This window comes from Bos taurus, chromosome 22, assembly GCF_002263795.3.
Source record: "Bos taurus isolate L1 Dominette 01449 registration number 42190680 breed Hereford chromosome 22, ARS-UCD2.0, whole genome shotgun sequence".
Taxonomy (NCBI): Eukaryota; Metazoa; Chordata; class Mammalia; order Artiodactyla; family Bovidae; genus Bos; species Bos taurus.
Window position 1 is genome coordinate 60,404,400 of NC_037349.1, and position 136,314 is coordinate 60,540,713.

The 136,314-nt window shown below is 58.7% G+C and overlaps 6 protein-coding genes across 19 annotated transcripts; 4 read left to right on the forward strand and 2 right to left on the reverse strand.

Moving 5' to 3' along the window:
* The first annotated feature begins 4,660 nt into the window (after positions 1-4,660).
* Positions 4,661-38,149, forward strand: TXNRD3 (thioredoxin reductase 3). The gene is made up of 16 exons (NM_001192109.2): positions 4,661-5,017; positions 13,915-13,975; positions 15,138-15,247; positions 17,807-17,911; positions 18,121-18,193; positions 19,113-19,232; positions 21,380-21,522; positions 21,684-21,799; positions 22,398-22,623; positions 23,361-23,453; positions 28,821-28,897; positions 29,638-29,794; positions 30,397-30,504; positions 33,623-33,718; positions 37,423-37,557; positions 37,711-38,149. The coding sequence occupies exons 1-16, from the start codon at positions 4,742-4,744 to the stop codon at positions 37,777-37,779; spliced, it is 1,965 nt and encodes a 654-aa protein (NP_001179038.2). The 5' UTR covers positions 4,661-4,741; the 3' UTR covers positions 37,780-38,149.
* On the forward strand, positions 37,863-47,485 carry C22H3orf22 (chromosome 22 C3orf22 homolog). 2 transcript variants are annotated; one of them, XM_059879882.1, is made up of 4 exons: positions 37,863-37,949; positions 45,795-45,924; positions 46,374-46,505; positions 47,157-47,485. In XM_059879882.1, exons 2-4 carry the CDS (start codon positions 45,836-45,838, stop codon positions 47,338-47,340), a joined length of 405 nt encoding a protein of 134 aa, XP_059735865.1. In that variant the 5' UTR covers positions 37,863-37,949; positions 45,795-45,835; the 3' UTR covers positions 47,341-47,485.
* Positions 47,486-48,145: 660 nt separating this feature from the next.
* Positions 48,146-55,080, reverse strand: CHST13 (carbohydrate sulfotransferase 13). Its single transcript, NM_001102079.1, is given in 3 exon segments — positions 48,146-49,605; positions 50,275-50,357; positions 54,980-55,080. Coding segments are annotated over 3 exon segments (1,023 nt in total). The 5' UTR covers positions 55,077-55,080; the 3' UTR covers positions 48,146-48,762.
* Positions 55,081-58,333: 3,253 nt separating this feature from the next.
* UROC1 (urocanate hydratase 1) lies at positions 58,334-86,684 on the forward strand. 4 transcript variants are annotated; one of them, XM_024983127.2, is made up of 20 exons: positions 58,334-58,491; positions 62,705-62,835; positions 63,100-63,193; positions 64,243-64,302; positions 64,561-64,689; positions 64,797-64,858; positions 66,140-66,206; positions 66,284-66,427; positions 67,111-67,199; positions 68,522-68,584; positions 68,842-69,021; positions 69,978-70,075; positions 70,249-70,321; positions 71,437-71,558; positions 74,575-74,645; positions 75,764-75,862; positions 77,078-77,177; positions 79,817-79,898; positions 84,846-85,212; positions 85,658-86,684. In XM_024983127.2, exons 1-20 carry the CDS (start codon positions 58,366-58,368, stop codon positions 85,793-85,795), a joined length of 2,295 nt encoding a protein of 764 aa, XP_024838895.1. In that variant the 5' UTR covers positions 58,334-58,365; the 3' UTR covers positions 85,796-86,684. The 4 variants fall into 4 exon arrangements, with proteins under 4 accessions (XP_024838895.1, XP_002697206.2, XP_015315197.2 ...); XM_002697160.7 differs by having other exon boundaries at positions 84,846-84,945; XM_015459711.3 differs by lacking the exon at positions 58,334-58,491 and adding an exon at positions 59,389-61,599 and having other exon boundaries at positions 84,846-85,014.
* A 5,654-nt stretch (positions 86,685-92,338) lies between these two features.
* Positions 92,339-114,848, forward strand: ZXDC (ZXD family zinc finger C). 5 transcript variants are annotated; one of them, XM_059880144.1, is made up of 11 exons: positions 92,339-93,365; positions 95,582-95,734; positions 95,819-95,897; positions 96,666-96,796; positions 103,614-103,784; positions 106,465-107,111; positions 107,952-108,014; positions 108,503-108,587; positions 112,221-112,345; positions 112,802-112,903; positions 113,902-114,848. In XM_059880144.1, the coding sequence occupies exons 1-11, from the start codon at positions 92,354-92,356 to the stop codon at positions 113,986-113,988; spliced, it is 2,655 nt and encodes an 884-aa protein (XP_059736127.1). In that variant the 5' UTR covers positions 92,339-92,353; the 3' UTR covers positions 113,989-114,848. The 5 variants fall into 5 exon arrangements, 4 of the variants coding, with proteins under 4 accessions (XP_059736127.1, XP_024839099.2, XP_059736129.1 ...); XR_009492426.1 differs by lacking the exons at positions 112,802-112,903; positions 113,902-114,848 and adding an exon at positions 111,187-111,328 and having other exon boundaries at positions 112,221-112,308; XM_024983331.2 differs by lacking the exon at positions 107,952-108,014.
* SLC41A3 (solute carrier family 41 member 3) lies at positions 114,264-135,151 on the reverse strand. 6 transcript variants are annotated; one of them, XM_024983334.2, is made up of 11 exons: positions 135,063-135,151; positions 132,157-132,409; positions 122,646-122,753; positions 121,818-121,889; positions 119,764-119,908; positions 119,192-119,338; positions 118,843-118,987; positions 118,342-118,421; positions 117,133-117,267; positions 115,972-116,120; positions 114,264-115,415 (listed from the first exon to the last, which is right to left on the reverse strand). In XM_024983334.2, the coding sequence occupies exons 2-11, from the start codon at positions 132,367-132,369 to the stop codon at positions 115,206-115,208; spliced, it is 1,404 nt and encodes a 467-aa protein (XP_024839102.1). In that variant the 5' UTR covers positions 132,370-132,409; positions 135,063-135,151; the 3' UTR covers positions 114,264-115,205. The 6 variants fall into 6 exon arrangements, with proteins under 6 accessions (XP_024839102.1, XP_024839106.1, XP_024839101.1 ...); XM_024983338.2 differs by lacking the exons at positions 132,157-132,409; positions 135,063-135,151 and adding an exon at positions 128,054-128,365 and having other exon boundaries at positions 118,843-118,910; XM_024983333.2 differs by lacking the exons at positions 132,157-132,409; positions 135,063-135,151 and adding an exon at positions 128,054-128,364.
* Positions 135,152-136,314: the final 1,163 nt, after the last annotated feature.

The window sequence follows — 136,314 nt, forward strand, 5'->3', positions numbered from 1 at the left end:
CAGACACGACTGAGCCACTTCATTTTCCTTTCTATTATTTATATATATGCAAAAATTTTATATATAAATGAGTTTGACAACAGTATATGTCAAACTTCTAAGCATTCTTTCTAGTTTTCTAATTGTTTTCTTGTTTTATTTATTCCTATCTTCTTTAACAACTTAAGATATAATGCATATGCCATGCGATGTACCCATTTAAAGTAGAAACTCACAGGCATTTAGTATATTTACGGAGTTATGCATCCATGCACAGTTTTGTTTTGTTTCTCGGCTGTACTGGGTCATCCTCGCTGCACTCAGTTTCTCTAGTCGCGAGCCCAGGCTTCCCTTGTGGTGGCTTCACCTGAGGACCAGCGGCTCCGTTGCTCTGTGGCCTGTGGGATCTTCCCGGATCAGGGATCAAATCCGTGTCCTCTGCGTTGGCAGGCAGATTCTTAACCATTGCACCAGCAGGAAAGTCCCACCAGCACCACAATTTTAGAACATTTTTATTCTCAAAAAAGATCCTATAACCCTTAGCTTCCACCCCTCAAGCCTCCCTTTCTTCTTCCCTACTGCCCAGCCCGAGGCAACCACTAATCTACTTTCTGTATCAATATCTTCTTGTCTCTGTCATCTGATTCCTTGACTCTGACTTCAATTAATTAAGAACTCACAAGGGATAAGAGATAATTAATCAGGCTATTTCCTGCCCAAGGAGACATATATGGAAGAAAAAGACAGATTTATTTTGAAAATAAAGGATAGAAAAGGGTATGTATACAGATACTGACAAAAGAAAGTAGATTTGGCCACAGTAATCTTTGGATGAATAGAATTTAAGGACTGAAGAGTTAACAAGGACAAAGGAGGGTGTTTTATGGAAAAAAAAAAATATATATATATATATACACTCCATTAAGAAATTGTGAGTCATGGATTTTTCTGCACCTAACATCATATTCCTGAACTAGTTTTAGTTGTTAACATGCTTTTTATTGCAAGTAACAGAAACCACAACTTCAGCTGGCTTACATAATAAAGGGAATTGAAGGGAAATGCAGTGCTGATTCTAGCAAGAGATGATGGGGAACAGAGTCTGTCTCACGAGCCTCCCCACATCCATGTGACTCTGGGAAGATCCTGTTCCCATCTCCGTCCTTAGTTGTCTCACCCGTTGGAGACAATACCCTCTCCTTTCTGGGGCTGCTGGGAGGAGTGAATAATGAGATATCACACACGGTACCGGTTGTGTGCTGAGCACATACCAGGTGCTGTCCTGAGCACTTTACGTGTATTTCTTGTTTAGCTGCTAAGGCGTGCCCGACTCTTTGCGACCCCGTGGACGGTAGCCCGCCAGGCTCCTCTGTCCAGGGCATTTTCAGGCAGCAGCACTGGACTGTGTCCTCTCCGGGGTCTTCCTGCCCCAGGGATCGAATCCGCATCTCCTGCATTGGAGAGGGAAACGGCAACCCACTCCAATAGTATTGCCTGGAAAATCCCAAGGACGGAGGAGCCTGGCAGGCTACCGTCCACGGGGTCGCAGAGTCAGACACCACTGAGCGACTTCACTTCACTTCCCTTCTCCTGCACTGGCGGCCACTGGCAGTTGCTGAATCCCCTGAGCCACGAGGGTACTGACTCACCTAAATTCACAATGGCCCTTTGAGGTAGGAGCTGACGTGAATCTCCTCCTATGACTGTTGTCTCAGACCACCGCCTAGGAAGCAATGGGGCTGAGATTCAGAGCTAAGCTGCCTGTGCTTTTCTGACCTTAATTGAAACAGTTTCCTAAAAACGGTGTCACAGTTCTGAAAGGCCCACCAGTGAAGCTCTGATGGGTTAACTAGATGTCAGGCCAGGAGCAGAGGAAAACACCAGCTACCCCTATCCTTCCTGTCGGTGACTCACCCTCTAGCCCAGGAGAAGCTGGAGGTGAGGACAGGAAGGGACACGGTAGTAAAGCCCGTCCCAGCCACAAGGTTTATTGTAAAAATAAAAAATCTTGACTGTGGAAGTCTTAAATTTTGAAAACTAAGGTTAGAGGGAAGCCTGGTGTGCTGCAGTCCATGGGATCACAAAGAGTCGGGCACGACTAAGCGAATGAACTGAAAGTTAGAGGCATCCTCAGGGCCAAGGAGATAACTAACTTGGCACAAGGGTACTGAGAACAATAAACCTAAGCTGAAGCTGTGGGCGCCCTGTTTCCTTCTTACCCTCATATTTGTCAACATAAAGCCAATTCCACAGTAAGGTGGGAGACACTGAGAAGGGATCTGCAAGGGGCTGTGCATGAAGGGTCAGCAGGAGACCTGCACTGACCTTGGCCTGCCTGAGAGGGGACCTCAGGTGCCTCCCTCTCATACCATCCCCTAGAGAAAGTTAGATTTGCTGGATGAGGAGCAACATCTAGGCTGAGTAAACAGAAAATGCACAGACCCTAAGGCAGGAGTGTGTCTGCCACACAAGGAGCAGGCAGTGGCTGAAGCACGCTGAGCCAGGCGTCAGGAGATGACCCCTGAGAGGGGCCAAGCATGCCTGCTGGTCTTGTGGTTGAATGTCTCTATTTGGGTTTAATACATTCACCCTGCAGCCGCAGGGGGCTGTAAGTTGTGGTGAGCAAGTTAGCCCCGAATCCCTCCACCCATCCACCCAAATGATGCATATAGGATTCCCATTCTGGCACAGATGACTTCAGTTCAGTTCAGTTGCTCAGTTGTGTCCGACTCTTTGCAACCCCGTGGACTGCAGCACACCAGGCCTCCCTGTCCTTTACCAACTCTGGGAGTTTACTCAAACTCATGCCCATCGAGTGGGTGATGCCATCCAACCATCTCATCCTCTGTCATCCCCTTCTCCTCCCACCTTCAATCTTTCCCAGCATCAGGGTCTTTTCAAATGAGTCAGCTCTTTGCATCAGGTGGCCAAAGTATTGGAGTTTCAGCTTCAGCATCAGTCCTTCCGATGAGTATTCAGGACCGATTTCCTTTAGGATTGACTGGTTGGATCTCCTTGCAGTCCAAGAGACTCTCAAGAGTCTTCTTCAACACCACAGTTCAAAAGCATCAATTCTTCAGCACTCAGCTTTCTTTATTGTCCAACTCTCACATCCTTACATGACTACTGGAAAAACCGTAACTTTCACTAGACGGACCTTTGTTGGCAAAGTCATGTCTCTGATTTTTAGTATGCTGTCTAGATTTGTCATAGCTTTTCTTCCAAAGAGCAAGTGTCTTTTAATTTCATGGCTGCAGTCAGCATCTGCAGTGATTTTGGAGCCCAAGAAACTTAGGGTCCCTTTATTAGAAATGCCTCCAATTAGCCTCCAATTAAATAAATTTATAGTAAAAAAAAAAAGGCAAAATAATGACAATACTTTTAAAAAATAAAATAAAGTACCAAAGATTAAAAAAAAAATGCCTCCAGAATTCCATGCGATAGGGACTGAGGGGTAGCAACCTAGGAAATTCATTTTAAAATGCCGTAGCTATATGAGGTAGCTAATAGAAACCCAGTTGTTGCTGTTTAGTTGCTAAGTTGTGTTCGGCTCTTTGTGACCCCATTGACTGCGGCATGCCAGGCTTCCCTGTCCTTCACTATGCCCCAGAGTTTGCTCAAACTCATGTCCTTTGAGTCAGTAATGTCATCCAACCATCTCATCCTCTGTTGTCCCCTTCTCCTCCCGCCTTCAATCTTTCCCAGCATCAGGGTCTTTTCCAATGAGTCAGTTCTTTGCATCAGGTGGCCAAAGTATTGGAGTTTCAGCTTCAGCATCAGTCCTTCCAATGAATATTCAGAGTTGATATACTTTAGGACTGACTGGTTTGATCGATCTCCTTGCAGTCCAAGGGACTCTCAAGAGCCTACTCCAGCACCTCAATTGGAAAACATCAGTTCTTTAGCGCTCGACCTTCTTTATGGTCCAACTCTCACATCCATACATGACTACTGGAAAAACCATAGCTTTGACTATTGGCCTTTGTTGGCAAAGTGATGTCTCTGCTTTTTAATACACTGTCTAGGTTTCACTAGTATTTTTATTTGCTTTGTGGGATATAAGCTTTAAAAAAATAGCCATCTTTTGTAAAGATGGTTTTTATTTATTCACTCCTTCCAAAAGGTTGAGACGTCCAACCTCACCGAAGACCGTGTATCTAAAGGAGGCATGAAGGGGCTGATGGAATGGAAATAAGAGTGGAAGTAAGCTCTTCACGGGGGGCACCCCTGGGGACCACACGGAGACCCGGCGATCCCGCGGTGCGCGCACCATATCGAGCTAAGAAGACCCTGAAGCCTGACACCCGCCACTTTATGAAGACTGGGCGAGTACAGCACTGCGGTGTCTCAGTGGTTTACTTCGCATGCGCCGAGGGTGGGGCGGGGCTGGGGCGGGACCAGCGGCGTGGGTGGGGCGAGCGTCGGGGCGGGACGAGCGTCGGGGCGGGGCGAGCGTCGGATCTAGCGGTATGGGTGTGGCGAGCGCCGGGGACGGGGCGGAGCCGAGGGCGGGCCAGCGGCGTGGGTGGGGCGAGCGCCGGGGGGCGGGGCGTATCCGGGATTGGGCGACCGCCGGGGACGGGGCGGGGAAGAGGGCGGGGCCAGTGGCGAGGGTGGGGCGAGCGCCCGGGACGGGGCGGGGCCGGGGGCGGGGCAGAGCCGGGAGCAGGGCGAGCGGTCCGGCCTTCACTCCCACTCGGCGCCCCAACTCGGTGTCTGGTTTCTGGACAGGTTCTGCCCGTGCGGGAGCGACACCGCTGTCCTGGCGCAGCCGCCGCCGCCGCCGCCGCCGCCGCCCTCGCGGGCACAGACGTTTTCCACGCCAGGGAGGGGCTCGTCCCCCAGCCGCCGACTGGGCAATGTCCGCGGCGCGGCCGGGCCGCCGTCGCCGCCCGGGCGCCGGGCCCGCCCGCCGGCTCCCGGGGCCGGCCGCTTGTCCGGCGCGGCCCGCGAGGAGCTGCGGCGCCGCCTGCTGGGTCTCATTGAGGGCCACCGCGTGGTCATCTTCAGCAAGACCTATTGTCCGCACAGCACGCGGGTAGGCGGCCAGGGCCCCGGGCCCCCACGGCGCCCCGCCCCGGCCTCGGTCAGGGCTCGTCCGATCCGCCCTCGGCTGGGCCGCGCGGTCCTGCCCTGGCCGAAAGCCTGCTGGACGTGGGCCCCTAGGGGCACCTGAGGGGACAGGTCCCCCGGGTCCCGTCCTGGGGACGACGGCGGCGGGTGGCGGGGCTGCTGCGGCTCACCGCGTGCCCCGGGCCGGCCGGGCGGCGGTTTAGGCCGGACTGCACGCGGGGCACGCGCGGGAGCTGAGAGTTGGAGCAGTGATGCGCTGGAGGACGAAGCGGTCTGTAGGATGGGGCTGGGCGATTTTGAAGGCTGCTTCCACGTTTGAGAGTTGAAACAACGCGTGAACGAGGCACAAGCCTAAGTTGTCGGGTCAGAGGTGAAATTAGGATTCTCAGTCTTGCTGTCAGGTGGATAATGATTTGCACGTTTTTGAAACAAGTGTGTGTGTCACACATGCACCTTGCAGTTCTCTAGCAGACCACACTCCAGCAGGAGCCTCCTGGTTCATCCTCTCCACTCCTCCCAGGGCAACCACTGGCCAGAGTCACTTGCTTTTCCTTAACAATTTTGCTGCCAAACGTATGTATCCCTAAACAATACTTTGCTCCTTTTGGCTTGTATTGGTACTTTGTGTAAGTAGAGTCATGGATTTTTATATTCTGCATGTTTTTCCCAACAGTTATATTTTAGAGATCACTGCATGTTAGTGTCTGTAAGTGTGGTTTGTTAATTTTCATTGCTGTGTTGTTCCTGAGTGTTATCAGGTCTGACGTTCCTAGTATTTTGCTCTCAAATACAGTATGGCCTGCCTGTTGTCGCCGCATCCCCCAGTGCACACACACAAGACCTGCTTGAGAGGAGATGTCTTGAAGCTGAATTGCTAAGCCACAGAGGAGGCACAATTTTTTCCTTAGTTAGGTGATACCGAAATGTTCTTCCACACAGTTATACACTTGCCCTCTGACTGGTGTATTACCAGTTCCCACTGCCCTACGTCCTTGCCGACAGTTGATACATGTAATTATTGCCATTCTGGTGTTTATGAGATGGTATTTCACTGTAGCCTTAGTTTTGCGTTTTCTTGATGAACTTAACATCTTTACCTGTGTTTATGGGTCATTTGAGTTTCCTCTTCTGGGAAACATTCAGGCGTTTTGCTTCTTTCTCTATTAGGTTATTTTTTTATACTCATTTTGTAGACATTCTTTATATATTGTGGATTCTAGTCCTTCGGTTCTATGTGTTGGAAAATCGCCCAGACTGGGTTTTTCTTTTTACTCTCTTTATGTGATGTTTTGTTTAACTGAAGTGGAAGTTTAACATAGTGAATCTATCACTTTTTCTTTTCTGGTTTGTGCCTTTTTTAAGTCTTTCTACTCTGAGGTCACAAAGATAGCCTCCTGTGTGGGCTGCTGGAAGTTTTCAGGTGTGCTTATCACACCCCTCTTCTCTGTTCCACCTGAACTTGAAGCCGAGGACGTGTGGGGATCCAGTTCCTTTTTTCCTTTATAACTTAGTTGCCCCTCTTCTTTTTTCAGAGAGTCCTTTCTTTCTACTGTGGTTTGAATGCTCACCAATCACCTGTCAGATTCTCACATATGTGTTGGTTTATTTCCAACCTGTTGTCTTCTTTCTCTGCTTATTGAAGTTGTCCTTTGATGCTTATAAAAGAGCCAAGCCATCAGAACTGTGGCCACTGCTATGTCGCTGGGGCCCAGAACAGTGTGAGGCAGGTAAATGGGTTGAATGAATAAACGGCTTTACATCGTTCTGGTCGAACCTTTGCTGACACAGAACATCTTAGGACAGATGATTTTCTGTTCTGTGTGCGTCACGGCTTCTAACAACATGGCCACTACTTTGAGTCCTGTTACATAATTGGACAGCTTTGATAACTAGAACTTTTTTCAGTTCAGTTCAGTCTCTCAGTCATGTCCGACTCGTTGTGACCCCATGGACTGCAGCACGCCAGGCCTCCCTGTCCATCACCAAGTCCCGGAGTTTGCTCACACTCATGTCCATTGAGTTGGTGATGCCATCCAACTATCTCATCCTCTATCGTCCCCTTCTCCTCCCGCCTTCAATCAAAACTTTTTTAATGGAGCCCAAATCTGTCCATCTGAAACATTTTGGCGGTGCCTGTCACTCCCGTGCACAGAATTAGGAATCTGGCTTCTAGTTGGATGGCAGATCTTCCAGTATTTTCCCTGAGTGCTTTTCTTTCCTGGCCAAGCTTTTCATGCGTTCGTATCATCTGTCTTTACACATGACCCTTCACTAAACGAGTTGTGCAGTAATTTGACCACGAATCACCCAAACTGGACACCGTATTCCACATCCCTACCCGTGGCCTTGCCTTTCAAGAACTCATGGCCTAAAGGAGCTGTAATCAGCCTGTTCTCACGCACTGAAAGACACGTGCATGCGAGGCAGCTGCTGTGGGGATGAGAGGTAAAGCATCTACTTCTGTGGGGTCAGAGGAATTGAAGACGTGATGTTTAAGCTGGTCCTGGAGAGATAAGTTGGACTTAGGCAAGGTAGAGCTTCAATAGTTGAGGAATTCGTGTGAGCAAAGGCAGGAGATGAAAACATGAAAACACTGGGCCGAACGTAGGTTGTAGGAAGGGAATCAGGAGAGGGACGTGGGAACGGGCTGGCCTGCAGCTGCTCAGCGGTACTGAGGTCTAAACGTGTGCCGCTGCGCGTGGGCCTGATGACGTCGGGCGGGAGGAAAGGAGTGACAGGGTCTGCCCTGGGCTGGAGTCCCACCTGAGAGGAGTGCGCGGAGCGGGGGCAGCTGACCGGGGCAGGGAGCTCCTTGAGTCAGGCGACCGCGCGGCCCAAACTCAAGAGTGAAAACGTGCCCTTCCCCCAGTTAACTTTCAAGCCATGTTTTCCCTAATCCTCTATTCACACTTTTGTGGATTGAAAACATACTTGCATTGGTTAGCTTTTTTTCCCCTATAATAAAATACGCATAATATCGTTTACTATTTTAACCATTTTAGGTTTCATGGCATTAAGACCGTTCCTGTTTTGTGCTGCCATCACCGTCCACCCACAGAGCTTTTTTCGTCTTCCCCAACTGACACTCTGACCTCATTAAACAGTAACTCTCCATCCCCACCTCCAGCTGCTAACCACCATCTGCTTTCTGCCCTATGAATCTGAAAGTATTTGCCATTTTCTGACTGGCTTATTTCGGTCTGATGTCCTCAGAGTTCATCTATGCTGTAGCATGGGTCAGGATTCCTTGCCTTTTTTTAAATTATTTTTTTATTGAAGGATAATTGCTTTACAGAATTTTGCTGTTTTCTGTCAAATCTCAACCTGAATCAGCCATAGGTATACATACGTCCCCTCTCTTTTGAACCTGCCTCCCATCTCCCGCCCCATCCCACCCCTCCAGGTTGATACAGAGCCCCTGTTTGAGTTCCCTGAGACATACAGCAAATTCCCGTTGGCTATCTATTTTACACATGGTAATGTAAGTTTCCACGTTACTCTCTCCATACATCTCGCCCTCTCCTCCCCTCTCCCCATGTCCGTAAGTCTATTCTCTATGTCTGTTTCTCCATTGCTGCCCTGGAAATAAATTCTTCAGTACCATTTTTCTGGATTTCGTATATATGCATTAGAATACGATATTTATCTTTCTGTTTCTGACTCACTTCACTCTGTATAATAGGTTCTAGGTTCATCCACCTTATTAGATCTGACTCAAATGCGTTCCTTTTTATGGCCGAGTAATATTCCATCGTGTGTATGTACCACAACTTCTGTATCCATTCATCTGTCAGTGGGCATCTAGGTTGCTTCCATGCTCTAGCTGTTGTAAACAGTGCTGCAGTGAGCAGTGGGATACATGTGTCTTTTTCAATTTTGGTTTCCTCAGGATATATGCCTTGGAGAAGGAAATGGCAACCCACTCCAGTGTTCTTGCCTGGAGAATCCCAGGGAGGGCGGAGCCTGGTGGGCTGCTGTCTATGGGGTCGCACAGAGTCGGACACGACTGAAGCGATGCAGCTGCAGCAGCAGCAGCAGGGTATATGCCTAGGAGTGGGATTGCTGGGTCATATGGTGGTTTTCGGAGAAGGCAATGGCACCCCACTCCAGTACTCTTGCCTGGAAAATCCGTGGACGGAGGAGCCTGGTGGGCTGCAGTCCATGGGGTCGCTAAGAGTCGGACACGACTGAGCGCCTTCACTTTCACTTTTCACTTCCATGCATTGGAGAAGGAAATGGCAACCCACTCCAGTGTTCTTGCCTGGAGAACCCCAGGGACGGGGAAGTCTGGTGGGCTGCTGTCTATGGGGTCACACAGAGTCAGATACGACTGAAGTGACTTAACATAGCATAGCATAGCATGGTGGTTTTATTCCTAGTTTTTAAGGAATCTCCATACCATCTTCCACAGTGGTTTGCATTCCCACCAACAGTGCAAGAGCACACCCTCTCCAGCATTCATTGTTCGTAGACTTTTTGATGATGGCCATTTTGACTGGTGTGAGGTGATATCTCATTGTGGTTTTGATTTGCATTTCTCTAATAATGAGCAATGTTGAGCATCTTTTCATGTGTTTGTTAGCCATCTGTATGTCTTCTTTGGAGAAATGTCTGCTTAGGTCTTTTTCCCACTTTTTGATTGGGTTGTTTGTTTTTCTGGTATTGAGTTGTATGAGTTGCTTGTATATTTTGGAAATTAATCCTATGTCAGTTGTTTCATTTGCTATTATTTTCTCCCATTTCTGAAGGTTGTCTTTTCACCTTGCTTATAGTTTCCTTTGCTGTGCTGAAGATTTTAAGTTTAATCAGGTCCCACTTGTTTCCTTTTGTTTTTATTTCCATTATTCTAGGAGGTGGGTCATAGAGGATCTTGCTTTGATTTATGTCATCAAGTGTTCTGCCTATGTTTACCTCTAAGAGTTTTATACTTTCTGGTCTTACATTTAGGTCTTTAATCCATTTTCAGTTGATCTTTGTGTATGGTGTTAGGAAGTGTTCTAATTGCATTCTTTTACATGTAGCTGTCCAGTTTTCCCAGCACCATTTATTGAAGAGGCTGTCTTTGCCCCATTGTATGTTCTTGTCTCCTTTGTCAAGAATAAGGTGCCCATAGGTGCATGGGTTAAATTCTGGGCTTTCTGTCTTGTTCCGTTGGTCTGTATTTCTGTTTTTGTGCCAGTGCCATACTGTCTTGATGACTGTAGCTTTGTAGTATAACCTTAAGTCAGGAAGGTTGATTCCTCCAGCTCCATTCTTTTTTCTCAAAACTGCTTTGACTATTTGCAATCTTTTGTTCCATATGAATTATGAATTTTTTTGTTCTAGTTCTGTGAAAAATGTCATTGGTAATTTGATAGGGATCACATTGAATCTGTAGATTGCATTTGGTAGTGTAGTCATTTTCACAATATTGATTCTTCCTACCCAGGAACATGGAATCTCTCTCTATCTGTTTATGTTGTCTTTGATTTCTTTCATTAGTGTCTTATAATTTTCTGTGTACAGTTCTTTTGTCTCCTTGCTGCTAAGTCACTTCAGTCATGTCCGACTCTGTGCAGTCCCATAGATGGCAGCCCACCAGGCTCCCCTGTCCCTGGGATTCTCCAGGCAAGAACACTGTTTGTCTCCTTAGGTAAATTTATTCCTACATGTTTAATTCTTTGGTTCCAGTGATGAATGGGATTGATTCCTTATTTTTCTCTTTCTGATTTTTCATTGTTAGTGTATAGAAATGCAAGTGATTTCTGTGTATTGATTTTGTGTCCTGTAACTTTGCTAAATTCACTTGTTCAGTTCAGTCGTTCAGTCACGTCCGACTCTTTGTGACCCCATGGACTGCGGCACGCCAGGCCTCCCTGTCCCTCACTATCTTCCAGAGCTTGCTCAAACTCATGTCCATTGAATCACTGATGCCATCCAACCATCTCATCCTCTGTTGTCCCCTTCTCCCGCCGTCAGTCTTTCCCACCATCGGGGTCTTTTCACATGAGTCAGTTCTTTGCATCAGGTGGCCAAAGTACTGGAGTTTCAATTTAAACATCAGTCCTTTCAAAGAATATTCAGGACTGATTTCCTTTAGGCTGGACTGGCTGGATCTCCTTGCAGTCCAAGGGACTCTCAAGAGTCTTCTCCATTATTTTGCTTCTTGGATATTTGGATTACTGTTTTTCATCAATCTGGGCTATTTGGGGGCATCTCTTCAAATATTGTTCTTGCGTTTTTTTCCTCTCTTACTGGTATTCACGCCTTGTGTGTGTTGTGCTCCACGCTGGCCCGATTTCCCCTAGGCTCCTGTCCTTTATCTTTTCCCTCCATGGCGTGAGGCTGCACACTCTCCACTCACGTCCTCAGCTCTGCAAGTCCTGCCAGCCCGAGTCTACTGTTGAGACACCATAGTGGAATTTTGACTGTAGGTATTGCACTTTCCCATAATTGCTTAATACCCAATTGGTTCCTGTCCATAATTCCTGTCTTTTTATTGGTTTTCCACTGGGTGAGACGTTGCCATCATGCTTCTCCGGATCTCCTGAAGCATAGTTTTCTCAAGCTCTTTAAAGGCATTTACATGGGTGACTTTCCTGTCCGTCGCACTGTCGGGGCCTCTCAGAGGCGGCTTCTCCTGCCTGCCTTCTGCTTGTGTGTGGACCCCCTGTGCTGTTTCTTTGTGTGTCTGGTCATTTTGTTGTTGAAACCAGGGCGTTTCCGGTAATGCATTATAGCCACTCTAGACAGTGCAGCCGTCCTTCTCTGTGGCCGGTTTCTGCTTGTGTATCTCTGATGGGTTATTTTCAGGAAGTCTGTTTCCACTCCTCTGAGGTGTGGCCGTGGGTCTGTGCAGCCACCGGGGGTGACGGGTTCAGCGGCCGCCTGTGTTACACTGTCGGACTCTCAGTGTCGTGCCCAGGTGTCACACTCCTCTGGTTGCGGGTCAGGTGCTCTGCTTTCCTGGCAGTGCCCTGGGGTGTGAACTGCTCTGTGGTGGTGTTGTTCAGTCGCTCCAACTCTGTGACCCCACGGACTGCAGCACGCCAGGCTTCCCTGTCCTTCACCATCTCCCAGAGCTTGCTCAAACTCATGTCCGTTGAGTCAGTGATGCCATCCAATCATCTCATCCTCTGTCGCCCCTTCTCCTCCTGCCCTTATCTTTCCAGTGAGTCAGCTCTTCATGCCAGGCAGCCGCCAGCCGGGCCCCTCTGCAGCGGTCGTTACTGAGCAGATTTGCAGTTTTTTCTTACCCTGGCAGGGCCATTCTTCAACGTCTCCTCCTGGCTCTCTGCTGACTGGTGGCTCACAGTTAGCCTTCTGCCAGGGGGAGCCCCTGGCATCCTCTGACTCGGCCTCTGACTCTGATAGGCCTCTCAGCTGTGCCTGAGTGTGAACCGCCCCACAGTCCATGTCAGAGGGTCAGTTTCTTAGGGTGGAGCTCAGCGCTCTCTAATCTTGTGGTTTCCCCCTTGCCCCGAACGGCCTCTGAGACCTTGCTCCAGAGCTGGGGTGCCTACCCGCTTCCCTTGGAACAGCCTGCTTTATGAGCTGCTCTGATAGGGTGTAGCCTCCGGTCTCCTTGGCTTGTCTCTCCCAGCCCGGAGCCCTGCCCTGCCAGTGGGCTGGGCAGCGTGATCAGGGCCCTGCTGTTTTCGCCTGGGACAGAAACTCTGGTCTATGAATGAGGTGGTGCAGGAGGAGAGCTTTCCCTTGCTGCCACACTCACCAGTAATACAGCCTCTGCCACTCGAACCTGAGCGATAGAAATGGCAACCGCCCACCTTGGGGTGGCTGGGACCCCAGAGAGCAGGGCGCCCTGTCTCCTCGGCCACGGCCACCTGCAGTGGCACCTCCGTCACGCTCGGGGGCGGAAGACGGATCCCTGAGGCTCCCCGCTCTTACTGACATCTAGTAGATTCTCTTGAATATGCGTTGCCTCATTTGCTGTGTGCCCTCAACTTCCAGAGACTTCAGTGGCCCTTTTTAATTAGCTCTCACCAGCCGTGGACATCTACCAGGGGCAGACGGGCCAAGACCCTCGCGCCTCTGTCCTGGAGCTGGAGCCCCTCGGCTCCCCTTCGAGGGCTGAGGTCACTGAAGGGCCAGAGTCCTTCTGACGGTGGACTCTGATTGACCTCAGTGGCGGCAGTTGGAGAACTCCCAGGAGGTGACTGAGAATTTCCCCTGGAAGGTCTTGCTGGCTCAGGAGATCAGCTGAGAGGGACTGGAAAGAGGACCCGCTCCATGCAGAGCGCTGTGGAGACTTCTGGATGGATGGGGAGTAGGCGCGGGGCAGGAAGAGGCTGCAGGAGGGGGTCTGAAACTCTCCGTAGTCACAGACAAGCTCCTGGTGACACCTCACTGCTGGGCCCCTGTCCGCATGGCATGGCCCAGGGCTTTGTGTTCAGGCAACTGGCGGATGGTGACAGTGGGGGCATCTGCCTCCCCTCCTGGCGGGCAGGGAGGGTGTCCTGCTCATCGTTGCGTGGTGAGTTTGGGGAACAATGGATGAGTCATCCTAGGTGTGTGACAGTTGAATGGTTTAGTGACTGTTGAAAGAAAACAGAGAGGAGAGGGCATGTGGACACAGGTGGGTTGGTGTGGGGCATGCTCCGTGCGAGGCGTCTGGGGTTACCCAGCTGGAGAAATGCTGCTTGTCTTGAGTTCCAAGAAAGAGGCTTGAGTGAAAGGTACAGATTTGGAAGTGAGACAGCAGGTTGTAAAAGAAGGGAAGAGGCGGCCTGAGGTCATTCTGGGAAGGTGGCCCGGGGCTCGCACTCCTGAAGGGCCTGCTTGAGCGTCCCTGCTGCCTTGCCCACACTCCATAGCTGTGTCTGGTCTCTGCGGGAGGAGAACGCAGGTGCATTTTCATTGCAGGTTAAAGAACTCTTTTCTTCTCTGGGAGTTGACTGTAACATCTTAGAACTTGATCAAGTTGGTAAGTAGAATGGTTCGTACCTGTTGTTTGTAATCAACGTCCACAAGATTGACTTCTTTCCTTGTATTGCCTCGTTCAGTTCAGTTTGCTCCTGTCTCTTTGGGCTCGATGAGCTGGTTGCACCTACCTCCAACCCCGCAGAAGATGAACCTGTATGTGGAAGTACTTTGCGTGGATTTTTGCGTACATTGCATTTGAGGGGGATGGAAGGCAGCCGTGTTAGGCAGTGCTGGTGGTCCTCAGGCGTGTCTGCCCACTGTCCGGCGGCCTAGAGGAGGCAGTATCAGGACGAGGCGGGTCTGCCCATCTCCTGAGCGCAGCCCCAGGAGGGCCGGCGCGCCAGTGTTCCCGCTTTCCTGCTTCTGAATCCCATGCACTTTCCACGGGTGTGCGTGGAGAACAGAAAGCCCAATCTCTGCCTTCATGAGACTTCACCCCTCTCTTTAGCCAGGTCAATTTAATAAGTGAAATGCTCTTGAATCTTTGAGACTTTGCTGAAGAGTTTACCACATGGGGAGCCTGAAGGACCGAGGGCCTGGTTCAGTTTTTAGGAGTGGAGGGTATGTTTTGGACTATGAGCATAAAGATTTTTTCAAATGTAATTGTTGGATATATTTTCTGTGTTACCACCGTTAGAGCATATATTATGTTTGCTCTTTAAAGACGATTCTTATCTGTCTCTGCCTAGCCAGTGGATTATAGATCAGATTCTAATTTGAAAGGGTTCATTTAAAAAGGAGTCATGAGTCTGCTCTTTATTCTGTAAGGCTTCCTTTGAACCCCTGAGTCGTCGCTTCGTGAAGCTGACGACGTGCATGTGGGCATCTGAGTGTCGCAGCACTTCAGCTCAGCTCACAGAGCCTCGGAACCTTTGCAGGGTCTTCCGTCTCTGATCTTTCATCCTCAGGTGAGGGGGCCGGTGTCCAGGAGGCTCTGTCAGAGATCACCAGCCAGAGGGCTGTGCCCAGTGTCGTCTCTGATCTCTCATCCTCAGATGAGGGGGCCGGTGTCCAGGAGGCTCTGTCGCGGAGCCTCAGGACCTTTGCAGGGTCTTCCGTCTCTGATCTCTCATCCTCAGATGAGGGGGCCGGTGTCCAGGAGGCTCTGTCGCGGAGCCTTGGGACCTTTGCAGGGTCTTCCGTCTCTGATCTTTCATCCTCAGATGAGGGGGCCAGTGTCCAGGAGGCTCTGTCGGAGATCACCAGCCAGAGGACTGTGCCCAGTGTCTTCGTGAATAGAGTGCATGTGGGCGGCTGTGACCACACTTTCCAGGTAAATAGTACCGTGTGTTTCTGAAGGCTGTCTGTCCAAATTTTGTTTTTAAGAAAATACTTAAAAGAGGTGGAAATGGTTTTTACAAATCTGTTCATTTGTGTCTTTTGGAGCTTGTAAAATCAAAAGCTTCCCTGGTGGCTCACATGGTAAAGAATCTGCCTGCAATGTGGAAGACCCGAGTTCGATCCCTGGGTTGGGAAGATCCCCTGGAGGAGGAAATGGCAACCCACTCCAGTATTCTGTCCTGGGAAATCCCATGGACAGAGGAGCCTGGTGGGCTACAGTCCATGGGGTCCCAAAGAGTCAGACATGACTGAGCGACTAGGCACTATAGGATGATTATCAGATAATCATGATTACTTTAAGAGAAATTAACTTTTCTACCAATTCAAACTTTCAACACTGAGAAGGAGAAGGTTTCAAGTGAGTTTGGAGGACAGAAGGGTGGGCTGCCCTGCTCTCTCCCTCCAAATGGGGACAAATGAGGCCTCCTTCCACCTCGAGGTTTAGGGAAATGAGGTCAGCACTGGCAGTCCAGCCCAGCGAGCACAGCTCTCCCACCAAGGCTGCTGGCCCTGCGAGCTTTGAGAAGCTCTGTTTGGTTCCTAGAATGCAGAAATGAACAGGAATCATTTGGTTACGTAGAGATAGATAAAAATTGATATGTAATAATAAGGACCTTATTTTAACTATCTGTTTGCTTTTATTAAAACTCTGCTCATAGGTCCTTTATATATGTAATCATCAGCGGTGATGGATTAAATACTTAGGTTTAGATTCAATTAAGAATTACATTTTTGGGGCTTCACCGGTGGTACTTTGGATAAGAACCTGCCTGCCAATGCAGGGGACACAGGTTTGATCCCTGGTCCAGGAAGATCCCACGTGCAGCAGAGCAACCAAGCCTGAACGCTGCAGCTACTGGGCCCCAGCACCCAGAGCCCGTGCTCCCCGTCAAGAGAAGCCACCGCAGTGAGAAGCCCGCACACCACAGCTAGAGAGCTGCCCCTGGTCACTGCAGCTGGAGGGAGCCTGCACGGCAGGGAAGACCCACACAGCCAAGAAGAAATAAAGTGATTTTTTAAAAGCTTCATACATTTAAAAAAAAGAATTACACTTTTGTGGGGAGAAAAGTTGTCTACATAGCACGTTAATCTGGGATCAGCATCAGTTTCCAGAAACTGCCTGCTTCATCCGTCCTGGAAGCAGGTGCCATTGCTGTAGCCTCCAACGCCTTCGGAGGCGCTGGGCTTGGCAGTGCCCGCTGGGAAAGTGCATCACGGGGTGTGGGGGCTGCTTCGGGCTGCAGAGACGCCGGGTCTCCTCGGAGGCTGAAAGCCCCCAAGAGCACCCGAGGCGGGGGGCTGCCGGCCGGGGCCGGGGCCGGGGCCGGGGCCATGCGCCTCGCCGCGTCTGTGGTCCTGCAGCACTCGCACGGCACTCGCAGGACAAGCCGGCTCGGGAGCCAGCGTGATGACTGAGCAGCCGACCTCACACAGACAGAACTGCCGTTCAGCCTCACGTGGAGCCTCCAGCCTTGTCCACGCTGCTTCTGGCCTCAGGGAGGGCCACGTGGACATCAGGTTGTGCCTCCGGGTCAGCCCTGACCTTTCCCAACAGATGAAGCAGAAGGCTTGTGTTGTACCGGAAGTTGCAAGATTTAGGTCAACCTATGAAAAATCAGGAGAAAACCCACAGTGCATGCCCGCCGATGATGTGTGAGCACTGTTTTCAGAGAAGACTAGCGCAGGTGGACGCGGGCAGAGGATGCCGCTCCTGGTCTTACATCAGGCTCGTGTGCTCGCCCCTCCCAGCCATCCTCGGAGCCAAGTGCTGGTCGAAAGGAAAGTCGCTTCAATCAGAAAAGCTGGCATCTGGGGAGAAGGGGACCCACGTCCCAGAACCAGCTGGCAGGATTCTGCTTGGCCGTGAACGTTTTTAAAGGGAAAAGAGGGAATCAGTTAATCGCTAAGGTGGGAGGCCAGCCTCTCCATCGCCTCCCATCGTATGCGACCTGCTGACACCTGCAGCCCTGCTTGGCTCCATCGCACCCTCTCGGTTCCTGCACACTTGCTGAGGGCAGAGTGTGCTCGAGAGTCACTCACGTTTTAACCACTCAGTTCCTCATGCCTTTTTACACCTTTTAACCCGGGAGGGGAGTCCCCCACTTAGCAAGGCGTGTGTGCCTCCAGTAGAGCAGAAGTCGGGGCCAGGTTAAGTGCCACCCAGTGAGCTCATTGTTACGGTTAAGGTCTGAGGAGAACAGAGTGAGCCAGCAGGAAGGGCCCAGAGAGCTGCTTACGGAGCGAGCTTGTCTGACATGGGATGAGGCCCGACCTCCCCGCCATCTGACATGTGCCTCCCTGTTGGGTGATAACCAGTGCGTTTATCTGCTGTGGCATCGGTCTGACTAGTCGGGCCCGGCCGAACACCCTCCAGATAAATTCACAGTCCAGCTTACCTGCACTTCAGGTTAACTGTCCCTGAGGTTTCTATAGAAGCCGTGTGTGCTGAGTCAGCTTGGTCATGCTGTGTTCTGTCCTTTGACTCCCCCAGGCACATCAGAGTGGTTTATTACAGCAGCTCCTCCAGCAGGATCCGGCGTATGACTACGACCTCATCGTCATCGGTGGGGGCTCCGGGGGCCTCTCGTGTGCTCAGGTGAGAAGAAGCAGCCGCCATGGATGATCCTCACGGCGATGGCCATAAGCCTCCCTTCTGCCGTCGACACTTAGGCCGTTCCAGTCTGCGCTGCTGTTGTGGCATGGCTGGGTTAAGAAAGAGGAGAGACTGTTTCTTCACAGACACAGTCTCATCCTTCAGGGGAAGGTCGGGAAAACGACGAGGTCTCCGTGTGTCTCTGTTCGCAGGAAGCTGCCGTCCTGGGGAGGAAGGTCATGGTGCTGGACTTCGTGGTCCCGTCCCCCCGTGGCACGGCCTGGGGTGAGTGGCTCTCCTGCTGTCGTCGGGGGGCTTGTTGTCTTTGGTTCTCATTGGTCTGCCTTGGTCCTCACCACAGCCCCAGAGGGTGACCCGCCTGCCTTGGGCTGAGGACACCGTCCCCGGTCCTGTGTTAACAAGAGACGCCAGAAAGATAACATGAAAATGATTAAGGAGGATTTTGCAAAGGGAAATTCCATGCCCCAGGTGTTCCACCGCGTGTGCCAGGATAACTTGGCACCCACATGGGGGTGTTTCACGGTTGTGGTCTCGCAGCGGGGTGTGCCCCATCATGCTTGCCTAGGTTGGCCGTGACGCTTTTCTGTGTCTCTGCGTGGATATTATAACCGACACCCTGGCTGCGGGAAGGTCAGCTGAGTACCGTGTGCGCACTCCACGTCCATTTGGTGCACACTTGTCCGCCTCCCTTCTGCTTCCCCGTCCCGGGCACAGCCCTGCCTCCTGGTACCAGGGGGATGCGCACTCAGAGGGCACCGATGTGAGTGTCTGTCTCACCCCGTGTTGGTGAGAGTCCAGGCAGCTGGTGGCGGGTGGTACCGGCCCAGAGGAGTCAGGGTTGCCCAGGGAAAGGCTGGAGGCCGGCCCCGCCTGGCCTCAGAGCAGCGTGTGCCCAGTTAGCCTGACCCGGTCCTGACTATCTCGTGGTTGGGACTCAGGTGGAAGTCTTGGATTCTGTACCCAGGAAACTGTTCGAATGCACGTCGGAATTTGCTCATTCCTGGGCCTCCTGCAGGGACCCTCGGTCACTGTAACGCACATCGTTTTGTGTACTGGTGTGTGACGCTGACCCCACAGTCGTCAAGGCTGTTGTTCCCACGTTTTCATAGCACCCGCTCTGCGTGTGTAAGCCACATGAACACACACATGCACACACAGCATCACAGCTGTGGCTCTCGCTCAGGTCTTGGTGGCACGTGTGTGAATGTTGGCTGTATCCCGAAGAAGCTGATGCACCAGGCCGCGCTGCTGGGGCAGGCACTGACCGACTCCAGGAAGTTCGGCTGGGAGTACAGTCAGCAAGGTGGGTGATGCGTGAAACCGTCCAGACTGGGAGGAAAGAGGGAAGAATAGGTTTCTTAGAAATGCTTGCTCTTTCTGTTTCTGTAGTTGACTTTTACGCTAGTTTAATAAACACTCATTAGGAGCTCACATGTGCCAGCGGGACCCAGGATTCCAAGACAGTCAGTGCAGACCTGCTGTCGGGGCCTTAGGTCTGGGGAAGGGTTGTTGCAGCCCCGGCCATCCCAGACGCACAGCAGAGTGTGCGGGGGCTTTCAGGGCAGGAGTTAGGAGCGAGTCTAAGGAGAGCGCTGACTTGGGTGGAACGCCGCGGGCAGGCTGGATGGAGCAGGGTGGAATGATGTCCACGCTGGCCTGGAGGTGGTCCAGGGGCCTCTGAGCGCGTGTGAGAAGGTGGAGGAGTGCGGCAGACCTGGAACACACAGAACAGTGAAGGGGGGCGTGAGAGCCGATGAGGCTAGAAAGCTGTTGAGAAGAAGAGTGTGCGGAACTTCCGTACCAGCAGCAGTAACTCACAGAAGTGGAATAACGGGGATCACAGCAATCGTGATACAAGGGCTTGGAAGGCACTCCGCTGGGGTGTACAGAACACTCAAGGGAGTGTGAAAGCACAGCAAAACCGTGCTCTGATTCTGGAGGGAATGCTTACGTACTGTGAAGGCGTTATCTCAGAGCTATTTCATAAAGTTTATTTAAAGTCCAAGGAAAATGTCAGAATTTTTTTTTTCCTTTTGGAACTGGACAGATTATTCTCAAGTTCGTATTGAAAAGTAAATGTGTGAGGGTAGCTGTGCCACCTTTGAGGAACCAGGGGAGCGACATTTCCACCTGAACTTAAGATGCTGTTGCTCGTCACATGACCGAGCGGTCAGGTGGTGCAGCAGAGCAGGCCTTCCACGGACCTGCCACCTCAGGGCCCTGGGGACCTTCCAGGGGTCCTGCTCCTGACTCTGCAGGTCTGGGGAGGGGTCCCCAGGAGCCGCGTATCTCAGCCTGCTTCTTGGGGTGCTGACATGCAGGCATGTTGTGAAACTTCTGAAAATGTCTTTTACACAAACCAGAAGCAAAGGTCCCTGGGGCCATGAGACGCACGGTTCTCTGAGGCCTGGGAGCCTGGCCTGTCTGGAGAGAGGGGCCGACAGAGGACGTGAGCCTGGCAGAGAGCTAGTCAGTGGTGGTCGTAACCCCGGGATCAGGGGCGTGGGGTTGGGGAACACAGTCACCAGACTGACCGTCTGGACCACACGGTCTTAGACCTGTTGTCCTGTTGCTGAGGTTGTAGGAAGGGTGACGTGACATCTGGGCCGTAATCGCTGATGTCGCCCAAGTCCCCACACACAGTGACTCTGTCCTCCACTGTGCTCTGGGGTCCCTCAGCCTGGTGGGCGGGTCCCTGAGTGCGCTGGAGGGTCAGGGTCCAAATGGACCGAGGGTGAGCCCCCGGTCGGCTGGGTTTGTGGTTGAGGGTCTCACCCAGCTTGACAGGACCCCGGACCAGTGTTTCCCTGGGGAGCATCAGCAGATGGGGTGAATCCAGGAAATGAGCCCCGCCTGGCAGGCCCAGGAGTAAGCAGGAGCCTTGAGTCCACCGGCCTCACCCTGGCTTCGGCAGGAAGTGGTGAGCTCTCACCTGAGCGCCGGTGTTCACTGTCGCAGGCCTGCCTGCGGGCACCCGTGCCCCACCTGTGGATCCCGGGGCCGGCCGTGGGAGGGCTGTTTCCTGCCCCACTCCGTGCATTTTCATCATGTTCAGAACTCTGCTTTCTTCGTGTTTGTCACATGAAAGAAGCTGTGTGTGTGAGTTGCTCAGTCGTGTCCGACTCTTTGCAACCCCATGGACTGTAGCCTGCCAGGCTCCTCTGTCTATGGGATTCTCCAGGCAAGAGTACTGGAGTGGGCTGCCATTTCAATCTCCAGGGGATCTTCCTGACCCAGGGATCGAACCCGGGTCTCCTGCCTTACAGGTGGATGCTTATCTCCTCAGCCACCAGGGAAGCCATGGTGGCTGTAATTGGCATATGAAGACTTCTTGCTAATTATCTTCTATTCACTTCTGGATCCTTAAAGCAATGGACGCGCGTGTGCCATGTGTGACTTCACGGTGGCCGTGCAGCCCCTCACGCCCGCCTGCCCCTGGTCTCTCCCCAGTGAGACACAGCTGGGCCACCATGACAGAGGCCATCCAGAGCCACATCGGCTCGCTGAGCTGGGGCCACCGGCTGGCCCTGCGGGAGAAGGCAGTGACCTACGTCAACTCCTTCGGGGAGTTTGTTGAGCACCACAAAGTCAAGGTCAGTTGGGCCTTTGGCCCCGTTGGTTGCCCCCCTGACTTGCGCCTGCGCCCACGTGAACTGGGGCTCCGTGTTGAGGGCTGCACCCAGCGTGCGAGCATCCTGGTGTCCGATCAGTCTGGTACTAAAGGAAAAGTGAAGTTTGCTTTGCTTTTTTCAAGGCAACCAATGAAAAAGGACAGGAGGTGCTTTACACTGCTGCGAAGTTTGTCATCGCGACAGGAGAGAGGCCGCGCTACTTGGGAATCCCGGGAGACAGAGAGTACTGCATCACCAGGTGGGGTTAACTAGGCCGTCTGCCCGTAAGTTGCGTTACGTCTGTGTCTCCAGACTATTCACTCCCTGGCTCATTTCACGAGAGATTTGCACTGACGACAAGCGGAAGGGCACGCAAGGCGGAGCTGAGGGCACAGACGCAGTGTCTCCAGGCCTCCGGGCAGGAGAGCGAGTCTGGGCTTTGGTCCACGCTCGCTGGAGCCCAGGCGAAGCAGCATTTGCCGCTAGCTTCAGGCTTTCGTGTCTGTGATGGTGGTGGACCGGGTGACCAGGAGACTCGCTGTCCCGATGCTGGGACTTAACAGGAATTCCCAGTGGACAGTTGTCAGGAGGACCTGTGACCTCGATGTATGAAGCAGGACGACGACTCGCACACTTTCTCGACCAGACGCACTTTAAGAAACACGCTTTTCACTGTGTGGCTGTTCAGGTGGACACCCAACGCAGGCTTTGCACGTGGGCCACTGTTCGATTTCCAGTCTCCTGGCTGGACGTCCTCCTCCGAGGTGGACACACCTGCAGTCCCCGAGAGCCGCTCCCCCAGCGCCCACGTGCTCTGGTCCCAGCGCCGTCCCACATGGAGCCCCTTCTCTCTGCAGCGACGACCTGTTCTCGCTGCCCTACTGCCCGGGCGCGACCCTGGTGGTGGGCGCGTCCTACGTGGCGCTGGAGTGTGCGGGCTTCCTGGCCGGCCTGGGCCTGGAGGTCACGGTCATGGTGCGCTCGGTGCTTCTGCGGGGCTTCGACCAGGAGATGGCCGAGAAGGTGGGCGCCTCCATGCAGCAGCTCGGCGTGCGCTTCCTGCGCAAGTTCGTGCCCGTGGAGGTGAGTCTCGGCCATCGCCCTGCCGGTCCAGCTCCACAAGCTCCCCTTCTGTTTGATTTTTTAAAAATCCTGAGGCATTTGGGATGTCAGTTCCTCGACCAGGGATCGAGCCTGTGCCCCCTGCAGTGGGAGTGTCGAGTCCTCACCTCTGGGCCACTGTTTCCAGGAGGGAGAGGCTCCTCCTGGGGCTGCTTGTGTTACCCTTGTTCACGCTGCTCCCCAGGGACCCCGAGGGCGGGGTGCCCCTTCCAATCCCTGCCCGCCCCGCCTCTGCCCACAAGCACGTCTCAGTGCTGACGGCTCTACTAGCATCCGCCTCAACTCCACACCGTTCATACAGCCGCCTGCTGGGCGTCTCCGTTTGAATGCCTCTCAACATGTTAAATGCAACAAGAGAAAATAAAGCTCCCGATTTCCCGCCCGGTGTCCTCCCGCTGCCGTCCTGGCCTGTCTCCATCCTTGGGAGGTCGTCCCCCAGTACACACGGACCCCCGCGACTTCCAGTCCACTCTTCCCGCTCACCCAGGGGCTTGTCTCTCCCTCAACCACCCTCGGGCCGGTCCTCCGTCCTCCAGCCCTGCTCCGTGCACACGGAACACGCCCGCCTGCACACACATGCCCTGCCCCCCACCCTGTGTGCTCCGTGCACACGGAACACGCCCGCCTGCACATACGCCCTTCCCCCCCCATGCTGTGTCACCTGCGGAGAGAATCCACGCACTGTCCATCCTCACCAGGTCCAGCAGCTGGAGAGGGGCCTGCCTGGGAGGCTGAAGGTAGTGGCGAAATCCACGGAAGGGACAGAGACAATCGAGGGCATTTACAACACGGTGAGCGTCTGCCGGGCGAGCAGGGGCGGATGGACACGCTTGTGAATTGGCGCAGATGAAATACGTGGGGAGATGATACCAGGGTTGACTTTTTTGACTCTCTGTGAGAGTCTAGTACATATGGAACATGTTGGGCTGTTGATATTTGATGGTTTTTGGTGGCACACGAAGAATATGATGCTGAAATATGCGGGTGTGTGTAACAGTGCAGGGAACAAAATCTGGAAGCAGGTGTGAGTGGAAGTTGCTCAGTCGCATCCAACTCTTTGTGACCTTGTGGACTATACTGTCCATGGAATTCTCCAGGCCAGAATACTGGAGTGGGTAGCCGTTCCCTTCTCCAGGGGATCTTCCTAACCCAGGGATCAAACCCAGGTCTCCTGTGTTGCAAATTCTTTACCAGATGAGCTACATGGGAACCTGGAAGCAGGTGTGCCTGCCTGCTGTTAGCGCTCACTTCTGGGAAGTTAGATGTCTTATACATTTCTGCATTTGACCATTTTTGCAATAAGCATTGATTATATTTTATAATCAAAAGCAACAAAAACAAGCTACGTCAAATCTGCAAACAGTGTGAGTAGTCCGCGGACCCTTGGGTGGCAGTTGTTATAACTGAAACTCATGCAAGTCAGACATTTCTCATGTAAACTGTGGTTTATTGCTAACCTGGGTCAAACTGTTCATGTATGGTTCATATACTCTAACAGTATGTTTTTTTTTCAACTAAAAGTGAATGATGTTGTGAAGATGACCAAAGCCAAAGGTAGGTGTAAGGAAAACAAGCGTAAGAACCAGCCCCTGTCGGGACTGTGATCAGGGCTGTGATGCGTGTGTGACCACTGGAAGTGCTCGCTGCTGCACTGCCCAGGCTTCCAGCTCACGCTGCGTCTGCCCTTTGACCTAGGCCGTCTGTCGTAGCCCCCAGCAAAGTTAGTACATTTCTCTATAGACATCAAGAACATCTTCCGTTAGACTTATTCCTAGGCATTTACATATTTTTGTATAGTTACAAATGCTGTTTTTGAAAACGTGTCATTACCTTTCACAGTCTGTTGCTGATATATAGAAAGGCTGCTCACTTGTGTGATTGTGTGATCGAATTGTGTGATTCGATTCAGCTGAGCCCGTTTGATCACGTGTCCTTAAACGGTTCAGCGTCTTTGTTATGCATGCGTAGCAAGGACTTGCTTCCTTCTGTTGACTCTTCCTCTTCTTCCCTTTCCGCGTGAGGGCACCAGCCACGGCCCCCACGCAGCGCTGACAGGAAATGCAGACCTGGGCGCTCCAGCCTTGCTCCGGGGTCGGGAGGGAGGTTTCCACTGTTTCGTGGTTAAAGAGCAGGGTTTTCCCATAGGGTTTCGGTAGCTAATCATGGTAGAGAAATCATTTTCTATTTTTGTTTGCTAAGTTGTTGTTGTTGTTATTTTGGTTTTTTGTTTGTTAAAAGTCAGCAGTAGGTGTTCAGCTGTAAGAATGTTCCTTTTGTGGCTGTTGATTATCTTTTCTTTAATCAATCAGTGTGTTGCATTGTATTGATTTACAGTCAACTGTGTATTACTGGTGTAAATCCAACTGGATGATGAATGGTTCTTTTTATATATTTTTAGATTTGGCTATTTAAAATTTTTGTATCTATATTCATGAATTATATCGGCTTATAATTTTCCTTTCACATATTGAACTTCCCAGATTTGGATATCAAAGTTTTCTAGCTCATGAAAGAAGTCCGGAATCTGCCCCTTCTTTTTCAGTTCTCTAGAAGCATTTATGTGCTACTGGAATTGTTGTTTTTGTTCAGTCTCTAAATTGTGTCTGACTTTTTGGGACCCCAGGGACTGCAGCACACCAGGCTTCCCTGTCCATCACCAGCTCCTGGAGCTCGCTCAAACTCATGTCCATTGCGTCAGTGATGACATCCAACCATCTCACCCTCTGTCGTCCCCTTCTCCTCCTGCCTTCAGTCTTTCCAAGCATCAGGGTCTTTCCTAATGAGTCAGTTCTTTGCATTGGTGGCCAAAGTATTGGAGTTTCAGCTTCAGCATCAGTCCTTCCAATGAACACCCAGGACTGATCTCCTTTAGGATGGACTGGTTGGATCTCCTTGCAGTCCAAGGGACTCTCAAGAGTCTTCTCCAACACCACACTTCAAAAGCATCAGTTCTCCAGTGCTCAGCCTTCCTGATGGCCTGACGTGACCGGCTGTCACCGTCTGTATGTGATGACCATAGCTTTGACTCTACAGACCTTTGTTGGCAGTGTGATGCCTCTGCTTCTCAATGTGCTGTCTAGATTCGTCGTTTGTGCTGTCTAGCTTTCCTTCCACGGAGCAGGCGTCTTTTGACTTCGTGGCTGCGGTCACCGTCTGCAGTGATTTGGGCCCAGGAAGTAAAGCCTGTCACTGTTGCCACCTTTCTCCCCGTCCGTTTGCCATGAAGTGAGGAAACCGATGCCATGGTCTTAGTTTTCTGAATGTTGAGTTTTAAGCCAACTTTTTCACTCTCCTCTTTCACTTTCATCAAGAGGCTCTTTAGTTCCTCTTCACTTTGTGCCATATGGTGTTATCTGCATATCTGAGGTTGTTGACATTTCTCCTGGCAGTCTTGATTCCAGCTTGTGCTTCATCCAGCCCAGTGTTTCTCATGATGTCCTCTGCATAGAGGTTGCATAGCAGGGTGACAGTATACAGCCTTGCGTGTTTGACAGAGTGGGCCTAGAGTGTTCCGTGAAGACATGTTTTTTTCTGTAACAGTCAAAGGACTGTTTAAGGCTGCTCTTTTTCTGCCAGCTTTTCCTGTTGAGTCATGGCTGATCTGCAGCCGTGCTGTCCGCACCCCTCGGGGTCCGTCTGTGTGGTGTGTGTTGGTGGCTGGTTCTTATACACCTGCTCTTCTCCAGATTCTCTTTGGATTATAGGTTATTACAAGATTCTGAATAGTTTCTTGTGCTCTACAGTAGATCCTTGCTAATTATCCACTTTATATATAGTCCTGTGTATCTGTTAATCCCAAACTTCTAATTTACCCCTTCCTCCTCTGTCCTCTTTGGGAGCCTGAAGTCTGTGTTCTGCGCCTGGCAGTCTGCTTTGGTTTTGAGTAAGGTCATCTGTGCCATTTCTTTAGGATTCTGCATGTAGGTGAGACCAGGAGATGCTTGTCCGTCTGGTCTCCTTCCTTAGTGCGATCATCTCTGTGTCTGTCCACATTGCTACAGTGGCACACTGTCTTTTTGTGGCTGAGCAGTATTCCATGGCATATGTTCACCACATCTTCTTTATCCCATGGACACTTAGGTGGCTTCCTCCACATAAATTTAAAACCAGCTTTCCAATTTTGAAGAAGAAGCCTGCTGGGATTTTGACTGAGATTGTATTGCTTATGTAGATGAGTTTGGTAAAACTGGCATCTTAAATCAGCAGCACTGATTTTTCCTGTACACAGACCTCTGTGTTTTTCCCATTTATTATGTTTGCAGGCTCTTTAGTTTCTCTCAGCAAAATTTTATCATTTTTCTCTGGAGGTCTTTCATGTTTCTGTTAAATGTATCTCTGAGTACTTCATATTTTTAATCTCTGCAAATGACATTTTAAGTTTTTAAATATTCAGCGGTTAATTGGTAGTTCGTAGAAATACACATGATTTTTCTGTATTGCCCTTCTTAGGATTTGTTCTGCATAAAACAGTAGTTTGGTTTCTTCTTTCCAGTTTGTGCATTTCGTTTCCTTTTCTTGCCTCGTTACCCTGGCTGAGAATCCACGGGTACCGAACAGAGACTGTGAGGGTCTCCCGTCTCGGGTGGGTGAGGCCTGTCTCCGCTGCGAGCGTGTACGCCTTCAGGCGTCTGCAGACCTTCTGTGAGGCTGGGGACGCGTGCTTCTAGGTCTAGAGCTCCAAGGCATTTTCTGAAATCCGCAAGGGCGCTTAGTTTTGTCAGATGCTGTCCCAGCTTCTATTGGGATGAGGAAGTTTTTTTCTTTTTTATTCTGTTCAAATGATGAATTCCATTGATTGGTCTGTATGTTAAACTAGATTCGTATTTTGGGACAAAGCCCAAAACACTTGGTCACGATCAGTTGTCCTGTATTTATGTTGCTCTATTTTATTTGCTGGCGTCCGTTAAATAGCTGGCGTCTGTGTTCATGGGGAGTGTTGGCTTCTGATTTTCTTTGTTTTGAATTATTAGTATTTTGCTGCGCTGGGTCTCCGTTGCAGCATGCAGGCTTTCTCCAGTGGCCGCGACAGGGGGCTGCTCTTCCTTGCCTTGTGTGAGCTTCTCACTGCAGCGGCCTTTCTTGCTGCTGTGCGTGAGCTCTGCAGCGTCCAGACTCAGTAGCTGTGGCCCAGGGGTTTAGTTGTCCCTCGGCACGCGGGCTTTTCCCAGACCAGGAATCAAACCTGTGCCCCCCACAATGGCAGGTGGATCCTTAACCACTGAGCCACCAGGGGGGTCCTCTCAAGTTTTCTTTTCTTTTTACTGCCCTTGTCTGACCTTGTGTCAGATGTTCACGCCTCACAAACAGGCCTTGGGATGTCGCGCCTCTTTCTTGTCCTGGAGGCTTCGTGTGTCATCGGTGTTTTTCTCGTGTCGCGTGCACTTTACTAACAAGGTCACCTGGCCCCAGAGTTAACTCTCGGAGACGTTTATGCACCGTGGACGTGGTCTCTGTGAGTATGAAGCCCTTAATCTGCCTGAGCTGCCACAGCATGTAGGGGTTGATCACACGGTCACAAGGAAAAAGTGACCATCTGCGCGCCAAGGGGAGGCCTCAGAGGAGGCTGCCCTGCGGACCCTGGGTCTCAGGAGTCTGACCTCCAGAACTGAGAGGAACCTCATCCAGGTACTTTGTTGTGTTCTGAACTAGGACACTGCCCTGGTAGAAAAGTCTGCCTGCCAACGCAGGAGACAAGGGTTCAGTCCCCTGGAGAAGGGCATGGCTACCCATTAATTCCAGTGTTCTTGCCTGGAGAATTCCATAGACAGAGGGGTCTGGCGGGCTACAAGGTCATGGGGTCACAAAGAGTCGGACAAGACTTCTCGACTGAACAATGGCCTTGATGTACGTTAATCGACTCTGTAAAGGCCTGTCCCCAAATCCAGTCGCGTTCCGAGGCCCTGGGGGTCAGTGCCTCGGCACGAGTTAGGGGAGGGGGCATGGTGCAGCCTGGCCGTAGGGTCACTGAGTCCTGTGGTGTGAGTTTGGTAAAGTCTGTCTCTGCAGGCATCTGTTTCATCTAAACTGTAAATCGATTGGCACAGGCTGTTGATGACATTCTGTTACTCTCCTATCAGCTTCTGAAGGATTCATCGTGATGTTCTGGTTTTCGTTCCTGGCGTTGATGATCTGTGTTTCTGTCGTCTCTCTAAACGCAGGTTTTGTTAGCAATTGGTCGTGACTCCTGTACGAAGAAGTTAGGGCTGGAGAAGATTGGTGTGAACGTCAGTGAGAAGTAAGTACCCTGGTGTTAGCGCCCAGCCCTGCTCAAAGCTCAGTGTTTCCACAGATCGTCCCTGGGAAATTCTGACTTCATTACTGAGGTGCTCTGAATTTATTTTGTAGTAAGTAATCTGTCAGCTCTGTATTATCAGTTATTTCATTAATCAGTTGATAACTCTTAATGTTTTCCTTAAACATTTCATGCATTAAGCAGTTACTTGTAAAGAATAATTGTGGAAATGTATGCATCCACTTTCTGTTTAGAATGAATTTGTCTGTCCTTGATCAGGCAAGGAGGAAAATTCCAAAGCAGTATGTTCAACTCTTGGAGAAGGCAATGGCACCCCACTCCAGTACTCTTGCCTGGAAAATCCCATGGATGGAGGAGCCTGGTAGGCTGCAGTCCATGGTGTCGCTAAGAGTCGGACATGACTGAGCGACTTCACTTTCACTTTTCACTTCCATGCATTGGAGAAGGAAATGGAAACCCACTCCAGTGTTCTTGCCTGGAGAATCCCAGGGACGGGGAGCCTGGTGGGCTGCCGTCTATGGGGTCACACAGAGTCGGACACGACTGAAGCGACTTAGCAGCAGCAGCATGTTCAACTCTGGGGGAGGCCTGGCGCTGTCCTCAGCACTCAGAAAGCAGGCAGTGGTTTGTCTGAGCCACGGGTCCAGGGACGCTTGGCGGAAGAGAGTCTGCTTCCAGCAGTGCAGTCAGTTGTAATATTTTTTCTTCCCCAAACACAATAGGACGGGCAAGATCCCCGTAAATGATGAGGAGCAGACCAGTGTGTCCTACGTCTATGCTGTCGGGGACGTCCTGGAGGGCAAGCCGCAGCTCACCCCGGTCGCCGTGCAGGCGGGCAAGCTGCTGGCACGAAGGCTGTTCGGGGGCCGATCAGAGAAGGTGCGTTCCTCGCCGCTGTCTCTGGACAACGTCTGAGTCACAGTCACGACGAGAGGAGAGGCAGTGCGCGTGCACCGCGTGCACGTCGCGCTGGGGAGGCGCCCCGTGTCGTGTGCGGTCCCCTACCGTCTGATGGTTCTGAGTAAATGCTGTGAGCATCTTACGTTGAGGGTGTTGTCCTGGGCGACGCGGGGGCACCCAGGTGGGGCCGTCTTTTCTTGCCGGAGGGGTCGGGGAACGCGTCCTGGGTGGGCTGCTGCTCTGGCACCAGGGGCAGGGCCACGCGGCTCCGGGTCTGATGGGCTCAGCGTGTGGCCGTCTCCGCTTGGCAGGCCGGCCTGTCGCCCTGCCCGGTGTGGCGGAAGGGCTTCCTGCTCACCCTCGCAGGGGCGGTCCTGTGCGTGGCTGCGGGTCCCGGTCTCACTGAAGCAGCCGGAGTCGGGCTCCCCTGTCTGCTCAGTGACTCAGTTCCCCGAACTGTGGTGGGCGGTGGCCACCTGCGCTGGGCCGCGCTTGTCTGTCTTCTGTTTATGAATGTACATTGTGCGGATTTTCACTGTGAAAAACAGGACAAAACGAGACACGAGCTGTCTGTCTTGCAGTGTGACTACGTCAACGTCCCCACCGTGGTGTTCACGCCCTTGGAGTACGGCTGCTGTGGGTACTCAGAGGAGAAGGCTGGCGAGGTGTACCAGGCAGAGAATCTGAATGTAAGACGTGCGGTTGGTGCATTCTCAGACCTCGCCTCTAATCCACGGTTTCTCCTGTTGGCCACTTTGCATTCTGTAGTTTTGCAAGTTCCTGTGATGGCTGCATTGTTGGAAATTACATTCCTGCTTTGGGAAAGTTGGAAAGTAAACAATGTAAGCCCTGTCTCTAGCGGAGTGATTGTCATACAGCTGGGAAGACGGATGCAGACTGTGCGTACAGGGCTTTAAGTGCGTGGGCAGCATCTGAGGGGGAGGCCCCTGGGGGGCACGCAGTATCCTGGGAGCTGTGGGGAGGGGGGCCGGCCAGGGGCTGGGGGCCACGGCAGCTCCTCCTCTCCTGCTGGGGTTCCCGTGTGCGTGTGTGTGTGCATGTGCACGTGTGTACATGTGTGTGCATATGTGTGCATGCGCGTGTGCACGTACGTGTGTACATGTGTGTGCACGCACACACTCGCAGGTCACGCTTCTCTTCCTGCAGAAACAGGCATGCGTGGCAGCCATATGCACGTGGCCTCTCCCCACTGCAAGCTCAGTGCCACTTCTGGTCTTTGGAGGAACTGACTGACCCAGTGTTTGTCTCAGTCGCACGTCGTGGGGACGTTTGCTGGCCCAAGCTGGCTCTGTCCACCTTCCCCACGTGGCGCGGCGGGGCCAGGTTCAGGAAGTGGCTCTGGGAGCCCCCCGCCCCACCCGCAGGCTCAGGAGGGCGGTTTCAGGGCTGCGGCGCTGCGGGGTTGCGGGCCATTCGGACGCCCCCAGAGCTGCTCTCTGCTCCCCTCCACCCTTGCCCGTCCGGTCACACCGCCTCACGGTGTGCTCTTGCTGTGATGTGGTGGGTGGTCCGAGTGGCTTTCTCCTGCCCTTCTCCCCACGTGGGAGGGGTGGGGGATGAAGGGGGTCAGAGGGTTAGGACCACCATGTTTTCAGGGGCTGTTGTTTAGGTGGTGCTTTCAGTGAGAAGTTTCCATTGCAGAGGACGCAATTTGATCAGTGTTTATAATTAACTCCTGGGAATAGTGAACCAGCTGTGTGAGTGGGAGCTTTTGCTCGGGTCTTGACAAGTGACGGCAGCCATCGTGGACTTGACGCTTGGTCCCAAAGGCACATGAGAGGAAGGCGGCTGCGGCCGGATGGAGGGCGCGTCTGTAGGCAGAGCCCCGTCCTGGGGCACCCTCGGGCCTCTCCCAAGGCCCCTGCACATCAGCACACCCCGTCTAGACTTTCACTTTTGCATTTTGCAGGACTGAAAATTTGATCTATTAGTATTTTTGATATTCTTATTATAAAGAGACTTGAGGAAACCTCGCATAAATCCATGTATTGTATCTTTTCAAGTGAGGAAATTAAGGGGAAAAGGTGAGGGTGGGCACAGTAAGACAGGATAAGAAAATGGAATTCATTCACAAAACTCACACCATAAAGTCCTCCGGACTTTGATCTCTGATAAGAACTTGTATGTAGAATATCAAAGAACTCTTACAACAATAAAAACCAAACAACCCGGCTTTTAAAAGAGCAAAGGATATTTCCCCAAAGAACGTGCATGGGTGGCCAGAAGACACGTGGAAGGAATCTCGGCGTCAGTGTCATCAGGGAAACACAGCACAAGCTTAGCGAGAGGCCGTGGGCTGATTTATGAAAGTTCTCACCGTGTCTGTGGGTTCTGTCTTCACTCTTCTGATGGTGCCCTTTGAAGCACAAAGACCTTTCCTTTTGGTGCAGTCTGGTGTGTCTTTTTTTTTTTCTGTTGTCACATGTACTTTTGATGTCACTTCTGACAAATCATTGTCTGACCCACAGTCGTGAAGATTGATGCCTGTGTTTTCCTCCTAGAGTGTTGCGGTTTTCAGCTCTGACATGTGGGCCTCTGATGCATTCTGAGAACTTTCTGTACATGTGTGAGGTCGGGGTCCAGCCTCATCCCCCCGCACATGGGAGCCCATTTCTCCTTGAAGAGCTTCCTCCTAGTGAGGAAACACAGGCACTGATCTAGCTTACAGATTTCAGTGTAATTGGAAGGGTGGGTGGGAGGGCAGAGGCCAGGGAAGAGAGAGTGAAACCTCCTGAACAGGAGGGCAGGCCAGGAAGGAGAGCCCGCCCAGGAGCAGGTGACCACAGCGAAAGTGTGCAGTTTAGAAGCGTGCAGGCTTATGACAAGCAGGAGGAAAGGCACTTGTGTCTGATTGAAAAGGGCACCGGGAGGCAGAGGCGGCCAGTCACAGACCACAGCTTTTAAATTTGCACTTCTTGTGCCTAAGTTGATTTAACAATTAAAACTCTAAAAAGGCAGTATTAGGGAGATTATTTTGGGGGGCGGGCTGTGCCACTGAGCTTGTTAGATCTTAGTTCCCCAACCAGGGATTGAACTTGCACCCCCACGCAAAGAAAGCGTGGGGTCCTAACGACTGGACCCCTCGGGAACTCTGAAGGGAGGGTCTGGACAAGGAGGGCACCGGGCGGAGGAGGGTGCCAGCCGTGTCGGATGGTAGTTTATCCTGAGGGCACGGGCACTAAAACTGTGCTGAGCGGCACACGGGCGACAAAGACCAGCAGAACAGAAGCCGAAGCCCAGATTGATTCAGGTGCTTAGAATTAACATGCGATAAAGGCGGTGTTTTAAATTTATGGCAAAAGACGTTCATTAAGGGTGTTGGAGTAAGTGTACGGCATTTAGGAAAAATGTGAAGTTGGGTCCACACTTCACGCCCACTTTGAACCAGGAGGATCCAATACTTAAACAGAAGCTTCCACATACTGGGAGGAACAGCAGAGCTAACACTTCTCCAACGCATGAAAGTGAAAAGTGAAAGTGAAGTCACTCAGTCGTGTACGACTCTAGTGACCCCATGGACTGTAGCCCAGCAGGCTCCTCCATCCATGGGATTTTCCAGGCAAAAGTACTGGAGTGGGTGCCATTGCCTTCTCTGAATAAAATGTGCAGGAGAGTTTATTTCCGTCAGACTCGGAAGCTGGGGTCATGCGTGTTTAAGTGTCTGAGCGCTGGTGGACAAACTGCCATCTCTGTGTGATCATGGAGCCCTGCGGGGGCGCCTCCACGTGATCACGGAGCCCTGCGGGGGCACCTCCACGGACACTGACCTCTGCCTGTCTCTTGCAGGTCTACCACACTCTGTTCTGGCCTCTCGAGTGGACAGTGGCCGGCAGAGACAACAACACTTGTTATGCGAAGATAATCTGCAATAAACTGGACAACGTATGTCATGCGGTCGGAAGTGGGCATGCTTTGATTTTAAAATGTCGCTTTTAGTCTCGTATCTGGGTTTTCATAATCTCCTTAAAGATAGCTCTCGGGGCTAGGCAGAAATTCTTCAGACTGCCGCCCAGGTGCTGGGCTTGCGGGGGCTGGACACGTGTCTCCCTTTCTCCCTGGGATCGTGTCTCTCGGGCGCTCTGACTGGCGGTGTGGAGCCTCAGGCTCTGCCGTGATCTGGGCCGTCAACGACACAGCGTAGGCGCGTCCGTCTGCATCTGGAGACACAGGCAGCCTTGAAGACGTTGCGGGTTTGGTTCCAGGCCTGGCAATAAGTCGAATGTCACGGTCGTGCGAGCCCGGTGTTGTTTGGTTTCCCTGTGCGTGTGAGGTCACATTTACACCAGACTACTGTCTTTATCAGTCACATTCTGTCTAAAAAATTCAACGTTCAACCTTAATTTAAAAATACTTTATGCTTAAACGTTCTAACCATCAGCTGCGCCCTCAGCAGATTGTAACCCCTTGCTGGTGGAGGCTCTGGCCTCAGTGCTGGGGCTGCCGACTGATCAGGGTGGAGGTGGCTGAAGGCTGGGGTGGCCGCAGCTGTTTCTGAAAGCAAGATGACCGGGACACTGGCCACGCGGAAGGACCCGTGTTTCATGAGTGGTTTCTCTGGAGCAGGCAGTGGTGTTTGACAGAGTCTCCCCCACGGTGGCACTGCCGACCTGCCGTCCTTTATCTGCCAAGTGTGAGTCGTGTCCCGAGTCCTGGTTGTCATCACGGCTGTGGTCACGCCCTCTTGCAGGAGTGGCTCCACCTCAGGAACTGCTGTCTGTGCTCGTCCATCGGGAGCAGCTCCTCCTGCGTTCCGTTTATCCTCAGGTGGCGGCAGCGCAGCTCCGTCTTCAGGACCCACTTTTGACCCCCGCTCTCCTGCTGTTTCCGCCGCGTCTCCCTTCCTTCCTCCAGGAAGTCCTGGGCCCCTCGCTGTCATCCTTACGGACTAGAGTCAGGTTCTTCCAAACACCTCTCGGGTTTCTGTTCTGAGCTCGTCCCATGAGCTGTGATGCTCTTACGGCATCTGGAATGGGACTCCTCTCCAGAGGCCTTCGGTCCACTCTGCCCGGATCCGCCAGAGGACTCACTGTCTGTGGTAGCTGCAGCCTAGCAGAGTGGATTTGTCCAATAATAAGACTTGGAAGTCCAGATTGCTTCTTAACTGCTGGACAACAGAGGGCGGTTATGTTAGCTGATGTGAAAGCAATATCCATCATGTCGTACATCTCATCAGAGCCCTGGGATGGTCAGGGGCATGTCATTGGGAAAGGGCACTCATATTTGGAAAGGAGTCTTTTCTTCTGAGCAGTCGCTTTCAAAAGTAGGCTTATTTTAAGTAGGCTTAAAATATTCCGTAAACCATGTTATAAGCAGATGCCGTCCCGGCTTTGTTGAGCGTAAACCAGAGTCAATTCAGCGTAATTGTTACAGGCCCTGGGGTTTGGGGAACGGTAGGTCAGCGCCGGGTTCCAATGTGTCAGCGCCCAGCACGAGAGCAGCCTGTCCTCTGAGGCTGTGAAGCCAGACTCTGACTTCTCCTCTCTCACTGTGAAAGGACTGCGTGCACCCTCGGCCGCTTCAGTCATGTCTGAGTCTTTGTGACCCCATAGACTGCAGCCCGCCAGGCTTCTCTGTCCGTGGGACTCTCCAGGCCAGACTACTGGAGGGGGTTGCCATGCCCACCTCCAGGGCCTCTTCCCCACCCAGGAACGGAACCCAGGTCTCTCACGTCTCCAGCATTGGCAGGCAGGTTCTTTACCAGTAGCGCCGCCTGGGAAGCCCACGAACGCCCCAGATGCGTCTTTCCATCCACATTGAAAACCACTCGGTGTCGGAGCTTCTGGGGAGGTCAGGTCTTCTGGGTGAAGGGCTGCAGCCTCTGCAGCGGCGCTTGCTGCCGCCCCGGCCCCGTGCTGCCGTCTCTGTGAAACAGTTCCTTCCTGAGTCTCTGCGAGCCCGCTCCGCCAGTTCCCACCGCCCTGCAGCCGCCCCTCTCTGCTCCTTCACGGAACCGGAGGGGATCACAGCCCTGCTCTGGAGGCTTTGATTGGAGGGCATGGCGGCTGGTGTGGTCTTCTACCTGGACGCCAGAGCTGCCTCCACCCACGCCAGCAGGCAGGCTGCTGCTCTCCCCCTGCTCCTCCGCTCGCTGGAGCAGCGCTCTCTGTTTCCTTGGAGAGCTGTCCCTCCGCGTTCTCAGCCTGGCTGACTGTCTGGCTCAGGAGGCCCAGCTCTCAGCCTGTCCTGGCTCTCCACCTGCCCTCCCCATTTCCAGCTTCTGATGTCAAGGAGAGGCGTGCGACTCTTCCTTCCATTTGAACGTTCAGAGACCATCATTGGGAGATTATTGGCCTAATTTCAGTGTGTTCCTGTCCCAGGGCAGAGGGAGGCCAAGGAGAGGGAGACAGGCTGGGGGCTGGAGCTAGTTGGTGGAGCCTTGAGCAAAGGTCCCCGTATCACATGGACCTGGTTCACGGTACCCAGAACAGTTACAGGAGTAACATCGCAATCCCTGATCACGGGTACAATAATAAGGAAGAAGTTTGAAATAGTGTGAGAGTTACCAGAATGTGGCACAGAACCACCAGGTGACCAACTGCTGCTGGAAAGACGTTGCCAGGAGACATGCTCAACGCAGGGTTGACACAGACCTTCAGTCTGCCAGGAACACAGTTGTGTGTGACACAGTGCGGTCTGCCTGTGGATGGGCCGCATCACAGGCAGTCAGGAGATGCCTCCATGCAGTGAAAGCCTGGTTAGAATTACTCAAATTCTAATGGAGGCGCTCACATCGGCGGGTGCAGGGCCCCCTGTGGAGCACGAGGGAAAGCTGAGAGCCCCTCGCCCCTCCGTGGGGACAGCAGGGCCCCTCGAGGCCGGTGAAGAGTGTGCCAGGCTGTGCCAGGACGGGGCTCCTCCCTTCTTAGAGTCTGAGATTCTTTCTGGGGAGGTCGGACACGAAGTTGCCGATGATGTGACCTCATGCAACCCTCCGAGGGTCCCTCCCGTGGGGCCCAGCAATTCCAGGCATCGCCCATGGCCCCCAGGGAGTCCAGTCACTGTGGGGTGTTCTTCCGCAGGCCCGCTGTGGGGGCCGGGAGTGTGGGGGCACAGGCCTTCCCCTGGTGCACTGTTGGCCCTGAAGCTCTAGATGTGGGGAGAGAGATGAGAGCTGTGGATGGGGAGGCTGAGTGCTGGAGACCCGGGGTGCCCGGGATGAATCGACTCCCCACAGTGTGTGGGTGTGGGGGTAAGGGGAGAGGGCCCCCCACTCCTCGGTGTCTGTGCCCCGGGCCGGGAGTGGGGCCCCTGCTCGGAGGGCACACGCCCCAGCGTAGCCGTTAGCCCCGACTCATCGGACTGTCATTCAGCACTCTCTCGGGGTAACTGGAAGCGTCCACCATGCTGGGAACCCCTCTGGGCAGCGGGTGCACACTCGTCCTGATGGGTCAGGGCTCACGGTACCTCAGGGCATGCACCCAGGGCTCTCCCCACAGAGTCTCAAGGGTGCGGGTTCCTGGTGGTGCTCTGGGCTCAGGGCGGCATTAGAGCCGCTTTTCTGGGGGAGACGCTGTAAGTTTCAACCGTGAACTTGGGGTGACGAGGCTCCTACTCGGGGCGTTAACCTACTGGCTTCCTTTCGGAAGGATCGGGTGATAGGATTTCACGTCCTTGGACCGAACGCCGGGGAGATCACTCAGGGGTTTGCTGCCGCCATGAAGTGCGGGCTCACAAAGCAGCTGCTGGATGACACCATCGGGATCCACCCCACGTGCGGAGAGGTGCGCCCGCTGGGGCTCCGGGGACGGGGAGGGGCCTGCTGTCCTCAGCCATGTGCTCTCGAGGGCGGCATCAGCGTCGCATTAGGGACGCGTCCTCCTAAAACTGGCGTCCGCACGGCTGCGTGTGAATCGCTGTCTCTCCTCCCCGGGCAGGTGTTTACCACCTTGGAGATCACCAAGGCATCGGGACTGGACATCACGCAGAAGGGCTGCTGAGGCTAGGCCCCGCCGCCCCGTCCTGTCCCACCCCGCGGCGGGGAGACAGCGCGTGCGGCGCAGGGAGCCCATGCTGCCTGGGGACAGGAGGCGGGACGGCGCGGGGCCGCTGCCCGGCTGGGCTGACGGGAGGGCAGACTCGCTGCCTCCTTGACGTCTTCGCTCAGAGCCGCCAGGTGAGCCAAGACCGACCTCTGCCCACCAGCTCCTCCGCAAGGCCTCTCTGGACGGACTCGTCCAGGTCAGGACTCCGCTTGCTGCGGTTTGAGCCCCTCCCTGTTGCTTCAAGGAAACAGACTCTGTTATGAAACTGACTCCAGGGGGCGTGTTCAGCCTGTTGATCTTCAGAGTAATATTAAAAGGTTCTCAGTACTGTATTGTGTGAAATCTAATTTAAAGTTATTTAAAAGGGTTCTGCTCACAGTCTGTTCACTCACAGGCTGGTTCAGCAGATGACCAGGTGATGCCAGGGCCTGCCCTTGGGCTGTGCACGCCTGTCGGCATCTCAAAGGGCTGGAGGCGGGCAGCCTTCCCTGGGGAGGAGCCTGTTTCCTCCCAAGCAGACCCCCCAGCCCCACGCCCAGGGTTCCAGACGGCAGTGCGGTCCTGGGCTGCCCTCCTCCCACTGGCCCACTGGTCCGTTGGTCAGAACTTCGTTTTTAAAGAAACTTTAGGCCAGTAAGCAAGTCGGGGTCACCGTCTGTGGACGGGATGTTTGCTGCCCTCCTGGAGGCGGCAGAGGGGGCTGCAGAGGGGTGGGGTGCCCAGCTTACCAGTCCCAGGGTCCAGCTACTGCGGAGAAACGAGCAGGCGAGGTGGGAGAGCGGTTGCCGTGGAGGCAGCCTGGTGGCCCGCAGGAGACGCTGTTGGTTCCTGCGTGTGGGCTGGCGGCAGCTGAACAGGGTGTAACACAGGCGGAGCGTTTTCTCTCACTTGTTGGAGCGTTGTTCACGACGGCTGTCTCAGCGCCTTGGCCAGGCAGTGCTGCTGTCTGCGTTGTCTCGGCCTTGGCGTCGAATCACTGTCTCTTCTCCTTCAGGTAGGTCTTCTCCTAGGATTACACCCTGCAACCAGCTGAGATCTGTGTCTGGAATGCAAGAATGGCTCAACACGCAGAATCCAATCGGCGCAGTATACCTCATCGGCAGAATGAAGGGAAAAGAGTCACATGATGATATCAGTTGATTCTGAAAGAGCATTTGACTAAATTCAACACATTGTCCTGGTTACAAAGTACTCAGCGAACCAGGAATAGAAGAAAACCACCTCTGTGTAACAAAAGCCGCACGTGAAAGCCCCACAGTGATCAGCTCACAAGGCAAGGCCGCCGCCTTTTGCACTTCTGCTCACCGGCGTCCTTATTAAAAGTTTATGCAGAGCAATTAGGCAAGAAAAAGAAGTAGGATCATCTCCACTCACAGATGATGGGTTGTAGATGTAGAAAATACTCAAGACGCCTCATGTCCAGACACAGAAGCTGCTGGACCTGGTGAATGAGCTCAGCAGGTTGCAGGATGCGAAATCAACTCCAGGAAGTCCGGTGAAAGCCTGTACACCAACCGTGATCCGTATCGAAATGAAGAAAACGATTCCACTTAGAGTAGCCCCCAGAAGAAGAAAATTCATAGGAACTAAATTAACCAAGGAGATGGAACAGTTGTACGGTGAAAACTACAAACTGTTGAGAAAAGGAAGACAAATAAGTGGAAGGACAGCCTGTGTTTGTGGATCAGGAAACTTAATGCTGTTAGAATGTCAGTTGTGCCTGAAGCAATCACACATTCAGGTTCTGTCAAAAACTCAGCAGTGACTTTTGCAGAAATGAAAGAACCCGTCCTGAAGTTCCCGTAGAACCTGAAGGGGATTCTGAACATTCAGAACAACCTTGAAAAAGCACAGAGATCACACACTTTCTGTTTCAGAGTTTACTGCAGATCCTCAGCTGTGAGAACAGCATGGTCCCAGCTCAGAGTGGGGCGTGTGGAGAACAGGGAAGTCAGGCCTCACGTGTCAGGTCGGGGGGACCGTGGAAGCAGCACTGAGACCCTTTCATAGCAAAGTGTCCTCTTTCTCCCGCTGGCGCTGGGAAACCACGCCAAAGGGCAGCGTCAGATCTCTGCTAACATCGTATACAGACGTCCGCTGAAAGTGGGCCAGGGACCTAAACGCAAAAGCCACAGAGCTCACAAGCAAGCCCAGGGCCGAGCTCCATGACACTGAGTTTGGCAGTGACTCTTCATGCGGCCAAAGGCACAGGAGACGAGGTAAATGGACAGACTGGACCTCAGGGGTTAAAACTTTGTGGGGTCAACGGCACCAGGACACTGTGCAGAGCAAAAGTAAGTGCGGTCAACGGCACCAGGACACTGTGCAGAGCAAAAGTCAAAGCCCAGAAGGAGAGGGGAGATGTCCAGGCCACACGTGCTCCAGAATGCAGTATCTGGAATATACTGAGAAACTTCCAAACCCAGTGACATAGAAACAAACACGCAGGTTGAAAACGGGCAAAGGGCCTCAGCAGACATTTATCCACAGAAGATGCGCAAACGGCTGGCGCGTCACGGAGGAACGGAGATGAGAGCTCACTGAGCTGCCACCCTCGACCGTCAGGCTGGCTGCTCAGCTGCTAAGTCACGTCTGACTCTTTGTGACCCCCTGGACTGCAGCACACCAGGCTTCCTGGCCTTCGCTGTCTCCCAAAGTTTCCTGACATTCATGTCCGTCGAGTCGGTGATGCCATCCAGCCATCTCATCCTCTGTTGCCCCCTTCTCCTCCCACCTCCAATCTTTCCCAGCATCAGGGTGTTTTCCAGTGAGTCAGTTCTTCGCATCAGGTGGCCAAAGTTTTGGAGCTTCAGCTTCAGCATCAGTCCTTCCAGTGAATATTTGGGGTTTATTTCCTTTAGGATGGACTGGTTTGGAATTGAACATACACTTTAAAATGGTGAAGACGGCTACTTCCTCGTGCATTTTATCAGGATTTTAACTGCATTTAATTGTGTGTCAGTTATGCCTTAATAAAGTTGATCTAAAAAAATGAACCAACAGCTTTAAAAAAAAGCCCAAGACCAGATGGTGTAATTCTGTGAAACGTAAAAGAAGTATTAACAGCAATTTCTCTCAAAATCTTTCAAAAAGCTGAAGAAGAGAGACCACTTCCCAAGTCATTCTATGCATCACTGTCACAGGCTACCACAGCCGGATGGAGACGCAGCCAGCACACCCTGGCCAGCACCCGACGGCCCAGTGCCACATCCTCGGCAGGGCGGAAGTCCCTGCTAGGCCCAGCAGGTCTCTAAAGGACTGTACGTGAAGTGAGTTTTGTTCCGAGGCTGCGAGGGTGTTTCCCAATAAGGAGCTCACCCGATGAGACACCACATTAATAGAATGACAGGCGGAGACCACGTGACCACCTCAGTTGGTACAGAAAAGCATCTGCAAAATCCAACACGATAAAGCCCCGTGTGAAAACCCCACAGATCACGCTGTCCTCAGTATTGAGACGAGACCGAAAGGTTTTTTCCTCTAAGATCAGGAACAAGATAAAGATGCCTGCTTTGCCTGCTATTCATTCAACTCGCCCTGGCGTTCTAGAGAGAGTAATCAGACAAGAAAAAGAAGCAAAAGGCGTCCGCACTGGAAAGGAAGAAGCAGACCTGGGTCTGTTCACAGACGACACGAGACCGGCTGTGGTGGCCCCCTCACTGCGTCTTCTCTGTCTGTGGGCCTGTCTGGTCGTGGGTATTGTAGAATAAATGTTCAGTTGATCGTGAGCCGTCAGAGCCTCCTAACCCAAGGCCCTCTCTGCTGTGCACGCTCTGCTCCGGACGCATGTCTTCAGTTCCTGTTGATGTCCCAGCGGCGCGCGCACCCCCATCCAAGGCCAGGCATCACTCACCTGGACCGCAGACCCAGATGTTTACCTGCCCACGTCGGGGTCGGGGCCCCGCAGAAAGGCAGAGAGGCTGACCGAGACGGGACTTGTGCCCTCGTGCAAGGCTGCGCCCACCCCCCGTGGTGGCCTGCGAGCCCCTCGTGGCGTCCGTGCGCACAGCGAGTGGCCTTCGCCCGAGTGTCCCTCGGGCCCGCCCCATTATCCACCGCCTCCCTCCAGGGACCACGTCTCTCCTTGCATGAGCTCCACTGGCCGCTGGGTCCACCCCAGGGCTCCCGGCCCGCTCGCCTCCTTCTCCGCACAGACGCCTGGTGTTCCCACGCACGCCTTGTCGCGGCTGTCTGCACTGAGCACCCGGAGCAGCTGCGGCGCCCCAGCCCGCCCTGGCCTCACCCGGCCCGCGCTGTCCCGGCGGAGGCCTCCTCTCAGCACTGGTGTTAGACTGTCAGGCTGCTGCAGAGGGGCCGGGGCAGAAGCAACCAGAAGCACAGAGCCCCACCTGCCCACAGGCCTGCCGTCACCTGGGCCGAGCCCCGGGGCCCTGGGCACCGTGACCTCACCAGTGTGCCAGGGCTCCTGGGAGTCCCTCCCACCTGGCCACGGGGCGCACACGGGGCTCTCCAGGAGGGTCGTGAGTGCCGGGCCCTGGCAGGGCGGGCAGGGGGCTCACCCGGCACCCCTCACAGCCGCAATCCCGGGCAGGTGGCCCTCGGCCCTCCCTGGTGGCACTCTCCTGCCTGCGCTCCTCAGGACAGGCCCAGCCCACCGGGACCTCCAGGTGCTCAGGGTCCTGCACAGCTGTGGGCCGCCTGGGGGCTCCTGGGGCTCCACTGGCTGCAGGCCTCCTTCCCCGTCTTGCTCACTCTGCCCCTCGGTTCGTTTCCATCTTCGAGAACAATGGGCTTGGCCCTGTGCGCACCTCTGGACCCCAGCAGGCTGCTGCCCTCAGCCCACCACTGCAGGGCTGACTTCACTGCTGACCCAGCGACGGGATGCCTCCCAACCCCACCTGGAGGGGCTGCCCTGCCTCAGGGCAGGAAGTGCTGAGGGAAGGGGGTCCCCACCTCAGGGCAGGGACGGCTGAGGGGCGGAGGGACCAGGAAGAGGGCTCCCCATGGGGCTCCCCTCGGGCCTCATCCTGCATCGCACCCCCAGCAAACCCCTGGACAGGAGCGCCACGTCAGGGCCGCTCCGAGACCCTCCGGATCAAGGCCAAGGACGTGAGGGCGGAGGCAGGCCCTGCCATCTGCACCGTCCGCTCCCCTCCCGCCCTGGTCCTCACGCTGAGCTGGGGCCCCGGCCTGGTAGGCTCCCTGCTGCTCGTCCACCGGCAGCCCGGTCGATTCCTAGCCCAGTGGGGTCTCCATGGGGCAGCAGACCCCGGAGCTGCACCCTTACGCCTGCGCTCCTCAGCCCGGCCGCTCCTGGGCTGCAGCCAGGGCTCAGGTCAAGGTCAGCCAGGAAAGGAGCTTCTCTTTACTATTTCTCCGCATCGCTTGGCACCTGGCCCCTTAGTTCCCAACCAGGGATGGAGCCTGTGGCCCTGCACTGGGAGAGTGGAGCCTTAGCCACCAGACCATCGGGGAGGCTCCGAGGAAGGAGCTTTATTCCCACCAGGTGGGTTGTTCGCTGCTTGCAGGCCCTGTGTGGGCTCTGCTCCCACGTGTGTGGCTGTGGGTGCTCCCATGCAGGGTCCTCAGAGACGGGGTGCCCACCAGCCTGGCTCCACGCAGCCCCTCCCACGGCCCCTCCCCGGCCAGGAGTCACTGATTGTGACCTCAGGGGCTCTGATGCTGGGTGAGGCTGCGGGCCTGGCCCCGCATCCTGGGCCCAGAGCCTGGCGGCGCATGGCAGCCAGGACCGTGGCCAGCATTCGCCTCCCCCAGGTTCATCACACAGGGCAGCCAGTGAGTACCTGGGCCTGGGCTCTGCTCACCTCCACCTTTCTGGCTGCAGGGGGGCCGGCCCTCACATCAGCATCCTCCCGGGCCGGGTCACTGCCGGGCGCTCTGACCCACACCAACAGTATCTCCGCTGGGCTGGGGGTGGCAGCCTGGACCCCCAGGGGCCCCCCTGCCTGCGGGAGCAGGCTTCCCACAGTACACAGGCCCAGGCACACGACCAAGAGGGTCCGCAGGCGACCCGGGTAGGGTGTCGGGGCCCCTGCCCGCCCCCTCCAGGCCCTGGGTTCCTGTGGCAGGGCCATGTCCTCTGTGGTCACTGCTGGGGTACCCTCTGTCGCCCAGCTGCTCCAGGACTGTGGGAGCCATGTGGCCTGGACACCACCTCTTCCCCCACGCACTGCAGGGTGGGGGACAGAGATGCAGGCAGGGCAGTTCCCCCCAGAGCCTCGGTCTCCTCACCTGAAGAGGGCGATAGCGGCCTGTCTGCCATCAGGTGGGGAAGTAAACCAGGGCCCACAGCGTGGCCCAGACACCCCGCAGGCTCACCCCGTCCTGGACCTGGGCCCCCTGCCCACTCCCTGCATCCCAGCCTGGCGCCCCGGGAGGGGCTGAGAGCCTTGCTCTCGTACCAGCCCAGGTCCCTCGTCCAAGGCCTGCCCTGGTGCAGAGGGCTGCCCCATCCCCAGGGGCCCAAGGCTCCTGGGGACCCAGCCCCTGCCCGGAAAGAAGTGCTTGTTTCTCCGAGGCTTCTCTCCGGTCTCAGGAGATCCGACAGCAAAGTGTGGTCACAGGAACGCAGCTGCTGCAACTCAAGCTCAGAGAAGCAGGGGGCAGTGCCCCCCCCCAGAGGGTGGACGGGCGATGGTGCAGGCCAGAGGGCCCCCGGGAGCTGTGTGCCCACGTGTGCGTGCGTGCTCAGACCAGTGCTGGGGGCCTTCGTGGCCTTCACCCTCAGGGCCTGTGGCTCAGCGGCTTCCACGGCGGGGATGGGGGGACAGGCCCCCACTGCTGCGAGATACCGTGTTTGGGAGCCGCTCCCTTGGCTCAGCGGGGCTTAGGGTGAGAAGGCAGGAAAGAGGCCTGCCGTGCTCATCCCCGGGCCCCCTAGGCCCTCCAGGGGCAGTGCAGTGGAGAGCAGCCTCGCAGCTGCCCCGGCTGCCCCATCCCTGAGATGCCAGCAGGGCCGCTTCAAGGGCGCCAGCTCCTGGGGAACCTGTCGCCTGGTGCGGTCGGTCCCGCTGGTGTCTGCACAGCCCCCCGCCTGGAACCAGGGCCCCCCATGCCAGGAGGGGCCTGGTAGGCGGCTGGCTTCGGCCCGCGAAGGTCACGGGATGGTGATGTGGCTGCATGAGCACAGCCACTGGGGCGAGGGGCTCACGAGCCCCTGCAGTCAGCCTTGTGCCCAGTCCTGCTCCGCCCCAGCTTGAGTCATCCTTACTCTTGTCTTATCCTTTGAAAGAGAACTACCCGTGACTGTGGGGCAGGGAAAATGGCCCAGCCACTCGAAAGCTGTGGGGCAGATCTCTTTAAAACTAAAACAATGGGCCTCCGTTGGCCCAGCAACTGCACTCCCAGCGCGTGCAACAGAGAAACAGGGATGCATCTTTGTGTGGAAATCTGTGCGTGAACATCCACAGCAGCTTTATTCATGATGACCCAGCCTGGGGGCTCCCGGGGCCCAGGGGGAGATGGTCAGTCCAGCCCAGCCTCGGGCAGGAGCCCCTGCAGACCCAGCCTGGAGATGGCACGGGGCAGCCCGTCTCCTGAGGGTGCCAGCCGCGCCTTTCTGCCTGTGCGACCTTGTGCGGCCACGGCCCCACATGGCCCGGAGAGCCGAGGTGGCCCCGGCTGGGCCGCGTGGGGTGGATGCGGCTGCGGAGGGGGCAGCATCTGGGACCTGCAGGGCCAGTCAGCCGAGGGCCCCTCTGACTGTGGGGGCCACTCAGAGCCCACGCTGGGTGTAGAGCTGTGTGCACACACGTGTACACACACACATACACACAGATTGTAGGGGCGACTCAGAGCTGCTAATGGTGTAGAGCTGCACGGACACACGTGTACACACACACGTGCACACACACACTGACACACCAGAGCAGGCCTGTGGAGCAGTGTGCTGAGCACTGGGGGGATCACAGCCTTCCTCGGCGCCCCATCTCCGTGCGCTGTCGGGGAAGCCTTGCTGTTGGAGTCCTGACTGGCTCCTCCGGCCTCTCTTCCAGCTCCGGCTGAAGGGTGCACCTCACTGTAGCCCCCTTCTGTGATGGACCCGAAGGCCCCCAAGAAGTCCCGCCAGGGAAAGAAGAGTAAGGCCAGGACGCAGGAGAAGTTTGCCAGGAAATTTCCATACAGGTAGTAGACCCTGAGCCCGAGCCAGGAGGGGCCCCCTTCTGCAGGCCCCCACCCCAGGAGCACCCTCTGGGAAACACGGCAGGAGCGGGTGGGGGTCTCTGTCCCCTGAGGTGCTCCGTGCTCCCCGATGGCAGGCTCCACACCACCCCTTCGCCCCTGAGCTGGGCCCCCCAGAGCCTCGGCTGGCTGTTTCCTGTCGCCTGTTCAGCACACCTGCTCCTGTGGGGGGTGTGATGGGGTCTGGCTGTGGGGGCGGGGCAGGAGCCCGCAGAGCCCACAGGCTGGGCGGCCTGGGGCTTCTGCCTGGCGGCCTGTTTCTCTGGGTTGAGGGGTCTGGGAGGGCTGAGGGCAGCCCCGAGCCCAACCTTGGGGGCCACGGCCTCCTCACGGTTGCCCGTGGCAGGAGCACCTGCCCTCAGCTCTCAGCCCCGGTCTGTCACCACCCACAGGTTCTCCTGGCTGACGGAGACCAGCTCGGAGCCCCTGCGGCCCTGGGTGCTCACGAAGATGAGCAGCTTGCTGCGGGAGCAGCTGCCGCTGCAGAAGACGCTGCTGCCCACGAGGTCCATCCCCGTCCGAGGGTGAGTCTCAGCCCCAGGCCCCCACGCAAACACAGCACGTCTGGGCCGAGTACGTCGAGCCCCGGGGAGACTCGCACTCACTCCCACACACCCTGCACACGGAGGACACCCCCAGACCCCACACACAAACGCAAAGATGCACAGACACTTGCCCTGACCCAGACTGTCTGAAGGGCCCCACCCGGCCCACCACCCGCACCGACGTGAGTGGGCATGGGGCCTCGGGGCCGAGGCTGTGTCTTCTCCACTGTGCTCCCGGGCCTCTGAACCTCTTCTCCCCTGGGCTGACGGGCTGGGCTGCAGCTTCTCCCGTGGAAGGGTTCGTCACGTCGGGCCCTCTGAGAGCCTTCTGGCCGTGTGGCCAGGTCCTTGTGTGGGGGGCAGGGGGCAGGGGCTGAGGCCTGCCCCCAGGACCGCCCTGCCTCGCACCCTGAGCCCTGGCAGTGGGCAGATCACCCAAAGCTAAAGGCCAAGTTTATCTGAGGATAACGGAGCCCCTGAGATGGGGGAGCTGGAGGGGGAGGGTGGTCTCAGGGGGAGGTGGCCACCGTGCTGGTGGCACCCGCTGTGGCTTGCCCCCAGGCTGGCAGGCCCGTGTCTGGGCCAGGCCGGCTCCCTGGGGTCAGCGTGGGGCTCTGTGTGATTCTCCAGGCTGGGGGCCCTGGATTTCCCACCTCCGTCCTGCCTCCAGCCGCCGCCATCGCCACCAAGAAACCTCTGGGAGCTGGCGCTGCTGACCCGCCGCTTCCCCAGGCTTGCAGCACCCCCGCCCACCCCCCGAAGCCCCGCTCTGCACCACCAGTCTCTGGGCCACTCAGCCCCCAGGCGCTCGTGACAGTGGCCACCGGGCAGAGGTGACCTATGGGGAGGCAAGGAGCCCTGGAGAGGTCGCCCACGGATACACGCTGCAGGTTCATAGCCCTGGACGGTTGTCTGCACGCCGGCCCCACGTTCTCATCCATAAAATGCGGTGACGGTCAGCTCTGCAGTGTGAGCATCATTTCCTCGCGTTTACCCCCAAATACACTCAGGCGTCTGGGATAGCCGGATGGCGATACTCTGGAGTCCTGCTTCGGGGGAGCGCGTGTGAAGGGGAACCACCTAGTATCGTTAGTGGGCGCCTTTTTGCCACGGCTGCGCCTGGAGGAGGAGCAGGAAGAGGCAGTCTTTCCACCCCAATCAGGACAGTCTAGGAAGGGTGCTCAGGCAGTTCTTAAAGCACAGCAGAGTCTAAATGCTGGTGCCACGTGTGTGTATTAGGAAGTGGTGTGTGTGTGTGCGCGCGTGTGTACGTAGGGGTGCACGCCTGTGGGGTGCACGCCTGTGTGCTGCACGTGTACACGCCTGTCAAAACTTGGGTAGAAAAGCACGCACACCAGGGCGGCAGCGGCCCCAGGCACAGGGCTTGGCTGAGCTGGTGTGGCTTTAGCGCTTGGCCCAGGCAGAGTAAAAGGACGGGTTTTCCCCAGTATCACTGCCCCCCCTGGAGCCATAAGGTGGCAACCCCCCAGGGTGTCTGCGCTCCTTCTCCCGGTCCGCACACAACCTCTGACACCTGCGCCCTGCTGGGAAGGTGATCCAGGCTCAAGACCAGACCACCTCAGACCCCAGAACAAATGGCAAAGGGAGACACAAACCCATATTTCACAAAGTAACAAAACGCATTTATTTCAAACAGGTGAGCTCCCCGGCTCACCACGGTCCTGTCTACTCTGCTCCTATATTGCCTACTCAGCTCTGTTAACGGTGGACCACCCAGCATCTGGCTGGACTGAGGCCAAGAAGGAGCCAGAACAGGCCCCCCCCCCCCCCCCCCCCGCCTCCGCCCCGGGGCGCACCGTGTGGTGGGGTCCTCAGGGTGCCCAGGTGGCAGGTCACCGCCCACTGAGGCAGAGACAAGGCCGGTCCGGCCCTGGGTCTGGTCGGGGTGGGGTGCGGGGGTAGGCGTCTCTCCGTGGCCGGGCTGCAGTGACCAGGGCAGGTGAGATGGGCGGGCCCCTGGGGGTGGAGGCCAGCGCAGAGCCAGCATTCTAGTCTTGTGCCACGTTTAGGCTCAGGACAGACCCTCGCAGCCTAAAAGCCTATTGTTCCGTCCTCCAGGGTCCTCGGGACGCGCCCGCCAGCCAGCGTGCTTCGACGAGGCCGGCGTCAGGCACCCAGGGGTCCAGCCCCCGGAGGCGAGGCGGGCTGCGCCAGGACGCCGTCCGCCCAGGCGGGGCGAGCACGGGCCGTCTCGGCGCGCACCCTGGGCCGCGGGCTAGCGCAGCCGCAGGTAGGAGGGGACGGAGTAGTTGAAGAGCAGGAAGTCCATCTTGTAGAGGCCGAAGAGGCGCCGCTGGTAGAAGGGGCTGATGTCGCGGAAGAGGCGCTCGGCCCGGTCGCGGGCGGCGGCCCGGGCCCCCGGCGGTGGCTCCGGGAAGCGCAGGCCGGGCGCGCCCGCGAGGCCCAGCACGAAGGCCGCGTCCTCAGCCAGCGTCTCGAACTTGCCCACCACGTCGTAGCGCAGGCGGCACGGGTGGCAGAGCGCGTGGGCGCGCTCCCAGTGCTCGTTGAGGGGTCCTTCGCGGCGCGTGCGCGGGTCCAGGAGGTAGGCCAGGAACTCGGCGAAGCGCACGTCGTGGCCGCGGGCCAGCGCGTCTGGGCTTGGGTGCGGCCGCAGGCGCCGCACGATGTCGGTGCCGAAGCGGCGCTGGAAGGCGGCGCCCCAGGGCCGCTGCAGCTTGTTGCGGTAGGCCGAGGCCAGGCGCTCGAAGGGCTCGCGCACGAAGAGGAAGGCCAGGTAGGTGCGCAGACGCCGGTTGACCTCGGCCGGGCTGAAGTCGGCCAGCGAGGGCAGGCGGCCGGGCGCGTGCGCGTCGGGCGCGGGGATGGCGCGCGGGTCGCCGGAGCCGCGGCCGTTCAGCGCCAGCAGCACGCGCTTCCAGTTGGTGCAGGCCACCTTGGGCACGTAGCAGTAGAGCAGGCCGCGCGCGTCGTCCACCAGCACGTGCCGCAGGTCCTCGGGCCGCAGCAGGCGCTGCCGCCGGGTGTGGCGGCTGCAGGCGCGGTGCAGCAGCTCTCGCCGCTGCCGATGCACCTCGGCCAGGGCGGAGCGCGGGCCCTGCGGGGACAGGGCCACAGAGGGAGCCCGGCTGAGGGGCGGGGAGGATGCGACTGATCGCGAGCAGGTCCTCACTGCCGCCCCCCAGTCACCGCTCCCCTGCCCAGGGAGGGGTCTCCACCTACACCAGGCCCTTCCCATCAGCACCACAAGGGCAGAGGTTCAGGTGAGGCTCCTGCCTTCGCTCCCTGGCTTGGAGCAGGGCCTGTACCTGGCAGGTGCTCAGTAGAGCTGAGGGCACCTTCAGAGGCGTGTGTGAGCTGGGCCTGTGCTCTCAGTCGGCACACACTGGGAACAGCATGTGGACCCTCAGGCTCGGGGGTGGAGGGTGGCACGCCTGGCCCATCTCCCTGTCCCAGAAGCACTGAGCCTGGGGCTTCCCTTTGTGTCCCTCCTGCTGTGGGTGGCACACAGCCCGCTGCTCATTATGTCCCCCACGCGGAACGCTGCAGCACAGAGCCGGGCATAGTCCACACCTGGAGGGCTGGGTGGGCAGATGGGCGGCTGGACGCCCCCAGGTCTCTCCACCTGCCCCTAGCGTTTGCCCCGTCACAACCTGGACTTCGCTCCCTGGCCAGAGCTCGAGGCGGCCACAGCCCCCAGGCAGCAGGTCCACACGGGCTCTGGCCATTGTGGCTGGAGGAAGCAGGGGGAGGGGGGTCTGCCTACCTGGTCCAGGTCGTAGAGCGTCTGCAAGGGGCTTCTCCTCTTCCCGCCAAGCCAGCTTGTGCCCACAGCGTTGCTCTCGAACGCTGGGGGCGAGGGAGAGGTGTTCGCCGCGGCACCAGACTGCCCGTGGCCCTAGGGGCTTGGCCAGCTCGCCTGGGCACACTGCATCCACCCCTGGGTCTCGGTACCCCCATGTCCCGCCTGCCTCGGGGGTCACTGATAGACCGAGTCCCTGTCACCAGGGCAGGGAACTTGCCCTCCAGAGCTTCAGGGGCTTGGGCGGGAGCAAACAATGGGAAAAGGGGAAACCACTGCCCTCTAGGAAGGCCCTGACCACCCAGCCCCACCTGCCTCCATCTCACACCCCACCTCTGCCAGCCACGTCCATGCAGCCTGAGGGTGAGGGCCCAGTGGGGAGGCCGGGCCAGCCTCTCCCGGCCCTGGGGGCAGGCAGCAGCTGGGGTCGCACCGCCAAGCTGCCGGCTTTCTGGTGGCAGCACAGGTGAGCAGGTCAGGTGGCCGCTGGGGACGCCTGCAGGGGCTTCTCCGTCTCCTGCTGGGGTTGCCCCACCTCCCGGTACTCTCAGGTTTCACTGGCAAGCGTCCAAGTGTACTGACGCTCTTCCCCAAACAGCCACAGTCTCATATTCGTCTTAGATATGATTACAGTTACCAATAAAATCTAACAAGTTGTAATACCTTTAAGTATACCACCCAAATTGTCAAGTCTTTGGTTAGACTGATCAAGAAAAAAAGAATGAAGACTCAAATTACAAAAAAATGGAAATGAAAGAGGTGATGTGAGTACTGGGCCTTATAGAAATAGGCCTTCCCCGGTGGCTCAGATGGTAAAGAATCTACAGTTGAGGAGATCCAGGTTTGATCGTTGGATCGGGAAGATCCCCTGGACAATGAATGGCAACCCACTCCAGTATTCTCGCCTGGAGAATCTCACGGACAGAGGAGCTTGGAGGGCTACATCCATGGGGTCACAAAGACTCGGACATGACTGAGCGACTAAGAGTTTGACTTTCATAAAAATAATATAGCTAAGAACATTTTATGTGACCGAGGTGTGCAAATTTAAATGTATTTAATGGCTGTCAAGAATGTATTGAATTTGTAAGAATATGGAATATTCACAAGAATATCTTTAATAATTCAGGATCACGTTAGAAAATAATAAATTCATAAGAAAAGGAAGTTTTCAATGATCCTTGGCTTTCAACAAACTGAGGAGTCTTAAAATGCTTCCAGGATTCAAGCATTTTCCTTAAGACCAATCTTTGGCAAACAAGCAAACTTGAACAGTTGGTGAACTGCTGTGTTGGCCAACTGACCACAGGCAGCGGTTCCCAAGCTTGAGCGTGCCCGGGGCCTGGCCCACGTCCAGAGGTTCTGGCCCCCAGGTGGGGCCCGTGGTCTGCATGCTGACAGTCCAGGCTGCTGAGGCCTAGGAGCCCCCTGAGCACCGCTGAGCACTGCCTGGGGGACTTGGTTAAAGGAACAAGTCAGTGACTGGCAGACTGGCCTTGCTCGGCCTGCAGACCCCTCCGTGTGCACCCGGCTCCCTGCCGCACCTCTGGCAGCCCAAGGGCCCCTGCCCACTCCAGTGTCCCCAGAATAAGGGCCGGGCTCAGCTGTGACCAAGGCTTTTGGAGGGGTGAGGCCCACAGGGCCTGCCTGTGTCCTCAGGATCATCAGTGACCCGCAAGACGAGCTGCCCTCCTCTGGCTGCCCGCTGGCAGGGAGGCCCCAGGACCTGGTGGCCCCACGCTAGCCAGGCACCTCCCACAGCCCTGGGAGGAGGGCTCTGCCTCACCTCTTTCCAGTGGGGGTGGAGGCCCGGAGGGGGGACGGGGAAAGGCTTGTGTCCCCCGGGGGGGCAGGCAGAGCAACAAACCAGGCCGCCTCTACCCCAGGCCCACGACTCAGAGGAACCCAGCCTATTGGAAGCACAGCCCTTGGGTGGAGCCTCTTCTTTCCCAGCCAGACCGAAGCCTGAGGGAAAGCAGGTCCCACACCAGCCCCTGAGAGCCAGTGGGTGGAAGGGGAGAGGCCCCAGAATAGCCAGAGGCAGTGATGACGGGGCTGGGCCGCCCCTGCCCAGCTCCACCCCGTCAGCGCAGGAGCAGAACCCTGGTCCAGCGGGCGGGCAGGCCGGTGTGGAGGAGGATGAAAGGTCCCTGGGTCCAGCCCCCCCTACCCCCCCCACAGCTGGAGGCGGGGGCTCTGAGGGTAGGGCGGTCCCCAAAGGGCCCCATGGAGCTTCCTGCCGCCTCCTCCCCCCTTGCCCCAGTCCCCCGCCTGTGTCCTCAGCCAGCCCAGGGCAGCCACTTGGGCAAAACCACAAGCGGGTTCTGCTTTGACAAAGGAAACAAAAATAGCAGGAGGTTAGTGAGAGGGAGAGAGAGAAGGAGGGAGCGGGGAGGAACTGAGTGGTGTCAGAGACAGAGCTTCCCGGCAGCAGGGACGGAGGCTGGGAGAAGGGGAAAGACACACGGGGAAAGCGGTCTGGAGTAGCTCAGAGCAAACCAGCTGGGTGTGAAGGGGCGGCAGGCCGAAGGAGGGCGCTGCCCTCAATCTGGGGGTGCCCAGTGGGCCAGCCCCGGCCTGCTGCACGTGGGCTGGCATGTCCTGGGCAGCACAGGAGTGGCCGGGAGACCCGGGAGCAGGCAGGAGCGCACAGCACCCCTGCTCTGCTCACTGACACCATGCCCCCAGGGGTCGGAACTACCGTTATCCCATTTGACAGATGGGAAAACTGAAGCTCAAAGAGGCAAAGAAACATGCTGAGGCCTCCCAGCAAGTAAGGGGCCAGGAGCAGGCTTGACGCCAGGCCCCGGTGAGAGTGCGTCCTTAGCTGCCGAGGCCTCCTGGAGCCACTGTGCCCGCACACCACCCTGCCTGCCCTCACAGCACCACGGGCAGGGGGGCAGCGTGCCCCATGGGAAGCCAAAAACAAGCCCACCCTAAGGACAGGCCCGGCGCAGCCGCACTGGGCTCCTTGGGACTGGCCCTGCAGGACGCTGTGCTGGGCGACCCCCAGCCCAGGGAGCAGAGGTTACCACATAGTTTTCTGGTTAATAAGTTCTAGCCAGGCCAGTGTCGCAAGAGCAGACTGGCCAAGCAGCACGGCCTGGCCGGGTCAGCTCCCCTTGCTGACCTGCAGGCCCTCCAGGGGTCAAGCCTTTCAGAAGGAAAAATCGATCCTGCCTTTTTCCCTGGGAAGAGTTGTGACCTCTCCACCCTGAGCTCCACAGCCCCTGGCACGGAGCCCTGATTGGGTGGATCGCTCTGCCCGGGACGGTCACAGGCTTCACTCCCGCCTCGGACACCGGGTGCTGGCAGAGCCCAGGCTACAGCCTCCTGCTGGCCGCCAGCGAGTCCCGTTCCCTCCAGGGCCTGCCCCGGCTCCCCGCCCCTCGCTGTCCTGCCGCTCTGTGAACACCGGCGCCCTCTGCCCGGGCTGCTTCTCCAGAAACCTCACCTCTGTGGGGCCCACACTTCTCGTTAGGATCTCAACTCAAACATCCCTCCAGAAAGGGGGCGTCTCCAGTGGCCAGACCGCTGTTAGTTTCTTCATGGCACTCGTTACTGTTGAGACCATTCAATTCGTGCGGCGGGTGTCTGAATGCCCCAGGGGAAGTCGGCTCAGTGAGGAGGGGACCGTCTTGTTTTCCTGTAACCCCTGGACCTCGCCTGGCATCTGGGTTGCTGTTCAGTCGCTCAGTCATGTCCAACCCTTTGCGACCCCATGGACTGTAGCACGCCAGGCTTCCCTGTCCTTCACCATCTCCCAGAGTTTGCTCAAACTCATGTCCATTGAGTCAGTGATGCCATCCAACCATCTCAGCCTCTGTTGTCCCCTTCTCCTCCCACCTTCAATCTTTCCCAGCATCAGGGTCTTTTCTAGTGACTTGGTAGTATTAAAGACTGATAGCCCCTTCCGGGCCATGCGGAGAGCACCCCAATTCCTAGCCTGCCACTCAAGGCCACTCATGAGTGGACCTCAACCTACCTTCCTTCCTGGCCTCCACCGCTCCTCATATGCACACACACACGTGCACACATGCAATCATGCACACACACTGTCACACACACACCCACAGCCGGGAAAGGCAAAGTCAGGACAGGCCTCTGCCTGGGCACCTCCAGACCTCCGGGGCCTGTGCAGCCAGCAGGTCAGCGGCCCACGGCCCCTAGGCCTCTGGAGTGAGTCAAGTTGCAGCACATGCTGGAGCAGACACTCCGCACGGCTGGCACCACGGGCTGCCTGTTTCCCACACCAGACCCTGAGGAGGGTGCTCCAGACCGAGTCCTTCCTGGTGCAAAGTGTGGTGCGCGGAGGGACCCACCTGGACCGGAGCGTCAGGCCGCCACCCACCCGCGGCTGTGGACACTGGGGAGGGGGGAGCTTCCAGGCGCGAAGTGGGGCGAGGCAAAGGAGGCAAAGACCCGGGTGGCCTAATGCCCTCCTCGGCCCACCGCTCACCTGGTCCCTGGACAGAGGCTGGGAGGCCCGGACCGTCCCCCTCCCGGCCTTGGGAGACCGCATCGCAAGCCCTTGCGGGGACCCGGGACGCGGGCGCAGCTTTGAGTCTTTCTGAGCGCCCCCTCCCCGCGCCTCCCCCGTGCCCTAGCCCGGGAAGAGACCGCAGGTGCCCCCACCTGGTCGGGTACCCCACCCCCGGCAGGCACTCACCCGGGCGCAGGGCGCGGAGCGCGGCGCCCAAGAGCAGGAGCACGGAACCCAGACACGCGGCCGCCAGCGCGCGCCGCCGCCAGCAGGGGCTCGCCATGCTCGCCCGGAGCGCGCCGCGCTCGGCCGGGCCCAATGGGGCCCGCGCTGGAGTGGGACCCGGGGCACGACCTCCGTCCCGCCCCTGGACCCGCCCACGGGCTCGTGCTCAGACCGAACCCGAAACCCAGGGCCGTCCGGAATCCGCGCCCCAGGGCCGCACTTGGATCCGGACCCGGGACCGTCCCGGCGGCGTGTACACCACTCCACCCCCGAGGCGCGGCGGTGCAAGGGCTTTGCTGTCTGGAGGCGAGCCGGGGCGGAGGTCGGGGGTGGACTCGTCCAGTCTGCCCGGCCCCTACCCCGTCCAGCGGGGCAGTGAGCAGCCGCCCAGGGCGCGAAGGGTGGAGACCGGCGGAGAAGCCCTGTCGCCGTCGCGGTTTCGCCCGCTTCCGCCCGCTGGCCCGGGCGCCGTCCTCCGCCGACGCCGAGCACCCTCATCACAGCGGGTCGGGGCACCCGGTGCCCCCTTTGCTCTTTTGCTGCGTGAAGCCGCCTGTACGAGATCCCCGCTGACTCCCCCAGCCCCAGAATCAGGCCAAGGGTGCCTCTCCCTCACCGGAGCCCACCCTTTAGCCTTGCTCTCCATGGGGGTCTCCAGGTCCTGCCTTGCAGGTGGCAGCCAGATGGGAGGAGGGGGGGATGTGCTGAGACGGGGGTCTCCTTCCGCCTCTGGACATCAGGACTCCTGTTCTTTGCCTCCTCCCCACAACTGTTGCAGACCCCAAGGGAACACTCAGAACTCACTGAGGACTCCTGAGTGCAGGCTGGTGAGAGTGAATCCCACCTTGAAAATGCACTCGCGCAGTGCCCCAGGGGGCTGGGAGACACTCCAGACCCCAGGGTCCAGCTGCCCACTGCGTGTGCAGATCTGGGTGTGTGTGCGTGAACCAACCCTGAGCAGCGTGAGTGTGTGGGAAAGGGGTGCATCTCAACTGCTTCCAGCCCTGCCGGCTTCTGCTTAGCTGCTGTGTGTGGTCAGGAGAGCTGCCTGACCCCTCTGCGCCCAGTTCCCCCACGAAGTGGGCTTGCAGTAGGACACACTTCACCGTGTGGTGGGAACCGAATGAGACCCAGGAGACGTTCAGCATGGCACTCAGCCAGTGCCGGCTAAGTACACTGGAGATTAGTGTATTATTACTGTTAGTGTCTGGCAGGTGGCGCTGGCTTCTGTTAAGGTGGTGACATAAAAATTTCTTCCCGTTACTTAGGGGACAGTATCAAGTAAATAACGGTTCTGCTGTCTTAAAGATAGGGCTCCAAATTCTATCCTAGGTCTCAAAGAGCAGAGGGCAGGAAGCCGCCCAGGACAAACCAGGAGCTCTGTATTGTGACTTTCCGGACGCCCGGGACAGAAGGCCTTGGGGAGCGTCCAACTCACCCCAGAATAACCTGAAGGCAGGGCTGCTGCTGCTCTGGGCCTGGGACCCAGATTCGGGGTCATCCACTCGCCCAACTGGTTCTGAACCTCCCCTACCACCTGCTTGAGGATCTGGGTTCTCTGCAGTCCCAGCCGCAGGCACCCTCAGGCAGGAGTCCTGGGCCCTGTGCTGCCACCTGGTGGCCACATTTAGAACAACATCTCAGCCCATCCCAGTCCAGGAACGTCCAAGAGGCCCCCAGGACTGCCTTGGGTCATGGGGTGGGAGGGCCCACATGCCCAGGGCTGGGGTGGGCACGGGAGAAGGAGCGAGTGGGCACAACCATCGCAGCTGGTCAGGGGCTGTGAAGACGACAGGGGTGCGTAGGGAGGCGCCAGGTGCTGAGATGAGTCCCGCAGCAGACAGCTGTCGAGGAGACCCCAAAGGGAGAAGCCGGAGAGGCAGACAGGGCGTCCCCGCTCCCAGCCTGTCGTGGCCACGCTGGGGCTCCTGGTGGACCACGGGGGGCAGGGAGGGGGTGGGGCCTGGAGGGAGGCTGTGCATGGTCAGGAGGGGGTGGTCTCGGGGTGCGGGCCCTGTGTTGAAAGTGGACGGATCAGTGGTCAGGGTGTGCAGAGAAGACCCCCGGGCAGGAGAGTGGAAGCAGGGAGGAAGGGACGCAGGGAGGGGCTGATGGCCCCGGGTGCGAGGTCTTGCCTGGCAGAGACGGGGGCCCAGCGTGGCCTGGGTGACGGTGCCAGGCGGGCAGGGCTGGGCTCGCGGTGCTGGTCGCCAGGGGCGAGGAAGAGAGGCTGGCCCAGACAGGCGTGGGCCTGGGGGAGAATCCAGCGCGGGCACTCGATGCCGAAGAGGACGGGCCATGTCCAGGGTCAGGGCCGGGCTCAGGCCCGGGAGGCACGCTGGGGGCCTGCCGGCCTTGCTTGGCGCCTCGTCACTCCCGCAGTTTTACTTGGTTTGTCTGTGGAGCACAGTGCGAAAGCCCCAGAGTCCTTCTGGATCAACGTCGAGGCCAGCGGCGGCCCCACCAGGACTAGCTGTGTGGCCGTGGGCGGGCCCCGCACCCCGCAGAGCTCGGTCTGCACCCCCACATGATGGACACTGAACCCCGCAGGCTGGCCGCGGGGGCAGGGCGTCCAGCTGACGCCGCTGTCCCCGGGTGCAAACAGTGGGACGCGTCAGGCTCTTGCATACGCACCAGGCGTGGGCGCTCACACGCTTGTGTGTGCATTGGGACGGCGCCCAAGGCCGTGGGCTGGCCGGCAGCCGAGCTGGGTCCACGCCCAGGGCGGTTGCCCACCCCCTACCTGGGGCTGCTGGGGCTCTAGGGCGCCTCTTCCCAGCTCTGTGAGTGGCCCTGGGCCCCATCCGGAGCTGGGGGGAGCTAACGGGCACCCCCTCCCCCAGAGGTGACGACAGGGTCTCCTGAGAGCCGGGGAGGCCTGCACCTCCGTGGGGGCATTACTGCCACTGGGTGGGCTCCGGCCAACGTGTCACTCACCGGGCGGGAAGGAGGGAAGTGAGGCGGCCACACTCAGTACCCCAGTCAGTGTCACGGGCCCCCATCATTTGCATACATCGCCCCTGATGATGAGGCCTCCCCCCGAGACCATGGAGCAGACCCAACCCAGAGCCCCCCTCTCCCCATGCTGAGTCCCAGAAAACTCCCCGCAGGCCAGCACCCCGCAGAGGGGACACGCGGACTCTGCCCCGGCATCCCCGGCTCGAAGCCTGCCTCGCCCAGGACCCTGCCCCCCGGTCAGCGCTGCCCTGACCCCGACCCTCGCCCTGGCCTGGGGCCCAGAGAGGGCCGGAGGGGGTGGGCCCGAGGGCCCCGCCCCGCCGGACAGGATACCCGGTCTCTCCGCGGCCCCCACACACAGCGGGCCTCCGCCCCAGCCTCCGCCAGCCATGTGCAGCCTCCAGGAGCTGTGCTCCGGCCTGCCCCTGCGGCCCCTTCCGGAGAACCGGGGCCGGCGGGCCGGGGTGCCCCACGCCCCAGTCAGGACCCCCGGCCTCAGCCCCGCTGAGGAGCAGGTGAGAGGCTGGGCCCCCCTGCCCCGCAGGACTGCTCAGCCTCTGGGAGGTTTGGGAGGGCTCTTCCCACCAGCTGCTACCTGCCACCCCGGCCCTGGGGGCTCCCAGTGAGGGTGGCTGTGGGCCAGGCACCCCCGTGCCAGCCTCCATCGCACCCGCCTTACTCCTCCCGGCTGCCCTGGGGGCGTCGGCCTCTGGTCTCCACTGACCAAGGGTCCCTGAGGCTCGAGGTCACGGGTGGGCGCCATCACCTCGACCTTGGGCCCCCAGGGCCCAGGGGGTCTGCTGCCCGCTCCTCCCGGGAGCACCCACTGGCCTGGGACCTGGGGGTGGGGGCGGGGCCCTGGGGACTGGGGAGGCACGGGTAGGTGGATCCCGTCACCTCCTCCTTCCTGCTGCCGTTTGCTCTTTGACCCGGTCTTTGACACCGAGCTCCTAAATGGGCTTCAGTTCCCTGGGCGGTGGGGGCTCCTGGCAGGGCTGGTCACCAGGTCCAGGCTCTGATTACACGCTAGGCCTTTCGGCCCCACCCCCAGCCTCCCAAGAAGGGTGGAGGCCAGGGAACGAGGGAATGAGTCCTTGCAAGGCCGCTCCCCAGGGTCGGACCATCCGGGTCTGTGAAACGGAGCAGGTGCTGGGGTGGTGGGCGCACCTGGGAGCTCCCCCAGCCCCGGGTTCCTGCTCATCAGCTCACCCTTCATCACATCCTTTCAATACAAATACCAAAGAGAGAGTGTCCTGAGTTCTAGGGGCTGTGCTAACAGATTACCAAACCCGAGGGGCCGGGACCCCCAGTTCTCACTGGCTGTTCGCGAGCACCGGTGACGACTGGGGTATGTGATCGGGGGCTGAAGTGGGGGTGTCTCGTGGGCCCAAGCCCTCAGCCTGTGGCCAGGGTCTGGGGGGACTCTGGTCGACAGCACCCTAGTGGGACTGAACTGAGGGCTGCCGGCAGGGGGGGCGGGGAGGCGGGCCCTGGAGGAACCATACATCCAGTCCCCGGGGGTGACGCCTGCAGGAGGACCCCCAGGGGTCTCCTGGACCGTCCCAAACCTGGCCCGGCGTCCTCGGCCACAACCTTCACTTTCCTGGGGCTGCTTTTCTGTTTTACTTAAACGTCCCTTTGAATGTCAACATGAGCTTTTAGAGGTAGTTATAAGAGAGACGCAAGTCACGTGTTATAACATTCTATAATTTTTGGTGTCTCCTTCTAGACACATTCTGGTGCACACAGATGTGTGTGTCCTTCTCGAATCTCTAAGTGGGAGCTGTGCACACAGGCTGGCTTCTTTTGAGGCTGTTCCTCATCAGTGTGTTGTTGTTGAAGTTCATGGTCTGGATGAACGAAAATGTGCTCCCCTCTTAGTTCTTTTGTGAGTAGTTGTTGTTGAGTCGCTCAGTCGTGTCTGACTCTGCGATGGACCGCAGCACGCCAGGCCTCCCTGTCCATCACCAACTCCCGGACTTTACTCAAACTCATGCCCATCGAGCTGGTGATGCCATCCAGCCATCTCGTCCTCCGTCGTCCCCTTCTCCTCCCGCCTTCAATCTTTGCCAGCATCAGGGTCTTCCCCAGTGACTCAGCTCTCCACATAGGTGGCCTAAGCACTGGGGCTTCTGTAAGTAGATTTCTGGTCACCTGCAGAGTGTGCTTGGCTGTGGGGCAGAGGGAGAGTCCTTTCACATCCGTTAGAATCGTCCCCGCGTTCCTCCCCCCCCCCCCATGCAGCTGCTCTTGGTGACCTCACCCCAAACCACACCCCACCCTCGGGGGCTGTGCTGGACTCACACCCCAGGTCCGGAGACCTCCCACGCCGCGGACACAGTGCCCGCAGCTTCTGGAGAGCGGGGCCTCGGGGGCTCACTTCTGGGTCTTCGGTGACGCCAGAGTCTTCTGCTGAATGAACGAACGAGAGTGTGTGCCGAACCAACACCCTGAAAGAGCTCAGTGGGCAGAACAAACCTAGAAGGGCTTCTTGGATGAGCTGGTCTTGGCGCCAGGGGCAAGGTTCCCAGACTGGGGAATCTGAGCTGGAGGCTATTCTGGAGGTCGTGAGTGACCATGTGGAGACGGGTCTGGGTGGACGAGCCCTGTGTAGGCCCAAGCTGGGTGTGGACCTGGGAAGCCAGGCCCTGCCTGGTCACAGAGAGGCTGAATGCCACCCCTGGGCACTGCGTCGGACAGGGGCTGGCCCGCTGGCCACAGAGAGCGAGGCCCACATGGAGCTGGGGGTGGACAGACGCCCTGTGTGGAAGCCGTAAGCGTGGAGACGGTCACTCCGGCCGCTGGCCCCGGGCAGCACATGCCTGCCAGGTGCTGCCCTCCACTCAGCCGGGTCCCCAGGCAGCCCTGTGAGGCGGTGCCTTCTGCTCGTCTTCCGAAAGAGGAGACTGCAGTTCAGAGAGGTGCGTGTGCGGGTCGGGGACCCGCAGGGACAGACTGGGGTGCAGGGGTCTGGGCCCCGAGGCACAGTCTCTGGAGAGGCCCCCCGCCCCGCCAGGAAGAGCCTGACTCACAGTCTGGACCTGGCGGGCCTGACTTCAGCCCGGTTCTGGTGAGGACCCCATGGGGCTGGGCTCCAGGGGTGTGGGGGCTCAGACAGGCCCAGTCTATCAGATCGTTAGAAAAGGGAGCAGAGGAAGCCAGAGTCCGGCGGGATGTGTTCGGCCCGTGTAGTAGGTCGAGCGCCCCACCGGGAGGGTGACTGTGTGCCTGTGACGTGTTGCTTTTGAAACTTCTGTCAAGCTTTGTTTTCGCTTGCAAGCTCTGATTATAGGCTGTTCACCGATTTAAAAAAAAGCACGCAGTCTCTGTGTCATGGGCCAGACCTGACCTTGAAGGGCTTGACCTCCAGCTCACGCCGGGCCCCACCTTCCCTTGAACCCGAGTCCGCAGCTTCCTGCCGCATGCCCCCCCGTGCCCCCGTGCCCTCCTGTGCCCCCCGTGCCCCTCCCACTCCATCGCTGCGTGCAGTGTGCACGTTCCTCCTCGGGGCCCTCCTATCGGGGCTCCCTCCCTGGAGCGCTGGGCCAGAAGTGGCACCGGGAACACGCCAGAAACTAGACCCAGAGACACTGCGGTGGCCACCCGACGCGCCTGACCCTCTGGTGAGCCCGGGAGCCCCCTGCGGGCAGATTCCCAGCCACCTTTTGCAAGGGAGAAACACACGTTTCTGATCGTTTTTCCCCAGAGAGCAGGAGCCATGCGCTTTTATTCTATGTTGAAGTCACCCAGGGACTCGCCACGCAAACCTTTCAAGTTCCCCTCACTCCTGAGCTGGGGTTTCCTCACTGCCCTTCTCGCCCTCGACTTCTTCCAGAATCATCTCTCCCCCACCCATCCCATGCACCCCTCGGCCCCCAGGGCACCCTTGATGTGCGGTGCTGGACTTGGGGTGCACAGGGCAGGCTGTCCCCGCCGGGCTCTGTCCTCAGCCCCCCGGCCACCTGGCTCTGGCCGGCCCAGCTCTCTGTCTCCGGGGCGGCCCTCTGCCCTGCCCACCTGGTGCCTCGGGGCCCAGGCCGGGCCGCAGGCTCCTCTCCTGTCGCCTCCGCCACCCCCGGTCAGTATCTTGCCCGAGGCTCGAGCTCCCTGTCCCCTTGGTGGATTTGTGTTGAATGAATACGTTCACATCAGCTCCTTATCGCGCTCCTTAAAGGAGTTTGTTCTGCAGGGTCGGCTGGTTGAACGCATGGCCTCAGTGTCCACCCCTGACACCCGGGCGTCACCCCACTCCCCTGCCTTCAGGCCCCTGCCGGGTGCTGGGAGGGAGAGGGCGGGGTAGAGGGGTCTGGCCGGACACTCGCCCTCCTTGAGCCCAGGGAAGACTAAGAAGCAAGGGAACAAACCCACTCTGGAGCATGTGGAGATGCTCAGCCCGGGGAGGGGGCCCCCAGGGAGGCAAGCAGCCCCTCCCACTGTAGCCCAGGCCGCAGGCCATGTCCCTCTCTGGCCCTTGCCGGGGCTCAAGCGGCCTGGTGCCTGGTGAGCATGCAGAGGGAGGGACTGGAAGGCAGCCGACAGAGAGCTGGAGGGCAATCAGGGAAGGCGTCCTGTGGGAGGTGACAGGGTAATGGCTGGGGTGCGAGCTGGGCAGTCTCAGGGCTGGGCCCTGGGCCTCCTGAGTGGAACAGGGGCACATCCGGAGGGCAGAGCTCCGCCTGGAGCCTGCACACCTGCCACCCTCACCACTCCCCCCCACCGCCCCGCCAGCTGGCGCTGAAGAACGCCCTCCGCTACTTCCCCCCGGATGTCCAGGAGGTGCTGGCCCCCGAGTTCGCCCAGGAGCTGCGGCTCTACGGCCACATCTACATGTACCGCTTCTGCCCCGACCTGGAGATGAGGTGAGTGCCGTGGGCTCGGCTTGTCCCCTTGGTACAGAGACCTTGCTGTGAAGTGCGCCTCCTCCGGGCTGGAGCCTGTCCAGTGGTGGGGAGGGGCTGGCCCAGAGCACCTCCTCTGGTGGGAGCTCCAAGGGGGGGCGCCTTCTGCTGATGCCAGGGCTGGCCATCCGCACTGGCAGGGCCAGGGGACGGGCCGGGCCGAGGCGGGACCCGACGTTCCAGGCGCCTGCCCCTCGACGGGCCTGGCAGCTAGACCCCTTGCAGGGCCTATCCGGTGGAGCGGTATCCCTGCCGGACAAGGGCGGCTGCAGCCATCATGCTTATGATCATGAACAACCTGGACCCGGCCGTGGCGCAGGTAATGGCCCGGACGTGCGGGCGGGGTCGGTAGTGGGAACTCAGCATGCGAAACACACCCAGCACTCACAACACTTGCAAGCTTTCTACTTGGACGCAGTGACAGATTCGATACATACACAAGTCGCTTAGTCGTGTCCAGCTCTGTGATCCATGGACTATACAGTCTCCAGGCCAGAGCACGGGAGTGTGTAGCCTTTTCCTTCTCCAGGGGATCTTCCTGACCCAGGAATGGAACCTGGGTCTCCTGCATTGCAGGCAGATTCTTTACCAACTGAGCTATGAGGGAAGCCCCGCGAGAAGCTGCAAAACCAGCGTGGGGAGGGCTTATCGCCGTCTCCCGGGCGCTCCCTCTTTGGTCGTTACGACAGCATCAGCACCACGACACCAGCCTTGGCGTCAGAAGGTGTCGCTTTATGTCCGATGCGTGCGTGCTTAGTCTCTCAGTCGTGTCCGACTCTGCGACCCCCTGGACTGCAGCCTGCCAGGCTCGTCTGTCCATGAAAGTCTCCAGGCCAGAACACGGGAGTGGGTAGCCACGTGAAAACTGGAAAGGAACGGGCTGAATGCTGTGGTTGGTTGCAGTATATCCAAAATACCACAACGTGGAATCAGTATAAAATCAAGATGTTTTATAGCGTTGTTTCCCCACCAAGTCTTGGAAACCAGCGGTGGGTGTCCTGCCTAGAGCTTGTCCCGTGGGCTGTGGCTCAGGCGCAAAGGCTGCTGGCAGAGCAGGCCTGTGACCCTGCTGGTCCACGTGGGTCTGGCCACACGTGCCTGTCCCGGCGTCCTTGTGCGCCAGCGCACCCTGCAGCAGCCTATTCGAAAGAGGACAGCCTTCAGGGGGACCTGAGAGTTTGCTTGAGGGCAGGAGGGTCCCAGGATGTGAGCGCTCCGCTGAGCCCTGACCAGGTCTCCCCCCCAGCCCCCCACTCCTCCTCCAAGGGCCATCAGCCACTTGGTGGGGGGCCATGACCCCTGAACCCTGCCAAGCTGGGTGCCTCCTTCCCCACACCCACATCTCAGGCGGCCCCGCATCCTCCACAGTTTCCCCAGGAGCTCGTGACCTACGGAGGAAACGGGCAGGTGTTCAGCAACTGGGCGCAGGTATGGACCCCGGACTGTGCGGGCAGGCAGGGGGTCCCCACCACAGGCCAGTCCACCACCTACCTCCGCCCCAGCCTCTGGCCTGGAAGCACCTTGAGACTGGCTCAGGGGCTCGGGCTCTGCCTCCCTGATGCCCGAGAGCCCAGAGGTCAGAGGTCCTGCGGTGGGGCCACTGGAGGGGAGTTGGCGGCCTCGTGGGGGGACTTGGGGCCAGTGTGGGGACCCCCCTCACCACCCCTGTGCCTTGTTCTCCTGCAGTTCTGGCTGACAATGTCTTACTTGGCCCAAATGACTGAGGAGCAGACGCTGGTTATGTACAGCGGACACCCGCTTGGCCTTTTTCCCAGCAGCCCCGAGGCCCCCAGGCTGGTCATCACCAATGGGATGGTGGGTCCCGGGGCCGCAGGGAGGCCCAGCCGCCACCCGCCCGCCGAGCCGTCGCCCCCGAAAGCCACGGCGCGGCCCCCAGCCCTCCGCCCACCCCTCTCTTGCAGGTCATTCCCAACTACTCCTCCAGGACAGAGTACGAGAAGCTCTTTGCCATGGGGGTTACCATGTAAGTGCTGTTGGTTCATGACGCAGCCTTGCCCAGGCCCTACGTTAGAGCAGCGCAGCGATCGTGGCTTCAGCTCTGAAAAGCCCTCACCATCAAAGCTCTATAGCACGATTCCGTATTTACGCATTTCCCGCTTGTTTTCATGGATGTCCCTGCAGTTGTTATACACATGTGAGTGAGCGAACATGCAATTTGAATCCTATTTTTTGCAAGGACTCAGGTCCTGGCTGCAAAGGGGGCGTGGTGATGGCTCTGGCCCCCGAGCTGTGTGAGAATGAGTGTGACACTGCCTGAGTAGATGGGACCCTGGGGGAGCACGCTCCATGGCGGGCTTTACCCGCCTCCCTGGTGGGTGTGTATTGTGTCTACACAATCGTTCTATTCACACAAGCTTGCATGACAAGGATAACCCATGCCCCATTTATCAGAAGAGGAAGTGGAGGTTCCCAGAGGCCCTGTGCTTGGCCCAAGTTCTGGGATTGGCTTGGAGTTTGGGTGTGTGAGATCCAGGATCCGCCCTCAATCCAGAGGAGAGAAGGGACCAGAGAGGCTGCTGGGGGCTGGCGGACTGGGTCCCCGAAGTCTTCGGGGAGCGCAGTCTCATCTCCTGTCACGGGGCCGAAGACGCAGATGCTGAACGGCCACCGCGCGGTGCACGTGGGCGCCTCCTCCCATGATCTAGCCTAGAGCGCTCAGCAGGCCGGGGCCTCACTCCCGGGAGCCTTGTTCTGTGGCCTGCGGAGCCGCCCGCTGACCGGCAGAGACAGCGGCTCCTGCAGCCTGCAGTGGGGCTCACCGCGGGTGCTGATGTGTGGAGAGGTCCTCGCCGGCCTGGTCGTTAGAACGGGGCCCTTTGTATAAATGACAGCAACCTCTCGAGTGCTGTGCCCCGACTCTGCCAGAAACTAGGGGACTGACCTTTCCTACAGGCTTCTGTTTTGACTAATTAATGAGCTCATCTCTGGCTGCGCGGGTGTTGCTGCGTGCGGGCTTCCTCCAGTTGCCACGAGCAGGGATTGCTCGTTGGGGTGGCTCCGGGGCACGCGGGCCTGGGTGGTGGCTTCAGGAGTTGTGGCCTGTGGGCTCACCTGCCCTGAGGCACGTGGGATCCTTCCAGACCTGGGATCAGACCCACGCCCCTGGACCGGCAGGGAAGTGCCTCCTTTTGTTGTTTAAGGAGAACGCCAATGCATGTGGGGCAACAGAGCTCCTTAGACCCCGGGGAGCGGGGTGGGGAGACGCCACTCCAGCACCCGCTCACGCCCCTGCGTCCGCGGGCAGGTACGGCCAGATGACGGCAGGCAGTTACTGCTACATCGGCCCCCAGGGCATCGTCCATGGCACGGTGGTGAGTGGCGGGCCGCGGGGCCGTGGGACTGGGGGGCTGAGCGAGCGTGGGTGGTGACTCCTCCTCCTCCCCCTCAGCTCACTGTGCTGAATGCGGGGCGGCGCTACCTAGGGCTCCAGGACCTGGCGGGCAAGGTCTTTGTCACCTCCGGGCTGGGTGGCATGAGTGGGGCTCAGGCCAAAGCCGCCGTCATCGTGGGGTGCATCGGTGTGATCGCAGAGGTGAGCCCGCGGGAGCAGCCCCCCACCCCCTCGAGAGCCCCCCTGACGCCCTCACCCTCCCTGCTCTTGCCTGTGCCCTCCCAAATCCTCCCATCCCAGCGTGGGTCCCCACGGCAGCAGACACCCCTGCCTTCCAAGTGCCCATCACTGCCAGGCCCGGAGCCACGCTCCCAGGACCCACGCTCCCAGGACCCAGCCTCCCTTGCCTTGGGGCCCTGGGGTCCAGCCAGGAGACGGTAAACCTGTGAATAAGAGCAGAGACCGCCCCCCCGCCCCCATCTGGACGGAGCTGTCAGGTCAGGGGGAAGAGTGGACGAGGGCCAACATCTGTAGTCTCTTGAGCTTCCCTCCTGGGTACAAAGTGGCTTCCCCAGCTCCAGCCACCTCATCTATATTCAAGGCAGACAGAAGGGGAAATGCCAGCAATGGCTGACTCTAGCAGAAAAATAATGCCATAGAAACTCCTTTTCCCACGTTGGTCAGATGGCTCACATGGATGTTGTCATCTACAAGGGTGGAGAAAAGGCGTGAGAGGGCAGTTGGGATTAGCTGGAGCAGAGCGTCTCCCTGAGTGCAGTCAGGGTTTGTTGATGTGGAGGCAGGAGGCAACTTGCAGCAGCTCGTAGGGTCCGCCCTGCCCTGTCGGGAAGGGGGTGATCTTCACCCCTGCCCCGTGGTCCCAGGTGGATGGCGCGGCCCTCATGAAACGCCACAGGCAAGGCTGGCTGATGGAAGTGACTGACAGCTTGGACCGCTGCATCGAAAGACTCAGGTGTGACACCTGGGGGAGTGTGGGCTGGGAACTCTTGATCTCTGCTTCTCACTGGTGGCTCCTGGGAGTGTGGGGTGCCTGGGTGCGTCCGCGCTGCCCACACATGCGGTCTCACAGACGTCCGTCATCCTGCGGGCGGCCCCTCAGCTCAGCCACGGTTTGGCAAAGACCGTGTCTTGCGTTTCTCCCTCCTGTGCCTCGGCGCCCAGCCCAGAGCCTGGCACACAGGAGGTGCTGATCGGGGCTGCTGAACGTCCACAGGATCCGTCTGGACCTGCGGCTCCTCCCCAGGGCGTCCAAGGCTAGTGCGGGGTCCCAGGACCCTTCCCAGCTGCATGCCATCTGCTGAGATTCCTTGATGGGGACAGGCAGGGCCACCAGGAGGCTGCTCCTCAGATGCTGTCTGTGAAGCATTCTCTCAACTGACTGCTCTGCAGAGCTGGGCGCCTCCTGTGTGGGGAGTTCGCCTCGGCACAGAGGGCTTCACCTGCTGTGATTAGACCTGCCCAGGGGCGCAAGGGAACTTAGGTGACACTGTCTAGAGACACACAGAGTTTAGAAATACTCCCATTACTGAGACTGGAGACTCTTTTGACACAGATCTTTGAAAACTTGCTGAAAACCCTGCATTAATTACTGGAGAAATTCTAAACTCCTCGTGTGGCAGAGAGGGTCTTAACCTGATCTGGCTCTGACCCTATGGGTGCATCTGGAACACAGGTGCACACGCACACACTTGCACACGCACACGCACGCACTTGGATGCTCATGGGCACGCACACACACACACGTCCAGCCACTGTGACGTTTCTGTCATCTCTGAATTTTTGTCACTCACACAAAGGTTGGGCACTTCGCTCCCACAGTCACACACAGAAACACACACGCAAGTCCAAATCAGAGTAACAAATGCTTCCACAGCTGCTTTCATGCGTTCAGGTCTCCTGTCCCCCAGACATGCTGTAGTTTTTCCAAATCAGGGTCAGAATCATCTTTCAAACCGTCTGCAACTTGAGGGTCGCCTTGAGCGGCTTCTTCCAAGATCCCTCTGAGAGCCCTAGGAGCAAGGACTCTAATGCTCCGGAAGGAATTCTGGGCCTCGCGGGGGCAGGGCTGCACCTCTGTCAACAAGTCCTCGGGGAGGGCCCCCGGTCCCCTGTGCCCCTCGGCCGGGGGCCTCGTAGGTCCCCAGGCCTGCACTCACGCGGTGCTGTGGGTGCCTCCCGGGCCTCTGCATCCTCACCAGCTGGGCGCCGGGGTGCGGGGTGTTGGGGTGTTGCCCTGGGCAGGTGTGACTGGGCCGCCTGTCCTGCCCCTTGCAGGGAAGCAAGGAAGAGGAAGGAGGTGCTCAGTCTTGGTTACCATGGCAACGTGGTGGACCTCTGGTGAGTGGGGAGCTGGCCGCCTTGAGGACCCCCAGTGAGCCCTCGGCCGCGGCCCCAACACTGGTCTGGGGCTCCTGGCTGTCGCGGCCCTGATCCTTGGACAGCTCGCGGCAGACCCCCCCACCCCCGCCAGGGGGTGCAGGATGAGCCCCATGCCTGGCTACGGGGCCTGTGGGCTGGGAGCACGTGCGCCCTCCTGGCTGGGCCCTGAGCTCGGCTGCTGGCAGTACCCGGCCTGACCGGCCGTCTCCCCGCAGGGAGCGCCTGGTTCACGAACTGGACACGACGGGGGAACTCCTGGTGGACCTGGGGTCCGACCAGACGTCCTGCCACAACCCGTTCAACGGTGGCTACTACCCCGTGCAGCTGGGCTTCGCAGAGGCCCAGAGCCTCATGGCCTCTGACCCCACTGCCTTCAAAAGCCTGGTCCAGGAGAGGTGGTGCCGGACGGGGCTGCCCGCGCAAGGGATGGGGGCGCACACGGCCTGCTGGGGCTGTGGACGGCGTGGCTCCGGCCTCCGCCTGGTTCTCCCACAGCCAGCTGTGTGGCCTGTGCCAGACCCTTAACCTCTCTGCTCCTCTGTCCCGCCTCTGTCAGACAGGGTCACGAGTGTGCTGTTCCGTGGGGATGTTGGGGGCGGGCTGGGGTTACATTTGCAAAATACTGGGGGCAGCTTCCAGCACCTATGGGTACTAAGTAGATGCTGGTAGAGGGCAGCCCAAGGTGCTTCCAGAAGAGGTCATTGCTTGTTCAGCACGGAGCCTGGGCCCCGCGCCTGGCTGGCTGGGACCTGTAGGCACTAGCTGAGTGACTGCCTGCAGTGTCTCCCCTGAAGGGGGAGAGGCTCTGAGGAACCCCAGGGGTGGGGGGCTTCCCAGTGGGAGGCGCTGGAGGTGGAGCAGGCAGGGGCGGGGTCAGTAGAGGAGGAGTCGGGTGGGGTCAGGAGGAGTGGAGTCAGAAGGGGAGGAGTCCGATGGGGTGCAGTCAGGAGAGGTGGAGTCAGAAGGGGAGGGGGTCCGATGGGGTGGAGTCAGGAGGGGAGGAGCCCGAATGGGGTGGAGTCAGGAGGGGAGGAGTCTGAAAGGGTGGAGTCAGGAGGGGAGGAGCCCGAATGGGGTGGAGTCAGGAGGGGAGGAGTCAGAAGGGGAGAAGTCTGAAAGGGTGGAGTCAGGAGGGGAGGAGTCAGAAGGGGGTGGAGTCAGGAGGGAGGAGTCCAAAGGGGGAGCAATCAGATGGGGAGGAGTCAGAAGGGGAGGAGTCAGAGGAGGAGTCTGATGGGGTGGAGTCCGGAGGGGAGGAGTCCCATGGGGAGGAGTCCGCAGCAAGCTAAGTCCAAAGGGTTCCCGGCAGAGGTGCTCGCGCTGGCGCTGACTGCTGACGGCTTCTTTGCAGCCTGCGGAGGCACGTGTCAGCCATCAACAGGCTGGCCCGGGAGCACTTCTTCTTTTGGGACTATGGCAACGCCTTCCTCCTGGAGGCCCAGAGAGCCGGTGAGAGAGGCAGGAGGGGCTCAGGCACACTCGCCTCACTGCAGTCCTGGCCGGCCCGTCGGTGTGGCCAGCAGGATGGGCCCTGGCATGCCTTCTGGGGGTGGCCCTGCCAGGCCTCCGCCTCGCCAGGCCTCGGTCTCTCCCGGTGATTCTGGCCCCGTCTGTGCGCACAGGGGCCGACGTGGGGAAGCCGGGCGCCAACAGGACAGAGTTCCGCTACCCCTCCTACGTCCAGCACATCATGGGGTGAGTGGGGACGCTCCCGGCGTCTGTCCTTAGACGCGCAGGCCAGCAGATCTGCTCACACTGCCCAGGCCGCCTGCTGAGACCTGTGCTTGATCCCAGGTGGCCACAGCCTGGGTCATGGGGTTTCCACCCCAACAGGCAGGGGGAGAGGAGCTGAAAACGTGAGAGTCTGTGCAGGGCCTCAGGGAGAGGACGGGGGTGGAGGCCATGCCTGAGGTCGCCTCCGGAGAACACTCCAACCTACGGGTGCTCAGGGCTGACCTACCCCCCAGGTCCTGCACGCTGTGGCCGAGGAGCTGTGCATCCCCCAGGCACGCGCCCCAGCCCTGAGCGGGTGGCCAAGGGCCCAATCCCTGCAGCCCTTGTGCCTTCCTGGCCACCGGGGGTCTGAACTCGCGGGGACAGGGCAGCTGCTGCAGGGAGAGGACAGGGTGGAGTCCGGGCTGGGGCAGCCGGGCGGGGTGGGAAGCCCCCGGGTCTGCAGCAGAGGGGACCCCGGCGGGGGCTGGGGTGGGTGAGAGAAGCCAACACCCTTCTCAGCACCCCCCCCCCCCCGTGGGAGGGGACAGGGCCAGAGTGGGGCCATGACCACAGGCCTGGGGGGCGGGGATTGCCCAGGGGGCAACAGGAAGGGAGCCCAGCAGAGGCTGGGTGGGCACGGAGCCTAGGGAGGGCCTGCGCCCCTCTGTCTGGAGCCCCCTCGAAGGTCGGCTCACAGCAAACGGGGCCGAGTTTCTGTTTATTGTGCATTCTCACGAGCACTGCCTGGTTTTTGGGTTGTCTCTAACCTCAATTTAGGAAGTTCTGCTTGTCTGTGTCCCGGCTCCCTGCTCCTGCAGCCAGAGAAGCTGCAGCTCTGGGAGGGACGCTGTGGTGATGGAGGGGGCAGGCAGGGTGGGGACCGCTGCACGTGCTGGTTGAGAGGCTTCCGGCAACCTTGCCGGTCGCCGATGCTCCGACTCACGACACAGGGCCTGCGCATGCGCATATACCCACTTCGTGCACAGCCTTCACCCCGTCAGTTCTGGAGCATCTGCGGCCTCCCTGACCTTGGACCATGCTGACCCCAGCCCCAGCCCGGCCAGCCCCAGGTGACGAGCCATCTGCCTTTGCAGGGACATCTTCTCCCAGGGCTTTGGGCCTTTCCGCTGGGTGTGCACCTCGGGAGACCCCCAGGACCTGGCGGTCACAGATCGGCTGGCCACGTCTGCGTTGGAGGAGATTGTTGCTGCCGGAGGTGAGGCTGCCGGTTGGAGATGCTGACGTGTGGGTGGCGCCCCTGGCTGGCAGTGCTGGGAGCCTGGACGCAGGGTCCCCCGCCTGGCACCGTGAGCCCAGGGCATATTCTCAGGGGTTGCCTGTCAACGGTGCTCGGGCTCCTGTAGCCGGCCCTGTGCTGCCCCCTCCACGTGTCCAGGCCACTCTGCTGTTTCCATGTCAGAGCTGCCCCAGGCCGTCTGTGGACACAACGTGGCTTTGCCCCGCCCTGGGTGGCCCTGGCCCAGCCGCAGACCCTCTTTGTGTAGTGGACGGGGCAAGAGGACACACTTCTTTATGGCACCTCCCCGGCCCCCTGCCTGTCACAGCTCCTGCCCTGTTGCTCTGCGGCTTCTCCCTGGGCCCAGGCAGCCTTCTCTGGGAGTGGTGGGTCAGCCTTTGCAGCTTGTTGTAAATCCTCCGGGCCCAGTTTCACCCTGCCTCCCACATCTGGGTTGAGTGGGCTGAGTGGCAGGGGCTTAGGGTCAGGGGACCCAGGAGAGCCTGATGGGCGGAGCCACCTTGTGGGCGGGGTCACCTTGTGGGCGGAGTCACCCCTACTGGCTCCGGAGGAAGCTGAGGCAGTTCAGTTCAGTTCAGTTGCTCAGTCGCATCCAACTCTTTGTGACCCCATGGACTGCGGCACGGACAGTCCTCCCTGTCCATCACCAACTCCCGGAGCTTGCTCCAACTCATGTCCATCGAGTCAGTGATGCCATCCTACCATCTCATCCTCTGTCGTCCCCTTCTCCTCCCGCCTTCAGTCTTTCCCAGCATCAGGGTTTTTTCCAGTGAGTCAGTTCTTCGCATCAGGTAGCCAAAGCTTTGGAGTTTCAGCTTCAGCATCAGTCCTTCCAATGAATATTCAGACTGATTTCCTTTAGGATGGACTGTTTGGATCTCCTTGCAGTCCAAGGGACTCTCAAGAGTCTCCTCCAACACCACAGTTCAAAAGCATCAATTCTTTGGCGCTCAGCTTTCTTTATAGTCCAACTCTCACATCCATACATGAGTACTGGAAAAATCATAGCTTTGACTAGACAGACCTTTGTTGGCAAAGTAATGTCTCTGCTTTTTAATATGCTGTCTAGGTTGGTCATAGCTTTTCTTCCAAGGAACAAGCGTCTTTTAATTTCTTGGCTGCAGTCACCATGTGCAGTGATTTTGGAGCCCCCCCAGGTAAAGTCTCTCACTGTTTCCATTGTTTCTCCATCTATTTGCCATGAAGTGATAAAACTGGATGTCGTGATCTTAGTTTTCTGAATGTTAAGTTTCAAGCCAACTTTTTCACTCTTCTCTTTCACTTTCATCAAGAGGCTCTTTAGTTCTTCTTTGCTTTCTGCCATAAGGGTGGTGTCATCTGCTTATCTGAGGTTACTGATTTTTCTCCTGGCAATCTTGATTCCAGCTTGTGCTTCATCCAGCCCAGCGTTTCTCATGATGTCCTCTGCATATAAGTTAAATAAAGCAGGGTGACAACATACAGCCTTGATGCACTCCTTGCCCAATTTGGAACCAGTCTGTTTTCCATGTTCGGTTCTAACTGTTGCTTCTTGACCTGCATACAGATTTCTCAGGAGGCAGGTAAGGTGGTCTGGTATTCCCATCGCTTGAAGAATGTTCCACAGTTTGTTATGATCCACACAGTCTAAAGCTTTGACATAGTCAATGAAGCAGAAGTACATGTTTTTCTTTCTGGAACTCTCTTGCTTTTTTGATGATCCAACAGATGTTGGCAATTTGATCTCTGGTTCCTCTGGCTTTTCTAAGTCCACCTTGAACATCTGGAAGTTCATGGTTCACATACTGTTGAAGCCTGGCTTGGAGAATTTTGATCATTACTTTGCTAGCATGTGAGATGAGTGCAATTGTGTGATAGTTTGAACATTCTTTGGCATTGCCTTTCTTTGGGATTGGAATGAGAACTGACCTTTTCCAGTCCTGTGGCCACTGCTGAGTTTTCCAAATCTGCTGGCATATTGAGTGCAGCACTTTCACAGCATCATCTTTTAGGATTTGAAATAGCTCAACTGGAATTCCATCACCTCCAAAAGCTTTGTTCACAGTGATGCTTCCTAAGGCCTACTTGACTTCGCCTTCCAGGATGTCTGGCTCTAGGTGAGTGATCACACCATCGTGATCTGGGCGGAGCCTCCTCCAGCTTCCGGATGTTGGTGCAGCTGCAGACCCTCAACCTGCCGGGCAACTGCTGGTGTTCCCATCATAACCACCCTCCAGGGGTGATTTCAAGCAAGCGAGGCTCCACGTGGAGCGGGATCAGGGTGTCCACCAGCCAGAAAACCTCGGGGCACAGCTCCTAGTAAGGGGCGGGGACATCACTAAGTGATGTGGGAACATTACTTTCATTTTTAATACAATGTTTTCAGTGTATTTGACTGAAACTTTATAGACATCTGTAAACCACAGGCTCACAGAATTCCTGCAGATTTAGCAGTCTGTTCCCACGAGCACCTTGGCGGACCCCCCTCTCCAGCCCTCCACTCTTAACTGCCAGCCTGTCCTACCTCGAGAGGCCTAGCATCTGTCAGCCTCGGAGCCTCTGTACTCGCTGCCCCCTCTGCAAAATGCTGTTACCTCAATTCCATGCAGCTGGCTCCTCTTCAGCATTTAGGACTTGCCTTGAGTGTCATCTCCCCACAGAGGCCTCTGGTCCCCCTGACCCCCTACCCCAGTCTCAACTGCACTTGTTTCCTTCTCAGCCCGCAGTAGTCTTGGCTCTGGTGCCTGGCACGCAGCAGATGCTCCTTAGATATTTGCTGCGGGTCGGGCCCTGACTCACCCGATTGCTGGCACTGCCATTGCCGGAAGTCGGATGGGCTGGTGGGGAGCTGGGGATGGGGGCACCCCGACTCTGCTCGGGGTCCAGTGGTGGGTGCAGATGGGTGCCTCAGCCCAGCGGCCTTGCAGCGGGAGTGTGCACCCCCACTGTGGGGCAGGGGCTCTGGTACCTGTGACACCCCCTCCCCTGCCTGCAGTGACCCCGGCTGTGAAGCTCCAGTACGTGGACAACATCCGCTGGATCCAGGAGGCTGCCAAGCACCAGCTGGTGAGGGCTCCAGCTGGGGGGCGGGAGTGGCGGTGTGGACCTTGCCCCAGGTGAAATGCTGCTCACCACCTGAACAGCTTGGGGAGTCCCTACTGGCCATCTCGCCCAGGGGCCACTGTACAGAGAAGCCCGGGGCCTTTCAGAAGGTGGCCTGGACTCTGGGGCAGCAACCTGGGTCAGGTAGGTCCTTCCTCCCATCATTGCCCGGCAGGGCCCTGGAGCCAGGCCTCCTGATTTCTCAGTTGTGTGACCTGGGGTGAGTGGCTTGGCCTCTCTGGGCCTCCCCTCCCGTCTGCACAGTGGAGATACTGGAGGTAGTATGGCCCCTGGCTGTGGTGCGAGGCTTGGAGCACGACCTCTGCGGGGCCAGGGCAGGGCTGATGGGTGTTTCTGTGCCTGTGAGCGTGACCACACATCAGATGACCCGGGGAGTTGGGGGTGGGGGTGGGGGCGGTGTAGCAGAAGGGTGTCTCTGAGGAGCTGACTTGCAAGTTCAGGCCTAAGTGGGGCTGAGTCGGGGAGGGGGGGGGGGGCGGGGTGGTGACATTTGGGAAGCAAAGGGACCAGCCAGTGCACAGGCCTAGGGAGGCAGCCGGCCGGATGCGCCCAGACCAAACAAGGGACGGGCATTTGGTTCTGATGGCTGGACGCTGCCACGTCTGCACCAGTGGGCCCTTGGCCTGCGGTTCAGCCGCGCCTGCCCCAAGTGGTGGCCCCCGCCCTGGGCTTCCCAGTCCAACCCCGTCCACCCAGACTGCCGCCGCCGCCTGTACCAGTGGTTGCACGTGTGTTTCTCCACAGAACCCCTCATGCCAACCACCCAGTGCCTGAGATGTCCACGGCGATCGCCGCTGGACTTGAAGACCTGGGCCTGGGGAGGGTGGGGCAGGAGGTGGAGATGGGGGCGGGGCCTGACGGAGACAGTAAGTCACCTCCCAGGAGACGCCGGTCAGCCTGGGGCCCCTGGGCTAGCCCTGCGGTGACCGGTCAGGAGGGACATCCGCACTAGACACCCCCAGACTGCACTAGGCACAGGGCCGGGCGTGGGGGCTGGACTCAGCGACTGCCGGCCAGCGTCTGGGGGGCGTGTCTCCTGAGCACCACCCTTCTCACCACAGGTGGTGGGCTCCCAGGCCAGGATCCTGTACTCGGACCAGAAAGGCCGTGTGGCCATCGCCGTGGCCTTCAACCAAGCCATCGCCCGTGGGGAGCTCAAGGTGGGCGCCCCGCCAGGCCAGCCCTCAGGCCCGGGCTCTGCTGTGGGCCCTGCCGTGAGACTGGGCAGTCAGGGGCCATCTCTGAGCCTTGTAACCTCAAAGCGTGGCTTCCCCTCCAGTGTTTCTGGCTGTCTTTGTTGAACTGTCCCTTTCGCATCACTGCAACCCCAACCGCGTCTCCGTCTCCCTAGCTGTCAGTCCCGCCTACCTCGCTCAGCGCATGCGCACATGGCGCTACAGCTGTGGGCTGTTTAGCTGTGTGGCGCTACAGCTACAGCGCTTCATCCCCCCTCCCTCTCCGCCTCCTCCTTCCTCGCCCCTCCTTCCGGCCAGCCCCGCCCACCTCGCTCGGGCACATGCGCACATGCCGCCTCTTCGCCCCCTCCCATCCTCCGCCACCCCCTTCCTCCCGCCTCCTTCCAGTCAGCTCCGCCCACCTCGCTCGGCGCATGCGCGCAGAGCGGCTCTTCATCCCACCTCGCTCTCCGCCCCTCCTTCCTCCCGCCTCCTTCCAGTCAGCCCTGGGCACCTCGCTCAGCGCATGCGCACACGGCGCCTCTTCATCCCCACCCCTCCCTCTACGCCCCTCCTTCCTGAGAGCCGCCCCCCACCCACCCAGGTGCAAGCCTTGCTGCAACGCGGGGCTCTGCGGGGAGCACAGGGCAGACAGGGTCCCGCCCGGTGCAGGTGGAGGACACTGGATGCGCGGGCAAGGCCATCAGTCCACGGTCTCTGAGCGCGCGGCGCTCCGCGGATAAAGTGAGCGAGGAGCGCGCGTAGGGTCAGAACTGGGCTCCGTGCTGCAGGCGGAGCCGTGAGTGTCCCCCGTGCCAGCGCACTGGGCTGGGGATCCCGTGCAGAGCGGGGTCAGGCCCGGCTTGTTGAAGCGCAGGGAAGCTCCTGCGACCTCCGGTGAGAGCCGAAACCCCTGCCTGTTCTGCAGCCCTGAGATGGGGGCTCCATAAAGTGGGCGTGGTGAATGGACACGGTAGCGGCGACTCAGAGCCAGCACCTGGGGGCGTACGGGCTCCGGGTGGACAGAAGGGGCATCTCTGGGCGGTCGTGGGGGGCGTTGGAAACCCCCTGCGCCCTCCTGCAGAGGGTCTGCTTCCCAGGGAAGTCCAAAGGGCGTCTGGCGTGGCCTGACCCTTGAACTCTGCCCCGGGCCAGGCAGTGGACACCGCCTCTGACCTTTCATGCCCTTCCACACCGCAGGCGCCGGTGGTCCTGAGCCGAGACCACCATGACGTAAGTGGCACCGACAGCCCCTTTCGGGAGACCTCCAACATTTACGACGGCTCTGCCTTCTGTGCAGGTGAGGAGGACAGGGCGTCTAAGCAGTGTTTCTTTCTGTTGGGTTTGAGTTTTATGTAAAAATCAAGTGGTTCATTCAGTCTGTCACGGTGCTGTGGAAAAGGTTGCTGGCTTCTGAGGGGGCAAGGCCCAGGGTGACCAGCCCATGATGGAGGTGGCTCTGGGACACGGGACACAGTTGTAAATGTGAGCAGGAGCCGGTGGACCGGGCCAGTGCATGCCCGAGACCTGGGCGCACCCCATCACGTGCCAGGTGGTCTTCAGAAGGTCCTCAGGGTCCTCCTCTGTGACTAGGAGCCAAGAGCAGGTCCTTCTTTGTTGTGAAGGATGCACTGAGTTTGTGTGTGGGAGTCACGTTGGCTCCCCCAGGCGGGGTTCTGTGAGGGGCTGTTAACCACCACACAGAGCTTCTGCCTTCTGCTCCTGGGGGCTTTCTTGTCCCCAGCAACCAAGGCTCCTTCCGTCATGGATGGGATCCCCAGGGAAGGAGTGGACACCCAGGAACACCAATCCACATCACTTTGAGAAATAGGTCCATTTCATAAAAGTTGTGAAATTGATGGGTATAGAATCATAATCCTTTATTATCTTTCTAATATCTGTGGGGTTCACACTGTCTTTCCTGATGTTAGTCTTTTCTGTCTTTCTCTTTCCTTGATCAGCCTGGCTAGGCATTTTTTAATTTTATTGATCTTCTCAAAGAAGTTTTTAGTTAGATTTTATTCTATTACTTTTTTGCTTTCAAATGGACTGATGTCTACTCTTATTTTTACTATGATCTTTTTCCTATTTACTATTTGGGTTTAATTTGCTCTTCTTTCTCCAGTTTCATGAGGTTTTCTTTTCTAATAGAAATGTTTTAATGTTATGAATTTCCCTCTAAACGCTGCCTTAGCTGCATCTCACCGATTTTTTGAAAAATATATTTTTGTTTTCATTCAGTTCAGAACACTTTTAAATTTCCTTTGATACATCCTCTTGGAACAATGGATTATTGTGAAGTATCTTTTTAAATTTTCAAGTTTGGGGAGATTTTCCAATTATCTTTCTGTTACTGATTTATGAGTTAATTCCATTATAGTCTGAGAGCTTTGTATTCATCCTGTTATTTTAAACTTGTGTTAAGGGTTGTGTTGTGGCCTCGAAGGTGATCCCTCTTGATGCCCCTGGGAAGAACGTGTATTCTGCTGTTACTCAGGGGCTTGTTTTTTTTTTTTTTCTTTTTAAAAATTTTCAGAGGTTTTTTTGATGTGGACCGTCTTTATTGAATGGGTTACAGCACTGCTTCTGTTTTATGTTCTGGTTTTTTGGCCGTGAGGCACGTGGGGTCTTAGCATCTCACCAGGAAGATGACGTTTTAGCCACTCAACCACCAGAGAAGTCCTGGGGGCTTGTTCTCTACATCTCACCTGGGTGAAGTCGGTTAGTAATGCTCTTCCTGTGGTCAGGATCCTTGCTGACCTTCTGCTGCCCTGTCCCCTAGATGAGCGAGAGCGAGAGGACGCAGTGCCCGACTGCGCTTGTCTGCTCCCTCTGCAGCCCTCGCGCACTGTGCTGCTGGCGCTTGAAAGCCGTGCTGTCAGCTGTGCCCTTGTTTATGTGTATTGTCTCTTCTTGGAAAATTGACCTCTTTATCATCATGTGCCAGCTCTCTTTATTTTATTTTTTTTATTTTAAAACATTTTTTGGCTGCAACATGCGACACATGGGATCCTAGTCCCCCGACCAGGGATCAAACCCTGGGCCCCCTGCGTTGGGAGCGCAGAGTCTTAACTGCAGGACCACCAGAGATGTCCCTCTTTACCCTTGATGATACTGCCGGCTCTCACGTTCTCTGACGTTAATGTAGTTTACATTGGTATTCTTCTGCCAGTGTAACAGCTGACCACAAACCTTAGAGGCTGGAAGCAGCAGGAGCGTGTTCCCTGAAGTTCTGAAGTCCCAACGTCTGAAATCAGTTTCTTGAGGCCTGGGTCGAAGTGTGGGCAGGGCCCTGATATCTCAGGAGGCAGCCAGGGGCGGGTGGGTCGCTCCTTCGCCTTTGCCAGGTTCTGGAGCTGTTCCGGTGCGTCTCACAGTCCCACGCTAGACGTAAGTCATTCCCAGGACCCCCGCCTCTTCTCTGTGGGGGCTTTGGGGAAGAGCCCACCAGGGGCCAAGGCCTTTGTCCCTGGCCCAGGGCCCTGGGTTTCAGGGCAGCTGCAGCTCTCTCAGCAGGCCCTTGGACTGGAGTGAGGCTTGGTTCCCTTCTCTCTGTGGGTGCCTGTCTCCCTGCAGAGTCCTGTCTGGTTACCTGCCCCGGGGCCTCACCCAGTGATGCCCAGGAGCAGTCTGCGGTGTGCAGCTTGTCCCGCGCCGCTGGCGTGCTTCTCTGAAGGGTGGGACTGATGCTGTTTGTCACCTGAGCGGCACTTCCTCCACCCTCAGTGCCTCTGGGTGCCGCACCTGTGCCTGTGCTGGGCAGGTGGCAGTGGGGATCGGGCACTCACTCGGTGCTCCCGCTTCACTGGGCTCTGAGAACGCAGTGTCCGCGGTTCCTACAGGCGCCCTCCAAGGTTCCTGTCTGACCACCCCCCCACCCCCCGACCCTGGCCCAGGCTGGCCGCCTTGCCCGGGGCTGACCGCGCTGTCTTTCTGCAGACATGGCTGTGCAGAACTTTGTGGGCGACGCGTTCCGTGGAGCCACCTGGATCGCTCTGCACAACGGCGGGGGTGTTGGCTGGTAAGAAGGTTCCCGAGGGCCAGTGGCGCGGGTGGGGGCTCCCTGGAAGTCTCGGGGGGCCCTCCAAGGTCCTGCGCCTGTCTCTCTGAGCTCTCTCCGCTGAGGGCTCCTTGTGTGAACTGGACGTGGGGGCCTTGGCCAGCCTGCACCCGTGCAGTCTCCTGCCTCTCGCAGGACGCCGTGAGTCATCTTGTCCTGTGTGGTTCTCTTGCTGCTGTGACAGATGTTGTCCAGGGAACCCTCAGAGTCATCCTGGCCCCATCCTTTCACTTTGCCGGGGTGGCTGGGCTGGGCGGTGGGAACCTAGATCTGGGCTCCCTGGCTCCTGGCCCCGCACTGCCCAGCCAAGCCTATCTCCAGCCCAAGCCACGGACCAGCTGGGGTTCTGGGAGGCTCCCTCCTGGGCCATAGATGAGTGCCCTCCTGAGGTCGTCCCTAATTCTGAACCAGGTTTCAGCCCATGGGCGTTTCCAGCACCCGGTGTCCTGAAGCTCAGCTCAGCTCCGGCCCCATGCTTTCAGCCTGGAGACGACACCACCTCCCACAGCTAGGGGCTCAGTGCCTCTGGGCTCCCCCTCTGCCCACCACCTCCCACAGCTAGGGGCTCAGTGCCTCTGGGCTGGCCCCCTCTGCCCACCACCTCCCACAGCTAGGGGCTCAGTGCCTCTGGGCTGGCCCCCTCTGCCCACCACCCCGTGTCTTGGCTAGGGGCTCAGTGCCTCTGGGCTGGCCCCCTCTGCCCACCACCCCGTGTCTTGGCTAGGGGCTCAGTGCCTCTGGGCTGGCCCCCTCTGCCCACCACCTCCCACAGCTAGGGGCTCAGTGCCTCTGGGCTCCCCCTCTGCCCACCACATCCCACAGCTAGGGGCTCAGTGCCTCTGGGCTGGCCCCCTCTGCCCACCACCTCCCACAGCTAGGGGCTCAGTGCCTCTGGGCTGGCCCCCTCTGCCCACCACCCCGTGTCTTGGCTAGGGGCTCAGTGCCTCTGGGCTGACCCCCTCTGCCCACCACCCTGTGTCTTGGCTAGGGGCTCAGTGCCTCTGGGCTGGCCCCCTCTGCCCACCACCCCGTGTCTTGGCTAGGGGCTCAGTGCCTCTGGGCTGGCCCCCTCTGCCCACCACCCTGTGTCTTGGCTAGGGGCTCAGTGCCTCTGGGCTGGCCCCCTCTGCCCACCACCCCGTGTCTTGGCTAGGGGCTCAGTGCCTCTGGGCTGGCCCCCTCTGCCCACCACCTCCCACAGCTAGGGGCTCAGTGCCTCTGGGCTCCCCCTCTGCCCACCACATCCCACAGCTAGGGGCTCAGTGCCTCTGGGCTGGCCCCCTCTGCCCACCACCTCCCACAGCTAGGGGCTCAGTGCCTCTGGGCTGGCCCCCTCTGCCCACCACCCCGTGTCTTGGCTAGGGGCTCAGTGCCTCTGGGCTGGCCCCCTCTGCCCACCACCCTGTGTCTTGGCTAGGGGCTCAGTGCCTCTGGGCTGGCCCCCTCTGCCCACCACCCCGTGTCTTGGCTAGGGGCTCAGTGCCTCTGGGCTGGCCCCCTCTGCCCACCACCTCCCACAGCTAGGGGCTCAGTGCCTCTGGGCTCCCCCTCTGCCCACCACATCCCACAGCTAGGGGCTCAGTGCCTCTGGGCTGGCCCCCTCTGCCCACCACCTCCCACAGCTAGGGGCTCAGTGCCTCTGGGCTGGCCCCCTCTGCCCACCACCCCGTGTCTTGGCTAGGGGCTCAGTGCCTCTGGGCTCCCCCTCTGCCCACCACCCCGTGTCTTGGCTCCAGTCGCAGGTCCGCAGCATCACCTGTGTCCCCCCCGCCCCCTAGCTGGAGATCACAGGTCCCTACGGCCCCCGGCTCGGTTGCCCTGCTTTGCTGGAGCAGGTCACGGAAGGCAGGAATTTCTGAAAAAAATTACAAAAGACGTCAAAGGGTGTGAATCAGTAGCCAGAGGAGACACACGGGGTGAGCACGCAAAGGACCACCTGATGGTGGGGGCCGGGGCAGGCGCGGCCACGCGTGCCTGTGTTCTGGTTCCCCAGCCGGCCCCTCTCAGGCCCCTCCTCTGGGGCTTCCCTGCAGGATTCCTTCCATGGGTGTGACTGACTCCATCACTGGCCACGGGTGACTGGTTCCACCTCCAGCCCTTCCCCCTCTGCGATGGTCAGGGGCTGGGCCCCAGGTTTCAAGCACAGGCCACAGGGTGGCTCCTCTGGCAGCCAGCCCTGCCCCCTTGGGTGAATTCCCAAAGTCACCTCATCAGCAGAATGAAGGACACCTTCACCCCGCTCATCGCAGGAAATTAGAAGGGTTTAAGGAGCTCTGTGCTGGGAACCGTGGACAAAGACCAAATGTTTATTTCTCGTTATAAGTAACGATGTCCCATTCGCTGCTGAGAAAAATGAACAACTGGTGTCCATCCTAAAGGAGATCAGTTCTGAATATTCATTGGAAGGACAGATGCTGAAGCTGAAACTCCAATCCTTTGGCCACCTGATGCAAAGAGCTGACTCATCTGAAAAGACCCTGTTGCTGGGAAAGATTGAAGGCGGGAGGAGAAGGGGAGGACAGAGGATGAGATGGTTGGATGGCATCACTGACTCAATGGACATGAGTTTGAGTAAACTCCGGGAGTTGGTGATGGACAGGGAGGCCTGCCGGGCTGCAGTCCATGGGCTTACAAAGGGTCAGACATGACTGAGCGACTGAAGTGAACTGAACCGGTGTTTATTGCAAGTGGACATGTGGCAAGCGTTTGGATCTCCTCCCACCTAATCTCGGAGAAGAAACACTCAGATGAGAAAACTGAGGCAGCGGGCGGCTCAGGCTGCACTGCCAGGGCGCCCTGGCTGGGGGCGGGTGTTGCCTGGGCGGCTCTCTGGACCCCTGGGCCCTCGCAGCAGCAGGGGGCGCTGTGGCCCTGCACAGCAGGACAGCTCTCCAGACCGGCCGCCTCTGAAGTGACCTCCCAGCCCGTTTTGGCCGGAGCAAGCCTGGCCGTGCCTTCCAGAGCCCAGTCCTGCACGGCTGCAGCCTCCGGAGTGTCCCCGTGGGCCAGCTTGGCCTTGGGCCCTCTGAGGCTGGAATTCCGAGCCTAGCCCAGTCAGGTGGCCCGAATGAATGGAAAATGTGACCGGAGTGCGTGACCAGAGCAAACCAGGAAGGGAGGGATTGGGCCCCGTCACCGGGCGCCGGCCTTTCGGGGCTCAACTTGCTGAATGCGTTCTGGAGACGACGGGATGCCTCTGGCAGGGGCCAGAGCCGGCAGTGGAGCTGGATCTGGATTCAGATCTGTCGCCCCCAGATTCCTGAAATCGCAGCCAGGGCGGCAGAAGGCAGGCGGGGCAGGACACGAGGGCCTCGGGGCACTGCTCGCCGTGGGGGCCCCCCCACTAGGCTGCCCCCCCAGGCTCTGACGGCGCAGCCCGTGAGGCGCTGGCACCGAGGCCATTAGTCGTGACGCCCTAGGGGGCTCCTTTGGGAAAGTGCCTCAGGTTCACTGCAGAATCCGTGCATAATTTAATCCACCAGATACTCCTGCAGACCTTCCCGGAAAGGCAGTGGGGAAACCACCACCCCCGCAGCCTTCCAGCTTCAGCTGCATCTCTTGCTTCCAAGTCATGGTTTCCCCTGACGTTTCTCGGTTCGCTCCAGGTTTCTCCACTGCATGTGGGCTCCCTGTTTCTGAGCCGATCCGTGTCAGCACTGGGTCCCCTGCAGGCCCTGCACCCTGCCCTGTCTGTTCGTCTGTTCTGACCACGTGCTGGGGTCTGGCCCATGCCATCTGCCCCGCAGTCCCAGCTGGCGGCTGCCATGTAGATGGGGACGGTGGACTGCAAAGCGGGATACTCAGCGGTCAGGCTCTGCTCCATAGAGACAGTGGACCCTGGTCCCTCCCGGGAGGGTGTGCAGGTCCCTGCGGGCGGGACCAGCCCCCAGGACCACGTCTCTAAGGAACAGATGCACTGTCCAGGTTCGATCCCTGGGTCGGGAAGATCCCCTGGAGAAGGGCATGGCTACCCACTCCAGCATTCCTGCCTGGAGAATCCCATGGACAGAGGAGCCTGGCGGGCTGCAGTCCGCGGGGTCTGGGACACGACTGAGGGACTTCGCTTTATCCGGATACTGACGCTGTTTCCCCACCAGAGCACATCTTGAAGCCAGCTGTGTGTGGGCATCCCCGAGGGGCCTGTTAAGATGTGGATCCCGATGGCAGGTCTGGAGTCAGGGTGCGGAGTCTGCGTCCCTGCCCAGCTGTGGGTGATGGTGCCATGGGGCCCCTGGGGGGTGGCAGCCTGGGTTCTGAGGTGACCTGCCCGCTCAAGTCTCACTGTTTCTTGGGGACAAACGGCTGCGACAGCTTCATGCTGCTCAGGCTGCTAATGATGAAGACCTGTCATGGGAGCCGCGGCTCCTGCAGGGCCCACGCCGTGCACGGGGTCTCCCAGGACACTTAACATCACTTCCCGTCATCAGCTCGATGGTCCCACCTCAGAGGCAGCTGCACCCAGAGCTTGACTCTGCAGACACTGACTGCTCGGCCACAGTTCCCGAGCGAGGACTCCCGTTTGCATAACCTCCCCAGCCCCGGCCGCTACCACGTGTCAGACCTGGGGCCGTGGGGTTAGTGGCTGAGAAGTTCCCACCCTGTTGTTTGGCCCTGAGATGCTTGCTGTCTCCAGGGACTCGTGGCTGAGTTCTGCCCGCTTTTCTGCTCATCTCACGGTGTCGAATGTCTCCTTAGTACAGCCAGCACCAACCTTACGTGTGACCTTCTCCCCGGGACCATTATCTGGCCAGCATCTGCTCCACAACATGAGAGGGCTCCCCCTCTCTGGTCATCCTCCTGGCCCCAGGGCTCCTCTGACTGGGTTTGCAGAGGCCGCCTGGAGCTGAGCACCTTTGCCCCAACTGTCCATGCCTGGGAGTGACCCTGAAACCCTTTGGCTTCTTGCAGGGGTGAGGTGATCAACGGGGGCTTTGGCCTCGTGCTGGATGGGACTGAGGATGCCGAGCAGAAGGCCAGGCGGGTGCTCAGCTGGGACGTTGCCAACGGAGTGAGTGACCGCCAGCACCCCCCAAGGCTCTCCCCTGTGCAGACTGCAGACCCTCCTCCTTCCGGAAAGGTCTGCAGCCCTCCTGCCGCTGCGGTGTCTCCCCCAGCCACTGCCAGGGTGGCCCTCCACGGCAGACAGCCGGCGCTTCACCCGGGCTGTGTCCTGTCCAGCCTGTGTCCGTGGGGCCTGGGCAGTGTGCCCTTCCCGACACTGCGTCTTTGTGCATCCGAGAGCACAGCTGCGCACGCTCGTGTGTGTCCTGACGCTGTATGTGGTGCGGGGCCCCATCCCAGAGGGACCACATATCAGGGCCCGAAAGGGGAAGCATGACAGATGGGGGTCGCGGTGATGGGGGTGGGTTTACGGGATGTGAGTGAAATGGGGAGGGGGCTGCGGAGCCCAACTGCAAGGGTCCAAGGGTTAGACCAGGAGGCCTAGGAGAGCCGCCGGGCGACTCCCGGGAGCCCCCAGGACGGGGGCTGGGCTTCCTCCTGGAGGCCGGGAGGCTGGAGGGAACGGGTGGGGCGGGTGGGGTGCCAGGGCCATGTCGGGGGGCCCCTGACAACACAGGCCAGATGGGAGGAAGGGAGCGGCTGGGGAGGACCTGAAGCGGAGCCGAGGTGGTGTGCTGGGGGGCCAGGCGGGGTGGGGGAGGCGGACACGCGGGCTGGGCGGGGCCTGGCACCGAGGACACGCCCCTCCCACCCCCCAGGTAGCCCGCCGCTGCTGGTCCGGGAGCCCCATGGCCTACGAGGTCATCTGCCAGACGATGCGGGAGGACAGTGGCATGGTGGTGACGCTGCCGCATGCCGTGACGGACGAGCGTCTGCTCCAGGCCCTGCGGCTGTGAGAGGACCGGGCGTCCCGCGGTGCCCTGGCCCCCGGGTCCCGCCCTCACCTCACATTCCCCGCCCCCTCCACTGCTCGCCGTGCTCCCCTGGGTCCGGAGCTTTGCACATGGGCGTGTGTGGACGCGTGCACACACACACAAGCATGCACACACAAAGCAGGCACGCACACGCACACAAGCTCGCCCTCTCTGTCTCCCCACCCCGGAGGCAGTCACTGCATCCCCATTTTACAGACCAGGCAGCGAGGGGGGCCCTCTGCTCTCACCACGTGGCTCCCCTGGGGACCTGGAGGGCAGTGAGGGTCTTGTTCAGTGCGGGGTGCTCAGGCCTGCCGTGGAGGGGACTCCAGGGGCTGGTGCCCAGAAGCTTGGCTGAGTGGGGCGCTAGCCAGCCCCCGGAGCCACCTGCATTCCTCCTCCCCCAGGCGCAGGGTTCATTTGGCCAGGTTCTCATCCAACGTCTGTGGTCCCCCAACCTCTGACTAACTGTCCACGCCAGGGACCCACAACTTGGGCTCACAGGCCAGCCTGGCTCTGACCATGTTCCTTATTCTTTGTCCTCCCAGCCCTGCTGGGCCCATGACAGGCTTAAACTGAGAGAGACTTTGGGGATGGGTCTCCAAGGAGCCCCCAAAAACCTGACACCCCCCCCCCGGTGTCTAGTCTCAACCACACAGTATGGCCTGTCTCCTCCCCACTGGCCATTCTGCCTTTGCCTGAGCTAACAAAACCTCAGTGTTGCCTGGGTAGCAATATACACAGAAGGAGTAGTTGATTTTCCAGCCTGCCTAGTAATCAAGAATAACCATTGACCTGGTTCCAGCCCAGCAGACTGTGGAAGTCTGCTGGATGGGTCTGCTGGGAAAGCTGTAATAAAAATGGACTGATATGGCTGTGTCACAGTTTTGCTTTTGCCCCTTCTTTCTGCCAGAATCTCAGGTGTGATGCCTGGAAGCACAGCAGCGCTGCTGTAACCATGAGGGGATCACTGAATGTGTGGAGGCTTGTGGAAAGGCAGAGGTGCCCGGGCTCCTCGCAGCCTGGGTGCTGCTGAGCTAGTCCTGGGCGCCTCTCCTCTCCTTGGTCCTCACCTGCTCAAGCCACCCTCGCAGGCTTCTGTTGCACACAGCGAGCGTGGGGTCCAGATGTGGAGGAGGCTCCACTCTCTCACCATGGGCTTTCCAGAGGGGTCCCCTATCCTGGAGTCTGGGGCCAGAGTCCTGGGGTTGAAGATTTTTTTGGCCCCCAGCTTAAAGTTTTTTGACTCTGTCACCAATTTTTAGAAATTGGGAAATTTCACTTAAAAAAACAAACCCAGGTTTTGAGTTACTTGAAGTCAGGAGAGTAAGTGATACTTGTTGATACAAGCGTGACTGAAGGTCATCCTGTTGTGTGCATCTGCACAAACACTCCCTGTTTCTCAGGGGAAACAAATGTGTGTTCAGTTTGAAGACCAGGACCTCCTGTCATCCTTTCTGCCCAGCACCCTGAGTCCTTCAGGACGGCCAGGGCTCGGCCAGCCTCAGGGCAGGGTCTCAGGAGGCTTGTGGCCACGTTCGAGGGCTCCAGACCCTCCCTGGGCTCCCACTGAGCCCACCAGTGAGCATGCCCCCCCACCCCCTCGTCTCTGCTGCCAGCAGGGAGAAGGGATGGCTGCCACCACCACCGGGCCCAGGAGGGCGGCGGAGCAGCCGACCACAGACTCGGTAGCTGTGGAGGTGCCAAAGAAAGCGTGCCACCCCCACCGGCTCTGCAGTGACTGAGTCCCTAGCCACTAACCTTCAGCACACCCGCGGCATTCAGGGCGAAGGTCAGGACGCGTCTCTCCGGGCTCCAGGAGAACTGGCGCGGCAGGCCCTCAGTAAGATATTTCCAGAGAAGTTGTTTATGAACCCGGGTTCTGGCCTCTAACCACAGTTAGGAAAGCACTAAAAGCCACTAGCTTAGATTCCACTCCCCACAACCTGCATCCGCCTCCTGCCAGTAAGAAAGCAGGGGAGCATCGTTCACTCAGCAATGTGTTCATCGAAACGATGAAGATAGGAACCAGCTGGCCCTGGTGGGGGTAGGCCCGGCTGCCTTGAGAACTGCGGAAGCCTCAGGGCCCTCCCTGGTGGCCTGTGCTCCCTGGCACCTAGGACTGCTCAGGACAGACTTTCCCTGCAAGCCAGCCCGGGCCAGGGCACGAGGGCTCAGTGCTGTTGCCCTGGGCTTTCCAGAGGGGACCCCTATCCTGGGTCTGGGGCCAGACTTGACTTGAGGTTGCGTTTTATTTGCCCCCCCACACCTTTAAAATTTGACTTGGTCACCAATTTTTAGTTATTGGGAAATTCCACTTTCAAAAAAAAATCCAGATTTTGAGTTACTTAAAAGTCGAGTTTAGGTGACAGCGTGCACTCAGCACCCCTGCTCAGTCATCACCTGGAGGGCCCTGGGGCCTGGGCTTGTTTTATCCAACTTGCCACAGTCCCCGGCAGCCTCTGGGGCTAACCAGGCTGCGCAAGTGGTAAAGAAGCGGCCTGCCAGTGCAGGAGCCAGAAGAGACATGGGTTCAATCTCTGGGTCGGGAAGATCCCCTGGAAGAGGAAATGGCAACCCACTCCAGTTCTCTTGCTTGGAGAATTCCATGGACAGAGGTGCCTGGTGGGCTATAGTCCATGGGGTCGCAGAGTCGAACACGACTTAGCGACTTCGCTCACGCACATGGCACCAGTGTCTGTGGTCCCGCAGGGGCAAGGCGAAGTGTGTTTGTTGTTTATTCCTGGACAGGAACTTTCTGTTTCTTACTGGTGGGCAGGCCATCTCATGACCGGAGGGGTGAGCTTCCAGTGTTCCACCCCAACCTCCAGGGAGGGGAGGGGGGCGGCCAGTATTTCATTTGGCGCAGGATCCTTGATGTTTATCCACGTTGTCCCGTGTGTCAGCATTTCCTTCTTTTTTAATAGTGAATAATCTGTTGAATCCATAATCATACTTTCTTGAGTTGGCCAAAAAGTCCACCCATTCTGGACATTTCATACGAATGGAATCACACAGTATGTGGTTTTCGGGGTCTGGCTTTTGTCCCTTGGTGTGTTTTCAGCGTTCATCTGTGTGGTAGCATGCATCAGTACCTCATCCCTTTTTACGGCCAAATAATATTCCTTTGTATGGATAGGCCATATCTCGTGTACCCCTTTGTCTGTTCGTGAACACTTACCTGTTTCCATGTTTAAAATTGTATCAGTATGCTACTGTGAACATTCACATACAAGTTTTGGGATGGGTTTTGGATGGGTTTTCATTTGTCTTGTATATATGCCTGGGAATGGAATTGCAGGGTTATAAGGAAGTTCTTCCCAGGTGGTGCTAGTGGTAAAAAACCTGCCTGCCAAAGCAGGAGATGTAAGAGACATGGGATCAAGCCCAGGGTTGGGAAGATCCCCTGGAGGAGAGCATGGCAACCACTCTAGTATTCTTGACTGGAGAATTTCATGGGCAGAGGAGCCTGGTGGGCTGTGGTCCATAGGGTTGCAAAGAGTCAGACAGTACTGAAGTGAGTTGGCACGCAAGGAAATTCTGTCTTTAAGTTTTTGAGGAACTGCCAACCTTTTTTACACAATGACGTTCTCCCCAGAAATATAGGAGGGTTCCAATTTTTCCACACCCTCACCAACACTTTTTCTCTGTTTAAAAAATTGTAACTAAGAAACAAGCACACCAAAGTCACAGGAAATAAATTAACACATAAAATCAACTATATTTCTTTATATTGATATTAACAATGAACAATTCTTTTTTTTAATTTAATTTTATTTTTTAACTTTACATAATTGTATTAGTTTTGCCAAATATCAAAATGATTGTTTCTTAGTTCTAATGTGGATTTTTTTATTCCTGTTGTCTTGGTTTATTGTGCATGAAGTTTTTAGTATTTTCTACAGATAAGGTCATGTCTTTTGTGAACAGAGATTACTTATACTTCTATCTTTCTGGCTTGTACAGTATTTATTTCTTTTTCTTGCTTAATTTCTCTGGCTAGGACTTCTAGAACCATGTTGAATAGGAGTAGCAGAAGCAGGCATCCTTATCTTGTGTCTGATCTTGTAGAAAGAGCTTTGTCTTTCCCCATTGAGTATGATGTTAGCTGTGGACATTTTTTTTGGTTGAATTTTTCTGAGACACAAATTACATACAGTGAGATAGATGTACAGACCTTAAGTGTACAATAAATGAATTTTGGCAAATATAACACCTATGTAATCCATATCCCTTTGAAGATATAAGATAATCCCATCACTCCAGAAATAGTTCCCGTTTTACCTACTAAGCCTATCCTGCCTCCTTCCCTATGAATGGGAAAATTCTGTTTTGATTTTTTCCACCATGGGGTACATTTACTTCTAGAATTTCAATCATACAAATGGAGTTTACTGTAAAACTCCATTGTGCCCAATGAAGTTGAGCATAGTTCTTGATTTGAGCATAATGTGAGTGATATTTGTCTTTGTTTCTACTTGCATCAGTTTATTCTTTTTCATTGATTATTAACATTCCAGTATCTGAACATACTATAACATTTATTTTCCTATTGATAGAAATTTGGCTTGTTTCCTATGTTTTGCTGTTATAAGTAAATAACTTCCTTGAATACTTGTAATAGATTCATAAACATAAATTTGTGACCCATTGGATAAATACTAAGAGAGGAATTCTGGGCTAAAAGTTAAATGCATATTTAATTTTACAAGATATTTCTTCTCCAAAGCACTAGCACAGTTTTGCACATCTGCTAACCTTGTGTTGGATTTATGGTTGATCCACACCCTTGCAAGCATTTGGTGGTGTTACTCAATATTTTTAATTTTAGCCATGTTGGGTGTGTATTGATGTCACATTATGTTTTCAAATTGGATTTCCATGATGGTTAATTGCACTGAGTGCTTTTCATATGTCATTGGCTATTTAACATTGTTTTTGAATCTTTGTTCAAGTCTAACTTCAACTGGAGTGTTTAGTCCACTTCAGTTAATAAAATTATTGATATGGTTGAAAAAAAAAAAAAAATTGTAACTATCCTAGAAGGTGCGAACTGGTATCTCATTGTGGTTCTGAGTTGCATTTCCCTGATGACTAATGAAATTGAGCTTCTTTTCATGGGCGTATTGGCTAGTTCTTATTTGGAAAAATGTTTATTAAGATCCTGTGTGTATTTTTAAATTGGGTTGTCTTTGTGATTGACTTACAGTTTTTAAAAATATGTTCTGGATAGTAGATCCCCACCAGATACATGATTTGCAAATTTCCTCCCATATTATGGGTTATCTTTTCACTTTTTTGTTCCTGTTCTTGACTCAAATTTTTTAATTTTCACGAAACCCACTTCTTTGTGCTTTTGTTTTCACATCTGAGAAGCCATTCTCTCATCCAAGGTCACAGAGATCTACAGTTATGCTTTCTTCTAGCCATTTTATAGTTACAGCTCTCTTAGGTTAGACCTGAGATCCACTTTCTTTTTGTGTCTGGTACACAGGCAGAGGTCCAAACCCTCTCTGCTGTGTGTGACTATTCAGCGATCCCAGCATATTTATTAAAAAGACTGTTGCCTTTATTGAATGGTCTTGGAGCAATTTATTTTTGGCACAAACATAGATATATATGTAGGTTCAGTTCAGTGGCTCAGTTGTGTCCGACTCTTTGCGACCCCATGGACTGCAGCACGCTAGGCCTCCCTGTCCTTCACCAACTCCCAGAGCTCACTCAAACTCATGTCCATCGAGTCAGTGATGCCATCCAACCATCTCATCCTCTGTTGTCCCCTTCTCCTCCAGCCTTCAATCTTTCCGAGCATCAGGGTCTTTTCCAATGAGTCAGTTCTTCGCATCAGATGGCTAAAGTATTGGAGTTTCGGCTTCAGCATCAGTCCTTCCAATGGATATTCAGGACTGATTTCCTTTAGGATGGACTGGTTGGATCTCCTTGCAGTCCAAGGGACTCTCAAGAGTCTTCTCCAGCACCACAGTTCAAAACCATATGTAGGTGTGTTTCCTATTCTTTTCAATATTGTTGACGTACTTTTGGGGGGGCTGCACCTTGGGGTTTGGGGGGATTTAAGTTCCCTGACCAGCTGTGGAAACGGAGTCCTAATCGCGGGAACTCCCGAAGTCCCTTATTCTTAAGGCTATTTTAATAATAAAGCGGTCACCAACGCATCACACGTTGGCGGAGTCTCCAGTGCTGGCCTCGGGGGTGAGCTGTGGAGGGCTCCCCAGAGTCTCCGTCCTCACGGGCCGCACAGGAAAAGGGACGAAGAACACGGCGCCGTGGACACAGACCCTGCGTGGATCCCGCAGGAGTAGGGGGCGGTGGGGCGGTGGCGGGACGTCCGGCGAGGGAAGCGAGGGAGGCGGCGCGGCGGCCGCGGGGTCATCGCCCTAGACGCGCCGGGTTGGACGACAAGCCAGGCGGCAGGCCCGCCTTCAGCGAGTGGCCGCCGGACGGCTCCGCCCCTCCAGGCAGGCTCCGCCCCGTGTGACGTCACGCTCCCGGCGGGCCCTGGGCACCGCCCGCCGTCCGCGCATGCGCACCTGGGGCGCTCCGCCGCGCGCTTGGGCGCTGACCAGCCTGCGTCGCGCACGGCGTCGCGCTCGGCGGCCAGCCTGCGTCGCGCTCGGCGGGTGTGCGTGCGGGGCGGTGCTTCCGGCGAGGCGGTGGCTGGACGCGCCGCGGCCCAAGATGGACGCGCCGGCGCTGCATGCCTCCGCGGCCCCGGACGCGCTCGGGCCCCAACTCGGCGGTGTCCCCGCCCGGCCCCGCAGAGCCCCGGGCCCCGCGCGCCGCCGCTTGCTGCTGCTGAGGGAGCCCGAGGGCGGCGCGCGGGGCCCGCGCTGCGGGGAGGCCGGACCGCCGGCCGCCGGGGGCGGCGACTCTCTCGTAGTGCTGCTGGACGTGGCGCGCGGCGCGGCCGCGGCCCCGGGGCGGCGGGAGCCGGAGCCCGAGCCCCGCGCCGCCTCGAGCCCGGCCGGCCGCCCCGCGCAGGCCCCCGGCGCCGCGCCCCTCGGGGGCCCCGGGGCCGCTGGCCCCCAGGACCTGCTGGTGCGCCTGGAGCGCGGCGTCCTCGCGCTGGCCGCGCCGTCGCGGGGCCCGCCCCCCGGCCAAGAGGCCGGCAGCCCGGCCGAGGCCCGCCGCGCGCCCGCCGGCCCCGGCTACCGATGCCCCGAGCCGCAGTGCGCGCTCGCCTTCGCCAAGAAGCACCAGCTGCAGGTGCACCTGCTGACGCACGGCAGCGGCCAGGGCCGGCGGCCCTTCAAGTGCCCGCTGGACGGCTGCGGCTGGGCCTTCACCACGTCCTACAAGCTCAAGCGGCACCTGCAGTCGCACGACAAGCTGCGGCCGTTCGGCTGCCCGGTGGGCGGCTGCGGCAAGAAGTTCACCACCGTGTACAACCTCAAGGCGCACATGAAGGCGCACGAGCAGGAGAGCCTGTTCAAGTGCGAGGTGTGCGCCGAGCGCTTCCCCACGCACGCCAAGCTCAGCTCGCACCAGCGCAGCCACTTCGAGCCCGAGAGGCCCTACAAGTGCGACTTTCCCGGTGAGCGGCGCGGGCGGGGCGCGGTGTCTCCTCTCCTTCCGACCCGGGGTCGCGGCGGCTCCCGGACCCCGCTTGGCCGCGAAATAGCTCGGGGAATCTCGGAGCCGTCCCCCAGGTGTGGGTGCGTCCGATGAGCGAGACCACAAGGCGTCTTCCCACCGACGGAGCCGGAGGCAGGTCTGGTCACTGGGAAACGCTCAGTCCGGCTTGCGGGCGCGCACCCCGGGCTGCAGGAACGCTGGGCCGCCGTACAGCGGGGCGAGACATTAGGGCGCCCCAGGAGATTATCGCCCGGTGCGGCGCATCCGCTTTTTATGCCGTTAAAACTTTTGTTTCGTTTGGACTTCATTGTTGTGTGAAGTTCTGAAACTGTCTTCATCTTTAGATGGAGACTCCCGGCGAGGTGGGTCCGGTGGGTGAGTGTCCGTGGACTCTCCGCCGGGATAGGCGGCTCCAGCAGCGGAGGGCGTGTGCCTGCGAAGGAGGGGCTGGGGGGCTGGGGCCTGCTGCGGAGCCAAGGCAGGGAATGTGGGCAGGTGGGAGGCTTCTGGAGGGCCTTCCGTAAAAGCGAAGCTGGAGTGTGCGCCTGGCAATTGGTTCATGTGTTGTGGGCCGGGAGTGCGCCCTGCACAGTGTCCAGGTTACGGAAGTGTCCTGGAATGAGGGATTTTGAAAGGGCGGAAGAAATGTCAGTTGTTAGGGAATTCTCTCTGATCTTCCCCTGTGCCCTGGCCGGTCCTGTGCACCCCGTCTCCGTGGAGAGCCTGGGTGGAGGGCACTCTCTCTCTCGGTTCCACACTCGGCACCTGAGGGCGGCTTACAGACAGCTCTAGTGAAGAGCTCAGAGGGCGTCCGTCTGAGCAAAGTGCTAGCAGGATCAGGGATCCACCTGTTTTGGGCACGGGGTCACCCTGGGGATTTTGAGGTGAATGATCTGTGGGGTGTCTGTCCTGGGTGGGTGGAAGGAGGAGTGGAGCGTTCCAGACCGCAGGGGCCTGAGGGCTGACCCAGGTGGAGGCTGTGGGTCCCTGAGCGGCTCCAGCTGGGGAGGATTGAGACGCTGGGTCCCGCGGCTTCTCAGTCGGTCAGGGGAGGGTGTGTCTTGCTGAGGCAGACTCCGACTTCGCTTGTTTAGATGTGTCTACCTGACCGAGGGGCAGCCCAAAGTGAGGACTGGCCGGGGCCGCTGGGAAGGGACAATGTGTACGTGAGGAGGGGTGGGGGCCGTTTGGGGAGATGAGCGTTTCCCTGCTCATTGTCACTGCAGAGAGGAGGGGCGACGGGCTCTGTGCCCGTGGCGGCCCCGGGAGGGCTTGAGAGGGGCCATAGCGCCCACTGCTCACAGGCATCTTGCAGCCTCGTGGGTTCTGCCTGGTGTGAGCACTGACCTTTTCTGTCGAAGGAGAGCTGGTTGTTTAGTAGCTAAGTCGCGTCCAGCTCTGCTTCTCCATGGACAGCCTACTTTTTCCACCAGGCTCCTCTGTCCATGGGATTTCCCAGGCAGGAATACTGGAGTGGGTTGCCATTTCCTTCTCCAAGGGATCTTCCTCATCCCGGGATCAAGTCTGGGTCTCCTGCACTGCAGGTGGATTCTTTATCAGGGAGCCACCAGGGAAGGAGCTGATGGCTTCTAGCTCTCCCCAGTGGAGAGCTTAGTGATGTTTGAAGTCCCGTGGGTCAGCCCGGTTGAAGATGCAGATGGGAAAAGCACAGATGAGCCCAGTGACTCGTGACAGAGCAGGAAACCCCAAGGAGACAGGCCAGAGGGAGGAGGAGCTTGCGGCAGGGGCCGGTCTGCCTCTGGGAGGGCGTGCCCAGGGATGGGGGGTGTGCCTGGTTCCGCAGGTTGGGGGACCTCAGGCGTTACTGCAGTGGCTGGCAGCCCTTTCAGGGTCAGCCTGACCAGACAGAATCTGGTTCCTTAGTATCTGCTTCATCTTGTTGGGTTTACGGGTCGTTGAGTTCCTGCCATACCTGGAGGGTCTGTCGTGCTGAGCCGGGAGCTGATGGGTGCATCGGAGGACGATCAGGTGGCCACGTGGGGCAGGTGGCCTGTGAACTGCCCCGAGCCGCCCCGACTTCGGCCTCCAGGGAGGCCCTCGAGTCGTCCTCCTCCTGCGTGCCCCGGTGCCAGCGGCGCCTGGCGGGTGACTGGGTTAGCTCTATAACGTGCCTTCTGCCCCGCCAGTGAGCAGGCTCTGTGTTTCTCTGTTCAGGCTGCGAGAAGACATTCATCACCGTGAGCGCTCTGTTTTCCCACAACCGGGCCCACTTCCGGGAACAAGAACTCTTTTCCTGCTCCTTTCCCGGATGCAGCAAACAGTATGACAAAGCCTGTCGCCTGAAAATCCACCTGAGAAGCCACACAGGTAACGAGCCCGGGCCGTCCGGCCCCCGCCCGCCATCTGTGCATTCCCGGTTGTGATCACGAGGTGTGGTTTTTCTTTCTTCAGGTGAAAGACCTTTTATCTGTGACTCTGACAGTTGTGGCTGGACCTTCACCAGCATGTCTAAGCTCTTGAGGCACAAGAGGTAACCTTTACATTTGGGTTGAATTCTTCGTCTTGAAAATGAGTGAGTTATTGGTCAGTAGCAGAAGCCTGTGGATGGGATAATCTGTGGATTTCTTTAAGTAATGAAAAACAAGTGTGGATAACTTGGAAAATTCAGAAAGTTTATAAGAAGAAAAACACACAGAATCCGATCACTTAAAGTTAGTTTTTTGTGTGTACTTGTTTTTAAGTTTAGTTAGTATGCGTAACGTTCAGCTTGATTTTTAGAAAGGTAAGGCTATGGACTAAGCCTCCCTCATGCCGTCGTCACTTCCGTGCTGTGGCGGCCCCTTGAGGGCTGGGCTCGTGCAGGTGGCCCTTGGCCTTTGTCCCGCATCCGGCCTCCCAGCAGCTCTGACGCTGAAGCGCTTGTCCTCCTGTTTTGTGTGGGGACCCAGAGAGCTGGGAGGCGTTCTGTCCTTGCACAGCTGGGGCTGAGGGCATCTACGCGGAGAAAGACCGTGTGCTCGTCAGGCGAGGTCCCCTGCCGCAGGGACAGCCTGTGTGGTAGTGGGTGGCTGAATGGGGGAGGCGGCTGCTCCTTCCTGCGTGGAAGCTGAGTCTGACTGTGGTCGGCTCCATCAGGAAGGAGGGCTTGTGCCCATGAGGACTAGGGACCAAATCCAGGCTCTTCTGAGATGTGCCGTTTTCCCCTGTGATGCGGAGAGCTCGTGGGTGGGTGCATCTTGCAGAGCTGTGCCCGCGGCGGTGACGCGCGTGGTCACCCTCGCTGCCGTCTGTCCCGCAGGAAGCATGACGATGACCGCCGCTTCCCCTGCCCCGTCGAGGGCTGTGGCAAGTCGTTCACCCGGGCCGAGCACCTGAAGGGCCACAGCGTCACCCACCTGGGCACCAAACCCTTCGCCTGTCCTGTGGAAGGTGGGTGTGAGCAGCCCCACGGCCGCCTGGCGCTGCGGGTGGAAGAGTCTGAGGTGCCAAGTAGGCCGGGGCGTGGGTTGGCTCGGCTGGTCTTAGCCGGGGGCGTGCGTCTTGGGAGCAGAGTGCTAGCAAGCAGGTGCAGAGTCGGACCGCTGGACCTGGGGCCTGGGCCTGGGGCTGTGGCTCTGCCGAGTCCCTGCTGGCCGCATCCCCGCTGGCTTGACGCTCGTGAGGATTTGGCGTCATACTGTGGGGAAAGTGCTGTTCAAAGGAGACGCTGCAGACCCACCTGAAGCTGAGCGTTCCCTGGAATGTGGCGAAGGTATCCCGGTGGTCTAACCAGACACAGACGTGTGTCTCTGCAGGGCTCCAGTCGGGGGGCGGGCCACAGGCGCACAGCCAGCGTGTGGGGTGCTGGGGACGTGACGGCAGTCACCCAGACTGTGCTGGGATGGGCCGGGGAGGGTTGGAGACAGAAGTGCCGGTGGTGGGCTGAAGACGGCCTGGGCCTGGTGGGGCTTCTCCCGGTGCAAGTATGTGCGGCCCCCTGGGAAGGTGGGTGGGAGTTGGGTGCGCAGAGAAGTTTGTCACTAGAGGGTCGTTGCTGCCTTTCCCTTGGGCGGGGTAGCTTGGTAGGAGCGTGAGGACTGTGGGAATGTCTTTGTGAAGAGGTGACGCGCATCTTGGTAGACCGCTACACTCGGGAAGAGGTGGTCGTTGACACACGTGGACACGTGCGCGTCCTGCTGGGCATCAAGGAAACCCGGGCGAAAGTGAGATCCTTTGGGCTGGCCAAAAGTTTCCTTCAGCTTTTAAGTAAAAATAAAAGACACGTTTCTCACGTTCACCAAGAACCCTATTGAGTTCCTCACCATCTTGTTCAGCTACCCTGTGCATTTCTCAGCTGGCATCATAATTCCATCTTCCCCAGACTTTTTTCCCCGCACGTAGCATTCTTTATTTCCAGGTCTCGTAGCCCAGTAAGAACACGGTTGCTGGCATTTACAGCGTTTGGGGAAGCCCTGTATTCTCCTCCAGCCATACTCTCTGGTTTATTTGCAACAAGAACGTCAAAACAAATGCAGCTGGACAATTCTTTCCATTTTGTTTAGAAACTGGAGCAACCCGTTTTCCCACATTCTACAGTAGCCTCATTCCATCCAAACACCAAACAGAAGAGTTCTCAGCGCGTCTTCATTCAGGTTCTGCACGCGCTCAGTCTTCCACTGGGTCCGAGGGGCGGTGGGTCATTGGAAAGCCGCTCGTGTCAGCAACTCTCGTGAATCAGAATTCCGTTCTCGCGGTGTGGTCCCATCAGCGGGCCAGCATTTGCTTGTGCCCCCTGTTCTTTCTTCTTTAACTTTCCATTTTATCTTGGAGACCACCTCATTGGTCCTTAGCAGCGTTGTGAGGGTTTCGGGTATATGATGAAGGGTCCGGCCGTGCACACACGCGCGCGTCCCTTCTCCCCCAGCCCCCAGGCGGCCCCATGACCCTGAGCGGAGCCCCGTGTGCTGTGCAGAGGGGCCTGGTTGCTCACGTGTGTGAAGCACGCAGCGTGTGTGCAGGGCACTCCTCGCCCCGCTCTGCCCTGCCCCGGCACGCATAAGCTCGTTCTCCAAGCCTGTGAGCCCCGTGTGCTGTGCAGTGGGGCCTGGTTGCTCACGTGTGTGAAGCACGCAGCGTGTGTGCAGGGCGCTCCACGCCCCGCTCTGCCCTGCCCCGGCACGCGTAAGCTCGTTCTCCAAGCCTGGGAGTCTGTTCCTGGTCTGTGAGTGAGCGAGTTTGTACCAGGACTTTCTCAGACCCCACATATGAGGGGTCATGTGGTATTTCTCCTTCCCTTCCTTCACTCGGCAGGAGACTCTGGGTTCTCCACGCTGCTGCACGCTGCTGCACGTGGCGTCGCTTCATCGTGTTGAGTGGCCGCGTAGTAGCCCACGATGGGCACGTCCCACGTCTCCTTCATCCACTCCTCTGTCGATGGACAGCTCACCTCTGCGCCCTGGCTCTTGCAGACAGTGCTGCGGTGAACACTGCGGTGCGCGTACCCTTTCGGATCGTGTTTTTCTCTGGATACGTGCCCCTGAGGGGCTGCACGGTCGTGTGGTGGCTGTGTGTCTAGTTGTTTAAGGGCCTCCACACTTGGAGAGCGGCCGCACCGTTTACATCCCGCCAGCAGTGCAGGAGGTTCCGTTCCCACCACGTCCTCACCTGCATTTACTGTTTGTGGATTTGATTGGCTGTGTGTGCCTGTGTGGGGCCTCTGTTGCCGTGCGGGCTTTTCCCTAGTGCGGCGAGCAGGGCTGCCCACCGCTGCGGGGGGTGGCGGCTTCGCTTGCTGTTGCGCGTGGCCTTCAGCGGCTGCAGCTCCTGGGTGCTGGAGCACAGGCTCCGTAGTCATGGCACGTGTGGCCTTAGTCGCTCTAAGACGGGAGGGATCTTCCCAGGCCAGCGACTGACGTCGCCTCTCCTGCACTGACAGGAGGCTTCCTCACCACTGAGCCGTCAGGGAAGCCCTGTGTGTGGATTTTGTGACGATGGCCCTTCTGAGTGGTGTGAAGTGGTCCCTCACTGTGGTTTTGATTTGCATTTCTCTGATAATTGGCGATACTGAGCATCTTTTCATGTGCCTCTTGGCCATCTGTATGTCGTCTTTGGAGACATGTCCACTTAGGTCTTCTCCCCGTTTTCTGGTTGGGTTCTCTGTTTTGATGCTGAGCCTCGAGAGCTGTTTATAAATTTTGGAGACTGATCCCGTGTCAGTTACATTATTTGAAAATATTTTCTCCCTTTCTGTGGGTTGTCTTTTTGTTTTATGGTTTCCTCTGTTACGCAGGAACTTTTGAGTTTAATTAGGTCCCTTTTTTTTAATTTTTGTTTTTATTTCCATTATTCTGAGAGATGGATTGAAAAAGATACTGTCGCAATCCATCTCAGAGGATGTTCTCTGTTTTCCTCTGCTGCTGCTGCTGCTCAGTCGCTTCAGTCGTGTCCGACTCTGTGCGACCCCATAGACGGCAGCCCACCAGGCTCCCCTGTCCCTGGGATTCTCCAGGCAAGAACACTGGAGTGGGTTGCCATTTCCTTCTCCAGTGCATGAAAGTGAAAAGTGAAAGGGAAGTCACTCAGTCACGTCCGACCCTTAGCGACCCCATGGACTGCAGCCTACCAGGCTCCTCTGCCCATGGGATTTTACAGGCAAAAGTACTGGAGTGGGGTGCTGTTTTCCTCTAGGAGTTGTATAGTGTCTGGTCTCACATTTAGGTCTTTAATCCATGTGGAGCTTATCTTTGCGCATGGTGTTAAAGAATGATCTGATTTCTTTTTTTTTTTTTTTTAGCATGTAGCTGTCCAGTTTTCCCAGCACCATTTGTTGAAGAGACTGTCTTTGCAGCATTGTGTGGTCTTGTCTCCTCTGTTGCTGATTAATTGCCTGTTTAGTGTGTGGGTTTATTTCTGGGCTCTCTGTCCTGTTCGTTGATCCGTAGCCCGGACCGTCCTGCTTTGACGCCTGTAGCTCTGCAGTGTGATCCGAATGAAGTCAAGGAGCTTGAGTCCTCCAGCTCTGTCTTTCTTTCTCGAGATTGTTTTGATGATTCAGGGTCTTTTGTGTCTTCGTACAAATTAAAAAATTTTTTTTGTTATAGTCCTGTGAAAACTGTTGGTGGTGGTTTGATAGGGCCTGCACTGAATCTGTGGATTGCTTTGGGCAGTGTTTTGTCACTTTGACAGTATTGATTCTTCTGCTCTGTGGATGTGGTATATCTGTTTGTATCTTACAGGTTTTGGAATATGCATCTTTCGTCTCTTCAGGTAGGTTTGTTCCTGCATAGTTTGTTTTTTCTAGTAGGCTAAATGAACTGTTGCTTGAGTCTCCCTTTCTGGTCTCTCGATGTCAGTCTGTGGCAGTGTAGCGGTCGCTGTGCGTGACTTTTCTAAGCTGCAGCTTCGCCAGATCCCCAGGTGAGCTCAGGCGGCCTTCTGCTGGCATCTGTAGGACCTTCTGTGTGCAGTGTCGTGTCCTCTGCAAACCGCGACAGTTTGCATTCTTCTTTTCCAGGTTTGAATTCCCTTTGCTGCTTTTTCTCCTGATGACCCTGGCTCGTACTTGCAAAACCGTGGTGCGTAAAGGTGGCAAGGGTGAACGTCCTTGTCTCGCTCTGACCTTAGAGGGGACGCTCTCAGCCTCCACACCGAGTGTGGTGTTGCTGTGTCGAGTGAAGTGATGGTGTGTTGTACATCCTTGTCTCGCTCTGGTCTTAGAGGGGACGCTCTCAGCCTCCACACCGAGTGTGGTGTTGCTGTGTCGAGTGAAGCGATGGTGTGTTGTACATGGCCTTTATTATGTTGAGACATGTTCCTTCTGTGCCCACCTTCTGAAGTGTTTCTCATAAATGGATCTTGAGCTTGTCAGAAGCTCTTTCTGCATCACTGAGATAAGCGTGGTTTTACTCTCCCACTTGCGGTGTGGTGTGTCACACTGGTTGACGTGTGGGTCCTGAAATCCTTGCGTCACCGGGAAGGATCCCACTATCGTAGTGTGTGACCCTTTTAATGTGTTGTTGGATTCCAGTTGCTCATTTTTTATCTTTTTGAGCAAAGAGCTCTTCCAGATGCCTTCTATAGTCTTCCAGGGAATTGAAATGTCTTCCACTGAGAGAGTTTTGTGCAGATCAGGTAAATGGACCTCTGAAGGTGTGGTGTCTGGTCAGCAGGGACGGTGAGTCAGGACTTCCCGGCCGAGCTGTGACAGTTTTTGTCTGGTCATTGAAGAAGCACACGGTCTTGGTTGTCCTGAGGGAAGAGCGTGTGTTTGCTGCTGCCGACTCCACACGCTTTCTCCTCGGGTGCTGCTTTCAGTGGGCCTTGTTGGGAGCAGTGCTCGTTGGAGTGAATCGTCTGGTTTTCTGGAAGAAGCCCGTAACGGAGGACTCCCTTCCAGTCCCACCACGGTCACAACACTGCCTTCTAGGATGAAGACCAGCCTTGGGTGGCGGGTGGCGGCTCGTATCGCTGGCCCCACGAGCTCCTCCGCGCCACTTTCTCGTACAGCACACACTTGTCATCGCCTGTCACAGTGTGCTTTGTAAGTGGAAAGTTTTCATTACGTTTCAGTAGAGAATCCATGTAGAATACGGTCAGAAAGGTTTGTGTGTTTGAGTGAAGCCCAGCCTTCGGAGCGGTGACGGTGGCCGCGGCGGCGCCGACGCCTTGCGCGCGGGCGGGTGTGCTGAGTGTGCTGCTGCCCCCACGTGCTGCGCCGCTGGCTGTCCTCAGTGTTTGAGTTCGCTTGCTTCAACTTCAGCCGATCTTCCCAACCGTGGGGCGCTGTCCGGCCAGGAGTCTCCGCGTTTGGTCGTCACTGCACCGTCTCTACACGCTGCGCAAAGCTCCTTTTGTGTCTCAGTTGCATTTCTATTTTTCTTGAAATGACAAAGCACCATATGCTGGAGTTGTTACTTTTTCCCTTCCATGTTCAGTGTTAGAGTGGCTACACGAAAATTCACGTCTTGGTGCCTTTTTTGTTTGTTTTCATGCGCACCGATTTGACAGCTGTCACCATACAATCTAACAAAACTGTTTGGATGAAGTCAACAGACAACGAAGCGCTACTATAGCCATCTTAGGGAGAAGGTCAAACAAACCCTTTGGCCACCCGACATCTTGTTTTCTGTTGAATTCGTAAGTTTCTACAGCCGGAAGCTGCCTTCTGGCAGGAGCCGGGAGGATGTCCCTGCTGTGGTCAGGCCAGTCCTCAGGAGAGCGGTGTGACCGAAAGTGTGCTCAGCACCCCTGCCGTGTGGCCAGCCTCTGTGAGGGTCCTGGCTGGCGGGTGGGAACCCAGCACGCTCTCCCTGGGACCCCTGGCCGGAGGCCAGAGGGGTCTCTTCTATCTGTTGTGTTTCCCAAGTGCCCTGTCCTGGGTCTGACCTCAGGAAACCGGTTTGAAGTTTTGTTTGCAAATGACCTCAGTTCAGAACTCTTCTCAGAGGCCGCCGACCCTGGCTCCTGCGGCTGTGTCCTCGCTCCAGAGCCTCTTTCCCTGCAAGAACCCCTCCTGCCTCGAGCTGTCCTTCCTGACCCAGGACCCCCGTCCCATCCCTGCTTTATGGACAGACAGCACACGCGGGGCCATCAGGTCCCTCCCACCCCACTGCAGACCCTCGGCCTCAGGCCTTCATGGCTCTGACAGGCCTGCCCCTCATCACCTGGAATGTGACGTCTCTCCTGACACCTGTTCCTGCCCCGCAGGCGGACGCCGCCCTCGGGCCCAGAGTGCTGGGCACCCCAGCCCTGTCCACCTTGGTGGGCTGCCGTCCGCCTCAGCGAGGGCAGCCGGCCGCCTACCGCCATGCCGACCTCCGGTGCTGGGGCCTGGGCCGTGGCGGCTGGGCGATGGCCTCTGTGGGTTGCTGGTTCCCTGTGTCCCAGCACTGTCTGTGCTGTGAGACCCTGGTGGGCATGGGCCGCCAGCCAGGCAGGCCCAGCTCCAGGCCCCTCCTCCTGGTTCCCGGCCGTCTGCCTGACCCACCTGGCAGTGGCTTCTCAGTGGTGACACGGGAGGAGGTTGCTTCTGGCGTCAGTGGGGACGATCTGTAGCCTGGATGTCTCAGGGTCGTGGGTTTTCCTCCAGTAGCAGCGTAGCAGAGGTGGTCGGTGTGGCTCGGCGGTGGAAGGCGGGAGATGTTGGCGTGGCCCTGAGGCTGGGGGGGCAGCTGCGTGTCACACCCGGGGTGCGTGTGGCCATCGGGACGTCTGGGCACTGCCCGGGACGGGGGCCCTGGTGCCTCACGCAGCTGTCCTCTCTCCCCAGGGTGCTGCGCCAGGTTCTCGGCGCGGAGCAGCCTCTACATCCACGCCAAGAAGCACCTGCAGGACGTGGCTGCCCCGAAGAGCAGGTGTCCGGTGTCCAGCTGCGACCGGCTCTTCGCCTCCAAGCACAGCATGAAGGCCCATGTGCTCAGGCAGCACCGCCGGCCCCCAGGTGGGCCCCTGGCAGCCGCGGGCTCCCCCCACCTGGCCTGGGCAGTGAGGCCCCTGAAGCGGGCCTTGACCTCGCCCTGTGTGCCGAGCTGCCCCTCCAGCCCCTCCTGTCCGGCCCTGCCCGGGACAGCCATGGGGACAGAACAGACTGTTCCTGGATGAGCACGGGGGCAGAGTGCAAACCGTGGCGGGTCCCACGGTGACTCTGCACATGGCCCTGGCCGTCCTGTCTCCTGGGCGCTGAGCAGCCTGGCTTTCTGACCGTGAGCCCAGGCCCCCAGGTGTGGCATGCAGAGGCTGGGTACCGACAGCGGCCTCTCCCCGCAGCCATCCCGCCGCCTGCTCCCCGGAGCCTGGTGGGTGTGGTGCTCCTGCAGCGCCTCAAGGGTGAAGTCCTGGCTGCGGGCACCCAAGCAGCTGCTGCTGGACTCTGCTCAGGGCTGCCTGCCCGACTTGGGCATAGCCCCCACCCCGCTCTGTGATCCTGGGAGGGGAACTGGAACGCAGGGCATGTGTCAGGAACGGGTCTGGGAGTGTCCACATCTGTGACGTGACGTGGTCTCGTGTGAGGCCTGGACGTCCGGGTCTGTTACGTGACGTGGTCTCGTTCGGCCGTGGACGTCCCAGGTCTGTGAGGTGACGTGGTCTCGTGTTGGGTAGGTGAGGGAGTCTGTTGTGAGCGGGCAGGGATTCACAGCTTGACGTGACTGTAGGTGCTGGGGAGTGTATGTCTGTCGTGGAGGAACCCAGCCTGGCCCTGGAGGGATTGGGTCCCCTCACGGTGGTCCTGAGCGGGGTCGCACCGCATGGAGGTGAGGCAGGGCGGTGCTGGTGTGGAGGGAGCTGGTTGCCTTCGTGTGGTCGGTGTTAGTGCTTGTGTACGGGTTGTGAGTGTCTGGCTCTTGCACGTGGTAGATCTCCAGTAAACTTTTATAGAATTAACAAAATGCTAAATAGGAAATTTATGAGCAAGTTGGTGTTTCTTGATGTTCGCCTGGATTCAGTTCAGTTCAGTCGCTCAGTCGTGTCCGACTCTTTACGACCCCATGGACTGCAGCACGCCAGGCCTCCCTGTCCATCGCCAACTCCCAGAGTCCACCCAAACTCAAGTTCATTGAGTCAGTGATGCTATCCAACCATCTCATCCTCTGTCGTCCCCTTCTCCTCCTGCCTTCAATCTTTCCCAGCGGCAGGGTCTTTTCTAATGAGTCAGGTCTTCGCATCAGGTGGCCACAGTATTGGAGTTTCAGCTTCAACATCAGACCTTCCAATGAACACCCAGGACTGATCTCCTTTAGGATGGACTGGTTGGATCTCCTTGCAGTCCAAGGGTCTCTCAAGGGTCTTCTCCAACACCACAGTTCAAAAGCATCAATTCTTCGGTGCTCAGCTTTCTTTATAGTCTAGCTCTCACATCCATACGTGACCACTGGAAAAACCATATTATCGTTCTTGATTTTTTCATAGGGAGCTGAATCAGCAAGGTTGTCTAGGAAACTGGAAAGTTTTGAGGAAGAGACCTGTTTCTGTTTTTACTATCTTCAGAGAGGCCCTGCCGTCTCTCTAGAATGTTCCCTGGTGCTGGGTGATCGTCAAGGCCCCGATGGGCCGGCCCAGCGTCTGAGCTCCGTAGCAGCACAGCCGCGGGCAGAGGCTCTCTGCGTGGCTGTCCTCGTTGGCTTGGGGACGGCGTCTGGCAGCTTTCCTCCCTGGGTCCCCAGTGGAGCCTCGTCGCTGCTCTGCCGCGGCGTCCACAGGGCGGTGTGAGCTTGGGGCTCGCTCCGGGTTGGGGGTGCTGGCGCTGCAAGAGAGGCCTGTCACAGTCCCACTGGCTCCTCTGCAGGATTCTCGTGCTCCTGCCTCCCTGGTGGCTTGGCACCTGGCGAGCGCTCACCAGGATTTGGAATGGTGGGTGTTCTTGTGTCTGAACTCCAGCATGAGCGTTCAGTGACATCGTTTGATGTCGGCATCGTCCCTTCTCCTGAGGGTGACCTCGTGGCTGGCACTCCTTCACCGAGGAGCAGTTACTCGAGTGCTGGGCACAGGTGCCGCTGTCGTCACGGGAGGCTGCTTGGGGGCCGGGCCTGTGCCTGCTGTAGGGCGGGGGTGTCCGGGAACAGGGCGGCTCTCCAAGCCTGTTGGGAGCCGCTCTCTCCAGGGGGCTGGGGCCTGGGCTCAGTGCACGGAGCCTACCGTGTGTCTCTGCAGGCCGGCCGGCCAGCTGGTCCCCGCCGTCCTCCCCGTCCTCCCCCTTGAGCTCAGGAGAGGCAGAGACCAGGCTGAGAGGTGGCCTGATGCGGCTGAACTTAGAAGGGTCCCCGAGCTGCGGGGTCAGCGCGGCCTGAGGTTGGTGGTTCGTGCTCTGTGAGGGGCTTGGTCTCCACGGGGCCATGCGAGTGAAGGGTGTGAAGCCTGAAAGACTCAGGGTGAAACCTTCTCTTACTGTTACTTGGGGAGCGTCAGTGGCTGGGGGAAGACCCAGGGGCTCCAGGCTCTGAACCCCTACGCGGGGCACCCGCGTGTCCCCCACGGCTCCTTCCTGCGGAGTGTGGCACCTTCGGGGGTTGGCAGGGGCTGCGGGGGGGCATCCGTGTCCCCTCAGTGTGTCCTGTCCACATCTTAAGTGCAGACAGCCCTCCCGTCTCTGGTCACCACGGTCACCAGTGTTCCTTCCTTTTCAGACTTCTTCCCTCCGCTGGGGGCTCCGAGCTCGCTGACGCCCGGCGGTGACCCTGACAGCCCCGGGCAGGGCGAGTTCAGCCACGTGGACCTTGCGGTCCTCTTCTCCGACCCGCCGGCCGACGGCAGTGCCGCCCCCGGGGCCCCCGATGCGGTGCTGGGTGCTGGGATCCTGACCGTCGACGTGACTCCTGCGGGCGCCTCTCTTGGAGGGGACCTCCCTGCTGGTCAGGCTTCCTTTGGGCCGATGGACCCGCTGGTCTTGGTGGCCCACGGCAACGTCCCGCCTGGCCCAGACAGCCCCCTTGTCCTTGGCACGGCAGCCGTAGGTTTCCAGCAGGGCAGCCTCACCGCGGACGACGTGGCAGCCATGGGCACAGGGGCCCTGGGCTGTCTGGTGGCCGTGCCCGTGAAGAACTTGGATCAGGACCCCCATGCTCTGACCCCGAGTGGCCCCCGGGAAGCCAGCAGCACTCTGGAGCCGCTGGTGCCCATCAAGGTGGAGCCAGACTCGCCCCCCCGTGCCCAGCCCGGCTGGCAGCAGGAGCCGGGTGAAGGGGCGTCGCGGCCTGCAGAGTCCAGCCCCACAGAGCAGTGCAGTCCTCGGAGAGACACCGGGCTCGCGGCAGGGACCGGCGGCTTCTACCTGGTACGAAGCGCCCTGGGGTCACTGGCTCCTAGCTCGGCTCCTACCCCGCCGTGCAGTGTCCTGGATTGACCGTCTACTGCAGACTCTTCCTAGGGGCCTGCGAGAGCATGGAGCCCCGGCTACAAGTCTGGAAACCTGAATTCCTGTCTCAAATCTGGAACGGACTAGTGTTTATGACCTTGAGCAAATCACTTAACTTGTCTGAGCCTTCAGTTCTCAGTTATTTCTGAAATGAGGGGCTTCGACACGATTTCTAAGGTCTTTTCGAGTGCTGTGGTTTTGGTGATAATGTGTCTTTTCCTGAGAAAAGCTGGGATGTTCATGAGGTTGAAATGTCCTGGCGTTTGAGCGTATCACATAATGGCAGGTCCTCAGACGGACTCCTGACTGAGAGGAATTGCGACATCGATGGTGTCTAAAGATTTATGGACGTGAAGAGCAGGAAAAATTACCAGTTAGAATGGACGAGAGAAGGAGAGTGGTCTGGGAGCTCTGTCTCTGGAGGGTCATGACGCTTCTCCACTTGCGAGGCCTGACGCTGGCGTGCTGTCACGGCACTCACGTCAGTTACGAGTTCACTGTAACTCGGAGTGACTTAAGCAGAGTCTCGGGACGGTCTGTTTCCTCAGCCTCGGGTGGGAGCAGTCAAGTAGGTTTCTCTGTGGTGCAGGTTAAATTCGATAGTGATGTTTATGTTCAAAAAGTTAAATCTTACTTGGCCACGATTTAACGAAGAGCTAATCTGTGGAGTCACCGTCCACCGTGAGGGACGCAGAGATGGCCAAGGCCCAGGGCCAGCGGCGCGTGAGGCTGACCCGACCCTGTCCGTTCTCTCGCTAGCTGTGTGACTGGGGTCGGCCCGGCGTCTGGGAGCCCGGAAGGCGCACGGAGAGGGGCCCGCAGGTAGGCCCGAGCCCCCCGGGGATGAGGGTCGGCCATGTCCTCACAGGGCTCCCAGCCCCGCGCCCGCAGACCGGGTCCCTCACGGCGCTCGCAGCCCCGTGCCCACAGACTGGGCGCTCGTGGAAGTCCCACCGTCCCTGGCGCACCTGCCGCTTCGCCGGCTGAGGCCCCGCGCAGCCGCGGCCCCGGGCGGGTGGAGGGCTGTGCTGAGGCCGTGGGGCGGTGGTCAGGTCCTGGTCACCAGGACTCGGGCTCTGTTTCAGGCAGCAGAGGGGTCTTCAGCTCACGACAGGCTGGTTTCCCTGTGAGGTGTTTCATATGTTTTAGACTCCGGAGCAATAAGTGTTGCTTCTCTGGATGAGAGTCCCGTCGCAGCTGTGACCCGGCGCCCGACGTGGTGCTCGGTCTCTGACCATGAAACGCACCCTGTGCCCAGTTGCCGCCTGCTGTTTGGGTCCTGACTGATGACGCCTTTTTTTTGGATTCAGGAAGGTGGAGGCTCAGCGAGAACTGATTCCCAGTCCGTCCACCGAGCCAAGGAGAAGAGGCAGAGAGGCTCCGGGAGCCGCGCGGGTGAGGCTGCGTGTGCCGGGCCGGGGCGGCATGGGGACCCCGGGCGGGGCGCTTCCGGTTTTAAGACGTCAGCGCTTTGTGGAGTTTCTAAAACACGCCGAGTGGACTGCACGGTCCACGCTGGTTTGTGAACTCGTCCGTCTGTCCGGGGCGGCTGCTCTTGGTGCCTTGTGAGGCTGATGCCGGCTTCCTCAAAAAGCACCACGTAAAGTATTTAACTACAGCTTATTTCAAAAGTATCGAGAGGAGTGTAGGGTCCGCGTACAGTCGTCCGTCTGTGTCTCCTTTGAATGACGATGACGTGCTCTTTTCCTGTCGGCTTTCTTCACGGAAACACTGCCCCGTGGTGCTTGCGGGTGGTTGGTGTTCACGGGGGACGAGGCTCCCGGTGCTCGAGCCCCGGGGTGGCGGGGGCACAGACGGGGTGGGCCCGTGGAGACGGAGCTGCCGGGGCGGCGTCTGTAGAGCGGTTTTCTCTCTTTGTTGTTTTTGTTAATACTTTAGCGTCATCTTTTTAGAAGTTAGGACACTTAGAAACACGCCAGACGGGGTCATCACTTGGTTAGACGTTACCAGCTTGCTTTTCTTTCAAGTTGGCGTCTAGCACGTGTCCAGTTTTCAGTCGTAAGCGCCGTGAACGTCTGTGCTTCTGTTTGCTCGTGTCGCCCGGGGAGGCTTTGTGTCTCGGGCCTCCCACATGCGGCACCCCTCCCTCGCCCTGGTCCCTCCCCCCGTGTGTGCGTGCGCGTGCACGCACCTGCTGCAGAGTTGGGGCAGTGTGTCCATGGGCCGGTGGGCCTGTCAGCGTGCAGGTCCCTGTACCACAGGTCTCCAGTCATCCGACTGGAGGCTGTGCCCTGGCGAGTTGGGCCTGGGGGCTCCATCCGGCCCCCGAGGCCTGGGCTGTGGGCCTGCCACTTCCTCAGGGCTGCAGAAGACGCTGACGTCCCCCCCACTCACTTTCGGCTAGAAGACTTGTGCTCGCTCAGGAAGGTGAGCAGAGGTGTCCCCGCATCTACCCGTGTGAGGACAAGCAGCCTGCTGGCCTGCCTGCGCCTCCAGGGGTGGGCGGGCATGTCTACCTGCTCGGTGATCCAAGCACTGTACTGGCTTTCCAGACAGAGCCTGCCAAGTGTCCAGGCTTCCCATATGAGGCGGGGGGAGCATCTCCTTGAGTGTGAAGGCTCCCACCCCTACCCCCACCCCCAGCTCAAGGCCCGAGACAGCCAGCAGGAGGAGGAGCGTAAGTACGTGCCCACTGTCCCTTTTCCAGAGCCCTGGGCCAGCCGTGCGTTTCCCCGGAGCTCTGATTTTGGTGGAACTGCAGGCATGTAGAAACGCTTCCCTGTGCTTTGTCCCCGGTCATGGTGCCTGACACGTCACCTCGCCTCCCCCATGTGGACCCGTCCTGGGATCACGCATGTCTACACGGCTCGGAAAGGGCCGGGCCGTGGTCCACTGATGGGTCGGATGTTCTCTGCCTGGGAGAGGGGCCCCCGGGTGAGAAGGGAGAAGGGGGCCCCCGGGTGAGAGAGGGAAGAGGGTCGCCCCAGGTGAGAGAGGAGAAGGGGGCCCCCGGGTGAGAGAGGAGAAGGGGGCCCCCAGGTGAGAGAGGGAAGAGGGTCGCCCCAGGTGAGAGAGGAGAAGGGGGCCCCCGGGTGAGAAGGGAGAAGGGGGCCCCCGGGTGAGAGAGGAGAAGGGGGCCCCCGGGTGAGAGAGGAGAAGGGGGCCCCCGGGTGAGAGAGGAGAAGGGGGCCCCCGGGTGAGAGAGGAGAAGGGGCCCAGCTGAGCGCCCTCCGTGCCAGTGGCGGTGGCCCCTTGCTGGTGACTGTGGGACGCAGGCCCTCGTGCAGGCTGAAGGCGCACTGAAAGGAGGGTTTGTGTGACTTCGCTTAGTTAAGTGTGTGCTGACCTGGCGGGCGAGCTGACCGGGCTTGAGCTTGTGAACACACAGAGACGTGCTAGTCGCTCACTAACACTGGCCTGGTGCTGAGCCCTGTGGACCCGTCCGTCACCAGGTGTGAAACAGGCACTCGGTCACGACATCTAGAAGAACCGAGGGGGTTTATCTCTGATGTGTGCGCGGGTTTTCCCTTTGTTCTCCCATTTAAGCAGCACGCGCGCACACAGTTGTGCATGAAGGCGGAGCTTGGATCCCAGCTGGGGTCTCAGGTAGCACGGCTCGGCTCGCGCCGTGTTATCAGTGTCAAGGAGAGGGGGCTCAGGCTCACTGCATCTTTATGATGTGACTTGGTGATGAGTAGGAGACACACATCGTGTAAACCTTGCCTACTTTAAAAAAGTTGGCCGTGCTGGGTCTTAGCTGTGGTGCACACGGGCTTCGCTGGGTCACACGGGGTCTTAGCTGGGTCACACGGGGTCTTAGCTCTGCACACAGGCTTCGCTGCTCCACGGTGTATGGGATCTTAGTCCCCCGACCAAGCATTGAATCCCCACCCCCTGTACTGGAAGGCAGATTCTTAACAACCAGAGACATCCCCACATCTTGTCTGCTTTTAAAAGTAACTTCAAAAGATGCACTGTTTGGGGCCTGCCTCCATTCATCCCACAGTGGTCTCGTGACGGGCTTCCTTGATAGGCCTGGAAGTGCAAGTTGGCATGCAGGCGGCCCGTTTGGACGTGAAGTGGAGTTAGACCCCCATCAGCTTGTGTCTGACTGTACCACGTGGGCTTCGTCCAACGCCGCGAGCTGAATCTGCAGCTGCAGAGTGGGGTTGAAGGTATATTTAAAGCACGTGAGCTTTTTGTTAAAAAATGGTCTCGACGAGTCTCCAAGCGCACGCAGACACGAGCTGCCTGGGAGCGCGCCGGCAGTGCCCCCCTCGCCGCGCCAGTGGGCTTCCCCTTTGGCGTTTCGTAGTTGCCGTTTCACGCGTCTTCTCGATGTGTCTGCACTGCTGATAACTGCAGTGCCCCTCAGCTTCAGATGAAGAACGTTCACTCCTAGAAAGTGTGCTTAAATAAACTTTAAAAATAAGTGGAATTCCCATTTATGGACACGTTTGTAGCAGGACGTGTGCTGGGGTGCTGGAAGACCTGCAGGCGTGCCAGGGGCTCCCGGAAACTCCAGCGGAGGCCAGAACGTGCACCCAGAGGCCGCACGAGGCCGGGGCGGGGCGTCTGCAGTGAGCCCACAGGCGCGGCCACGCCCGTGGGTAGGCTTGTCTTCTCTGCCCGTGTCCACCAGTTGCCCGGGCTCCTCGCCCTGGCACTCCCGGACCTGAGCGTGTCTGCCTGCCCCACCGTCCAGGGTCAGGGAGAGTGGGCAGTGGAGCCAGGTGGGGCTGTGTTCCTGTCAGAGAAACCCTTTCTGGGTTAGGAAATGCTTTCTGGTCAATGTTTTTTAAGTGTATTGTTATAGAACCAAGACAGTGATGGTTTTTGTGAAGGAAGTTGTACCGAAAGAGCTGCTTAGCAGCTGTGAGGGTTGGGGGGTGGGGGAGGGGGAGGCAGCTTCCGTCCGTCCTCCTCCCGAGAGCTCTGTGCTCCACGTGTCAGGGACCCCGCGCACCCCTGGCTGGCAGGTGTGCAGGGTGAGGCAGGGTCCGCCCCGGAGGGCGGGGGCCCGAGCGCGTGTGCGTGGAGGACACAGGAGGTCGTGCTCTGTTTCAGGAGCCACTGGGGAGTCTTCACCAAGCCCGGGGGACGGTGACGTCTGTGCCGGCCTGGGAGCCTGGCTGTGGGGCAGCCTCGCCGTGCCCGGCGCCCTGCCGTGTGTCCAGGTGCAGCTGCTGCAGGTGAGAGCTTGCGCCACACAGACACAGAGAGATGGACACACAGACACACACCCAGAGACACGCACACACAGACACAGACAGCACCCCACACGCCCCTCCTGTCGTGCCCCGGTGTCCACACTCCCTGGTCAGGATCTGGGCTCCCGCATCTGGCGGGACGCGGGCACCTTCAGCCTTGCCTTCTGGGGCTGGCAGGGGATGGGGAGGGGAGAGGCGTCCACTCCGAGGACGCGCAGCTCTGACACCCGGCACGTCTTCGCTAAGCGCCTGTGTCCGCGGCTGTGGGCCTCGGGGCTAAGCAGGGCTGTGGGAGCACGGAGGGCAGGCAGCTGACCCCCGGCCCCCGTCAGCGTGGGCCTCGGGCCTCCCTGGAAGATGGGCTGGGCTGGCGCTGCCGCATCTGGGGGGTGGCTTCCTGGGGCCAGGGTCCCTGACATGGTGCTTTTGCTTCCGCAGGACGAACCCTCAGGGGATGGGGTCTTGCCTCTGGCACTCAGCCCGCAGCCTCCTGCCTTCCAGCCCCTGCTTGCTGTTGACCTGCCCGTCTGTGTTCTTCAGGTTCGGTGCCCCTGTTCTCTGGGTTGGTCGAGCCCCACGCAGCTTCGGTCCCAGGCTCGTCCCTGAGGTGGGCTCACCCCGGGTCTCCTGGCCAAGTGGCCAGGGTGTTTTCCGGAGAAGGGGGTGAGGGTTTGAGCAGTAAAGGCTGAGCCTGCAGCTCAGGCTCACACGTCTTGGTGGGTGAGGTGGGGTTTCACGTATTCAAGTTCACGTGTTCAGGCCTGTGAGAGTTGGGCTGGCCAGGTTTCAGCCTCTGCAGAGATGGGCCCAGACAGGTTAAATGGTTGCTGGAGTCAGGGCTTAAGCTGCGTGTGGGCGGCAGTGGGTAATTCAGATTTGGATAGGTGAGGGTGATCTCTGCACTTTATCAGATTTGAAACACATATGTAAAAGTCAGACACGTGGTTTGACTTTTACATATGTGTAAACCAAAAACGTAACTTTGGTTTTCTTATGTTCAACTTGGGCTGTGGTGTTAGAAGTGGACGTTGGATGGAGCTTGGAGGCCCCTGGTCGCAGCGTCCAGAAGGCCTCACGGCATCCCTCCTCCCACGGGGCGGCCCTCGTCCTGGGCTCCTTCCTAGGGTGGCGGGGGGTGGGCGGTGGGCGGTGACTGGTGTCCCTGGTGGCCTGGAGCCCGGTGCCAGGGCGGCTCCCTGGAGGCGGCGGCCGGGGCCCGTCCCCGTGGGGCCGGCCGGGGCAGGGTGCCCCCTCTGAGGAGAATGGAGCCCGTCCACGTGGGGCTGGCCGGGGCAGGGAGTCCCCCTCTGAGGAGAATGGAGCCCCTCCACGCGGGGCTGGCCGGGGCGGGGAGTCCCCCTCTGAGGAGAATGGAGCCCGTCCACGCGGGGCTGGCCGGGGCGGGGAGTCCCCCTCTGAGGACATCGTGGTGGGGATGGAGCTCAGCTCTCCTGTTTTGTTGGTGTAGAAGCCTCTCCTTGAAGTGACACGGGCTTAAACTGGGGGAGGGCAAGCTCACTGCTGTGCTTGCTTTGCAGGAGGTGCTGCCCGCAGGCGGAGGTGCCGCAGTGCCCGAGGACTTGCCGTGCTCGGGAGGCGCGGCTGGTCTGCGCGCCTGGCCGTGACCCGCCCCGCTGGGCCGGGGGCGCCCCTGGGCGGCCAGGCCCATTCTTCAGCGACTCTGGGGCAGTGTTGAGTGTTTCTGCTCCACTCTGTCAGGGATGCTTGGGGCTGGGCCTCCCACCCCGACTGCGAGAGCAGGTGCTGGTCTCACTGCTCCGCCGAGTGCGGCCCCTGAGGACGCGAGGGGCCCCCAGCCGACAGGCCGAGGACACAGGCGGCCCCCCCAGGCCCCGCTGCAGCCCCCACACCGGCCGAGTGTCGAGTTAAACTCACAGAGTGAGCTTTCTTAGTTTTTATTTTGGTGTCGGTACCTCGTGGAAGCCGACAGCGGTTTGCAAGGCTGTCCTCCGAGCACTGGGGCGCATGCCGGGCCCTGGCCCTGGCCCGGGGCCGCTCAGGTGTGCACGCGGGCGTGTGCTGGCTCTCAGTGCGCGGCCCGCCCTGCGAGAGGACACGAGCTGTGACCATGCGCGAGTTACTGCCCGCTGGGGGCCTGGGCGCGGGCCCCGGAGCTGGTCCCTGTGCCTCTGCAGGTGGTGTCGTTTAGACGTTGGTGGTTCTCACTCTGCTTTCTGTTTGTCTCCTGAGGCGGGGGCCTCGGCCTGTGGGAATGACCCCGCTTTCCACGGTGACCCCCGGTGTCCTGTGGGGGCTGCATCCTCACTGTAGGTGGGTCGCAGCCGCCTCACCAGCACCTCGGCTCCCCGCTTGTCCAGAGTGCCCTGGACACGTAGCCTCCGGGCCAGGGCTGGACCTTTGTCCCCGACGTGCTCAGGACCGGCTTCCGTTTCCCAGGCACTGAGGTCCCTGCTGCTGTTGGGCCCAGCTCCTCGTGCGAGTGAATAAAAGTTTTTGTAGCCGAGCCAGAAGCCGGGCGTTCTTTCTCTCGACTGCAGCTCTCGAGTCCTCTCCTCGCCGTGGTGTGGGGCCGATTCCCTCCCCTTGGGGTGGGCCTGGGGTCTGGTCTCACCTTTACCCTCCTCTGGGGGTTTAAATCTAAGCACAGGTTTCTGCTGATGACCAGAGATGCTGGGAGCAGAAAGGGGATCAGGCCCATCCCTGGAAGAGCGGGGAGGACGGCCTTGCAGGCTGAGGGTCCTGCCCCCCGCGCGCCCCGCCCCCTGCACGTGTGTGCAGGACAGAGGCCGCCCCAGCCCCGGGGTCCGGCCAGAGGAGCTGCATCAGGTCTGTGGGCGCGAGGGAGGGGGCTCCTGGGCCCCTAGGAGGGTCCAGGTGCTGGGTCCAGGGGGCTGCTCGGCCACACCCCAGTCCGCAGCAGCCCGTGGGCGAGGAAGCAAAGTGCCAGCAGGCCGGTGCCCAGCAGGTCGCCGAGCCCTGTGAGGTACGGGATGCAGTGGTCATCTGGGTCCAGGGCCCGCCGCCACGCCAGCCGGACCGCCACGTCAGCCAGGTGCAGCAGGACGGTCACCTGCGGGGGGACAAGCAGGGTGACGGCTGTGCGGGAGGGGCCGCGGGCCTCTGGGTGGGCGTGGTGCCCCGGGCCCCATGCCAGCCCTGGCTCCCCTTGGCCCAAGGTGCGTCTCCGCCTGGAGCCTCAGGCTAGCTCTACCTCTCAGGCTCACCGGGAGCCTGTGTGGAGGCGCCCTACGCGCGGTCAGGCCTCAGGCCCTGAAGCCGCTTGTCCAGGCCATCCTGCCCTGGCACCACTCTGGACGGCCTCCCGGGCTCCCTGCCTGCCCTTTGGGGTCAAAACCGTGCCGGCACACCCTCATGGGGCTGCCCCCAGGGCCTGGGCAAGTGGGCTGCCAGCAGAAGCCCACACGCACCTGTAGGAGCCCCTGGCCTGCCCCGCCCATCGCGGGACCCACCCTCTGCCGCTGTGCTGACCCTGCTGGGGAGGAGCGAGCAGTGCCTCTGGACACGGCCCCTGGGCCGGACCAGCTGACCGAGCCTCCGGGAGGCGGGGGCTACGTCCCGCTTGTCCAGGGACCCCTCCCAGGGTGGGGCACGGCGCCCATCCTTACCTGGACCAGGCCCGCCAGCAGGTACAGGAGCACAAAGGTCCTCTCGCTCGGGACCGACTGGCTCTCCAGCAGGGAGACGATGGAGAAGAAGGCCAGGTGGCCGGGCACCACGAGCACCAGCAGGACGCGGGCCGACGTGGCGTTGATTTCTGCGGGAGGCAGGGCCGTGGCTGAGTGGTGGCTGCAGAGGCCCGGGCGGGAGCCTGCAGCGCAGTGGCCACGCGCACTTCCGCCGCACGTGTCACGGAGCTGCTGTGTGTCCTCCCCACGGGTGCGGCCAGCACTCCTGGGAGCCGGCGTTGGAGCAAGAACAAGCAGGATTGAGCCACAGCAGCAAGCAGGCCGACCAGGAGGCGGCGCGACCCGCTGTGAGGGGGAGGTGGACGTGGCGGCTTCCGGAGGCCACCGTGCGGACGCACTGGGACCAGGGCTGGGGCCCCCTCAGCAGCTGTGCGCGCGGCTCTGAGGCTGCGAGAGACACGCTTTCCTGCCAAGACTGCAGGCTGTAGAGCCAGCCCGTAATGTGAGGGTCGTGTCGGGCAGAAAGGGGCCTCAGTGAGGGCCAGGCTCCATCTGCACTGAGTTAACACGGCGTCTCATCAGCTGGGTGGGGAGGGCAGCACAGTTGCGCAGACGCAACCGTGAAACACCCTGGAGAGGCTGCGCCAGACCTCTCCACAGCGACAAACCGTATGAGGCCTTATGTATAAGCCTTATTTAACCGTATGATTGTTAAAAAGGATCTTTAAAACAAAAAAAAAAACTTACAAAGGGAAAAGATAGGTGTTACTATCGGCAGATGGCGTAAAAACTCAGGAAAATGCGCTGAAAACTAAGAGCTACACACATTTCCCCCCAAAGCTCTGTGCTGTGCCCTGACCCCCAGGGGTGGAGTCACAGGTGACGAGGTTACGGGGTGACCCCCCAAGGGCAACCCCCACCCCGGGGAGTGCTGGTCCCTGCAGAGGCGTTGGGAGCACGTCTGCGCACGGGTGGCCGGTCAGACAGGGCACGGGCAGACGGCCCACCTAGGGGCCTGGACAGCATGCCTGGGGCGCAGGGGCCTCCCCTGCGCTGGGGGTCGGGCCTGGTGACACAGACTCCAGTGATGCCATCCTTGAAAGAGATGACCACGTGGTCCCTGGAAGGCCCCGGACGCACCTGAGCTGCAGAACGTGGAGCAGGGGCTGGGCCAGCACTTCTTCATCCAGAGAGGCAGCACCCCGGGCGTGCCCCACAGGTGCAGGTGCGTGGAGATCCGGCTGGTCTGAATGGCCACCAGGTTGCCCCCAACACCTGCAAGGCAGCCCGGTTTCCCCTCTTGACGTCTGTCTCGGAGCTTGTCCTTTAAGTTCAGCTTCTCCAGGAAGCCGATCCAGCACTTGATTTCCTCTCTTTGCCTCACACCTGACCACACGCCTCGTCTGGCTGCAGACTAGGCGGCCGGGACCTTGCGAGGGAGGCATCCAGGCAGCAGCAGGGTCCCCTTGACAGGGCGCCTCTGAGCGAAGGGGGCATGACCAGCAGCCTCGGGGTTCAGTGGCTGATGGCCAGGTGCAGGGGTGGGGATGGAGGGAGGGAGGGGTGGTCTCAGGGAGCTGCTGGAGGAAGGACCCAGACCACGGGCAAGTCTGAGGTAACATCGGGGCCAGAAGGAGAGGAGACGGGGCGGGGCGGGGCAGGGTGCATGCTGCTGAACTGAGTTTGAGGGGCTCCTGGCATTGCCGGAAGCTGAGCGTGCGGGGCCAGAGGCCACTGGGCTCCTGCGGGCGCAGGTCGGGGTTGGCCCCCAGCCATGGTCCCTCCCCTATTCTGTCGCACCAGCCCTGGAGGACCCCTCCCCGGGCCTCCCAGGGTGGAGGCCCACTGCCTGGGCTGCTCCAGAGGACTCCGAGGACGGCCGGGGCAAAGGCGCCTGCAGATGGAGCCCATGTGCACTGGCTGCGCCCTTCACTGCTCCCCACTGCCCAGCTGTCTCCCGGTGGGGCCTGGTGCTTGGCCCCCTGCAGATGCTGAGCGGGACTTGGGGGCCTCCAGGATGTGAGCCAGTACATCGCAGCCTCACTGCACAAGGAGAAGACAGGAACCTGGGCTTTTAATTGTAAATGTCTGAAAATGTTTCAGTGCCATCAGTGAATCTAAAAGGGAAGCCAGGTGGGGCCACAGATGCCAGCAGGTGGGTCTGGGTGATGGCCAGCAGGCATGGACTCAGCCCTGGCCCTGGTGCTCCGAGGGCAGCAGTGCCCCAGGGGAGCCCCTGAGGACCGCAGCCTGGCCTCCCAGCTGTGTTCAGGGCCGAACCCAAAGCTCCGTGGTCACTGTTCTCCCAGCCCCTGGCCGCCAAGCCCCAGTGATGGCCACAGTACCTACCACACATGATGGGAGCAAAGACTGCCATGCCTCTGAACTGCGGCTGGGACAGGGTCTTGTTCAAGATGAGCCCCCCGAGGCTGCGGGCAGACGGCAGACGGTGAGCGGCACGGGCGCCCCCCACCCTCAGCACACAGGCCGCCCCGTCATCCCCAACCCCGCCTCTCCCGCACCCTCTGAACCCCCGTGTGCATTTCCACCTGCGTCCCGAGTCCCGCCTGTCCAGGACGCCCAAGGAAGACATCACCCCCTAAGAACACCCCGGACCCACCCCAGGCCCCCGAGCGGGCCTGGATGTGCTGACTCCCCAGAGACGCTGCCAGGGCCTGGCCTGCGACCTCCGCTCCCCTCCCCGCGAATCAGCCAGGAACGCACGTCAGAGAGGAGCGGGGCGCCCGGGGCGCGGACCCCTCCGCCCTGAGGGGCCCACCAGCGGCCATGCAAGGGGACGGCGCCCACAGAGCCGCGGTCTTGGGGCAACGGACAGAGAGGAAGGCGCACCTGCTGACGAGCATCGCCAGGACGATGGGGAACCAGCCGAACTTGAGAATCCTCACGACGGGCGGGTTCTGCTTGGCGATGAGGACGCAGGCGGGGGTGAGCGCCGCGAAGCCGACGCAGACCAGCGGCGTCAGGTACTGGCTGTCTGCGGGGGAGCGGGGCGGAGCTGGGGTGGGCCCCGCCCCGGCCCGCGGGCGGCTCGCGGCTCTGCCCCCACCTCCCCGGAGCCTGGGGGCTGCAGCCTGCACTCGGCCCCCACTCCTGACCGCGGCCAGCGCTGACCTCGGCACTTCGGGTGCCTGCTCCCACCACCCACTCAGCCGGCCGGGACTTCAGGCCTCGGGCGCACCTCTGTGTCTGTAGAAGAAGCTGCTGACCACAGCCAGCAGGGAGAGTGTGATGAGGTCGCCCAGGCTGGCCGCGATGGGCGTGGCGATGTTGTCCGGGTTGACCCCCAACTTCCGCGCGCCGACCACGATGCAGACCATCAGCGTCCCTGCGGGCGGGGGCGGTGAGCGGGTGGAGGCCGCCCGGACCTCACTGCGCCCACCCAGCCGTTCCTCCGCAGGGTCAGGCCCTCCGGGCTGCGACTCTGCCTTGTAGCTCCTGCGCTTGACACCGGAGCAGCCCCAACACGGACGTCCCTGAAGCGTCAGGCAGGTGGTTCCGGGGCTCCAAACCCCTGGGGACCTTGGGCCTCGGGGAAGACCCGAACGCAGGTCCTGGGAGGTGTCGCGGCCTCGAGGGAGGGGTCTTGAGCCCGCAGCCACGGTCCCCGCCCCTCCCTCCAGGGGCCGCCTGCACTGCGCCCCGCCCCAGACCCCAGACCCCGCCCAGGCCCAAGATGTGCGGGTCCAGGTCATGGTGGGCGTGAAGACCGAGGTGCACCCCATCCCCTGCAGGACCCCGAGGGCCACTCACCCAGGGCGCAGGCCGCCAGGGAGGCGGTGAGGACGCTGCTGGCGCACAGCACCTGGGCCTCCACCACATCCAGCCCCTGGCCCGAGGCCAGGCCCAGCAGCAGGGCGGCCACAGCCGCCAGGAGCCCCACCACGGCAGCTTGCACCTAAGGGCGGGGACCAGGCTGAGGCAGGCCCTTCCCTCGCCGGGGAGTGGCGACCAGCACCCACCTCAGCCCAATGCCCGGCCCTCTGCCCCGACCTTCCCCAGCGTCCCGTGTTTATCCTGGTCAGCTCCCCTCTCGAAGGTCTGACCTCCAGAAGCACCCCCATCCCCTGGGGCCCCAGGACATGCCCTGGCTCGTACACAGAATTCCAGCCAGCATTCCAGGATGGCACCCGACAGCTCGTTTTACAGTCAAGTGTCACCAAAACGAGTATGTGTGCCAGGACAGCTGTGACAGTTTTGAGAAAGAAGATGGAGTGGCATCTCATTTTGGCATTTTCATTATGAGTATGTGTGTTAAAGCTACAGGAACGAAACCTGGGTGGCTTGGCAGAAAACAGACCAACAGGTTGGCAGGACAGAGCAGGGTCTGGGGAATGACTCGTGAGTACATGACCGTTCACTGTGATAAAGGCGCATTCCCATCAGGATGGAGTAAACAGGGTAAGAGAAACCACACATTTGCTTGGGGAAAGGAAACGATTCTGACTTTCGTCATTCACACACATGTACCTGAACAGGAAAACCTAAGCCGAGACATGAAAACATGGAATAGTACGTTTCAGCTTTTGGATTAGGGAAGGCCTCCTCCTTCCTACAACACGCCAAATCTATAAAGAAAACTACAGATAAAATGTATAGGAAGTGCCAAGTATGACTTGTGTGACAAGAGACGGCACCAAAGAAGGACCGGGACAGACTGGGAGAAACCACGTCCCTCACCGAACTGGTGAAAGGCTCCCACCAGGGACTTCCCGCTGGCCGAGGGGTGCACGCCGTGCTCCTGATGTGCGGGCCGGGGAGCTAGAGCCATGTCATGCCACAACGAACAGCTTGTGCAGCCCAGTAATTGTTTTAAAAAAGATCCGCATCCTGAACTCGTTGAGACGTCTCATTGAGATGGAACCATGAGTCCGTCTCACAAGTCAAAACCAACCATCACGATAAAAGGGGGATCTGATAGGGTGATGCTCAAGCGATAGGACAGGTGACTCATGGAAAGGAAACGCGTGCGGCTAAGAAACAACGATCGGATCCCCTCTGTGATCCTCCCGGGAAACGTCTAGAGCTGCAGACGGTTCTCACCCTGTGAACTTGTGGGAGTTCTCTTCAGAGCACCCAGTGCAGAGAAGCCTGGAAGTGCAGGCCGCCTCCCGCCCCGCCGCCCAGGGTGATGGGTGCGTGCAGCCGGGCCGGGCCGGGTGGGTCTGCACGGGCCCCACAGAGCTGGTCCCCAGCGGCTGCACGTCTGTCTGCCAGTGACATTCCAGGCCGTACCATTGTCAAAATGCCAGTTGTCAAGAATTTTAAATGTGATTCTATACTTTTGTGATAGGATATGCTGAAGTTATCCAAAAAGCTTAATTATGCAGTGTACAGCATCCTTTATGCTTTGATGTTAAGCTTTTTAGAAAAACAGGAGGCAGGATTGCATCCACGCTGTGCTGGGACCGCGTGCCCACCTAGGGCCTGCCTGGAGCAGGAGCAGATGGGATGCCGGTTACGGAGGATTCAGGAGGAAACAGGAAAGCAGAGCCAGTGAGCGTCACTGAGGCAACTGCGACCTAGGCCCTGAGCCGGGGACCCAGGCTGAGCCCCAGCCATGGAGCTCCCTGTGCACGGGGCAGGCAGCCTGTGGGTAGGGGGCGGCCTCGCCTGCGGGCCCGCGGTCCTGCTCCAGGTTCCGCGTGTGGCCACAGGCTGCCCCAGCCGGAGGAACTGGACACAGATGCGTCCTGTCCAGAGGCACAAAAGCCCGCCCTGGCCAGAGACTGCGACCCCTCCGTGAGGAAGACGCACGGGTTTGCAGTGACGAGCGTGGAGTGTTCAGGGGCCAAGGGGAGGCTCACCTGCACGAGGGCCAGGTTGCTGCTCACCACCCGGTACTGCTCCCGGGGGTCATCGATCTGCCCGGTGTTGGCCTGGATGGGGAGAGGAGCCTACCTGAGTCCCCTGGGCGCGGCCGAAGGGGTGCCCCCTCCCTGGAGGCCCCGGCAGGTCAGCAGGGGCCCCCTCATTGCCGCCAGAGCAGATGGTCCTGCTGGCTGTCAGAGGGCAACTCGGGCAGAGGGGTGGGGACACGGGCCCCTGGAGACCAGGAGCCTTTTGCCCCGACCTGGGCCAAGTGTCCTGCTGAGGAGATGTACCCAAGCCCCTCTTCTCTTGTGATAAAAAATTCAGGTCAGAGACGTGCTCCCTCTTTGAGAAGCCATCGCCGCTCCCAACGTCACGGCCTCTGCGGGCCAAATTCAAGACAAGAAAAGGTTCAAAGAAACTGCATCTCTTGGTTCCTGTGTAGTGAGCTCAGTTACTGAACGCTGACTTCTCACTCCTTGTCTGTTCTTCCCAGTAAACACTCCAGGTTGAGAAAGGATTGACCTTAACCGTCTTTCTCCTTCCTCGGATCCTTTCAGGGTTTTCTTTTCAAATAAATTGAGGCTTTAGAGTTCCAGAGTTCGTGAGAGCCCCCCCAAACCCCCATCGCCCGGCCTCCCCTGACTCACGGCTCACGGGCCACAGGTCAGCCCCCAGCTTCATGACTGCGTGTCTGCACCGCCCAGCTTCCCACCTCCGCCCCGACCCCAGACGTGGGCGTGGCCGCCGAGCGACCTCCAAGACCACCCCCGACCCCACTGGGTGTTCAGAGCCTGGCCCCTCGGGCAGGCAGGGTCGCTCACCGCGGTGGAGAGCCTCGAGGCTAGCGTCATCTCCAGGTTGCCCTTCAGACCCACCAGGGGCGGCACCAAGGTCAGCAGGTCCTTCATCTCCGTGAACACCGGCCAGTGCTGCGGGGCCGGGCCGGGCTCAGTCCAGGCTCGCGGACCGCGCGTCCCTGCCCCGGGCCCACCCCGGGGCACCCCCTCTCCCCACGTGGCTCCCGGGCCTCAGACTGTGCTCCGCGGCCCCGCTGCGGGCTGCTGGTCCTCCTGCGGGACTTTTACTGCGTTTTTCTGGAAGGTCCTCCATCTACTGAAGGCTTATTTCACATAGACTGTCGCTTCAGCACCGGGGAGTCACCCGCTCAAGACCTGAGTCCCTGCTGTGACGGCAGTGCCCTTGCTTCTCAGCCCGCCCCTCGCTGTGTCTATGCCCTGGGGACAGAGTTTAGCCCTGCGTTCCTGCTCTGTAACCACCGTCTGACGGACCTCCGCTCTCAGCCTAACTGGGCTCGGCCTGCGTGTCACCACCCCCTTCCCGACCTTCTACAAGTTTACAATCGAAGGGACTTGTTTCCTCCCCCAGGCAGGAAAGCTGCGAAGTCTAATAACTACCTCTCTTCCTTGAGATGGGCGCAGGCGTCTCAGCCCCCCGTGAAAGTCCCCACCTCCGCCCGCCCTGCGGGGACTTGCCCTGTCCACCTGGGGCCACAGCGCCCCCAGGCCACGACCTTCCACCCCGACCCCCCTCCTGCTGGGGATCTCAGTCCTCCCAAGCCCACCCCCTACCCCACAGGGGGAGCAAGAGCTGAGCTGTCGGCTGCGACCCATCCTCCCCTCAGGGGTCACCCGGACCGGGAGGTGGACGCGGCCAAGGAGGGTCGGGAAGTGGGGTATAGACACGTCTGGGCAGGTGACCTCTGGGGGCTGTGCAGGGACAAAGCCAGCGACGCCAGGCGCCAGCAGGATGGAAGGCCAGGGCCCCGGGCGCCCGGGTCCAGGGGAGGGGCCGGCTCGGAGCTGCCTGGCCTGCAGACCCCCAGGGGGACCCTGGAAGCTCGGGGGTCTGCTGTCCAACCCCAGGGCACCTGCCCCGTGGCCTGACACCTGCCCCGGCCGTAGACATCCCCTGGGCCCCCAGTCCCCCTGGGCTCCACGCCTCCAGCCCCTAGCCGCCCTGTGGCCTTCAGCCGCACGTCCGGGTCACGTGGGCCCGAAAACTGGCAGGACGAGTCATTCAGCCCTGACGCCGCCTCCCTGCGGTTCCAGTCCTGTGCACACACGCTCACGTCCCATGGACACACGCAGGAACAGGCAGGCGGGCGGGGAACCCGGGCTGTCTCTCAACTCAGCTGGCTCGCCAAGCGGGTGCTCCTTGCAGTCGCCTCCCTCCCGTGCTGGCGCCCGTGAAGCAACACGTGTGTGTTTAGAACAAAGAGCCGGGACGGAGTCAAGAAGGCTTCACCCTCAGCGTCTGCATCCTGGCGCCCTGGCCCGCTCCCCTCTGTCCACACGCAGGGTCCCTCACCTGGAGTGTCCGCTGCTGCTCACGCCCCCCAGAAACACCACCCTGAGGCCCAGCAACGCGCCCACCAAGTCTCCCACCCACCGCCCCCCTCCCCGCCTCCCCGCTGCCCTGTGTCTGCAGGGCGCCCAGCAGCCAGGACACAGACGCCAGGACGGTGGGGAGGCCTCCGTCTGCTCAGGGTTCAACCAGATACGCTGGAGGAACCGACCACAAGTGGCCTCGTCCACCTGCCCAGCACGTGGCTCACCCGGATCTGAGAAGGGCAGACACTGTCCTTGGGGTTCCCGGTGCCCACGTGCACAGTAAGCCCCAGGGAGGTCTGGGAGGGGCCACAGGATCGGCAGCAAGGGGCCCACAGGGGTGTGGCCAGGGCTTAACCTCGTTTCGTGGGGAGAAACGCCGACTCCCCACTTGGGTGGAAACAGTCTTGGGACGATACTAGCTGACACTCCTAGCCCCTCACAGGCCTCAGTCCCCAGACCCCCAAACGGGCTCCTGGCCCCAGATGGCGCGGGTGACCCTGGCCCCGGCCCATCACATGGCCACCTGGGGGCCGTCCACGGGGCCGGCTATCAGGCCTGAGGCCGGGCGTGCGTGGCTCCAGGGAGCACGGCCTGCACATCCCAGGGCTGAGCCAGGCACACCCCCCACCACGCGGGCTTCCCCCTGGGAGCCCCAAGGCTGCAGCCGGGGGCGGGGATGAGCAGGGAGTGCGGAGCGAGGGAGCCCTCACACACCGCGTCTGCCAAGCGGGAAGAGGGCAGAGGTTGTGATCTCCAGGGCCGCTGGCCCTCCTGAGGGCTTGTGCTCTGGGCCTCCTCCTGGACAGGACCCCAGAGAGTCGGGAGGGCTGTCCTGCCATCCAGCCGGGCTCTTCCAGCGTCCACAGGAGGGTGACCTGGGAGGGTGACCTGGGGGGCAGCTCCAGGGAAAAGCAGGTGGTGGGGACCCAGCTCCAGCTGGCAGCAGTTGAGCAAGGGCACCATCCAGTGGGCACCGTGCACTGGGCTGGGCGGTGGGGATGTCCCGAGAGCCTCGCTCAGAGCCGGGGCCCCCAGGGGGGACGTCAGATGCCCCTCCAGCCCAGGGAGATGGGAAGCCACCTGATGTCCCCTTGGGTGACTGGGTGTCAACCCCAGTCGCGTCTGTGCACACAATGCAGTGTCATGCACACGCCACCCCCCCAAGGTGAGAGGTGACCCCCCACCCTGCATCCCCACCCTACATCCTCACGGACATGCCCAGTGTCTCCATGACACACTCTCCCTGCCTCTGTGACCCAAAGGGGGCTCCTGGAGCTGACCCGGAGCGCACAGACCCCCAAGCCTCCCAGCAAACACTCCTGATGGAGACCCCAGCTCCACGTGCCCTGTCCCACCTGGACTGCTGCCATGCTCAGCACCCCGCCCCCCTGCCCCGAGAGGCCCCCGGCACCCTCGGGCCACCGGGCCAGCCCCATGACCCTGCCCAGCTCACAGGCGGAGAGGCTGAGGCAGGGACGCCTGATCCCCCTCGAGAGGAGACAGAGGCAGGATTTGAGCCCCCAGGCCCCGCATCCAAGCAGTTCCAGCTTCCAGGCTGGGCGTCCCTGCAGGCCGACCGTGCAAGGGTGTCAGGAGCTCTGGACCTCAGGTGCCCGCATCCCCAGGAGGACCCGCCTGCCCGCCCCCAAGCCCAGTCCCCCTGCCCGGCCCTGGGCCTGTCCTGCGGGGTCTGATGCCTGGCGCCCCTCGTACGCACCTGCACGCGGTTCATGAGCAGCCCGGCTGCCACCACACCCAGGCCGGACAGCAGCACCGGCACCAGGACCTGGCCCACGATGCTGGCAGCGGGCTCGGGGGGCGCCCCCCGGGGCCAGCGGGCAAGCTCGCAGCGCACGCCTCTCAGCCTCCCGCCCTGGAAGCGGAGCTCCAGGCTCAGCCGGGTGACCACCATGGCGAGGCCAGGACAGCCTCCCAGCCCGGGGCGCCCGCACCAGGCTGTGTCTCCCAAGGGGTCCACGCGGGCGGAGCTGCCAGCCTCGGGGGTGGTCCTTACCACCCCTCGGCCAAACCCGGAGTGAACGAGTGGGGAACAAAGGCGGCAACTGAGCCTGGGCTGCTCCTGCCGCGCACCTCCGCGGGCCAGGCTCTCCCCGCTGCAGGGGCCGCCGTGTCCACGGCAGCCTCCCCCAGCTGGCCGCCCACGCAGACACTCCCTGTCCCCCCGGAGCGACCTTGATGGCGGCCAGCTGCCCGGCCCACGCTGGCCGGGGCTGCACCAGGGAGCTGGGCCACGTGAGGCCAGCCTGGCTGAGAGCGTGAGGGACCCGCCCCCCAGGCAGCTCTGAGCCCCTGAGACCTGTCACCCCTCAAGATCCAGAGGCCGCATCCCACGGCCACTCAACCCCCATGTCCGGGGCTTACGGCCACAGTGAGGCAGCACTCACAGAAGGAACGTGGCCCTGCTCTCCCGAGGGATGCAGACCCGGAAGGGGCTTCCAGGGCCCAGGCTCATCCTGACATGGTCAGACCAGCCCCGACCCCGACCCCGACCCTGAGGGCAAGGGGGTCCTGACATGCAGAGAATGAGGGTCTGCTGTGCCTCCCACAGGGGCCGGGGCAGCGTCCAGGCCTGGAGGCAGGCTCAGCAGGGTCAAGGCCACAGGGCACAGAGCCTGGACCTGCCCACGGCAGGCCTGATGTTGGCCAGAGGGGTCCCCGGGGCCAGCCAGGCCCACGCCACGGAAAGGGGAGTGGAATCGTGACCGCAACGAGGACAGAATGCTGTGCACCGCGACTCTCAGGGTGAACGGTCCGCCGTGACCCCGGCGACGCCTCGCACCCTTCACATGCACACAGGCCACAGCCCGTCCATTACCAGACCCTCAAGACGGCCCCGGGACGCCCACCAAGAAAGCACGGCCTCCAAAGGCCCTGAGATGGCTTGGCCCACAGCCACCCCCAGGGAGCAGCCCAGGGGGACCAACCCTCATCCAAGGTTGGCGCCCCCCGACCCCGGTGACCGCCTCTGAGATGAGGGTCAGCGTGTCCACATGGGCAGGGGGTTGAGAGTGCGGCACGTTTCTAAGGACAGCGGGGCAGGGGCTGAGTGTGAGGCCACTGTGTTCAAGACAGACCCCTCTCGGCGGGCCCTGTCTGGACACTGGCCGCCCCAGTCCCCAGGCCGGCAGCTGGACCGGCCCCCGCAGCCACTAGTGACCACTTCTGGCCCTAGCACCTCCTGTGATGTCTTTCTAGTTCTGACCATGGTCCAGCGTCATAATCCACCTGTAATCCTGCACCGTGGGCCTCTGAGCCACTCCCATCAGGACAGAAGATGAGGAAAAAGAGCTGTTTGCGTGTTTCATACAGGAAGAGGCCCCCAAGGGAGCACATATACATCGTTACAACAACGCTTCTCATTTTTGTTCAAAAAATAATGAGAAATGAACACACACACACAAGCAGTTAACAGTTCAGAAGGCTATACACCAAGATGCTAAAAGTGGGTGTGCCTTTGGGGGTGGGACCCTGAGTGACCTTATTTCATAACTTCCTGCGCATCTACCGTGGCTGCTGGCTTCTAGGAACCATCACACACACTCCACTAAACACAAATGAAAGGAGCCCTTGTGTGCGGGGAGCTATTCCTTTCCCGGGCGGCCTGGGAACAAGACGTGTCCTAACCCAGGAAACCAGGAATGTGATTCCAGCAGGAGCTCAGCTGGACTCCGGGCGGTGCTGGGCAGCAGGAGGAATCTGGGTGACCTTGAAGGGTCCTGCCCTCCTTGGGCCTCAGACTGCCGCCCCAGCCCCCCAGGAGGGTCTCAGTCCCCTCTGTTCAGAACCTCCCAGAAACGGGAGCCCAGCCCCCAAGGGCCCAGAGCCATTGTGTCAGAACCACCCCGCCCCCGACTCACCAGCGAGGGCGATCGTCTCGGGGTCCTCAGTGGGGACCGCCTTTTCCCAGGAGCACAGCCTCCCGTCCTCAAGGTCACCTTGAGCCCGGACTGGTTCTGAGCAAACTGGTCACTCTTAAAGGCCTGAATGCCCCCAGCCCGTGCAGACCCAGTGGTCAAGGCGGTCATGTTTTCAGTAACAAACAGGAAGGTGGTCTTCATTTCTGCTTCCGCCGTGGCCAGCCTGGCCCACCTGTGAACTCGCGGGACCGAAGCCTCCAGCATGCCGGTGGCCTACTCCCTCGTCCGAGGCCTCCCCCCCGGCCCCCTGCCCAAGGCCACCCAGCCGCCCCCACAAGGCTGCCGCCACCCAGCTCCGCCCCCTTGTTCCCCCGGAGCCCAGGGGCCCCGCCCGGACCCCGACCAGCCCGTGGCATCAGACGGGCCAGTCACCCCTCGGGGGAGCCGGGCACATACGCCTACAAGCCTGCCCCCCAGGCAGCTCAGACTCCTGAGCTCAGCTCTCACAGGCAGGACCCTCCCAGGCCTGGGGAGTGTGGCTGAGAAACAAAGACCTCCTCTGCCCAGGGTGGGGGGGCAGCCACCCCCAGGATGCCCTGACCCTGACCCAGCTGCTTTCCGCTGACTGACGAGATCCCGACATGGTGAAGGCCCTGGGACGGAGCCCCGGGACGGAGGCCAGCTGCGTGGCCACCCTCCCTCTGAGAGCTTGGTGTGGCCTGTTCTTAGTCCTGGACAAAAACAGACAGCCTCACCGTGGACGATGACAACCCTGCAGCTGGCATCCCATCCGAGGGCCCACACCCAGCACCCGGGACTGGGGAGACGCTGACCCCCAGATGGCAACCCCTAAGTGTGCCTGCTGCTGGAGGTGCGGTGTCCACGCTCTGCCCAGTGCCCAGCTCAACAGCCTCTCGGGGCCTTTCCCTTCATTTCTCAAGGTCAGCCCGCATCTCCCGGGGGGCCTGCCACCACCTCTGGCGTCACCACCAGCCAGCGATGGGAAGATGCCGGTCCTCGGACGTGTCGTCAGCTGGAGGTGACGCCACTGTCCGCCCGCGCAGTTGCCCTGCCCTGGAAACCGCATTCTGGGAGACGCCAAGTTTCCTTCTGACCCTGCCCACATGAGCTCGGGTTTCCTGGGACCTGCCGCGGCTGAGACTGCCCTGAAACAGCGGCGGGAGTCAGGTGCTCGCGGGCGATCCAGGGCCTGGAGTCTACCCACGAGGTGGCAGAGAAGGCACAGTAATGGGAAGCCTGGGGAGACCTGTAGCAACCTAGTTGGGCGCCTGAGACAGGCCAGAGGAACACGACAGGGGTGTCAAAGTCTCTCTGTGGAGCTCTGGTTCTGGGGTAGGTTCCTACACATGAGCACGGCACTACAATCCGGGTGGTCTGAGACCTGCGGCTCCAAGTACAACTTATAAATTGGCGCGTGTGCAAGGGATTTATATCTGTGTGTGTGAACATACAGATGTGCATCCACGCGTGTACAAATACACATATGTACGTGATCTGCACACCTGCGCGTGTACCTGCTCGATGATATTATATTGGTATGAACACGTGATGAAATAGGCTTTTTGAAAATCTCTGGGATAGAGAATAAGACTGCAGGGCAGGCGAAGAGGCTGGCGGCAGGGCGTGGGGAGGAGGGATTTTGCAGGGGAGGCCTTGGGGGGCGCTTCGGGGCGTGGACGCCCCCTGGTGCTGACTCACCATCGGTGTGAGAAGCGTGTGGGGCTGGAGGGCACCAGGTCATGGAAGGAAGGAGAGGGCAGAGGGTCTGGGGCTGAGTCAGCCGGGGGCAGAGACTCTGGCATCACAGAAGCCCTGGTGGGGCCTGACGAGTTCCACGAGGAGTCTGAGGGGCAGCTGGCTGCCATGGGGACCTGGACAGGGCCCGGAAGGGCCACTGAGACCCCTGTGGTGGGGAGAGCAGGTAGTGGAAGGATGCGGGGGGCACGCAGGATGGACAGTGGGGACTGTGGCCCCGGAGAAGGCAGTGACCAATCACTGTGGCCACGAGGGGACATGGGTCCAGCATCAAGAAGGGTTGCCAAGGTTTCAAGAGCAAACAGGGCTCTGAATCTTTATGTGGCACCTCCTGATTTTTAAGTGTTGGTTTAAAAAATGTTTGTATGTGAGAGTTGGGCTATAAAGAAAGCTGAGCGCCGAAGAATTGATGCTTTTGAACTGTGGTGTTGGAGAAGACTCTTGAGAGTCCCCTGGACTGCAAGGAGATCCAACCAGTCCATCCTAAAGGAGATCAGTCCTGAATATTCATTGGAAGGACTGATGCTGAAGCTGAAGCTCCAATACTTTGGCCACCTGATGCGAAGAGCTGACTCATTTGAAAAGACCCTGATGCTGGGAGGGATTGGGGGCAGGAGAAGGGGACAACAGAGGATGAGATGGCTGGATGGCATCACCGACTCAAAGGGCATGAGTTTGAGTAAAGTCTGGGAGTTGGTGATGGACAGGGAGGCCTGAAGTGGTGCGGTTCGTGGGGTCGCAAAGAGTCGGACAAGACTGAGCAACTGAACTGAACTAAAAAAGTTTAAAGCACCAGCCTCACCGGCTAAGTGGCAGACTAGGACTCAAACCCCGCCTGGATCCAAATCAGTGAAAGGCAGGCCCGGGTTCCCTGGGCAGGGACCTGCCACAAACAGGAGGCAGCGCCAGCCCGCCCCATCTGGCCACGCAGGCCCGGGTTCCCTGGGCGTGGACCCTGCCACAAACAGGAGGCAGGGCCGGCCCGCCCCATCTGGCCACGCAGGCCCGGGTTCCCTGGGCGTGGACCCTGCCACAAACAGGAGGCAGCGGCCAGCCCGCCCCATCTGGCCACCCATCCCAGATGGTCTCTGTTCTCAGCTCCTTCCAATCAGCAGGAATGACCTGGCTGCTAACGGCTTCAGGGATCCTTAGGAACCACGCCCTCCCAGGGAGAGACTGCACTGATGAAGGAACGGGGCTCTGACAGTCAGAGAACAAGAGAAGGGTGGCGCGTTGGCTACTTTGTCGTCTGGTTCCTAACTGTACGGTGGTCTGTTAGGGTATAAACTGAGGGCCCTGCCTCCTCTCAAAGACTGACGACAAGAGACGTCAGCCCTCAGGGAGTGATAATCAGAACAGGAGCGGACACTTGACGGCAGGGTCAATTCTGAGAGATTCCAGTGGGAAGAGGAGAGGGTGGGATGATTTGAGAGCAAAGCACCAAAGCACACACAGTGCTACACGTGAAACGAAACCAGCGAGAGGCGACGCACAGAGCAGGCCCCCCAAGCCGGCGCTGTGACGCCCTCCAGGATGGGGGCGAGGGAGGCGGGGGCTCAGGGTGGAGGGGACAAGGGTACGTGCTGTGCGTGCTCAGTCGCTCAGTCGTGTCTGAGTCTTTGCGACCCCATGGCTGTAGCCCACCAGGCTCCTCTGTCCATGGGGATTTCCCAGGCAAGGCTACTGGAGTGGGTTGCCATGCCCTCCTCCAGGGGATCTTCCCAACCCAGGGATCGAATCCAGGTCTCTCACATTGCAGGCGAATTCTTTACCAGCTGAGCGACCGGGGAAGCCTGGACACATGCATACCTATGGCTGATTCACACCAATATATGGCAAAACCCATCACAACACTCTAAAGTGATCATCCTCTAATTAAATACATTAATTTTTAAAAGAATTGGGGAGGCTGAAAATGGGTTGACGAACAAGTCTCTTGTTTTTCAAGAGCATGTATACAAAGCACTGACACCAAAGGCCGCCCTCCCCTCTAAGCATAGAGTCTTGCTTGAACATGAAACAGAGCTGAGAGAGAAAGAGGCGGCACTCTGACACCATTTAAGCACCTGGATCATGCCATGCCTGAAATCCAACCCCTCAGCTATTCCAATTATATGAGCTAATGATTGTCTTTTAAAGCGTACCCTGGGTCAAAGTTCATCTCTGTCGTCCGTAACTGAAAGACTCCTGCCCAAATGATAGAGAAGTGGTGTGCGAGAGCAGAAGGCCCCGCCCCCGACCGCAAGCTGGACAGTGCGCAGCGCCTCCTCTCCAGGCGGGCACTGCACAGCACCTCACCCCCAACACCCGCATCTGTCCCCTCCTACCTGGAAATAGTGCAGAAGGATGCCTGCTCCAGACAGCCCTAGGCCTGCAAACAGGAAGGGCAGGGTCACCTGGCTGCCGATGGACCAGGCGGTCTCCCTGCTGAGCTCGGGCCCCGGGGGCGTGGAGGCCGCCCTCTGGCTGTCGGGGCGGCTCCCTGTACCGAAGGCCTGCAGCAGCCCCAGCTCCTCCGGCCGGCGCTGGCGGGTCTCCATGGCGGCCACAGGAGCACAGCTGGGCCCTGACAGCCTCAACCTGGGGGCACAAGCGACAGACGCAAAGGTTGGAGAGAATGAGTAAGTCAACAAGCCTGTGGCTGACCAAGACAGACAGACTCAGGTCTTTAGGAGGGAACATTACTTCCAAACTTAAACATTTTTAAATAATTATGAGGGAATCGTAGGTATGCTGACAAATTAGAATACCTAGATGAAATGCACAAATTCCTAGAAACATACAGACTAACTAAAACAAAACTTTTAATGTAGAAGACCTATAACAGAAGACTGAATTAGTCATGAAAATACTCTCATAAAGAAAATTCCAAGATCCGACGACTTCAGTGGTGAATATCAAGCACGCAGGTTGAAAAGGAAGTAGTGTAACTACCTCCATGTAGAAATGGCATGTGCTGTACATAGAAAACCCTGAGGAATACGTATACACACGCACACACACATGCACACGTATGTATACACAGATGCACACACACAACTATTATAACTGATAAACAAGCACATTAAGGTCGTAGGATACAAAATGGTTAGAAAAAAGTTGTTGTATTTCTATACACTAGCAACAAACAATCCAAAAATTCAGAAAACAGCTGCATCTGCAATAGCATCAAAAAGCACAAGCTACGTAAGAACACATTCCACAAAAGAAGTGTAAAACTTTGACCCTGGAAACTGGAAAATACTGTTGAAAGAAAATGTTATAAACCCAGCAAATGGAAACATATTCCATGTTCACAGGTCAGAAGACTTAATATTTGCTAAGAGCGCAATATTTTTCAACTGATCTACAGATTCAGGGCAATCCCTGTTCAAATTTGGCCAATTTTGGTGAAAATGACATGATGATCCCAGACTTCATGTGGAAACGCAAGGGACCCAGAAGCATAAACAGCCTTGGAGGAAAGTGTTCAGAGTTAGAGAACACGCACTTGAGTTCAAGACTGAACCGTGAACTACAGTGCAAAGTCCAGACGACAGTAGGGTAAGACTAGAAACAAGGTCAGTGAGACCCAACTGAGGATCCTGGAGAAAGCCACACACCTACGGTCAGCTGGTTTTCAACAAGGAGGCCCGCGCTATTCAATGTGCAAACAAAAGTCTTTTTGACAGCCCCCGGTGCTGAGACGCCACGTGCACAGGAATGAGTCTGGATCCTTACCTCAGAGCATACACAAAACTAACTCAGAGTGGGTCAGAGGCCTCAGCTAAGAGCTAAAACCGTGAAACAGAGGAGAGCATAGGTGAGAGCACAGGGCCCTTGGATGAGGCTCTGGTTCCTTAGATGTGACGTTCAAAGTGCAAGAGACCAAAGAAAAGTTAAGTAGAATGGGGCTTCATCAAAATGTCAGAGTTTGATATTTCAGAGAACTCAATCAAGACAGCGAAAAGACCACTCTCAAAATGAGAGGATATTTGCCAATCATATATCTGATTAGGGTCTGGTTTCCAGAATACAAAAAGAGCAGAACACAACAATAAACCCAACTTAACTCTGGCACAGGAGTTGAATTCTCCAAAGAAGATTACACAGCAGCCATAAGCAAGCACATTAAAAGATGCTCAGCACTAGCTGTTTGGAAAATGCAGAACAAAAGTACAGGAAGATGCCACTGAGGGTGGCATTTTCAAGGGTGTTCCATGTTGATAAACAAGTCAGCACGCCGTTCCTTTTTAAGGCTGAGTAACATCCCATCGTGTGGCTGGATCACAAATTGCTCAGCCCCTCGTTCCGGCTGTTGGGGCTAATGCGGCCCTGAACATTCTCGGGCAAGTCACTGTGTGGACAGGGGCTTTCTGTCCTCCTGAACTGGACATTTCAAAGGGAGATTTTTGGTGATTTTACATCTCAGCAGAAAGTATATATGAATCACTTACGAATTAAGGTCAAGGAGCAGAACGCCCCCAGCCTCCCCAAACCCCGAGCCCCTCTCTGAAACACCGGCTCCCCACCAGTGCCCACACCTCCGTGCCCTGCCCTTAGCTCCCCCAGCACTAACATCAGGTCTGGGACCGGATCACTCACTGGTGCTGTCCACAGCAGGGGGGCAGGGCCACTCCTGACCACTCACTGGGCGCGAGATACTGGACCCAGTAGCTGCCTTCCCACCCTGCTGGCCTCTGCTTTAGGGAGCCCTGGAACCCGGGGACCGGAATCCCAGCTCCTTCTCCCCACACACGCGTGTCCTCGGAAGAGTCACATTTCTGTGCTTCCACAGGGTGGCGAAGAGGTAAGGGAATAAGATGACCTGCATCGCAGGACACGTGGCCTGCCCGCACCCGGCACAAGCTCTCGGAGGCTCTGCGGTTTCAGGTCAGCGCTCTTTATTACGATCTCAGGGGAGCGCCTGGGGGCCCTTAAAGGCCGGCGGCGCCAGACCCACTCGGGCGCTTTCAGATCCCCCGCGGGGGAGGGGCGCGGGTCTCAGAGCTGCCGGAACGACAGCGCCCCTCTCCCGCTGCGAGCCGGGGGATGCTCGCCTCCCCTGGCCGGGTCCCGCGGACCGAACCTGCAGCCCCCAGCCCTGCCTCTTCCGCGAGCGCGCTGCTCCACCCTCCCCGGGCCTGGACCCGCGTGCTGCCCGCTTTGTGCGCCCCGCCCCGGGCCTCAGAGTCCCCTGCTGACCGCTCCGTGCACCCCGCCCCGGGCTCAGCTGGCGCAGCGCCGCACTCACCGGATGCCCTCGGCGGCGGCGGGAAGCTGCTCGTCAGGAGGAGCAGCGCGGCCGCCTGGGCCACCGAGAAGGCGGGACGGCGACAGTCTACCCAAGCCCGCCCAGGACCCAGAGTCCCCGCCCCCGCACCGGAGTCCCCGCCCCCGCCCCGCCCAGGACTCGGAGTCCCCGCCCCTGAACCTGAGCCCCCGCCCCAATCCAGGGTTCCTCTGGTCCGGTGCCGCCCTCGCCCCGCAGGCCGAGCGGACCAGGACTAGGGGGGGCGCTGGGGGAGGATCGGGCCCCGGGGCGGGAGCTGGGGAAGGGCCGGGCCGCAGAGCGCCTTCCCCATCCTCGAGCGGTGACGCCGGGTCCTCGGGACTCTGGCGCCGAGACCCGCCCAGCGCGGGGGTGGGGAGGGGCTCGGCCGGGGCGGACGCGGGGAGCCGGTCGGCCCGGGGGAGGGGCGTAAGGGCCCGCCTGTCCCCGCCGGCTCGTCCCGGAAGCGCTCGGGAGGCCTGGGCATGCGCTTCACTGCGCCCTTTTCCCCCCTCTGAATCCCGCCCCCGCACGCATTTTTGTTTTTCCTCCAACAGTCATTTTAAAGCATCCAGCAGACATGTTACACCTGTACATCAATTCAATCCAGTCGCTCAGTCGTGTCCAACTCTGAGACCCCATGGACCGCAGCACGACGGGCCTCCCTGTCCATCACCAACTCCCGGAGTTTACCCAAATTCATGTCCAAGTCGGTGATGCCATCCAACCATCTCATCCTCTGTCGTCCCCTTCTCCTCCCGCCTTCAATCTTTCCCAGCATCACCTGTACATACTTAAGTCTTTAGTGGATAAGGCCAGTTTTCTCAGACATCCCCATAAAACCAGCATCATATTGACAAAGTTGACAGCACCCAGCGGTTCAGTTTTCCCCGATGGACTCAAAACTGTCTTTTGACCATTGGCTTGTTCTGGCCAAGGTAGGAGGAAGGGTGAGACACACCCCCCGCTGCAGGGGGGGTCTCAGGCGCCACTCACCTGCAGGGTTTCCTGGGAGCATGCTCAGGGTGGAGTCAGAATGGGGCTACCCTCTGCAGGGAGGGGAAGGGTGCAGCCCGGCCCCAGAGTGACTCCCTCAGGGACTGGAGTTTTGGACCTGCTCGCACGGGAAGCCCACCTGCCCTTCGGTGCCGCTGCTCAACGGACCCCCGGAGCACACGGCTGCCCCGCCTCCTTAAGGCTCGGCGGACCCGGGTAGTGTCGGGCGCTTGTCCTC

Excerpts from the sequence above, each read along its gene's own strand:
- C22H3orf22 (XM_059879882.1), top strand. The coding sequence starts at position 45,836 with ATGGACCCGAAGGCCCCCAAGAAGTCCCGCCAGGGAAAGAAGAGTAAG. Across the intron at positions 45,925-46,373 it reads GCCAGGAAATTTCCATACAG|GTTCTCCTGGCTGACGGAGA; the intron begins GTAGTAGACCCT and ends CACCACCCACAG. Across the intron at positions 46,506-47,156 it reads AGGTCCATCCCCGTCCGAGG|GCTGGGGGCCCTGGATTTCC; the intron begins GTGAGTCTCAGC and ends GTGATTCTCCAG.
- UROC1 (XM_024983127.2), top strand. The coding sequence starts at position 58,366 with ATGTGCAGCCTCCAGGAGCTGTGCTCCGGCCTGCCCCTGCGGCCCCTT. Across the intron at positions 70,076-70,248 it reads CCTGGAGGCCCAGAGAGCCG|GGGCCGACGTGGGGAAGCCG; the intron begins GTGAGAGAGGCA and ends CTGTGCGCACAG. Across the intron at positions 85,213-85,657 it reads CTCGTGTGTGTCCTGACGCT|GTAGCCCGCCGCTGCTGGTC; the intron begins GTATGTGGTGCG and ends CCCACCCCCCAG.
- ZXDC (XM_059880144.1), top strand. The coding sequence starts at position 92,354 with ATGCGCACCTGGGGCGCTCCGCCGCGCGCTTGGGCGCTGACCAGCCTG. Across the intron at positions 93,366-95,581 it reads CTACAAGTGCGACTTTCCCG|GCTGCGAGAAGACATTCATC; the intron begins GTGAGCGGCGCG and ends TTCTCTGTTCAG. Across the intron at positions 96,797-103,613 it reads CTTCGCCTGTCCTGTGGAAG|GGTGCTGCGCCAGGTTCTCG; the intron begins GTGGGTGTGAGC and ends CTCTCTCCCCAG.
- SLC41A3 (XM_024983333.2), bottom strand. The coding sequence starts at position 128,317 with ATGCTGGAGGCTTCGGTCCCGCGAGTTCACAGGTGGGCCAGGCTGGCC. Across the intron at positions 118,988-119,191 it reads CTTCTTCTACAGACACAGAG|ACAGCCAGTACCTGACGCCG; the intron begins GTGCGCCCGAGG and ends GCTCCCCCGCAG. Across the intron at positions 118,422-118,842 it reads CTGGCGATGCTCGTCAGCAG|CCTCGGGGGGCTCATCTTGA; the intron begins GTGCGCCTTCCT and ends GTCTGCCCGCAG.